At 44.3% G+C, this 138,874-nt stretch overlaps 4 protein-coding genes across 4 annotated transcripts; 3 read left to right on the top strand and 1 right to left on the bottom strand.

Moving 5' to 3' along the window:
• Positions 1–1,722: 1,722 nt before the first annotated feature.
• LOC131258882 (uncharacterized) lies at positions 1,723–13,803 on the top strand. Its single transcript, XM_058260274.1, has 8 exons — positions 1,723–1,929; positions 9,312–9,583; positions 9,659–10,238; positions 11,107–11,640; positions 11,705–11,989; positions 12,854–13,097; positions 13,166–13,397; positions 13,463–13,803. The coding sequence occupies exons 1-8, from the start codon at positions 1,723–1,725 to the stop codon at positions 13,548–13,550; spliced, it is 2,442 nt and encodes an 813-aa protein (XP_058116257.1). The 3' UTR covers positions 13,551–13,803.
• Positions 13,804–58,836: 45,033 nt separating this feature from the next.
• Positions 58,837–62,775, top strand: LOC131272373 (GATA-binding factor A-like). The gene is made up of 5 exons (XM_058274086.1): positions 58,837–59,053; positions 59,414–59,518; positions 59,969–60,147; positions 61,593–61,878; positions 61,958–62,775. The coding sequence occupies exons 1-5, from the start codon at positions 58,837–58,839 to the stop codon at positions 62,773–62,775; spliced, it is 1,605 nt and encodes a 534-aa protein (XP_058130069.1).
• Positions 62,776–67,456: 4,681 nt separating this feature from the next.
• LOC131259959 (retinoic acid receptor RXR-beta) lies at positions 67,457–70,183 on the top strand. The gene is made up of 5 exons (XM_058261581.1): positions 67,457–67,592; positions 67,656–67,781; positions 69,309–69,510; positions 69,594–69,697; positions 69,801–70,183. The coding sequence occupies exons 1-5, from the start codon at positions 67,457–67,459 to the stop codon at positions 70,181–70,183; spliced, it is 951 nt and encodes a 316-aa protein (XP_058117564.1).
• Positions 70,184–77,241: 7,058 nt separating this feature from the next.
• Positions 77,242–121,309, bottom strand: LOC131259969 (uncharacterized). The gene is made up of 15 exons (XM_058261592.1): positions 120,793–121,309; positions 117,737–117,900; positions 112,138–112,237; positions 104,062–104,172; positions 98,914–100,060; positions 92,904–92,994; positions 92,570–92,779; positions 92,166–92,292; positions 84,890–85,475; positions 84,585–84,761; positions 83,623–83,987; positions 83,410–83,502; positions 79,760–79,937; positions 78,453–78,464; positions 77,242–78,319 (listed from the first exon to the last, which is right to left on the bottom strand). The coding sequence occupies exons 1-15, from the start codon at positions 121,307–121,309 to the stop codon at positions 77,242–77,244; spliced, it is 4,956 nt and encodes a 1,651-aa protein (XP_058117575.1).
• Positions 121,310–138,874: the final 17,565 nt, after the last annotated feature.

The following is a 138,874-nucleotide window of genomic DNA, read 5'->3' on the forward strand; positions in this document are numbered from 1 at the left end:
GTCGGCTGACTTATGGCGGCCTCCGGAGTCCTCTGGTGAAAAAGTAACGCACCCAGAGTAAGAGCGACAGGGAGATATAAAAAAACGAAATAAAGAAAAGGCGCGCATATACAGTCACAAACTTTGGTGACTACAACGCGTTGCGGGCCCGAGGTTTATTGCAGTTAGTACATGTTGCTCATCGGTGGTCCTAGCTGCGGGGCGGGGTGTGTCGGGGTCTTGGCCGGATGGCGGGTGTAAAAGGGGACGGGGTGGAAATCTGCACCCTCTGGACAAACAACAACGGGACCGATGACGATGGCAACCGAGGCAGACCCGGTGAGGGCCCATTTCCTTCCCCGGGCCCGGACGGACGTCGCGGGAACCGAGCCGAATGTTGATTTTGGCCTCACAACCTGTGTGTGTGTGTGTGTATGTATGTATGTCGGTCCGCTTTTTTTCCTTCCTCCCTCGTACGTGCGTTGGCAAACTGTCCCGGAACCGACCAGGCGAGGGTGGACCGGGCATTACCATCCGGATTCGAGCGACCGACCGAGGCTTTACGGTTTGTACGCTCGGCGGTCGACGTTCAGTGCGATTTTAGGCGGGAAATGGGATGCACAAAGGGAGCATCGAAGAGAGACAGAGAGAGAGAGAGAGAGGGAACGCCAGCGAAGACCAACCCAGGACCGTAGAGGAGTCACGTTCAAGCTTTCGGCGGTGTCGGTCCCTAGACGGTAAAGCTCCAGCGGCGACTCCAGGTGTGTCGATCGATCGTGCTATCGTGCATCTTCTCGTGGGGAGAACTCCGCGAGCCGGTTTGATTGATAGGTTAGAATCGATAGGATTTTCGGGCAAAATATCCCAACCCACCAACCCGAAGGCGTACGTGGATGTACGGTGTGTCTGTGTGTGTCGGTGTGTAAGTAGAGTGGCCCTCCTCTCCACCGGTTGCCTATGGCGAAGGTGTGAGATTTTACTGTTACAAACGAAACATCAGTCCACGGTGCCTGATAAGATAAGCGATCACGACGAGGTCCACCGCTGGCCGTGTGAGCGTCGGATCGATGGGCGAGTGGCCACCGTGGCCCTACGGCGCAAGACTCATACACACACGCGCGCACTCAGGACCGCCTGCCGAACGGCCCCCGGAACGCGACTTCGGGTGGATGGGCTTCGACGATATATATATAAAACATCTTTCTGCCCTGCTGTTGCTGCTGCTGTTGCTGCTGCTGTTGTTCCTCCATTGCGGCCTACAATTTTCCCCATCAATTTCGTTCAATATGTACATATAATTTGTGCGGTGCGGTAGTCACCACATGTCGCGCACGGTTACCGCGCCTCTTAGTCGCAGCGAGATGCTCCTTCTGGTGTGATCGTCGTCCAGTGGTGAAGTGGTCCATCATCGATATAGAGCACTCTGTATAGGATCCCTGTGGATCGTGCTTTGGTTGCTAGAGACATAAGCAGATTCCGTGAGCGCCAGTGGATACGGGCAAGGACTTGGTCCTTTCCTTTAAGGCGGTAGCGAATTACTTGAAATACTTGGTCCAGTGGTTCCTCGCGTTTTGGCTAAGGAGTACTTCCAGTGGACTTGATAAAGCAATATCAGCCAGTTTCCAATTAATTTTGTGAGAAGTTTGCTAAACAGTTTGGAGTTTGGGATTTACGAAGATCACGTGGTGTGCGGGCTATTGGTGCGTGGCAGCGTAGTGGTGGCAAAGTGGTGCAGCGCCGAAAATGGCCGTCTCATCCGATCCGAAGAGCGTCGGTGTCGCGGTGAGTGGACCCCATTCCAGCACGGTGCCCAGCTCGGCAGCGACAAGTGTTCCGGCGAACACGAGCACGGTGACGGCTTCGGCGGCGCCGGTTGGCGATTCCTCGGTCCACGATCCGGCGGGAACGTCGGCACCATCGGGCCACGATATGGCCAGCGATCCCTCCAAGGTACAGCAGCATGGGGCAGTTGCGCGACGCTTCGCTTGGATGCTTCGTTTCCCGCGTTTTCTGCCGGCCGGTTTCTAATCGGCCGAGGACGAGCTCCTAATCAGAGGACGCTGCCAGACCCTGCCGGCAGATAGACCGGGTGCCAGTATCAGCAGCTTCTCGCTCCTACGGTTGCGGAGATAAAATATTTTTATCGGAGAATCCCAACACCCACCGTCGCTTCCGATAGGCAGGGCCCGTCGGCGGTATTTGGATGGCGCGTGGTCCTCCTAGCCAGGACGCCGGCTCTGGGCGCACGGCGTTTGCCTATCGATAGGCCCTATCGCCGGATGCGTAATCTAGCGCTGGTTGGCACGTTGTTTTGGGTCTGTTTGGGAAATGATAAAAAGAAAGTGCTATCGCAAGTGTAGAACCGGTTGCGGTTTGTTGTGCTTTTCGCGACAACTGTTGTGGCGTATGTTCTATGCAGACGATTGTAGAGGTTTGATTAGTTTTTGTGCATTTCTATGATTGCGTCCATTTTGCGTCAGTTTTTTTAGAATCACATGACTCATACGTGACGTTAAATTGAGTATTAACAAATGAAGCTGGCATTGATAAATACCAATGTTTCCCAAGGAAACGATCAGTAAACGAACTTCGTGGATAGACCCCGTTTAATCGATGAGTGACAAACAAATTGAAGATATAATCGCGATATGTTTCAATTAAGAGAAGGTCTAAACAACACTTGACGTTTGTTTTCTGCAGAACCTCAAACAAAAAAAAAAAGGAAAGCCAAAAGAAAGCCCATTTCCCGGGGCCCATTTCTCCAGTTCTTTTTGTTACGTCAACTTTCCACTTAGCAATGGCCATAAATCACATCCCGACGGACGGAACAGGTCCAATGTGGACCGGGGAACGGTATGAATGGTTCCTTGCTTCGAATAACGAAAGGTTCTCTCCCGGTATTCCTCCAATCGGGCATCGGTTACGGTACGCACTATCTGACGGATGTACGCCGTAGGTGGAACCGATGGCAAGGTGTCCGGCCACGCAAATGTGCTGTACCTAGACATAGGCAGGTATTCACTGTTTAGGATTGGGATCTTTGTTACCCCCTAGTTACGACGCAACGCCCAGGGAAGACGCAATAACCATAACCCAGGCGCCACACGGGTGACTTCTTTGGGTATGGGTTTTTTTCCTTGAGCTTCCTGAAGGTCAACGTGCCTCTCCTGTACTTCGTTCTACCCACACTGGGCTTAGCATTGGACATTGTGTGTTACTTTGTGCCTCGTAAAGGATCTACCACAGGAAGGATTATCCACTTGACTGGAGGATAGAAACCGAAGGTTTGTGCCTCTGCATGGTGTTGTCCTTCGTTTATTGTCCACAGTTGGTCAAGGACCAATTTCGTGATGTTACGTTGTACGATTTTTCTTCCACATCTCTGATGCGATATGGACCTAAAACTCGAATGGAGAGCTTTTTTTATTGGACCCGAGCGTGCCGTCAGTTATTCTAATTGGAGCAAAATTTATTTTGTTCGGGTTGTAAGTTTATGGCAGCAATGAGGGTTTTTTGTGGCATAATACCTGGTACTGAAGCGTTTGAACTCTTTTCTGTCATAAAAAATATGAGTTTATTTTCTTCAGTAATTTGTTCAAAGCAAACCTGTCGGTCGGGTTATTCTTCTTTCCGGCTATTAAGAACGGCCTGGTTTTGTTTTCGGAAGATCAGTAATAGTGTGCGTTTAGTTGTCGGGTTTAAAATCGCACATGTTATGATTTCAGATTTCAGTTTACTCAAGCATTGTGATGATGTTTGATGGTGATAATCATGATAAAGGAGGATTTTTATCGTTTCCCATTGCTTTGTTATTTATATTGTGTAAATCACATAGTCATGTTTCATACAGGATGATAAACCACCATTTGACGACGACAAATTATTAAAGAAATGGCATGAATTAAAAACCGACATTAAATTCTATCTTTATTGAAAGCAATCTCTACTTTGTTCCGGTAGCTTCGTAAGTTTCTTTTTAAAAATCATTTCAAAGTTGCAATTGAATATACTCTTCCTACATTTTACCTCGTTTAGAACTTTTTAGAAAAATTGTATTTGTAGTTGTAAATGTATTTGGTTTATTAAAACATCCCTCAATAATAATTTACGATAGAAACGGTAATTATAAATGAAATATATGAAGATCAAATAAGGAACCTTTATGGGAAATGAAACCGGTGTCGACCTTGTCAGGTATTTCTTTGTCCATCACTATTTAAAAGTTAATAACAACACTTCAATTGAATGGAAACAGTCAACGAGCTACGTTAAGAACTTTTGAATACATCTTACATGCTCTCGATTTTCAAAACAAGGCACAGACCTCCTTAGAAAATGCACCTGCCGACAAAACGCACGTAAAAATGCACTTCGTCCGACATCTGCTCGCACACGGCGTGCCCACGCCGGCGCATCGTAATTTAGTGGTCCGAGTGGTTAGGGGAAGTAACCATGTCCCATTCGATTGGCTGCCCAATTTTCCAATGGACGTGGTCCGAGCGATGCGATGTCACGTCACGCATAAAAACCTATGTAAAATTGGTTAGATAACGCGTGCCCTTTCGTCGCCGTCGTTCGTCCATCCGCTGGGCCCTTGGAGGGAACGGTTTTCGATGCCTGCGACTCGCCGCTCCTCGAAGCAACTGCACTCGCAAAGGGGAAAGATTTTAAGGAAAACTTCCCTCGTCCGTTATCGCGACGACTTGGACGAACGAAGTGCGGGTTGGTACGGAGGAAAGGAGCGATCTTCGGGGGCGATCGTGCGATTCAGGCGCTCTCAGGTGCGCTCAACGATTGATCGTCCGATTTGGGAAGATCGACCCGTTGGAAGTGTTTTCTGGCTGTTCGGGGCTTTTTCCGGCCGGCTTCAGCCCAGTCACAGTTTCTCTGTTCTCTCACATATTTATAGCTTTCTGATAGTGATATCTTACTTGTACCGATGATCTTCGCGTGGAATGTAGAGTAGAGTGTGCTAGCGCTTTCCTCGCGTCAGGCCGGATTCCTTGCGGACGCCTCGAGAGCCTTTTGGTGCCTTCCGACCGAAAATGGTCGTCTTGATGAATGATCTAATTTTCTTAGCAGCCGATGGAGCGGCGACAAAAGACTCTGCTCTTTATTACGGGACGCTGCTTTTGAACAGTTGTTGAACCCTGCCGCGTGATACCCGGCACATTCCAGGATCGTTGAGTCATCGACGACAATTCAGTGCGTTGAGTTTTCCTTTTTTTATTTTCCGTTTCGCCCCATTCCCACTCGGGCGCCAACGTTTGCTTTTGGTGGCGCCAACGCCTTGGACACACTAATGTCGGGCGTTTTTTTCTTCGTGATCGATGGCTCTGTAGAATGTTGAACTTCTATTTCGCCACGACTTGAGTTCATGCTCGGGATGGTTCGACTTATTTCTGTTACACTGCGATACATCCTTGAAACAAGGGTTGAATTTAAGGCAAATGAACTGGCTTCGTTCACCAACCATTTAATTAGTGTCCTATATGGCACGAATTCGGCCTAGCAAAGGCCGCAAAGGTCCGCTGCCGCCTTCGCTGTCGCGCTCATAAATACCTACACCGTTGAGGCCATATTTCCCGTATGTCGCGAAATGGAGCATCCGAGGCCGCAAAGGTGAGACGTGCGTTTAATTACCGCCACCGCCAAGGGCTGGGGTGACAGGGTGTTCGTGTTTGGCTGGCCATTAAACGCGCCGAAATGGACGAAGTTTATCGAGTGACTCTAACTTTTCGTTCGTTTGTGAAGCTTCTTTTTCCAACGCAGTTCTTTTCTTCTTTACTTTTATTGCGTACAGCGAGAAGATAAGACGAAATTTTATGAACGCTACTGACATTTATGAGCTCCCGCACACGGAAAGCCCGGACAGAGTTTCTTCCTAATTCCTTCCCGGTTTGGGGTGGTATATGTTTTCTTCTTCGCAGCGATGGTAGGATAGGCCTAAGGGTGGGTCTGCTGAGCCTTCTTTTCGATTCGTGGAATTGATACGGTTCTTCCTTGTACTCCATCACTCCCGGGGGAGGGAAACGCTTGGAGAAACGCTCGGGAACAAGATGTACCGAAGCAATAAGCCATCCTTAAGTCGCCGAAGGCCGGCCGACCGTTTCACTTATGGGGAACTGTGCGTGAGGGATTTGCTGTTTGCCCCCTTCTGCCTCGTACATTTTGCTTCAAGGTTCGAAGAATTTCCACGTCGTCCGTTTCGCAATTTTGTCCAGAAGAATGGTGGCAAAAGTGACCACCATCGTATCTCCCATCGGGGTACGGTCCCATTCGGGATATCAAGACAAGAAGCGTCAGAACAGTTACCAGCGGTACGGTACACACTTCCCCGGCGGCCGACAAGTGCCATCCAAGTCGAGGTTATCGGCCGTGGACGGCGTAGGTCAGGAGATCGGATAAGATATGATTCGGACCAGTAGGAGTAGACGGGAAGCTATCGGAGTCCGTATCAATAGTTTGCGTACGTGAAGTCGACACTTTAGTGCGCGATAATCTCCTCGATGGGCTCGATGGTCAGGTGTCACAACTCCTGATGCAAAGGCAGCGACCCTGTCGACAGCGTACACAACAGTGCCGATCTCTTTCTTGCCTGTTTGGGCTGTAACGCCTGAGCTTAACCTAAGCAGGGCGTAATGATGGATGAGACGCAGCAGAGATGAAGTCCAATGAATTACATCACATCATTAACGAGTTAATAAACTCCGCACCTTGGGTGTTTATCTTCCGTTCTTCATTTCCTTCTGTTGCCACTTTGCTTTCCTATACAGCAGTATTTTTCCTTCGACCCATTTTACTCAATCCAATTTACTTGTACCCACCCTCAACTGGTACCCAGCGATCAAAAGGTCTCGAATGGCCTGCGGAGCCTCCGGTTCGGTTGGCGCAGAATGGCACCTTTTAGCCTCCTTCTTTTAGAGCCCAAAAGGGTCCCGCTGTGACGCTGTTTGCTCGACGATGGAAAGTAACCTTTGGTGTTTACGTTCTTATCGTAGTCGGGCAATCTCCTTCGCCAAGACCGTAGAAGTAGCGTAGGCTCACGATACCTGCTCCTTTGCGGCCCAAACGTTCCGCTTGGTTTGTCTTTTTCGGTAATAGAGATAGATTCATTAGGTCGCGCACGTGTCACGCACGCATATTCACGGTGGAATGAATTGCACGCGAGTGTGCCCCGTGTTCTGTCCATGGCAAGAATGGTGAAAGATTTCAACGGTTGTTTTCAATTATGCCGCCCGTTAAGAGATAAATTAATTGATTTAAGTTGTTAAATATTTCTAGATATTGAGTTTGCATTGCACTTTTTTTATTTAGTTCGGAATCGTTATGAATGCGATTATTGTTTTAGTATTTGAATGAAAATATTAGTTTCAGCTGGTTTGCTTAATAGTTTCCATTTGCATTTAATTCTATTCAAAATCCTACTGTTTTGTTTGTTTTGATCCCTTTGGTACGACTACTTTTCAATCTCTTCTAATTAATAATGTCGAAAGAGGTTTCTTAAATGTGATTAAAATATTTGTTAAAGTTTTCTCAAGTTTTTAGTTTATTATAATGCAGGTTTCCTTTTCGTTGTTATATTTTGAATTCCTCTCAATTCTCAAAATCAAGTACGTTTTAAATTAGTAAACTTTTCTTTCGCCCGTAGGAATGTTCGATTCTGTAGGTTATTTTCGAGGGATAAACTAATTCAAAACAAATACTCCAAGATTATTATAGACAATGTAAGTAACATGCAAGGTCTGTAACTTCAATCTGAAATTGAAGAAATATACTGGATAGAAAATCTGTTTTATTGTTCTCAATTAATAGAGCGGCATAGCAATGAATGCGGTTTTTTTAACCCTTGGAAGAAAAACTACTAACGAATAAGAAAATTAATACAATCTTAATAACAGTTTGTGCTGCTAATGTTTTAAAATAATAGTTTAGATTATACGAGTATTTTTCTTTTATTTAAATTATTCTTTTATTCATCAGACAAAATATGTTGTTAAAACTTTCATGTGTTTTTCTTGCACGTTGTCACCAAACAAGTTCAACCGGACGATCGGAAGCATCGTTTGAACAGTGCTTGTACATGTACAACTTTATTTAGCACAACTATTTGGGTCATTCAACTAGTTTCCGTTTACTCTCGACCAGCAATTGTTGTTTTAAGTTCCCTCGTTTTCGCTTCGAACCTAATGCTCGTCGACAGCAATCGGTTCGAACGGAACCAAAACCGTATGCGCAACTTCCTGCTTCCCCCCCTCGGGACCCAAGCAGAGTTTTTAAGCGATGAGCTTAGGCAACGGATGATTCGATCGCGACCGGAAATGGGTTTGTTTGACACGGGCCCCACAAAGAAACAGCGAAACTGTTCCCATACGCGATCATGCTTTACCCCAATTTCCTGTTGTAGGGCTCTGCGTCAAAGACTTATTCAAAACGTAAACAAGCCAACGGACGAATCGTAAACAAAACGAAACAGGAACGCTAAAAAAACGAGCAAAATTTACCACCAAATATCCAATTTATTAATTTACTTCCTATTTATACTGTTCTTAAATGCAATTCAGTTGTTAAACTCCGTTGTAATCGATATTTTTACCAACTTGCTTTCTGTTGCCAAATAGTAAACAAACTGCACTTCAACAAGAAGGAGATGGCGGGGCAATATATACCGCCTATCGTTTGGCAAAATATGCACACCAAGATGATTAAATACTGAATTGGTGACTTTTTAGGAGGTATTTTTTTTAGAAAATGGCGACCGTGGCTTTTGACAGCATGGTGATAAACAGCATAGAATGTAAACAACTATGCGAGTAACGAGAGGTGAAACTTCGATACATTTCGTCGAAATAAATGTATGGGGCGAGTTTGCGCCCCATTGTAATATATAATTCCTCCTGTTCTCCTACCTGTTTCTTTCGCGATTGTTTTGAAAGAGCTGAGCAATTTTGGTTATATCGCTTGTCAATGTGGAAAAGAAGGTCTTCGGAGTGTCGATGTATTGCTCCAACTCTGCTGTTCGACTAACGCGTGATTGTTTAACGGAATCCCCATTTTTTCACCGAGACTTACGTCAAGCGATGCTTGCTTTCGTTTACTACATCGGCTGTGTGTCGTATAATGGGTTTATGCCGCTTTTGTTTACTACATCGGTTGGTTAACGCATCGGTTGTGTGTCGTATGATGGGTTTTTGGTGACGCGCTGGTGACGGTGTACCTTGGAACCGGCGTTATAGGAGATGTGTGCTCAGCCGGAGACCTAACAGCGTGACTCACCTTTGGGGACGGTTTGTTAAGTCATCGTACTTTATGTTCCCCTTTTTCGCCCGCAGATGGAGACGGGTCAGGAGCCGAAGGAACCGGAACAGAACCCCGGTCCGGAAATGACCCAGCCCAACCTGCACCAAGCGCACCCTCATCACGCGTCATCGGTGGCCGTTTCGCAAGCGTCACAACCGCTCGGGCCCGAGGTTCCGGTGGACGAAATGATCGTCGCTTCCGAGATGCACTCGAGCGCGGAAAGGAGCTCGCCCGGCCAGCAGCAGACAGCGGTGATCATCAACCAGCATAAGCAGCGCATGATCACCACCACGGGACAGATACGGTACGAGTCCTCATGAACCATAACGAACGAGCGATCGTGTACAATGTTACAATGTGTTTTGTTTTGTCGTTGCAGAGAGATTTCTGACGGTCAAGAACCCCCAAACGAGTCGTCTGATTACGATGGAGTGGAGTACCATCAGTCGCAGGTCGGACCACCAGGGGGAGGTGTCGAACAGCACGGGCCTTACGGTCCGTACGAGTCGGGGCCGGCCACTAGTCAGGAGCAGGGAGTGGTGGTGAGTCCGGCCACCACCGCCGTCGTGCCATCGAACGTGCAGATCGTGAAGCGTGAGCTTGCCATCGAAAAGGAAGCGGCCCTGGGTGCAGCGGCGAATGGTGGTACCGAGACCACACTCATTCCCGTCCAGACGCAGACCATCTTCGTGGAGTACAAGAATGAGGGCGAGGAGGCGGTGCGGTACGTCAATCGGTACGAGGATGTAAAGTACCACCCACATTCGCGGTACATCTACCAGCAGCCACATGCCGGACTGCCACTTCCCCCAGCGCTACACTCTTCCGGTAGCCATCCGCACGTCACCCATCATTCGCACCATCCTCACCATCCTCACCATCCGGGACATCACGGACATGGCGGAATGGGTCCACCTGGACACCAGGTTCATCATCACGCGCACCCGCAATCAAGTCAGGTAAAGTACTAATCAGTGCCTAATTAAAAGTGTGTTTCCAACTTGCCTATGACATTTTCAGTACGTTTTGATCAGTTGATAGTAAAAGGTGCATGTTAAAGTAAAATCGTAATTGTAATCAGTATGTATTCAAACATGTGCAGGACATTACTTTTGTCCATTATCCTCAAACTATTCTAATTATCCTCTCCTTTAATAATATCTTTACACTGATTTATTTATTTTATGTTAGTGCAACGATCTCACAGTTTTACCCAAAACGCACGGTATCTTTTCTGGATTAAAACCCTTTTTTTACTACATTTACTTTAGTTTAAAAGTAAATTCATAAACTCATCGCGCATTTGATAAAACATTTTGGAGAAAAGCATAACTAATTTGCTTCGCTTGGAAGTTTTGCTCATCTCCATTTTAATTTTTTTTGAAACGGTACTTATTAAAACTTAAACATTTAAACCGCAATATATTTTGTTATCATTATTTTTATGGTAATTGACGCACTCATAATAAACCATTTTGATTACAACGTTTTGAAGACTTCATCTTGAGGCCTTGGGCTGTTGAGGAGGAAATTTAGCATTCGAAGCACTGAGATTTGAAAGCAAAAATTGATGACCTTAAGATGATTAACGTATAAGTTTTCAGAATGATCTACACAGATTTTTGGCTGAAATTTTCAAATGTAAAGATATCCTTTTGCTAATTTAAATGTTATCTGTTAATGCTAATGTTATGTTATCTCGATCAACAAATTATTATATTTTGCTACGCTTGCAACTTATTCATTTAGTCTAAATTTGGATTGGCTAAATATTTTGACTATTTTATTCAAGATTTTTTAAAGTAACGCTTGTTTTTTATCATTGAGCTAACTCTTCTGATCTCGTCTACTCAACAGCAACTTCCTCAGCACTCCTCCGGAGTGGCTCTCACGACACAGGCCGGTGCGACGGTCCAAGTGCAGGCACAGCCGTCCCACCAGACGATCCAGGTGTACGAGACGCACGAAGCTTCCGGAGGGCCGGGTGAGGTGCAACAGGTGGTCGAAGGTACGGTCGTGGACGCTAAGACGCACTACACCAACCTTGAACCGGTGCACACGCTCGCCTCGCCCCAAAACTACTACATCGCGTCGGATGGCTACTCGACAGGCAACTATACCACCTTCCTGCCACAGAAGGAAGCTATCTACTACCACCCAGCCAGTCCAAACACCGTCCTATATAAGGGCGACCCTACGCTTACCTCGTCCTCGATCATCACCAAGCAGATCCACTACACGCCCCCGATCGGCAACTCGCAGAACATGTACGAGAACGCCACCGGTCACAGCAGCAGCTCACCGGGCGCCCAGCAGATCTACTCGGGGTACTGGAATAGCGCCGGCGTGGATTATAACACCGTGAGTACTGCTGGCACGAGAACTCTGCCTGAGAACACAGGTTTACAGTTTGTATCGTCCCCAGAACTTTACCGGCACGATCGTCATGGACAATGCGGGAGGCAATGTCGGAGAGTATGCGGGGAACGGGCAGCACTGGCAGATTAGCTCGCTGAACGAAGCCTACGAGCCTCAGCTGGCTGCAGCGACGGAACACCGGGAGTGCGTCAACTGTGGAAGCTCTGACACGCCGCTCTGGAGGCGCGATGTAGTTGGCCATACCCTGTGCAACGCCTGTGCGCTTTACTCGCGCCAGAATCCGGGGACGAACCGGCCACCGAATCGGTCTCAGAAGGCCAAACAAGCAGTGGTAAGTGCTCTAACGTAATTTGTGTTCTTGGCGATTAACGATGCGCCTGCGTTGGAAAGTTCCAGGCACCAATCGCTGATTAGAAGGTTATCATTCTTCTGAATTTTAAAAGCGCTTCGAAAAATATAATTCAGGTGTGATTTTCGACGTCACTACAAACTTGAACAAATCCAACAAGTTGAAAACACAATGATATTAGCCTTTTGTACATTACTACCATATAATCCGGACTTTAAAATTGGCATCTCCATCCGTAATCGGTGATCAGCTTATATTATCATACATAGCGGAACCCGCAAATGCATAATTATTTTTTGCGCTTAAAAGATATATGAAATAGGTATACAAACATGGGTATAGGAACCTAGACTAATTATTGGTAGATATTAGTTTTTAAATCTTCTTCTTCTTGGCGTAACGACCTCTTTGGTCATGCCTGCCCGTTAAGGGCTTACGAGACTTGTTTTTCTGTTGTACGTAGATAGTCAGTTCTCTCGTACAGGGGAGGGTCCGGTCTTGGTTGGGATTCGAACTTACGCCGTCGAGGTGGTGAGCCCCGGCGCTCATGGGCCGATTTTCTAACCGGCTCTACCGCTCGGCTGTCCCGGACCCCCGAAGTAGTTTTTAAATAACCTACTTTAATCCCGTCACAGTTTTGCCCGAGTTTAAATCACAAACAATCTTAAAAAACACTGAGACTGTGAAGGGGTTGAAATCATCTTCTGTCATGTTATCATCCATTAGTAGAATATGAAGCCTCATTATGTCTCAATAAAGAATTTAACAAGCTGTGGGCTGTATGTTCTTAAGATTCCCCTTTTATGTTTTTGTATTTGATAAATGTCTTTTCGATCATTTATCTAGAAAGTACCGCCAGTTCAGGGTAATCGCCGCTCGGGAGTAACGTGCGCGAATTGCCAGACCACCACCACGACGCTGTGGCGCCGGAACAACCAAGGCGATCCGGTGTGCAACGCCTGCGGACTGTACTACAAGCTGCACAGCGTCAACCGGCCGCTCACGATGAAGAAGGATGGCATCCAGACGCGGAAGCGCAAACCCAAATCTAGTCAGCAGATGCAACCCAGTCTCAACGGACTTAACACGGGTAAGCAAAGCACCGGATCACGGATCGGCTAAACCGCGCCCTACATGGTTTTGGCACTGTCATTGCAGGCAAACTGTTACCCTCGATGATCACGTCCCAGTACCACTCGATCGCGAACGAACCAAAGCTCATGAACTCCAATCCGGCGCACATGGCAACCTCGCAACCGATGGAACTACACCACAGTCCCGGCCAAGACCCGCGCTACGTGGACAGCTCTCCCGGCGGCAACGGGGGAAATGCGTCACCCCATCACCTGAACACCGTCCCCAACAATCTGCCCCGCCACATAGCGATACCGTAGGTTATTCGGTGTGCGCCATCTAAACGTAACCTAGCATTACTGAATTCTCATCTTTTTGCAGGGGATCACTGGATGCAAATAGAGCAGCGAACGGGGAGATTACCAGTGTCATCACCAGCACGGCCGTGGCGGAACGTTCCAGCAATTAAAGAATCAATTGGGGGAAAAGCAATGATAGCAGCAATATTTAAACTTTTGTGAGGGTATGAGCAAAGAGTGTGACCTCATCATGGTCCAGTGCCAAAAATCGTTAGGTGAAGCAGAAAGAAAATCAAGCAAAGGCCAATTACCAGTGTGCCACGTCTAGTACCAAATATGTACCTTTCCAGCGAATAGTTTAAAATAGCGAATAGACGTGTTTGAGAGAAACCAGAACTGTACAATGTCGCGGAGGGCAGAGTGTCACTCGAGGCCCAAGGTATCCTTAATAAAATAAATAAATGAAATCAAAGAAACTACTTTAACAATCTTCATCTGCTCAACATAACCAGGCGATACCGAATACCTTTAGGACGTTCCCGGCGTTTGAAGTTCTTCCAAATCATCATTTCTTTTCAGTGACTCATCTTCGGTTGCATCGTATCTAAACTATCCAACGAGACGCGTATCCCAAGGGTTTTGGGATGAGCATTTGGGATCAATTGTCGCCTTTTCGTTTATCTTCCCGCGGGTACTTTATCTGTGATACATGTAACTAATGTCTTTTGCGTTGGGGCAACATCACGTACAAAATGCGGAGAAAGACTCAACCTATGCGATGAAACATATCGTCTCGAGAAGCTTAAATGGTTTTCTACAAGGTTCGTTCGCCACTTGAAAGAGGAATTAGACGGTTGATAGAAGTTTGATGCTCTTAAGCTAGAGTAAAGGGTGTCGTGGGATGAATCATACTCTATTTTAGGTTCATATTATAGCGACCGATAGGAATTTAGTTGGTTTGGAATTGACAATCTTTTAGTCTAAAGTTTTTAAATAAATAAAAAATGATGTAATAACAATTATCAAAAGGAAAACTAGAGTATCCCTTCGTAGCATGGTAATTTGCTTTTTAAAATGTTTTATATCTTCCAAGCTGAAGGTGAAGATGGCACAAAGCAAAGTTTAACCATGTAAAAAGGAACATTCTGTTGATTGAATCAAATTCAGCTAAGGACTTCATGGTGAGTGTTTTTTGCCGGTGTAAAATAAATGATAGACGATATTCTTTCGAATGATTTCAGCATTCTATTAACTTCATAAAAAAAATTGGTCAATGTATAAAGCTAACCGATATATCAAGCTATACCATTTGTACCTACGTAAAACATAATCTTTTGTATAACATACAATTTTACTATGCATAGCTCTTTTAGAAAAGTTTTGATCCATTTTGGTAAAAATATCTTTCTTTTAATAAATCTTCCTTTTAATGTTTTTTTTTTATTAATAAAATTAATTTGTTTACTAAATTTCATTACTTTGGAATAAGATATCTTCACTTTTAACATACCTGTTTGGAACAAAAAACGTATTAAAAAGTATTTTTGATAATCATTTTGGTGCTTACTGGTAAGGAGGTTTAGTGTGTTTATTATTATTTGTTCACATACTTTGATCGGAAATCATTATTTTTTTATTTAATACTAATTTATCGGATTTCATTTTTAATTTCACTCATTTAAAGTGGTGAGAATTTGTATTTTGGCGTACTTTTTTTCAAACGTCAGCCTATTTCACCCAAAGAAAATAACCATTGACTGCTCGCAGTTTTTCGTAGGCGCCACATAAAGTTGACCCGCGAGATTTATTTCTCCTTTGCCTTTGTTGGTAGTGGACCAACACTGGGGCCTTTGCTTTTTTTTGCTTGGTCAAATGAATGGAGAAATGCCAAGACCCCCAGGGTAACATCATCAAAGCAGCATAGCCGCGAAGGGGTAAAAGCCGAGAATAACAAAAAAAGGAGAAGAAAAAGGGAGTGAGACAAACGCCAGAGAACTTCAGATGGTGAAAGAGGGCCGCAGTGTTTTAGCGATTAATACGATGCTGCAACGCGCTTGCATTAGCCCCGGTCACCAGATCGGCCGATCGATAGAATCAACCAGTTCGCCGTCGCGGTATGGGGAGCTTTGGGAAGTGCGGCTTGGGGGTCGGTATGAATCGGCAATATAATACACGCCGTCGCTGCGACCCGGCACGCATGCCGGCCTTTTGAGAGAGAAGTGAAGAGAAAAAGAAAACGAAATTAGCGGCTTAGTTCTGACGCGCTGTTCTGCCGTGGCGAACTGCAGAATCGCTTGGACGAGCCACGTTGCCTTGGATGGCGCGAAGGATGGCACATTCCTACGGGGCGCTTCGGGTACTTCGGAGGTTTACTTGATTTACGTTTATATAAGGAGCGGGAAATTAATCAGATAATGGTCGCCATGATGGCCACCATACTGAAGCTGTGGCGCAAGGGGAAAGGCCCGAGGTCTGGACCGGCCGAAATGATGCATTGGAAATTATGGGAAAGGCGGCGATGGTGGCGCTTTTTTCCTCGAACGATGCGACCACAACGACGATGCGCCACCCCAACATTTGCTGGTGTCGGGTCGAGGGTAAGACGAGGGTACGCTTGGGCACCCGATGCGTCGCGACATGCTTTCAGACTGCAACATAGAATGGCTTTTAGAGCAGAGCTCTCGGTGGCTTCTTTTGAGGGAGAAATATAGTCCGAAAACGGGGGTCACGGATTGCGTGGAAAATTGCGCCGTTTTGCGAAGGGCTCCGCGAGTAAAGAATTTCGTTTTTCACTTTGAAGTGACTACTTTTGGAATTTGATCGATAGTTGTTCGTTTACCAAATATGACAGAAACATTCAATTGTATTGATTTGATGGAACTCTTACCTCACAAAAATGTTTTTAATTTCAGTAAACAAACATCTACTACATTTTTCATGTTCAATTCCCTCGAATTTGGACAAATTTAAATTTCAAGTACTTGAAAGTTATCTGCTCATCATATAATATTATGAATATAGAGTGATTTTTCATTTTTACTCGGTTATGGTAAATAATATCTACCCATGTATTTAAAAAGGATCAAATAATCTAAATAAGATTTACTCTTGCTATGCTGTACTAGTTTGCAAGAATTGAAAATGAATTGAATTCTAACAAAAATAGGTTTCATATGCATTATTTGATATATCAGACCTGCATCAATCTTGATTTCAAATCATAAGAGTTTGAAAGTAATGTATCTGAACTATTACTTCTTAGCTGCTGAGTATTTGACAAAGAGTTTAACCAAATGTATTGTTGAACTGGTAGGTGATCGGGGAAATATTTTATTTTGGTTTATATTTGTTAGAAAAATTTTCTAAAAAGATGATACGATTTAGAGAATTGGCAGTAGTTTTAGAAAATATGAGAATGTTTGTCCAATTTCCAGAAAGGCGTTTTCTTGTACTCTTGCTAGGATCAATTTTTCACTGCTAAATCACTACAATCAAGCGTAATTTTACTGTAAAATTACTGTGATGTTTTACCGTTTTATTACACCGTTTTTATTGAAGATGCATGCAACATACCCGATCAGTTGTTTCGACCGCAGTTTCTTCGTCAGTTTCGGGGTACCTCAGATTGTTCGACGCGCGTTCCTGAGAGTGTTCGTGCATTCGAATGAGTACCCGTTTATGGACATTTAAACGATTCAATTAATATTTATGGTCAAATAAAGCAATAAAACTCGCGTAGCCAAAGGTACATAAATATTAATAGAAGCTGATAGCGATCGTTTGGTGGTATTGCGTGCGGTTGCCTTACTCCGACGATTGCGACGCCGAGGCAACGGTTGGCGGAAGGGTTTTTGGAATGGAAACCGAAACCCAAGAGAAAACCCTCTCAAACCGCACCGTTCACCATCCCGGGAGTGTCCCTTTTTCCACGTTGTTGATCAGCACCCGATTAGGACCCTGTAAGCCCTTCCTCTGACTGCTTCTTCGTGTGTGAAGCCGAAAGGTGGCGGGTGGATTTTGGGCGAGCTTTCACGTTCCGATGCTTTATTCGACACCTTAATAAAGTTGTTGCATAATGGAATATTTGTAGCAAAAGTACTCATTTCTTGCCTCGGATAAGATATAGCGCGGGACGCTGGCAGCGATATGCAGTTACTACAAGGCATGCAAGTGGATTTAATTGGCGTGTACTTAGCAGTGACCGTTAGTTGAATGGGCTCATTAACTCAGAAATCATGTATGGTAATTTACTTTGAACACGTTACAGGAACGTTAATTGTATATGAATCTTGAGTCATCATCATAGTGATTCATAGATTCCTAACATAATGGCACTATACTGCAAGCTTCATAGTTGTTTAATGGTGCAATTTTCTAAGGTCCTAAAAATCCTTTCAACAAACTTGTCTTTTCGAACGAACTTGTCCAAGGTCTCAAAGTTTATCCAATAGATTACTATTTAAATTTTACTTCTACCTTCTTTACTTTAATTTCGTAAGATGCCACCACCGGAAGTATTAAGTTGCAACGGAACTGCCAGAAATTAATTATTGCAACAGTAGCGCAGAACGACTTCTTTGGAAGCGTAAAAAGAACCAAAGGACTCGGTCTGGTGTGGGTTTTTGGAAGTTATTTTTAGCTAGAAGAGAAGACACTATTTTTTTTGCGTTTGTAATATGTTGTTCGTTACTCTGCTCCATAGATTTTATAGTACGTTTACTGATATTTTTTGATGATAAATATAATATGAAATAGATAAAAGATGCCGATTTCCACTTTCCGATATAAAGAGTACCGTTGGAAGCAATCTAACTATTTGATATTTCTATTGAGTTTTAAGGCAAGGCTGTGCTAGTTCCAAGTTCTATTTGTATGTAAACTTATTAAATTCTCTTGAGAAGTTTAATTTTGGTAATGTTTTTACTATATGGCTATATATATAAATTGAATCGCTCTGAAAAAGTTAACTTCTTATAAAACGAATCATTGCCTTTCTGTGCTATACGAAAACATTTCTCTCGAGGAAACAAAACTACGATTCTCTCCGACCCCTACAGACAATGTTTCTAGTGTTTCAAAGAAAATTACTGCGGGGAAGCGGGAAAAAAGGGAAATGTTTTCCATCTCATTACTTTCCTTCGTTTCCGTTTTAATGCCACCGTGCCCGATAAGGACTCATTTTATTACGCCATTAAGGGCTTGGAAGATCGGCGCTCCGCTGGCGCTGTCCGCCACCGCAGTCCCGATTCCCGGCCGAGAAAGGCCTTTCTTCTGCGGCTCAACCATAAAGGGCCCCGGGTAATAACAGTGTAATCATCTCTCTCTCGTTGGCGGCCGGCCAGCAAACCAATCGCCGCGCATTCGCTGCATTCCGCCATTTGATGGTCTAGTTGGTTGGTTTATGGGCTCGATGGCTCGGGGTTGGCGTTCGGCCTACGATGGCCCACGGTGCCTCCTTTCGGGCGAGTGGGTCCAATTTTACGACCATTTCTCAGTCGTAAAATCTACCGAAAATAGAAAGGTTCCGTGCGCCCACCCATTTTCCCGTGCGCGCAAAGGGGAGGGCGCTCTGGAAAGCCTTTTTCCACCTCCAGCTTTGGTGAGTTAGAAACGGGAAAAATTTAACCTTATTTTCCGAAGCGCAGGCAAAACAATGGGTTGCTTCAGTTGAATCTTGTGGCTTCTAAAATTGTGCGCCATCAGCAATTGAAAGGTTTCGAGAGGCATAGAAATGAAGATATCCATTGGCGCTGTGACTTTTTGCAGCATCAGCAATTCTTCTGGCGTTGCTTTTTGCAGTAAATACGATCACTGCAAGCTCAAGGTACTCATTATTGCCCTTCTTCCATTCGTAGCTTTTAAAATCTATTCAATGTTACCTCGGCCTAACCACACAGACAACGAACCAACGAATGCGCGCTAAAGAATCCAATCACAAATCAACGACCCGACGATCGCTGGCTTCCCCCACAGCGCATGATCGTGGTCGTGGATGGCGGAGGGACGAATTTTTATGGCGACTTATCGAAGAAATGGTAACGCGTACGATAAAAACGCGTAGGCGGCCGTCATAAAATGGCGCCGTGAGCCGAGGCATTCCGAGACCCCCGGGGCGGTTCGAGGTGCAGTTCCATTTTTCCTAGTGCGTCCACCGCGTCGTTTCCCTGGTGGGAAAGCAAGTTGCAGGAAAAAAAAACACACACACACACACACCAACTGCTCGAGTTCGGCTTTGGATATTATCAGTGAATAAAACCAAAATTTAATTGGCACCACGATACGGGTGTGCAGTAAAAAGAAATGTGCGTGCTGTTAATAAAGTTGCTACCGACGGAATTGATTCGGCCTGGCCCCGAAGGAGAGGGGTTGCTTGTGGGAGAGCTTTTCCGAAAGCTGATCGTCGCGTGGCTTCGATCAGCCTCGGCGGTTGCAAATGGGAACGGCCAGAAACGGGTCATACTTCGTAGGTTTTTAAAAGGAAGAAGTACCCCTGGCTGGCTCCCCTTTTTCCACCGTTCGCGTGCAGGTATCAGAAACGGGTAAAACTGTATTTACTGTTTGGCGATAAGATTAGTCTGATTTGAGGCAATGAGGGCTCATAAATCATATTCGAAGGTAATGCTGCTGCGACGATCACGAAAACGAACGTGCTGCGATCAGGTGCGAATGAAAACACTGAACACTTTTTAATTGCGTGATATGTTAGTAGACATATCATAAACTGAAACTATACAGAAATAAGCTCGACGTCTGGTATTTGTGAGTTGGATGTATGACATGTATTGTTACGCAATACATACATTTCTAGCTAAAATTTGAAGTCAAGGACCGTCTGCAAAGAAAAGGTTTTTTTACTCTATCATAAGTACAATAATAGTTTGAAAGGTAAACCAATATGAGATGCCTTATGTATCGTATGAAAAACTTCTTAATATTCCAAATCTTTATGGAAATGTCCTTGTTGTTACTGTTTAATATTTATCAAGGAAATCAATTGGGGCGTTTTAAGTAGAAAATTAAATTTTAAATATTTACTGACGCTATGACGCTGAGAATGTAGAATCATTATGGACCACTTTCCTGGTTGTCGAATAATCACCAAATCATTAAATAATAATATTTAAAAACTTTTTAAAGAATCTTATACCGTTTCTAACTGATTTATTGTTGAGCCTGTGGTGGTTGTGTGGTATGAGTCATCATCATCTGAGGTTTGAATTTTATTTTATGCTCAACCGATACTATGCTCTAGTTTGCACACGCTTCAGTTCATTCATTGATTTTTCTTCCGTTATGTGAAGGTAAAAAACGGTAAAGATAAAAACACATTAGAAGTCATTCAAGGAGGATAAATTATGGGTCTACCGTCGATGTAGACCTGCAGCTAATTTCACGCTGGTGCAACATCAACGGGTCGTGATCACTGTAGGTTGGACGGAAGAAAACACACATGAGGCACATTAGGCACAAACCCGACTGCCTACGTGTCGCCAGGAAAGCACACACTAGGAAACCAGGGGAAAAGGGATCGAGCCATAAATACCGATGCTGTTGTTGGTTGCCCAATTCGTTGCCATTCGGGAAAAGGGCCCGGACAGGACGATGGCCAGTGGTTACGCAACGAGAGCACGCTGGCGAGATGCGCAGGATCGCAAGGAGCCAGACGAATCGGTCGCATCCCAGGTGGACGGCACACACACACACAGACACCCTCACAGGTCACCCAGGAGAGGCGCCAGGGGCCAGTTGGGTTTCGTTTTTTATGTGACAGTTTTATGTGTCTATTGTCTGCAATCTGACGTTCGGGATCGCCGGTTTGTGCGGACTGACGCTTCTGGATGGCGCCTCCGCTAGGCTGGACGCGTCGTGTGGGAGATTCCGCAGGCTCTATCGGATTAATTCAGGATGCTTGGTGACCAATGGTAGCCTTATTACCGATAACAGGATTCGCTGTTATTCAAAATTCCTTTTTAATCACTGTCAATGGTTCTAGAGGAGAAAGGTTGTTTCATGGAGAAAGTTTCGTGGTTCTCTCTTCAAAAAGGTTCATTGCTTTTGAAAGTACCACAACTGAAAATGCTTTCAGCCTATGCACTTATGCAAATGCACTTTGTCTGGAGGATGCACGAAAAAAATTCTTCTAGACGATTGTTTGTTCTTCAACAACCATCAACATAGGTATTGTTCGTTATGATATCGGTCAAGTGATAGGCGTTGAAAGCGGAAGTGAAATGGTTTGATAACAAATGGAAGCAAGCAATTGCACATGTCCGATATATGTTGAAAATTCATTCGAGTAAAAGTAGGTTCAAACTTGCTTCAGATACCGAGCAGTGAAACCGGTATGCGAGAAGCGTCACAAATTATGACGGAAACTTACTTTACGTGTGTTTACCGATATTGAACGCTCAGAGTAAAGAATATGTTTGGTAAAAATAAATGTCACATTTTGTGTTCAAATGGATTTATACTGAAATATTGGAAACGGTATGCAAGAAACATAACAAACTACGAAGGGACTTTGTTTTTACCCGTGTTTACCGATATTGAACGCTTTGAATAAAGAAATTTGTTCGATAAAAATAAAATTGTGTTCAAATGAATTTATAATGAATTATTTTTCTACTACCATCAAACGAACTGATCGTGTTTAGTCATGGGAAATTAATGTAGTCATTAAACAGATAAAGCAATAAATAAGATAAGTGATTATATCCATGTTAATGCTCGGCACTTCTAATGCCGCACTGCATGGCTTCTAATAGATCCTCATGTGTTAGAATAATGCCGAAAAGTACCGAGATAAGAGAGGTTCACCGGCTGGATTAGGGGTACTGCTTTAAAAAATGCAAATCGTCGTCTTTGGTTGCCACCCGAAAAGCTCACCCATCGGCGGTTGGTATCCGCTATCCGCGTAGTATCACCATTTCATTAGTACCCGATACGAGGAGGCCATTTTGGAGCGGCTCAAGTGGCCCATAGTTTGGCGTGCCCATTTGTGATCGTTGGGGCAATAAAACAATTGACAGGCACGTGCACCCCCGGATAAGCGACCGGAGCGTGAATTTCGGTCTTTCGGCGGCTCTTCAAGTTTCGCCAAAGAGCGCTTCATAAAGATTAGCCGTAAAGTGTGGCGTAAGTTGCTCCTTAAAAGGTTCCGGTAACGTGTTGGAGTTGGTACTTGGGGAGATTGTAAGGAAAGAGAAGGTCGTGGCAGGGGCAGAGAAGTTTTTAGAAATGAAGACAGCCAACATCGTTGAGGAGAAGTTCGAGAATTTGAAGTGCTCGTTGTCGCAAGACCAATTTCATTTAAGCCTCGTTTGTGTGAATGCCCTAATAAGTATTGTGTGTCTCACTGGGACAGAGTTGCACGCCATTACTGAAAACATCACCTGCAGGGGCAGGTCAGTTTAATCGATTCCCGGTGCATAAGAAATAGAAGTAACACCCTACAACATTAACTTAAAATAAAACACTTAAGTGAGCTTCAAACAAATGCAACGTAGCATGGAGAGTTCTGATTGGTAGAGGAGAAACAGCAATTACCGGTAAATTCGACAGGTTTTGTACTGTGGCGGTCACCGAATCGGTAATTAAAGAAAGGCGAACCGGTAATAGAAAATGTGTCTACTCTAGCTGTCTCTCTTCTTCTCCCAAAGGACACGCCTACTGCAAACACGAAGCAAGCGAAATCATATCAAATGGCTGGTTTTGGGGTTCACAAAAATCGTTGTTGCACATTTAATATTGATCATAAGAAGATAAAAATCGTATTGCTTGGTAGAGTAACTATTGCAGTATCCATTTCTATTAAATGCTTGGAGATAAAATAAAGTTTTCAATGAGAAATGATCAATATTCCCATCACCTTTTCATGTGCTATTTTCGTCACAACCGGTTTTCGGTTGGTAGTTCCTCCCCTTCTAACGCGGTCGTTTCTTAATGCTTTTATTTCTTCACGCGGACAAGTTTGTTTATGCGCTGCAGCATAAAAAAAAAGAAACTCGTTGGACCGGCTTCGCAGGAAGGTGCTTCCTACTTCTTCGACCGGGTGGAACAAGGAAAACACAACAACGACAAAAGAGGGCAAAAAAGACACCATCCTCGACGCTGTTCGGCTTCGTCGATCGTTCGGGCTGTCAGTTGGTAGCAGTTATCGAGAGGAACAAGACGGTGTTGCGAGTCTCGACGATCACGGATTTTTTTCGTTTGTTCTTCTTTCATCTCGATTGCAATATCGACGGTGTAGTCGGCGTCCGAGCCGTTGTGGTCGTTTGATTGATTCGATAAGATTCGATATCTGCATATCTATGCGGTTAGTGAGTGTATTAAGTTCGGCTGCATCGTGCTGTTTGATAGTTTTTGAATCATTTTCGGTGCAGATTGGTGACGCTCTAGGATCGTTAATTAGTGGTGTGACAAATGATGGTTTCAAGATCAAAACATAATCGACGATAATCTGTTATCAGTGCATGTTTATACTCTTCCGATAAGTGAGCTTGTTTTGGTGGAAAATAATTAAAAGTAACTAACACCTAATAAAAAAGCAAACAGAAAACTAGTATGTGCATAGGAAAGTGGAAACTTGGTGCAATATTTGTATTAGCTGCTTCTAATTAGAGCACAGGAATCGTGATGAAATAGTTGAGAGTGTTGAAAACGATTTCTAGTCCCTGGATGATACAACAATATTGGCGAAAAAAAGTTACTACAATTAAAGGAAAAAAGTGATCTCTATATAGATATACGTGTCCCGTCGTTTATCAGTAAATTCTTCGCTACAAATCGTTACCCAGTGGCAGAAAAGGAACAACGGAAAGCATAACCATCCGCATTCCGGTGAAAAGCAGAGCAAGGTTTTCAAATCAAATTTCATCGTAATTGGTCCTGCAACCATCTCCATCGTACAGGAGTCCTTGAGTGCAAAACGCTGACAGGACAGCGTGTCAATACCATCTAGGTGAGTTAATTGATTTGTACCGTAAAGGCCAGCGCGCGATATGGCCAGGGCACGGCATTATTTTTACACCTTATTTACGATAATGGTAGATGCTTCAGCAAATCGACACGCTTCTTGCACACTCTTGCCCGCCTGGCGTTACGCTACGGCTAGGTTACAAGCAAGATCGAGTCCGTCGCGTTGCAATTAGAAAAGGCGAATGGAGCGAGTGAAATAGGGTGGCCGATAAAAGTAGCACCTATTTTTCCTTCTTCTTTTTTCGCCCTAAGCCCGCTAGCTACACTCTCGCACGTAAATCATTAGGTTTAATGGTAGCAATTAGGGGACAGCAATCAATTCGACGGGACGAAAGTAGGAACCGACCTGGTCCCGCGCATGCCATGCCATCGGGTGAGATCATAATCAGCAGCTCAATAAGTGTCCTACCGGCAAATGCTGGCCAGTTGGGTGGGTGATCTACTTTGTTGCTAATTGATAAACGATTTTATCGCCACGGTTGACGGTGCAAGTCAAGGCTGTTTTAACGAACGCACTATGACCGTGTTGACAGAAAAATACACATTTTTTTGTTCAGGAGTTACTAACTACATTGTTTGTATTCGAAACTTTTTCAACTAACTTATTTCCAAATATAAACGGGTGTTGCGGGTATAAACTTTGATAAAGATTTTGATAGACGTAATGTTCAGCCGAGGGGGCTTTGAAATGATTCAACACATAAAAGCCGATTGTATTGTTAAAAATAGTAAATCTGTCAAACGATTCAATACATCGAAAAAAAGCTTTATTTTTTAAAATGAGACATCAGCGATACTAATTTTGTAAAGAAAAACAATGGCTCAATAATACTTTAAAAAAACTTGTTTTGTCGATATGTTTGCTATCTTGTTCAACAAACAAACTGGAGCATTTGAGTTCTTATAGATGAAAGTGACAAATCAATCTATTTCAGATAATGTAAGGTTCTACTGGATTGATTGATCAAATGCATTGTTGTAGTATGATTAGTAACCAACTGCTCTTTTGGATAAAGGCTTTGTTAAAGTAAAACTAACCAACGGCTGCCAAATTTGCATATTCTTATTCTTAAACTGATTAAAAATACGTACATCTCAATTCAACTACATACAAGCTTTTCTATTATACACTCAAACATAGCCTTAGGATTTGAACTTAAACTTGAATGGGTCGGTTCAGTTGATTCTTATTTTTTTGTGGCAAAATTAATAATAAACAAAAACCAATATCTAATATATAATACATCAACAGTGTGTAGTGGTTCAGTTTTTTTGAAGCGGGGAAAAAGACAGAATTTTGAATTGAGAAGATTTTATAGGACAAACATTTCATAAAAACTTAGAAGATCCTTATTTATGTTTGCGTTAACTAGACTTGTCGGTTAATAAGTGAGTAGGAGTTCAATATACATTTGTCATGCAAATGATCTTTGTTTAATGAAAGAAGAACAGGATTTCAAGCCATTCATGGCTGTATTCAAATCGCTGCTATCAAGGCTTTACCATCACTGTTTTGTGATTATCAAATCTGATTGCAGAGTACTGCTTTACTGTACTTTAAAACTAAAATATTCTGATGTTGTATCAGATTCGAACGAAGTTTGAAGATGTTTTGGAGGTATGGGCCTTAGTATTGTCCAACTGAGTTTATTTTGAATGGTTATATCACTGATTTAACAATGATAATAAAAATATTATTATTCTTTCTATCGAAAGGTATTCTTCGATTTTCTGTTTTGTTGTTCACTCAATCGTTATTCAAACTACAAGAAGCGATTCATTCATACTCGGGATAGTGTTCCACGTGACGCGCGGATCAAACGAAATTCACCGCTTTAGGTAATTGGCAAAACCTTTCCATGGAAGCTAGTGGAAGTAAGGAAGTGGAACCGAAAACACTCATTCTCAAAGTGCCTTCGTGCTCCACCGTGGGGTGACGCGAAAATCTCGGCAGCGAAGTCACCGCCAGCCCAAGCGGTCAAAACAAAGAGAGCAAAAGTCCAGGAGCTCGCCATCAAACGGGCGACCACCGGCGATCGATCTCCCGGACAGCTTCGCACCGAACGGATCACCCCTAAACCTTTAAGTCCAAAATCGTGTATCTAGTTTGGCGGCGAAAATTAGTCAAAACGTCCGCACCATCCGTCCGTCCACCCGGCCGGTCCACGGTACCAGCGTTGACGAAGGTCTCCAGGGACACGCCACGGAATGGGAGGGAGGGGACATAAGAATATTCTCAGCCAAGTTCCGGCGATGCGGTAGCGACGGATATTTGGCAACCAGTTCTGGGGCGTATCTTTGCATACTTTCGTGTGCCCTTATCTTTTCCCCTCCTTTCCGTACGCACGATCGGGCGAGTGATCATGCCGGCGGATGTCGCGATGTCTTGTCTTGCGATTTTCGTTCCCCGCTTTATGCTTCGCCGGCGAGTTCGGCAAATATCGACCTCCAGGCGGTTCGGCTTTGGGAACCTCGAGGATGCTTAATGCTCACACGTGAATCAAATGGGTTGATTTGGTGAATGAATCGGAAGTCGAATGGTCGAGTCTTGTGAATGGTTGGTATGATGTTCTTATTTGAATGAATACCTCGATTTGTACCTTGGCTAGGGTCAATTCGCTGGTTTAGTTTTAAGATTATATGATATCTTATAATCAGCATCTTTTTTACCAGATTGATGTGAACACGTTTACAATAATAATAATAAAAGAAGTTTGCAAAGCATGCTCACTATTTCCTGACCTTTTTCGGATTGCTTTATTTTGCATACCATAAAGCCCCGATGCCTAATGAAAGGAGTCCGGAGCGGCAGATGCTTCCTCTCATCAGTGTAGGTGGAGCCGTTTTATTATCCGTGAATGTGTTTTCGTTGGTTGGTTTGTTGTTTTTTTGCAACACTTCATCGCACTCATCCAATATTCCACTTAAAGTTATGCTCCGTTCGAACGGATCAATGCACTAATGGATGGATGACGAGAGGGCGCTCATCAACACCATCATCACCATCATCATCACCGTCGCCGCCGTCGTCGTTGTCGTCGTCGTCGTCGTCGTCGTTCGTGGGCCGGTTCGGGAACTGGTTGTGGATCAATCACACCGATGTGAGATCGTAAAACTTTTTTTACGACTGTTTACATTTTTATCTCCGTGGTTTCTGCGGAATATATTTTTTTTGGTTTACTTTAACCAACGCGAGCGTTGAGGTGTGAACGGCTTCAGCGTAGCGTGCGGATTCACTCCAGTACGGAAATGTCAAAATCGCACTTGACATTTGACGGCACCGATTTAAATTTAACTAATCTATAAAATCTCCTCCGAAAACCAATCATGCAAATCTATGCGCTGAAATGGGCAGGATGATGTGCAGATGATTTTGGGGGCGACTTTGGTTGTGCAAATTCGGTCCAAAGCAGCTGGGAGCAAAATATGTTAAAAGGCTGAGAATTTATACTTTTTAATGGCACATTAATGCTAACGCTCGCTGCATTATTTAACCTTAGAAATGGTTACTTTGGAAATCGTTTTGCTAGACTATCAATTTATTCAATAACCTTATTTATTTATTTTTTTATTTTTATTTTATTTTATAAAAAAGGGTTTTGACCATATCGTACTAGCATCACATAGCTGCAGAGTGGGGAATTCTCTTTTCTTATTTATGTTATTTTCATTCCAACCAAACCAGATTATACCTCATTCTGAATGGATTCCTTTTTATGATATCCTTTTAAAACTCAAACGCATTCCGTTCCCGGACAGGTGCATCTTACGTCAATAAATCACACTTGCTCTGCTAAAAGTCTCCAGTCTCGCTTCGATATCTCGGATTACTGCCGATGAGGAACGACTGCAAATAAAACCCGGAGATCTTACCACTCGATCAGATTAATGGTTCTGCCGCACAAGCACACGTCGCCTCATTGCACTGGCCATCGTGACGAATTTCCGCTGACGGGCTCAAACGCGACATCCGTCGGCACTGGCTGGTTGGGTATTTTTTTGCACAACCCTTTGCCATGCCACCTCATCGTATCCTCCGTCTGTTATCTTCGTTCCGCTCTGGTCGCACGCAGCTCGCTGCAATACTCCGGACGGCATGATTGATTCTTAACCCGCGAGGTCCTCCCGGGTCCCGGGCAGCAACTCATCAGCCTCCATTTAGACAACATTATACTGTCACAACACACACTGCCGCTAGTTCTCCCTCTCCTCTCTTTCTCTGTCTGTTCATCCTCTGCTCGCTCGTAAAGCTTTTAATGCGCCCCTTCCCTAGGCTAGAGATCGAGTTCTAGCCTCGAGTCCCGATCGTGCGTCCAAAGGCTGGTTTAACGGTCGCCGGTCCATGTTCTATGTTTCTTGTCCTCTTCATTTCGCGGTTCGTGGGTTTTGTTTTTTTTTCTACTCTCGTGTGGATGTCTTAGATGCGCTCAATACGTACGCCGAACGTCGATCAAGATGACCATAATTATTCTTTTATTATGAAATAAAATTTCACTTAAAACATTACCCGCGGTCGTCCGCCTTTGAAGCCGCCGGCCTACGGTGGCCATCGCCGCAGCCGAGTGTCGGCGGCCTTTCGCCTTTCGACAATGCCCGAGCAACACCTTTCCCCGGGGTTTGCCAAATCGGACGGAAGAGCGAGACCGACGGGGATCAGAATTCTTCGTTCTCTCTCCCGAGGGGGAAAATCGGTGGTTTTTTTTTGGGGAAAAATTATTCAAAATACATTGAAATCCATCGGCTCGGACACACTCTTCGGTTGTGCCGATTGGCGGCGAAGCCTTTGATTCCTACCGCGGCTCGCGGCCCGGTTCGCTTTGAGTGGTGTCGCTTCGTTGTTGTTGGCTCCTTTTTATCCCTCCCCCCCCAGCTAAAGATTCTCGCCCCCTTCTGGCACCGGCTCGATGCGCGGTGACGCTCTGCCCACAATGTCCGCTGTCCATGGCTCCATTAAGGCTCCGGTGGCGTTGTCCGAAAATCTTACCCTCACCAACCCGCTGCCTGTGTGCGAACACTTCCCCGGCGCACGCGGGGATTTGGCCACATTTTTGGGAAGTTACAAAGGCATCCGCCTTCCGCCCCGTGTATACATATATTTGCCGCTAATGTGTAGAGACGCCTTCCAGGGTGATGTTGATTCTGTTGTTTTTTTGGGGTTTTTGTTTATTTGTGTGTGTGTATGTGTGGTTGTATTACGTTGCCTGTTCCTTTTGCGGGGCTGATGCTTTTCCACCTTTACACTTTGCACCTTGTGTTTCCTTTCGGCCCTCATTCCGCGTCCGAATTCCAGCGAGAGAGCGCTTAGATGTATGCAAATTTTATGCGACAACAATTTGTTTTAATTGATCATTGATTGAAAATTTCAATTAAGACCACTCTGGGGAAGGTTTTCTTTTTGTTTTGCTCCCTCACTCGCCCGCTCTCTCAGCTACATTTTTCGGATTCGTATGGCACGGGTAGCATTTTTGAATAATTCGCGGAGGAATGTGATTTGCGCAAGTTTGCCGAACAAATGGATCAAAAAAGAAGAAGGAGAAACCAAAACAAAAAAATGTCGTGACTTGGGTTCCATTTTGCGACGGAATGCGAACCGATCGTTACTACTAATGGTTGTACGTATACTAGCAAACGTTGTATACGAAACTAGAGATATCTTTATGTTATTATTAGACTGTCCGTGAATCATCGTTCTTAGTTCCTTGATGGGTGTGTGATAGTTTTTTTTGTTTTAGTGAAAATCAACAACATCACAACAGTACGTCATGAAACCACAAAAAGGCGCGCCTAGTAATGAAATCCACATCTCCCAGTTGCGGTTATCCTCAACGCTAGCTGGAGTTTGCATTGGCCGTCTATCGGTCAAAGATTGAGTCAGTGTCTGGCCTACTTGTTTCATATTTGACGGTAGACAGGTTGTTTTTTTAATAATAGGAACTGTTTTGACGGTCTCGACTACTAGAAAGGATTGGACTATAAAAATGTAATAAAAAAGCTTTCAGGATTAGGCATGATCAAAATTCCACGTTCAATCTAAAGCATCTGTTAATGTGATTGACAACTTGGTAGCCTTTTATAGATTGCTGGAAATGAAAAATATATAAAAATAGTATTTTAGACAAATGGATTAGATTTTATGGAATTCATAGCATTAAAAATTATGTCAAAATAAGGTTGGTATAAACCTAACACATTATTAAAAACCATCGAAATTGTGACTTGAGAGTAGATATAGCCTCCTGAAAATGTTAGAGTTTGTTGTGTTATGTCTATAAGCGTTGTGGAACAGCAGAGACTTGTACTTTTGGTACTATTAACATATTTTTTTCATTCTAATGGATATTGCCTAATTGTTTATCAAAATCTGTTCGTTAATCTCAAATTTTAATTTCTTGCTCTCAGAACACTGACTGACTCAAATAGTTTCTTTTTTTCCCGTTTGTCATTTACCGACACTTTCACCTTATGCTTCTAGCGTGAGCAACTACACATATGTTCAATCTCTTGCCATTCAAACAACACGATCGCAACTAAATCAAACATGTCCTCTCAAAGTGAAGTGGGCCCCTGCGTCGGGCTATCGGGGCTAAGTGCAAGGACTAATTTCTATAATTGTTCATCACGGTGAACCGTCGCGATGCACCGCTGTCTGTTTTGCTGAGGTTGGCCGAAGTCGAAGAGCAGCTTTCTCCGCGGGTTTGTGAAAAAAGAAAAGGGGAAATTGCCGAACCGTTCGTCTCGATGGAATCTCAAGTGGCATTACCATAAAAGTGCGGCCGCCCGAGACGGACGAGCGAGATGGTGAAAATAAACAAAACCCGTACGCCGCTGCCTGCTCGTGATGCGCGGGTGCATTCTCGTCAATGCCGACGCTCGGTAAGGCTGGCCGTGCTGCGGAAGGACGGAAGGTCCTTAATGTACGCTTCGAACGCGTACCACGCGATCCAATGCTGCACCATGTCGGGACGGAACGGGGTAGACCGGAGGAATCCGGTGATCGCTGAAATATGATACTTTGATGCGATCGTGACTTCGGTCGGTGGCGTTTTAATGCTGGAGATCGATTCACGGAAGCGTCAGCCCCGGTTGCCGAAATGAAGTTATCGATGTAGGACATCTGGCTGTTTGTCAGCTATGTGTGAACATTGCGACGGATAAGAGATGTTACCTTCCACCTCCCAGGGAAAATAACCGTTCGAAATGGGATGATATTGTCGCTAAAGTTTCGTGTAATGTGATTGAATTTCATGCCACACAAGGGTTGTTCGAATAAGTGTCATTTAATAACACTGATGGCTTAATGAAATTATCGATAGGATAAAGATGTGCCGAGATAACATAAAAAGCAACCCGTCAAACGAAAGGTGCTCATCGTATCAGTCCGATCTACACTTTTAAAATATTGGTGAAAGGAAAGGTAGTTAGTTCACTTTAATTTGTTATAACACTTAAACTCCAGTAAAATGTTTAATGCGCTTGTATTATTGCTTTCCGCTCAGCTTTTCGGCGAGTCGTGTTACTTTTTGATTCACCGAAAATGACTATAGAAGTTTGTAAAACACAACAAAGAGTTTGAATGTTTGGATGATTTACCACAGAAATAATTGCAAAAGTATAAAATGAAGATGAAACAAGTCATGATAATTTTGTATAGTTATGACCCCTTTGGGAGAGTATTTTCGAAATGTTCTTTCTCACTCGAGGTCGTGCTCGAATTAACTACCGTGATGAAGAACAATTGTTAGATTCACCTCGGAATGAATCCTTTCTTTTTACTGACTCGCTTCTTAGAATCAAATACATTATTACCAACTCATTGGATGAAGGAAATGGGAAGCTGAACCTTGAAGATGCAAAGAACAATTGTTTCCTAACGACTCATCATGACCAAGGCAATGAAAACGCTTGTACGAGGTCGGTATTTTGTCAATCCACTCCCGATGGGAGAAGTCATTTGTTCTGGTCGCCTTTACTACTGCTCGGCCGGAGGTCGGGAACTACCCCTAAAGCTGCGGTTTAACTGTCGTTTTTGGGAGCACTTAAGATTTTAGAGCTTCTTCCGCAGTTGTACGGCGCGGTTTTATGTGCGGTTAAGGGTTTGGGTGTTTTTTTTTTTGAACGTTTGGTTGTTTCTTTGGCGGCTTAATGGCATTCTCCTATAACTCATCGGTTCGTTCTGCTTTTTACGCACCGCTCGGCACACACATCTGCAGCGTACGGCCCACACGGTGGCTCTGGCTTTTTTTTCCCTCGTTCGCCCGGCTGAAACCCTTCCCCCGAGGGCTCGCTTGAGGGAAGTGAGCCTGCCTGTGAGTGTTCTGGTGATGGTGCGATCGTTTCCCTACTTGGAACACATCTTTTAAGCGGATGAACTGCCCGTCCGTAAGTGAGACATTTCTTCGTGCGTAGGAATTTTGTTGGAAGCCTTTCGGCCGCCGGCAGCAGCAACGGAACGGCGGGAACGTGGCGGTGGACAAATCATCAACATGATCCATGAGCAAATAGAGACATAAAAAAGGTGACTTTCCTCGGCGCAGGGAGAAACCCGTCATCGGCATCGGTCATCATCATCACCATCATCATCGGCCGATGTTGGCTTTCCCACTGCCAATGGGTGCCGGTTTAATGGGCGTCAAAGGAAAAGCCATACCACGGGCAGGGCCAAATTGATTGGGAAGAAATTAAACTGTCCTGTTACGACCTGACACCGGTGTCACCGGTAAGATGGAGGCGCCCGTGCACGAACGAGGGACCATAAAACCAACGGCTCAAGATATATTGACCGACGGCATGCAACTTTGCAACACGCCGGCTCTTCGGCATCGATTTGGGAAGAACAATATGGCCGCCACTGACCCTAGGCTGGGCACACTTTCGAAAATTGGAAGAACTAAAGGGAGGTCTTCCATTGGGTGTTTTTTTCCGTTTCGGAAGTAACCCGGGTAAACGAAGAAGGGACGCGAGTTCCGTCATCCACAACCTTTCGGACATTTTAATTAGCCCCGAACGCAGGGAACGGGAAACGGGGACTGGAAACAATATGGCAGAAGGTCGCTCCCTCGGGGAAGGTATTGCGCACGCCCGCGCCACTGCGATGGCTTTTGCCATTCGGAGCAAACGCACAATGGCCACACAAAAGAAAACTCCCCGCGAGAGAGGGCGAGGGTGAAAAGTTTTCCCATTTCCCAGAGCGTGTGATGCGGGGCGAACGAGCGAAAATGGGAGAACGGGCGCGTGAGGGTGATGGAAACCAACCAGTAATTCGTAGGACCATAATTTGTGGCACTTAATGGACCGTTGGCATGTGGTCGGGCCGTAAGACAATTTGTCGGCCATGCCGGAGACGTTGCGGTGTGCTCGAGGGAGGGTCTTCGTTGCGTAACGAGGGTAGAACGGAGCGTGCCGTTGAGGAGGGTGGTGGTATTTTTCGGTAGCTTTGGGGAAAGAAAAAACATCAACAACGGTCACCCTAAGATTCCACCCACCAAACGTCGGTTGCCCAAAAGTGACGTTGGCGGTTGGCGATTAATTAAAGTTTCTTAATAAGCTTCCTAATTTAGCGAAGCCGCCGCGAGTGGTTGTGCCTTGCCGTGGGTTGGTTTGGCGATTAACCGAACATTATTTTGGCTCCACGGCGATCGGTGTTTGTCGGTGGCCGAAATGAGCCTTCGCTTCAGCACGGTAGGTTCGTTCGAGGTGATGTATAAAGTCCCTTTTTAAAAAATGGTGGAACAGGAACGAACCAAATATGCCGAGGTTTCAATTTGCAACTAAAAAGTGTAGCTTAAACGAAGGGAAACAATTAAGTTGGCATCCAAAACATCCACCCACCGACTGGCGGAGGTCAGCAATCACTAAAAGCACCACGTCAACTCCTTCGCATCCGCTTGCTTGCGGGAACCTTTGGAAGCCCGGGATTCGTGCCGCAAGATCGATGGGCAGTTCGCGTTTGAAGATGCAATTAAAACCGACGAACGCTGCCGCGGGACGGTAGTGACTTACCCACTCAGTTTACTTTTTCCTCCCCTTTGGCCAGAAACGGTAGCTGTTTGCGCAGGCCGAAGGCTTGGCCCCCCGAAGGCAAGCAACGTCTTATCGGCTGCAGCAGTGCCGACGTGCCATTTAAGATTCGTTCATCACGGGAAAGCAACCTCATCAATTTTGCACTTTATTGGTGCCAGAAACATTGTACTCGGGTCACTTTCGAAAATTGGTGCACAGGTTAGTGTTGTGGGGTGAGCTTGTACTACCCACTCTAGCGGAGAAAAAGACGAGATGAAAGAATGCGGGTGTGATTATGAGAGATTGCGCGGAAGAATGTGAGTTGTTTGGTTTCAGGTTCACCGCGTCGTTTGCATTAGCATTCATTTGTAACATCATACTCGACATAACACAAAAAAGAGTTAGTGTTGGAAATTAACATGCAGTAATCACATAGCTGCATCACAAAAAAGTAAATTGTAGAAAGTAATTTTGTTGTCACAAACTATTAAAATGATGTGAAGTGCTTAAACAAATCTCAGTTGTTTCACAAATCACAAAAACCAAAACAAACCGACCTTTGTCCAGCCAATTTTCTAATGACGTTTAAGGATACTCGATCGATGTTAACATTTTTTTATCGAAGTTCGACGACACCTTGAAAAGTTGAACGATTTTCTAATGAGACATGATGTTTTTAGCTCTTCATTCCTACACCTTTATTGATCTTATAATACCCTTTATGTTTCAAAATGCTGTGCGAGATAAAAGGACGATGGCCAACCGAATGGTCTCTTAGTTTAACATTGTTACGTTACCAAACTCTAGTTGTTTTTTTCTAATACCTTACGCAATAACCTTTGCATTGCTGTCAGATTTATCTGAATGTTGTAGTGCAAAAATGAGTAGCAATTTTTAAATTTAAACTAATTTAAAAAGGAAATTCAATGCAAAAATTCGACACTCTTTGGCTAGAATCCGAATATATGACAATACGGAACCAACTTGTGATTGTGTCATCAAATAATAAAGTAACAAATATTATTGATCAAAAAGCAATTTTTCAATTGTACAATCATTTTATTTCAAACCTCGTCCTGGTGGCAACTTATATTTACTTTTTACTAAACATGTTTGAATTTGTCGTGCATTTTTCTTTCCACAATGATGAACTTTTATGTGTTCAAAAGCTTTTTGGTACAACTGTTATGTCTGATTTCGGTGATGTGTTTTTTTTTCTTTCTTCAGGTGTGTAACAGTTGAATTTAACGCTTCCTATCAGGTGATGAGAAATAAGTCAATTCAATAATGGGTACCACAGTTAAAACCAATGTGATCAGAATTTATCATTCTAGAAAAAATAGGATGGTTGCAAGTAATCGATAATTTTATTTGCATCTGAAGCCTGTTCAACGGTATACCAATTACGAAGCTCAATTTTTAACATATTTATTGTGATGTAGTTTCATCTACAATATATGGAAATGCTTTGTTGATGCCATCCAGAGAACTTAAAAAATATCATTGTTGAACCACTAACATAATTTAAGAACAGGCACGTGAAGCAAATAACGCTTGTTTGTTTTAGGTCACCACGACTTAGTTTTCATTTAGGATTGTTTAAAGAAATGTGTATTGTTCGTTTTAGATCTAAATGCAACGATACAGTGTCATCCTACCTAGGTTGTTAACAGCATTCCCTTTGCATACTAGACGTCACCCGGCGAGGCATTTTCCCCGAAACAAACATCTTAGACCAAGTGATTCTAACATGACTCCATTATCCTTTTTCACATCGAGACCCTTGATTTTTAACCTGGTCCACGGATATTGACCATTGCGTGTCAATAAATCATCATTTCCGGTAGGGGCCTACCGGTATCTTCCCATTTTGCCACTTCCAAACTGTTTGCTATCGTTTCAGATTTAGGATGTTAGTTATGAGTTGCGAAGGAGTGAGAAAAAAAGGCAAACATATCGCCCCTGTACGATGGGCCCGCGTCTGCACATGCTTTCCGTAAGACAGGTAGTCGGAACGGATCCGGTCTCCGGTCCGGTACGCTGTCAGTCCTTTTTCGCCTCTATTCCTTTCCCGACGATCGATGTTTGCGTTCGATCTTCCTAGTTCCCAGCGGAATGGCGCAACGGCCATATCTAGCGGGTACGATCTTAAGTGGCAGATCGATCGTACACTTTGCTCCGATTTATAGGATCTGTTGTTGTCCGGGGCTACCGTGCCTCTGACAGCCGGCCTGCGTTGGCGTCTGTCCGTTCGCTGGTACGCCGTACGCCGACTACAATAGTGTCCCTTCGGGTGTGCAGCGGCTGATCTCTCGGCGGACGGGAGGGTTATCTGATGCAAGCTTTGGGCATTCCGTGACGAAACGGGTCCTGGTGGTTGTTGTTGTGGAGCGACGGCTCAAAATATTAGCGCTATTAGATAAGTAACTTTCGTTGTTTCTGCTGCCGGCCGAGGGCTTCTGGTGTTGCTTTGTTCGGTGGTTTGATGGGACGTTCCGCCTATGTTGCTGCTCTTTGCCAGGTGAGCTGTGGCGCACTCTTGTTCCCGGGTGAAAACATGGGACGGGAAGGATTAGGTTCGGGCCACGGGAGGCTGGAGGTAAAGATCTCATTCATTAGGAAAGCAGATCAACGGTGACGTTGATGGCAGGTTCGCCCCGTTCCGGACGGGGAATGATTGATGCGGAAGATGTGCTGACACGGAGAATTTGATCGCCCGGGAGTGTGTTGACGTCTCGAGGGTTTCGTTGATCTTTCGTCGGTGACCGCGATCGGTATGTCGGTAATAGGCTTAGGCAGATATGGGGTGGAAGGCTTGTGATCCGAAGGAGGAGGAGAAGGAGAAGGTAAATCAACACTTTCCAGAATAGACATTTTTCTCGTCGGTGCTCGATCGTGCGCCTCATACCTGATCTTTGGTGTGGTGGCGTCAGTACGACCTCTGCACGGAACCGGTAGCTAATCAGCCGTTACTTACCACTCGTCGGCTCGTCGACGTTCACCCACACACACACACACACTCACACACCGCCCTAAGGAGCTGCTCGAAGGATGATTGATGGCATTGGACTGGATGCGGGTCCCGAAGCTATCATCTCGTTTGCGGTAATGAATATTAGGTGTAAATGTCATTCGGGATCGAACTCCCGGACCGTGTGGGGCGAGAGTGTCGTGTTGTTGTGGCGTCACGTCTGAAGAGCACTGAAGTAGTTGTTATCCCCGTTCCGCGCGGTATCATAAATCACCCGGATCCCGGTTGTGCGCAGAACCGGAGGCCTTTTCGAGATGCTGGTGAGACTAATAAGTCACTGATGAGCAGAGCGGATATGCACGAAGTGTTGGTTGCATCGAACGTACCTTGTTGGACCCGACCACCTTAAGATCCACTCCGATGGTCGTAGGGGTTTTAAGAAATGGTGTACAATTTATGGCCAATTGCTCGACGGCCCGAACGACTCGGTGCCTTTCCGAACGGTTTACGATGACGCCGGTATTTGAATACGGTGCGCATCCCGGGGCCTTTTCCTCTCTAACTCCCACCGTTCCTTGGGCCCTGGGTTTTCAAAGCCTTGCAGCGGAGACTTATTGCCCGCCGCTACCTGATCGATGGCGTAATGTTGAAGCAACGTGAAATTTTCACATAACTGGTTGGTGCATCGTGCGCAAAGGTATCTTCCGTTACCATACGGTCCCGAAGAGAACCGAACGAAACGAGGTGCACTGCAGAAGGACAGAGTGAGCGATAATAAGGGGTCGAGGGTGGGTAGTGTTTGCGGAAAAAGCAGTTCCATGTATCATGCTGCGTGTGCTGCGACACCGTGGCTCGTTTCGGTCAGGGTCGAAAATGCGGTGAAAAAGGGACATCCAGGGGTCGTGCCGGGAACAGCCGGGAACTGCCGAATCCGAGCAATTCGGGTACGGCGCCAGTGCGCTACACGCAACCAACTTCACACACAAGCACTTGCGCTGCCTTCTGGCAAGGACTTCTTTTTGTCTTTTTCGATTTACCTTTCTTTCACATCCGCCCGTGGCGTCCTCGCCGTCGGGAAGTGGAACAACCGACTAGCAACGTGGAAGGAAAACGGTGTACCTTAAAAAAAAGTGCATCGATCCGCCGGGCACATTTTCGTGGGAACGTTCGTGTCCGATTTTCCCTCCCCCTGTTAACACACACACGGTGCGTGCGGGAGCGTGTTAATTTATGTGGCGACTTTTTTTGAGCGAGCAGGTTTTGCATGCGTATTTTCTCATACACCGATCCCGATGGCGGTGGCATGTTGGCAATCGACGATGCACTTTTTCGCTGTCCCGAATCCGTGTCAACTTTCTGCCCGGTTGCAGTTGTGAATCCACTCGTGTTTAGCGCGGACACCGGAAAAGGTGCGAAAAACATTTTCATTTGATTTATTTTGCGGTTTTCATTAGCGCTGCGTATCCCAAGGCTGTGCGGAGCGAAATGTTTGACAGATACATTAATCTGAACCGTACCGTTCTCGTGTTGGCTCATGTTTGCGGGAAATAAGTTGCTAAGGTTTATTGCTAAGGTTGTCTGCTGCATCTCTTATTCCAGTTTTGTCTTTTTAGAAACATCTAAAACTGGTCTTTTTACTCAATTATTAAACCATTTATCGATTCTCCTGTAACAACTCCACATAAAAAAACTATCCAGTAACAGTCATTGATGTAATACTAAAGTCTATCAATTATTTAAAATTTTCGTCAATGTTTATTTCTTTGATAAATAATACTGTTTTTGTTCATAAAGTGAAACGGGAAACAATTTTGCTGCTGAGCCCTTTTTTAGAATTAAATCTGTAACAAATGCTTTTCATTTAATGGATGGTTATTATGTAAAGTTGAGAAATGAAATTACATGTATTTTTAGAGGACGTAAACATGGTCTATATTTCTTGAGTAAGAATAGCCTGCATTAGGAGAAAAACATGACCCTTTAGTCATCAGCATTTAGTTTTAGCAAGTGTGTAGTTATTTAAAATCTGTTTTGCTTTTTACTTTGATTGAATTAAGTAAAAATTTTAATTACTCTGCGTTGATAGTTTTCGAATGATATGTGGAGAATTTTACCTACATTTGAAAAAAGGAACTAGCAAACCAAAAATGCAGGACGTAGAAGTAGTGAACCGTTTTGTTTGCAAGTATTTCATTACAGCGAGGTGTCCGCCTGACTGGTTTTGGTTGGTGGAATTAACACAACCACCCCTGGGGATGCTAGAAACTCTAATTTTACACGATCGTGGCAGAGATCGCATATATCAAAGCCATCTGGTGTAGGACGGGTTCGGGTGGTCTGTTACTATGGCAGTGTTTTCCCTTCGCTTCCCTTCCCCACGCTCTAACGGCAGCTTAAACCAAGCGAAGCAAGTAGGTTGAGTGATTCATATTTTTTGTAGAAGCGAACCGGGCGAGCAAAAACTGGGCAAACATAATTCAACCGGGCGCGGTTTTTCCTGTTCAGTGCCGTCAAATGTCTGGCGAGTGTGGCCGGCCGGACAGACAGGCCGAATTTATAAATTTAAATTGAACGTCTCAATAATGCTCCAGAAATGATGGCCACCCATTCGCTGTTGTGCGTGCGTCTGTGCTGCCTATTTCAACCCATCGTCTGGACGTCTGGACAAAGGGCAATTCTGGGCCAGTCTGAGGGGCAGCAGTTTTGTTGGCTGACGTTCGCAAAGAAAACATAGTAATATTTCCATCAAAATTGCACCCTCTCGGGGGAAAGGATGAGCTCATCAATCCACCCGGTTTTGGATGCATTTTGGTGCGAACCGCCGTTGTTCGACGATGCTCGAGACACGATCGCGTCGTGGAAAGTCGATTTTCAAGTGGCTGATGATCGTTTTAATATTTTCTTAACTTGGGCAGGAAAGATTGACCATTGCATCGGATACACTCACAGAATACTGCACGGAACGGGGCATCATCAAATTAATTTCCATTGTCAATCGTAACTCTTGACTTGCCTGAACTAGAATTGTCAGAAACAAAAGCGAATTGGATGGCCAAATGGAACGTTGGAATGTGCCCACTCTTAACGGACTCTCGGAACAGACGCTGCACCTCGCGGATGCACTGTAAATGCACTCTTTATGTTCGCTACGTGTCTTATTTTTTATTTTTTAAATAAACCCATCTGTTGAACAACGCTGAACAGACGCGGCCAGAGTGGATTTTAAGTGGATTTTAACAAATGAATTGTCCATTTTTGGAAGCAGCCGTTGTTCCCGTCGTCAGTAGCTTTGCGCTTCTGTTCTGTTGGTCGTTCTGTTTTAATTAACTAATAATTGTAACAAGATGGACGCGCTCGCAGATGGACGACGCTGCTTCCGGCGCGCATTACAGTTTACGAGACGAATTATTTATGAACGGAAGCGGATGCGTGCGCAATTCCGTTCTGGATGGAACGGTGAAGCCGAGGCGTTGTGCGCTAATTGAGAATTAAGTGTATAGTTCGTGGGCAGCCGCAGCACCACCTGAGAAATTACTATTTTGTATTTCTGCTGTGTGTGTGTGTGTGTGCATTTTTTGTTTCCCCACAAAGTCAATTGCGTTGGACGCTCGACTGACCGGGTAACTCGTCTGGCTTCTATATGTTGTGGAGATTTTTTCCTTGCTTCTTTCTTAGGCACCGTAACAAATAGTTGCCCATTCCGTGCAATTGAGAGCAATTACATTCCTTATCATTGTTGCGCTGGTGTTGGAATTTATGTTGGAAAATGGGACGAACAAATTGGGCACTGTTTTGCTTTTGATGAACTATCGCGGGTTTGAAAAGTAGCGTTTTAGAATTTAACAACTGAATATTTAAGCAACCGAAAGTAAATATTCATGAAAATATATAACAAGCAAAAAATAAGATGATGTAGTAAAATTAATTTGGATGTTCTTTTTGTGAAACTAAAACAGTAATCTAATTGATCTTCGATAAATAGACATTTTTATTGAAAAAAAAAAATGTTTTGAAATCCAAATTATTTAAACATCTTCTACTGTTAAGTAAACATTATGTTCAAAATTCGTTAAAATACTTTAAACATAGGCTTACAATTGAATTTAGACTTGCTACATATTTTAATCATGGCTCTGTATTACGTTAACGTCATATTCGATCAAATAATACATATCATCAAATCATCAAATCAAATCAATCAAATAATAATAATATGGCGTTTTGTGAATTGTCTCCTTTATTATAATATTTAAATCTTTGATTTTATAAATACAACGCGTATTTTATCATTAAGTTAATGTATTGAACATTACTTATACTATATTTCTTAAATTTAAGTGCTTGAATATGTTTCCACTTAAATACTGCTGCAGAGGTTGTTTTAGTCGCTTTATGTGCAATAAATATAAATATTTGTCAATTCATATACCAATATTCCTCAAAAGTTGTTTTTCCAAATGCTTTGTATCCATCCTAACACAGCACGGTGAAATGCTCCATTCCAACCTTTCCGGCATTTTGTTTCCTGTCCAACGCATCAAGCTACTATCGTTACCCTTCCGGAAATGGTCAGGTGAAAAAATGGACCATTCTTGCCCCTGCCCTCCCCTCCGGCTGGCATTCCATTCCAACGTGACGGCGCCAGTGAGAACTTTCGTCGCAGCGTCTTCGGTTTTCCATCGGGTCGCCTGCGATCTTGACAAGATATGATGTCTTTTGGTGACGCTGATGGCGGCGACTCGGCAGGGACAAGGGACGCGGGAGTGTAGGGTCCAATAAATAAAAGCCTCTGATTAACAAGATTTCGAAGCGATTTGTATCGTTCCGCGCAGGGAACCGTTTGGTTTGGCGGTTGGACGGTGAAGCGGCGCCGCCGATGATCCGGTCTGGCGACAGAGATGATCTCAAGATTCTTTTCCCGTCGGCGAACCACAAAGGGAGCATCATCGGCGTCGATCTGGCACTTTTTTTCCGATGTCACCGTTCGCCGGGAGATGATTGTGTGGTTGTGTCTGGTTTTTCCTTTCGAAACATTTCTCTCGCGTTCCTTTTTCACGTTGCTCTGTTTAGTTGACAAATTTTATCCAGCATCTTTAAGGCATGGAAGGCAGGAAAGGAAAGGCGCAGACACGCATCCGGCGCACCCTGGCACTTTTAAGAGCTAGTACCGATCGAGAAAAGCCTTCGGGGACAGTATTAAAATGTTCAGTTCGGGGGTTTCGTTCTGGGTTCCTTCTTCCAGCATTCTCATCACCACCCACCGCCCTCGGGAGAAATGGGGGAGCGACAATAAAATAAAAATTTCCACCATTAAAGGGTTACAAGTCTATCCGAGAGCGAGAGTAAAGCAGAGATCGTCCGATCAATCACAGCTGCTGTGGCGTCGGAAGAAAAGTGAGCGGTGGAGAGGGAAATTGTTTCGAACGAAACCGATTCAGCGTGGAGGATCGGGGAGGGACCGGGTTTTAAGAATTGAAATATTCGACAGTTTTACGATCGGTTCGGCGGTCACTTAAGTCGCGATCCGTTGGGCAGATTCTTTGTCAACGCAGGGCTCCACCATCGGATTCGGTTGGGGATTCGTTCTCTCCTTCGCCCACCGAGCTGCATCCGATCAATCTCCGGAGCCGAGGATCATCCGGCGTGAGTAGTGTTGGGTCAAGTAACACTTTTCGATGTGCCGTACTGTGGTACCACACACAATTTACTGTGTTGTGCATTTGTGGTAGCACATTTGTGTCATACAGTCATACAACGTCTCTATTAATTCAGCAACACCTTTTAGATTCAAAATGGTCAGTGTGGTCAAAATGTTCGATTCAAAAAGTGTATGCCACTTTCGTTGTACCTCTACGTGTAAAATAATCACAAAAGGATGCAAAAGTTATTAAGAAGGAACGAATAGCAACGTTCATCGAAAGAACTAGTTCCCGTGTATATGAGTAAGCAAAGAACTGGAATAAAGTTAGTTGCAGTTTGATCATTTAAGAGGCGAATGTAGCCGAAAGGCTCAAAGCCTCTATAAAAATAAACCAACAACAACAATTGCAGTTTGACTACCGATCGAGCAAGTCGTGTTTATGTTCTTCATCACAAGTGTATTTTTCTGCACAAAAGTATCCCAGAATTGAACAATACAAAATTGGTACACAGTTTCTAAGGAACAACACGAATAAGGTGCATAATGTTGCTTGATATAATGCGTGCTCGATGAGGGCTGTAGCTTAAACATAATATATAATCCATAAGCAAACCAATGTTTGAAATGTGTTCCTTATAAAAAAATATTAGTTGTTAAAAGCTGATCTATTCGAAAATCCTGTTTTTGGAATTTTAGATTCTTGTCGTTTTATTTCAAGTATTTTTGTGCCTACCGCGCTTCAATTGTAGCCTTTTTTCGTATGGTGGCAGGTTTTTTATACAAATAATAATGTTTGGATTATGTAATAACGATGTTCAAAATTAGAAATACTGGAAAATTTATTCCTATCCTATGGTAGTTATGGAATTGGTACACCAAGGAACCAAAGAACGGTTAAAACAAATTATTAGTATAACGTTATGACTGTATTATTTGGTAAAACTTTACTGTGGTACCACAATTTTTTTCTGTGTCGTGTGTGATGTCACACTTTACTGTGCTGTGTGTGTTGGGTAGCACAGTAGCACACGACCCAACACTAGGCGTGAGCGTTACTTATCGATCTTTTTTCTTCGCTCGTTTGAACGACGGTCGGGGGAAGGGTGAGTGAGGCGCCCCCGGTGTCGGTGCGGGAAGAAAAGAAAGATCATCGCCGATCACGATGACGCCTTCGAGCCGTTCCGCCGATCGGCCGATTAAGCTTATTAGGGGAGCTGGGAAAAAGTGAACGAAAAAAGCCAAGGCAAGGACGAAGACGGCGAAGAAGAAGCTCCCAGATGTGGCCGCACGGATGAGCAAACCGAAAACCTATGAAACGAGTCACATTCGCGCCGGTTCGAGGCCGCAAGGGGACAAAGTGCTTCGTTTCGTGGGGAGGAAAACAAACATTAAGGAAATTAATTGAAGTGATTTAAATTATATAGATATTTCTTCCGTCGCGCCGCCGGTTTCGGGCCAGGCCATCCGATTCAGTTCAGTTTGGTTCGGTTCGCACCCATCCAGGTTCCCTGTTGGCGGGACGGAACTCGGCAGACATCGCATCCTGAGCGTCAACCCTGTCCTTTGCGGTAATGGATTTCGATCACGATCGCGTCATCGAACGGCGGCGATGGTGGCCAAAGACAAAGTTTGCTGGATAGCCCGAGAGGGAGAGAGGGCGAGAGGGAGCCACTCCGTGGCCGCACAATCGGGCAAGAAATATTTGGTAACATTTTTCAAATTTGTCGGCACGTTTGCGCGCTCCTAAAAGCTTAATATTTCTTCGCCCGATCGAGTGGCGTTCTCGAGGTTTGTTTTGGGGTGCGGCCACCATTCGCAATCGTCGGTCGGAGATCGTTCACCATCTTCATGGTGGCTCCATGGTGTGTGCTCAAGATTCGCTGGTTCCCGCCCCGTTCTACACGATTAGTAGCGCTATCGGGATCGGTCGTTTCGGATTGGATTTTCGGGTTCCGATCAAGAGCAAACTTTATCACTTCTTCCGTCTATCATCGCCTCTCCCATTTGCTTATGTCTCGGTCGCCCGAGCCGATGCGATGGTGGTCTCCGATGGGGCTGTTTCTAATGGACCTCTCTCCTCCTTGACACTCCTCGGGGAAGGAAGCAAATTAACTGCGTTGAGGGTTTTCGCCGGACGCCGGAAGCAAAGATGTGAAAGTGTAGCACTGCCGGCTTTCGAACTCGAGTTCGCCGAATAGATCGTGACCTTGCGTCCCCTTTTTCAATTAGGACGTCGAGTTCAGCACTCGGTGTACCACATCAAAATGCCCCCAAGGAACTATGGCAGTGGAGAAGGCAGTGCTAGAAACGAAGCAAACAGCAACACGAAAGCCACCCTCAATAAAGCGGGAAAAACAAAACCACCAACAAAATAAAAGCAAACAGTGAGGAGAAAAGCAAACAAAAAGAATGCCGCCACTTACGACTGCGACCACAACGACAACTCCTTCGGCGACACCGGCGACGCCATGCCCATACGCCATGTGACCATATAAAACATACAATTTCCATTAAAATCAATAAATGATCGAGTGCTAAATTATCATATAATATGCATTTTGTCGTTTCCGTCTTGCTTTCGGCCCTGATGGCCTCGCCTCTCGTTCGCCGCTCCCTCCAGTTCGGTTGTATGATTTCTTCTTCCCTCTCTTTACTTTCTTTCCCGTCACCTTCCACCCTTCGCCCGCTTTTGGGTGTGTTTTAATGAAAAAAAAATCTCCACGCTGTCGTCGCGAGCAATTTTGCATTGTCCGGTGGAAAAATCGTAGCCTTTTAAGCTTCACGATGCGCTTTCCTTCGTTCGAGGATCGCTGATCTTTCTCCCTCTACTCCTCCCTCACCACCCTCCGTTGTGCCCAGGGAGCCACATTTTGTTCTTGCTGATTGCTTTCCTCGCTCATAACGGAGGCCGCGGTGCGAAATGTTGACGGTGCCGATGTCGATAACTTTCGCTGCAGTGATCAATCTCGTCGGGGCTCACTTTAACGTGCCGCGTCGTCGGTGCTTACTTCTTTTGCAGACTTTTGGCCGCTTTTTTCTTCTATTCGCCTTGCGGTCGAGATCATCGCACGCGGTTTTGCCTGGTGATCGTTGTCGTCGAGCGATCCATCCATCGCCGATCGCATCATCTCGTGGCTTGACGATCGCTCGCCGCTAAGTATCGACTCCGGAAAGGCCGGGTTGGTTCTTGGTACGACGGTTCGTGTGCTGTGCGCCCGTTGATGTCCTTTGTGCGCCCGGTTTATGATTTGCAGCGTTGCGCCAGCTGTGGTTGTGAAACCAGCGTTCAATCGAAAGAAGGCAGGGAGAGAGAGGGGGAGGGGGGAAGTGGTGAAATTCTACCACTTGGTAGCGGGAGCGGAGGCTTAAGAGCCACAACAGCACAAGCCCCGGCGATCGTAAAAGCCCTGGTCTTAAGTACGCCATAATATACGGTTATGGTGATCGTAAAAATGTCTCATTTGCAAATGAGTCAATGAGTGAACGATGCGTTGGGATGGAGGGCCAAAAATGGGATGGGCTGGTGCGGGGAGGTGGTGGAGCGCTGGATCGTCGAATGGATCGTCGTGTAGCGCCCAAAAAGATGCCGGGAAGGTTTTGGGTTTCGAAGCTGCCGGCTGGCGGGGTAACGGGAATCGGCATGGTGAATTAATTAATCACAACACCGGAATTTGAAACCGAAACCGCACTGTAGGGCTAGGGCTGGCCCATTTAGGGACAAACGTTTACTCGAAACAGTTATACTGATTGTTTCAAACGTTGGCTTGAAAATTTAACACGGAATTGAATCGCTGGAAATTCAATTGAGCTAATACTCGATGTTAAAGAGGAACGAAGATTTCCTTCGTTGTTTCACAGTTCACCTTTCTGATTTGACAATTTGGTACATTTTTTCTACAACCCTCATAACTCAATGGGATTCATATTCAACTTTAATTTAAATTTACATTTATTATTTCTGATAGTGTGCCTCTGTAGTCAGTGGCGGATTTACACTCATGGGGGCCCTAAGCGGTAAAATGAACGGGGCTCCTACGCAATACCGTAAAAAATGATAAATTTTCATCTTGTTTATATTCATTTCAACAAAATCAATGTGAGATATTACTTTTATCCAACAATCAATAAGTCTTCTATCTGACCTCTCGAAGTTTGATTTTATAAATCTAGTTTAACAGTCTAGATTTTATAACTCTAGATTTCGTTATGGTTCTTAATAATAGTTTTTAAAGGATACAGTAAAATTACCCTTTATTGTAAAATTTACTCTATTCCAATCTGTTATTCTATAGAATATTTGTTCATGTATACATTTTGAGAACTAGGCCACTTGAAGCTTCGGGGCCCCCGCGGCCGCTCAGTCCGCGCACCGTTAAATCCGCCACTGACTGTAGTTACACAATGCTTAAAAACTATTAATCAACATTAATTCTACCGGGAAATGATTTTATTTGGTGCGTGAAAATTTCAAAATTCAGATTTTTAAATTAAATAATTTTTAATATCCAATATTTTCATTTCATTCATTTCATACTATAATCCTCTGGATGCTTCTTTGTTTGGAGTGGAACAGCACCGTAAATTGATGAGATTAATTTTTGACCAACAGTCACTGCAAACGCTTCCCACCGTCCATCTCGCTCCGGAGCGGGAAATATTTGGGATGCTTCGGATCAGTCGGCCGCGGTTCGGACAAAACATACAAACAACAAAAGCGGAAAGCCGACACCTTGTTTTAGTCCTCCGTCCACTACCATCCTCGCCCCGTTTGTGTCCCAGCCTTCGGTTTGTTCCCCGCGAGAAGAGAATGGAACTCCTTCCGTCGGTTCCGACGGGTGTGTGCTAGTCATTGAATGATTTCTTTTGTTGTGCAAGATTGTTTTCGTTTTCTTCTGTGTGTGTTTGTTTTGGTTTTGCTCCCACCTTTGGAGACACTCTAGCTCCTGAAGGGTTCCGCCTTATTCGGTGACTTTATTGGCCCTCGCTGGTGACATTCCATGGATCGGAAGTCCGAGGCTCAAAAACGTACGCGAAACGGTTGAAACCGAGTCTGGTTCCGTCCGGGGCCGAAAGGTTCGGTCGTCCTTCGGGCTCGTCGTAGGGCTCGGGTTGGACGCCGCATAAGTAATCCGTTGATGGACATATTTATGCTGCAGCGCGTGGACTCACTTCAAGGCGAACACCAAAGTGAATCGATTGACGGCCGGCGGACGGGCGAAAGAGCGCAAGCGGGCAACCGGCAGGAAAAAGACAGAGTGTCACTTTTTTCGGCAGACAAGTCGGCTGCCCGAAACGAACCAGTGGTGAACGCAGCGGTATCGAATTTGCATAAGGAATTGGCTGCGCTCGCTGAATCAATTAGGAGTCTGCCGCTTTTCGGGGGAGAAAAAGAGTTGGCGTACCTCGGGGAGCGAGCGGTCTGAGGGGGAGCGTGATTTAAGATGATTTAATTACTGCTCCCCGGTGTCGGCTAATGGATCGATCGTTGGCCAGGAGCACACGGAGTGGGAGAAGGGATCGGGGGGGGGGGGGGGGGGGGGGGGGGGGGGGGTCCCTGTAAGTGCGTGTCGCAAAAGGTGGCATACATAATTTCCGAACGGAAGCCCGCCGCACGATGGGGAATCGAATTCGAGCGAGGTCGAACGATACCGATCACCAGCTTCCAAAACCAATCTCCGTCACTTGTGGAAAGATCCGTCGTCCAACCTGTGTGCTGTTGTGTGTGTGTGTGTGTGTGTGTTTGTGCTCTCGATTAGGTGACAGGGATGCGCTTCTGATCGTTTCTTTTTCTCCTTCGCTTCCCACACTCTCACCGTCTTTCGGGGCGATCTTCCCAAAAGCGTAAGACAAATGGATGGTTAAATCGGTCGTCGGCGAGCTCGACGTACGCTCGCTAAAGGTTTTCGGTCGCAGCTCTTGACAGGTGACCGATTGGAGGCCAAACCGGCGGCATCTATTTAGGGTTTGTCGTTCGCTTTATCGAACGAATTTTGTTCGAGTCACATCGAACGTCACGACGATCACCCGCTTTCCGATCGGAGCTTAGTTGTTGGCCCGTGCCTCGTGGATAGCGTATTTTCCCCGCCCGACTTAGCATTTTTCGGCTACGATTTCGACGATAATAGCTCTCCCCCTTCCCGCCGTCCAGCACGCCCCGATTGAGTAATCAAGCGGTAGCCTTGAAGGAAACCGAATCGATTCGAATAATTTTCCATCGCTGAAAGGCTCACCAGATGCTTTCCAAAAATCCGCATCGTAAATCGCGAACCTTCCGTTGGGGGATGGGAGTTTCTTCCGAGCGCAAGCAAGGCGGGTCGCAGCGTTGGCTAATCATTGCCGAACGGTCGGTGGATTGATGGCCGTACCGTACCGGGGGAGGGTTTGAAAGCCCACCGGGAGGGAAAGTATTATTGTTTGTGTGCGCGCGTGTTCGAAAAATCTCAAGGCAGTTTAAAACTGGAGCATCTTTGTCGCCGAAGAGTTGCGGTCGGAGTGTTTAAAAGTGGAGCTTGGTGGCAAACCATTTCCACATCTTCGTATGGGAATGTTTTAACGATACGATGGATGACACATTTCAGGCTGATTTCTATGCTTTGCTTTGATCGTGTCATTTTATAGGACCGTTTTTATTTAGAAAATAAAACTAACACTCCCGGATGGTGTTGGATGGTGTGTTTTTCGGGAGCGTTTCTTTTTCCCAATTCTGCCACCAGAACTGGCTTCAACAAGAGTCTATTCTTCAAAAAAAGAAGGAAAAGCATTCCAACACCCCTTTGTTGCCACCGAAGATCTGTTAGTCGATGAGCATGAAAAGAGGCCGCCGCCTCAGAGAAGATTAAAATTTATGGTCGATCATAAAAAAGTTACGATTCTGTGGCGTGATAAGAATTCAATTTTTCAGATGCTTAATTTTAGGAGCGCCATATTAGGTTCGGCCAAAGCGCCCGATGCGCTTCCTTTTGCTCAATTTTTCCGGCTCTATCAGGCACATATTTAGCTGTAAGGGGTGAAAATTTCCAACCAAACATTCTGCTGGCCGATCCAACGACCTTCCTAAGTGAACCATTTCGGTCAACTAACTACTAAGCGGCTCGGTATGCCAATCGACACGGTCGTAAAAGTCTTGTTTGTACGCTTCCGGTAATTGTGCGTGTGTGTGTAGTGTTTGAAACAAGTCAAAAAGATGGCCGCCATACCATAGGAATTCCAATTATTCATAGTTGTGGCGCTCTGGAAGTTTTCCCTCGCTGTACGAAGGAGCAAAGACAAATCAACCAACATAGGAGAAGGCAAGAAGAATGAAGTCCACTTCAAAAGCAACCGAACCGAAACAACGAATTGGGCGCATATTAATCCTGTTCCGAGCTGTGATCTTCCACTTGCTTTTCCCATTGGAATCCACCTCCAAGAAGCTCCGAACCTCGATGCGCCTCCGGTGACGTTTGCTGTCTTCAAATTAGAAATTCTAAATCTTCGCCTTTCCGTTCCGGTCGTCCGAGTCCGGTGGGCAGGGACGGACGGGGTGGTTTGTGCGACTGGATGTATTTATACATTTTCTAGGAATTTCCCGCAACAAGCTACCGGAGCGAACGAACGGTGCGATTTGAATGAAGATCTCCCGGAAGCCAGCCCGTTGCCCGAATCACACATTAACGGGTTTGATTGCGTAGATTGGTGTATCAGATAAGTTAATTGCGCTTTTCGGCTCGTAAAAATTAAGAAATCACTTCGAAGTGGACCCCGCCTCTCCCTTGGTGCAGAAATTGTAACGCCGACGTTCCAGTGGAAATGTGCGCTTGGTTGGAGAGTTTGTTCTACGGAGTGATAAGAGTTCTACATCTCATTTTCTGCGCACTTCAATTGAGATTTAGCTCGAACACGTTTCGAAAAGAAAACCACCCCTTCCGGACACTACACTGAAAGGAAAATGGCCGTTCGCAATAAAAACCCCACGATCAGTTACGATGTAGACCTAATTCTAATTCTACGCACCCTTCGCGCCGTTTCGGGGCTTGTTTTCCACAGTTTTTACGACTCATCCACCAATGGACGTTTAATACGGACTTGTCGGTAAGCGTCTACTTGGAGGAGGTTCGTTGCCACTTTCCCCCTCCCAACGCCGTTCCCCCGGGGGCAATAAAGTTTAGTCTATTTCGAGTCGTAAAACTGTTCCTTTCGTTCGGCGTGCTATCGGCAAAAGTTTTACGACCCCGTCGATAAGCGGACGCTGGTTCTGCGTGAATCGTAGGAGTTGATTCCTTAGTTTTTCGGCCCCAATTTTTTTCGGTGCAACACTTTCGACTGGTTTCCATCCGTATGGGGTTGGATGATGGATCGTAAAAATATGAACACATTTACACCGCCGGGAGAAGAAGAAAGGGCCCATCAAAAAACAATGAAGTATGGGAAGATCCACGGTGTATCGGTGCCATTGTGCCAAGTAGAAATGTGTTTGATGTTTGCATTAAGTTTACCTTTTGAGTGGTTGCTTTGCATTTGGATGCGAGTGTCTTTTAGATGGGACGCAATTGGTCTTACGTTTTTGAAAGCTTTTACTGATGACCAAACTTGCATTTTTCTTTTATTGCAGAGGTTTTTGTACACATTTAAAAAATATATGTGTTTTTGCTCCGCTACTGTTTTCAATTTTATTACTTTGATTCTTGTTGGATGTGTTATTACTTTTTCCAACATTATTAAATTTAGTTGAACACATTGAACATAATTGGATTATGAAAGTGCTCCGGGAATAAGTTCAACTTACCGAGTGGTATAAAAGTGTCCTGAGGTATAAGAGTCTGTCAGTGAATTTGAATGCTGAGAATAGAGTGTCTCGTCCGTAACATTGTGTAAAGTAAAGCAATATGAAGATTCAATAGTTCAAGGGTCGACATCCGCGGGATTAAAAGGAAACCGACCTATGACGCGAAACTGAATTACCTATAACGATAATACAATGTTTTCAAAGTAGTACCATTTTGGACAAGTAATAAACTTTAATTTTTGAATTAACTTATTTTCGTTAAATTAAAATTGTTTTCAACATATAACAGGAACACCTCGTTCAACAATTTCAATTTGCATTTATGAGAAGTAAACAAACCTGATATCGTGAACAAATTCAATAGAAATTGAGACTGATTTTTTGTATAAAGCACGAAACTTTTCTTACGTCCTGATAAAATCAGTTGGCAGGCTTAATTTGGCCTGCGGGCCGACTTTGCCGACCCCTGCAATAGATTAACCACGGGGATGAAGCATTTGCTTTTTTCATTTTTGCTTGAAAATAGAGGACAAATACTTGTATGTGCGGAAATTTTCATGACTTGATATTAGTCGTGAGGTTTATCCGATTTATGAAGCGAAGAATGTACTAACTTTTGTATCGTCCCAAAAACTTTACACAATCGAAAATCTATTGGCATTTCATGAAGATGTCTGATTAACTCAAACAGAAGTTTCGCATTTTAAGATAAATATAAATAAATCAGAACTCACAATTGATATTTTAAAGATGTTTCGTGTACATTACATTACTTACCAGTTTTTGTCGAATACTACTCACAATTTCTTTTCTTCACTTCAATATTCCTCGTCGGCCATAAGGAAAAGCGTGGGGCTGAAAAGCAAAACCGCATTGCTGCTGGCCATTCCACCACGAATGGGATCATATTTTTTAAAGGCCAATAATTTATGATCGCAACCGTGCATAATAAATTATATTCTTGCACTACCCCACATCCCTAGCCTTCCTCCATCGCGCGGCGGGGCAGATTTTGCGAGGGATGGAAGAGAAATAAGTGACTTTTGGACGATGTTGAAGCGTTTAAAGAGGGAGAAAATAAGTGAACAGATAAAACAGGATCCCGAAAGGCATTCGAAAGAGACGAACGGACGAAAAATAAAAGCACTCTATCTTCCGTCCTCGCGTCGCCATTGGTCCGATCGATCCGATCCGTTCGTTCGGTTAAGACGGGTTCCGCGCATCCGCGCGACGGTGGTCACGATTTCGTGGAGGATTACGCGGAACCCGCCGGAATCTTCATCTTTCATCGCATTTCATTGTCGATCGTGGCGCGGGGTGCAGTCACCCGCCGTCGTTGTTGCGCGTCCCGGAACGGAGGGTCAACGCAAGGGGTGGAAAGTGCCCAGCACGAGACCGAATGCGGTCTGCACACCTTAATCCGTCGTGTGCTTTCCGTTCCGTCTTCGTCCGTTGGAGCTGCGATCCGAAACCGTGCTGAAGTTTCTTTCTTTTTCGCGCCCATCTTTTCCGCTGGTCTTTTCGGCGCAACGGTTGGCCCTTTCTCCCCGACTGGGAAGGTTTTCCGAACGGTTCTGATTGGTCCAGGCGGCGCTTGTTTGCTACTTCCTACCGTCCCGGGTTTGGGGGTATTCTACGATTTTCTTCGCCCCTCTCCAGGCGTTTCGTTGTTCGCGGGAAACGGGAAGCCGCAGGCAGACAATCGAAAATCCAATCGACTCGATCGAGCGGGTCAACTTGGGGTGCACGGATTGGGAGGCCGGAGAAACTGGATGGCCATGCTGAGTTGCAGCGCACACCTTCGGCGGCCATGGGTTGCGTCCTTCCTCCTTCCTTGCGGCGGAAAAAGGGCAGCGAACCGCCTGTGGCGCCTTGCATTCCGATAAGAACCTTAATGGAAAGAATCTGTTTTATGTTGGAGACGCCGCCAGACACCGCGAGACAGCTCACAGATCCGTGCGGGTATGCGTTTTCCTTCTTTCGCGTCCTGAGGGCCGGTGCGCCAAACACTTATCGGTCCTGACTGCTGCTGGGGTAACTGGCTGCCGGGTGCGGGGAAGTTTCAATGAAATGAAATATGCTTCCCAATTCAGTTGGTTAGGTGCACTTTCAGTAAATTTTTTTTCGGGAGTTCTAAGGAAAGAAAATATTAACTTGAGCTCGGAAAGATGGTGGGGTCAGTATTTTATTTTGAGAAAATATATTTTATACCAGTTAAAACAAGAAGTTTTGCTTGCTCGAATATCGGGATCGCTGAAGTAGAAATGTAATTAGCAGTAAGAAAACATAAAATGGTTCCCCGTGATTCATTGTGGTTGAAAAACAAACAAAAGCAACACATTCAAGCACATCTCTAATCCACCAATGATAGAAGGTGACGCACTCTGATGATTTATGAACAACGATTAGCGGAAAAACTTATGCCCTATCTTTAATGGGCCATGATCCATGCATCTCGTTGACGCTCCGGCGGGCATTTTGTGTTCACGATTTTGAGAGCACTGGCAACATATTCACCACAGACGGCTTATCAGCTTTAGTTTACGATGATGATACATTTCTTCAACCCGCTTCAAGGGACACTCTTTATATGAAACTATCAACCATCGCGGGGAAGTTCAATGTGGACGGGGTAACAATAAACGGATGATATTTTTATAGAGTCTATTACAATCTGTGAAGACTCAGACAATGTATGTTGACTGAAGATATATCGTTTTATAGATGATTAGAAAAATATGCTTTGTCATCTTCTTTTGTGAAAGTGATTCATAACTCGCAGCGTATGTCGAATCAGACAGAGAAATTATGGTTACTAGCAGTTGATGTATCAATGAAGTAATAAACTGTAAAGATACATTACCAAATAACGCATTAAGGTTGATTTGTATAAAATAACAAATATTCGACAAGATTTACACTGAATGAACTTTTTTTACAGATTTAATATAATCTAATTGAATTTAAGATCATTTTAATGTCTGATCAAAGCAAAAGTCATTCTATTTTTCTTTACATTATTTACTACTACTTTGGCACAAGATGCGAATTTTGCATCAATTTTAAATACGAAAGTTTTGGTTATCTTTCCCATTATCCGTATAATGTGCTGATAGAGAATTTTCGTAATGTGATATCCTGTAGGATTAAAATTTTTATTTATACTGTAGGGTTTGGTGTAAATGTTAATATTACTTTCCAAATTCTGCATTCTTAGTTACAACATTTTCAAATAATAATACCATAACAAATAAAAGTTTTACGTGGTTAATCGTTACTACTTCTTAAAACTATTCTAAACCATATTTCGAATAAATTCTAAACTCATCAAAAGTTTTTCAGAGTTGGATTTTGTTTTATTAAAAAGCTACGTTTCTAAAGTAAGTCAAATATGTAAAAAAATAAAACTTACAAAAATGCATCTACAGTTTATTCCTATGCTACGCATTTATAATAGGCTTTCGAAACTGATAAAAATAGGTTACGCTAAAATTTCTTAATTCAGAAATTGTTATAAAGGAGTAACCAAACTCCATTTGTTTCGTATCCATATGATCATATAACAACACCTGAAGATGTCATTTGAGGTGGTTTGTTCATTAACACGTTTCCAAAATGTTTCAAAAGAATATGACTTATAAACACGATTGACAACAGATCGTTTTAAAAACTTTGATCGATTGCCTTCCTATGAGCTTCATGAGCAGAAAAAGTACTTTTACATAAACCCAATGGTTTACCACAGTTCAATAAATTTACCATTTGCCGCACCATCAACGAGAGCGCCCCCAAAAGCCATGTGCGTAATGGGTGACTTTCCTTGGATGTTTCCGAAACGGAGAAGTTTGCGATCAGATGATTAGCCGTCAGGTAGTCTCGATTACCGTTCGCGCGCACAAACGAGCGCAAACGAGCAGCGAAGGTGCCAACGGAACACATGTCACCTGTCAGGGCCGGTGGAGACAAGCAGACAAACAGTCGGCCGGCGAGATATTTATCGAGCGTCTGATAGCGATCTCGCGCCCGGATCACGTTTCGTCGCGTACCGGTGGCGCTTTCCGTGACGGCTCATCACGCCAAGATGCGACAGAGGGAGGCGAAAGCAGACATTCAATTAAGAAAAAGCAGAAACAAACGGTTTGCTTTTTTTGCTTTATATTATTGCACAGTGGCACAGTGTCCCGTGTTTAATTGGCACTTGACTTGGGACATTTTTTTTCACATTCGAAACACGCACGATCGGGTTTGGACGTTTTCCACGACGATATGGACAACAGTAAAGTACAATGAACCCTGGTGCGGTTGGTAGAATTCAGCTGCCCAGTGAAGCGATAAGGTACGCAGGAGGCCACTTTCAGGTGCCCGGGACGCTAAACTACACTATGCAAAAACATGCCAAGAACAGGAAGTTTGGCTACGTACTTGACGGGGGCAACCCGTAGATTCGCTTCGGTGGATAATTGTCAACATGAACCATGGTTCACTACCTGCGACCATAAACCATAAACCACTATCCACCGTCTGCAAGCACGCGGAGCCATCCATCCGGTACTCGTTTTGGCCGTTTTGGAGCACGTTTGGGGGAGCTTGCTGCTGCTGCTTATCATAATGCCCAACGCTCGTTATGTGCCGGCCGAGCAAGACCCGGGGGCGGAAGTTGTTAAAAAATGGACCCCTTCCTCTAGGACTCCTTCGCCGACTAGTGCGGGGTTGATTGCATTGTATTTTAACCCGCTCGTAAGATATGCTGGTAGCCCCGGATCGGTTGACAAGGCTCGTTACGGTTCTGACTAGCACCCGAACAACCCCCGACCCATATAGTTTCAAGTGTAGTGCGCCGTGTTGTGGCTAGCTCGCTGCTAAATTTGTCCACTATCAGCACGTGGTGTGGCGTTTCGTCCGATAAGGATTCGTTAACGGCAGCAAGAGTCAACCCGGTTGCGGGCGGCGGCGTGTGCTGGCCCTGCGGCATATCTTCCGGCAAGACCCGACTGACTCATGCCGGCAACCCAGGCAGGACGATAACGACCACGCGGGCACGAAACAATCGACGCTACATGGAAGCCCCACGGCACGACGTCGACGTTGTTGTCGGATGCGCGGGTGCACGATAAGAGATGAGGCGGCACGTTATGAGTGGCGGCCGTCTGCTGCCTTGCTTTTGTATCGAAGCACGCACGAAAATGAGGAAAAATATACTGGAGTAGAAGGGTTTTACCGGCTACTCTTTTTTGAGCCCACCGATATCTTTTACCCGGCGAAGAAAACGATTTTTCGAAACGTTCGTGGTGGCTTTTATTCCGATTATATTCTCTCTCTAGAACCCGATCACAATCGGAAGAAGAAACGATCTGCTTTTAGGATGGAATGGCTTTCCGCCTCTCTATCACGCGCTTCGATCGCTAATACCAACGTGATCGCGAAAACTGAACTGTGATCTTTAAGCGGAGCACGAGAGAAGCTAACATTTCTTATTTCTAAGAGTGCACGGAATTTTTCCTTTCATTTTATGTGTCTCGCGACCAATCGCTGACTCGGTATCTTAATTCCAATTTATGTGTCTTTGATGAGCGATTCGGATGCCATTTGTTTCGCTTCAACAGCTTTTGGGTGAAGCAACTCGGAGGAGAAGGACTTGGCGTGTACATAAAGATGAAAGGGACGAGAGGAGCTACGTTTGAAAACGATTCCTTGGTTTTTAGAGCGAAAGGATTATATCATGGGGTGGTCAACTTGTTTGTGTTAGTATCAAAATTCAAATTGAATAGAAATAGATTCGATGTAGACCGATATATGATCTGTGAGGTTCGAACATTGAATAGAGTTTTATGTGCTAAACAATTGAGAGTAAAGTTGGAGCTATTCAGTTTAGTAAAAATGACGAACAAATTGCTTTTGTTGCATTTTAAATACGCTTCTATGAATTAATACATACATAAGTGAATTAAGCGTACATCGAAGGCCAATACCATTGTGGAGCTCGCCACTAGTTCACAAAATTATTCAATACTGAAATGTTCAATGTAACAAAATATTTTCTTCATAAAACTATTAGATGTAATGCATGCTATCCTAGGTTCATTCAGGCACCTAACCCTAAATAGTTTAAAAGGTTCTATCAAGAAATTACCTTCATAAATTAAATAACACGCCATATGGAGGTGTAAAGAGAGTTGTTAAGATCTGATTTTAATATTTGTTCCTGAGAATAATGATCAATTATGTAAAGAAATGTATATATCCAGGAATAACACGTAGAATCGGCTCACGCTGAATTTTGCAATTTACTCATAGCTTATCTAACTAAACAGTTTTTTGGGGATTTAAAAAAACAACCTTGATACTGGACTTCTAACTTATTGTTTATTTTTACAATTTTTGCTAATCTTTTTTTCTTTTTCTAAAGGATTTATCTTTTTAACGTACAAACGTAAATTTTTCATCGAACATATGCTACGAGCGTCACATTCGTTAATCATCGATTGGCACAGCAGAATATTGTTATAAAAATTCTTAAAACACAAAGGAAAAAATTCCCTTGTTAGGAATAAGTTGTTTTGTCTGTTGTAAATAGTTCCGATTGAAGCATAATTAAAAAAAAAACCCCAACAACTCTTTCCACCATCAACAAGCAGCTGATGGGGTTAATGGGTTATCCTTCCATCGTCACGACACGATGGTAGCTGGTGTAAAAATTAGGCAAAAAATTAACACCATTAGTCAAACCGTAAAACTGTACCATCGACGTACCACCCGCGATGCAGGTGCAAAGGTTGCATGGGGAGGGCGAAACAACCGAAACACGGGGTCGTGAAAATAGTTCACATTCCAGGGCACGACATGAATTTGTCTTCGCTATCTTTAGCACCATTTTTCCCTTCATTCTCAAGCGTGCATGCACGGTTGTATTTTCAAGGAACAAAAACAACCTCCTCTGTTCCTCTGAACTGTACAAGTGATAAATGTTTTCATGTGTATGTTTTTTCTTCTCTCTCTTTCTTTTTATTTTGTCTCTTTCCCATCGATCGCGATCATTTTCCCCCCATTTTTCCGGTGATACGCACAGAATAGCCTGACGACGAGGGCCTGGAAGCTGCCAGGATCATGTTTCACACGTCTGCCGCCTACTCCGACATGACGGCAGCGGTGATGGCCACGGGGAACTCCGGCTCCTATCATCAATCGGCGGCGGCAGCGGCAGCGGCGGCGGCCGCCAACACCCCCGTCTACGTCCCGTCCAGCCGTGCCCTGCCCCACTCCCAGTACGGCGCACATTCGGCGAACTTTTCCACCCAGAATGGCTGGCCAACGGACGGTTTCGGTAAGTTCCGCGGCTCGGGAAGGATATCGCAATGCACGCCGGGGCGCCATTTTTCGTTTCTCAAATGCGAAATAGAAAAGCATACACTTCGTTTTCACGATCGACGCGATCGTGGGTCGAAGTTGCGATCGTGTTTGTAACGGTCGCCCGATTGCGTGTGTATTTGCGATTTTCTGTGCGCTGCACAATCTCGTCCGCCATTTTCTTACTTGACCATTTTGTTTTACCTTCTCCCCGTTCTTCACGCGCTCATTCTCTCCCTCTTTCTCTCTTTCTCGCTTTCTACATCCACTGACCGCGCCAACCTCGATACACACGCAACACACACACACACACACACGCACATATACACACAAACAGGGTCGACGCACACGCAACTACCGCCGCAGTTCTACGCGCAAAACGTCATGATGGGCTCGTGGCGCGCCTACGACCCGACCGGATTCCAGCGCACCTCGCCATATGGTAATTTGAAAAAGGTAATGAACCTAGCGAATAAATCAAAACTAAACCACACTCTTTCTCTTTCCCCTCCCCGGTATTGCCGTTCTCTTCCCTTCGTGACCCTTTTGCAAATCGTGGCGATGGCTCCACATATTCACAAAAAAAAAATAAACACACACACACACACACAAAACATAAACATAAAACTTAAATCAATCTAAATAAATCACACAAACTTCCCTCCGGTGCTGTCGCGTGCGCGCGATCGCTTGGTCCCGGAAACTCATGTTCATGATTCGTGCGGCCGTATGGGACGTAATTTTCCCCCGACCCGAACAATTTTCCATTTGCGCGAACCGTGCACAAATGGGGCCGACCTTTGCGGCCGTTTGCGCTGGTCCGGGAACTTGGAACCAATCACGTCCGTCACACACAATGACACTCGGTACGCGAACCGGAACCCACCCGCAGACAGCGCCATGGAATTCCAATTCGGCGAGGGAAGAGAATGTGTGAATTGTGGGGCCATTTCAACACCGCTCTGGCGTCGGGACGGCACCGGTCACTATCTCTGCAATGCATGCGGGCTCTATCACAAGATGAACGGTATGAACCGTCCATTGATAAAGCCCAGCAAGAGACTGGTGAGTGTGAGTATTCCAATTTCTCTCTTTCACATAGTTTTGTTTCCTTATTACTTTTCGTGATGTAAAAGAAAAATACGTGATTTTGTGACTCGGGTCGGTGTGCCGGAGGAAGCGGGCTCGAGCTAGTTTCCATTTTTCCTGATCGAAAGTATCGAGTAAAAGACCAAAGGGAAAAGTTCGTATTCGTTTTCATGCAATGTACCCCTTGTATGCAACCGGTGCGTGTCCCGGCTGGAAGAGCTCGGCGCCGATAGCATTCTGATTTCAACTCCTACCTTTGCCTATGGTGTAATGATGTTATTTATTCAACAGAAGTAAGAACCTTTAACCTTTTCAAAAACATAGGAATGATAGAAGAATTATGTCTAAACCAATGAAAGGTTCACAACCAGCCTAGAAATATATATTGCACACTTTATTTTGGCTTGTGGATCTACCTTACACTTTTCATTAAAGTGTATGAAAATTACTTTAACCCCTTCACAGTCCTACCAAGTTGAGAAAATGGCTCAAAAAATTGGCACACTTTTTATTTACATTCTTGTATATTTTTTGGTCGAAAACAGAAAAAAAATTTAAAATTTGTTTTTTGATGTTCTTGATTAAATGATGGTCAGTTTGCTTGTGTGTTATTTGTGATTATGATTAACAATAATTTGCCGATAGTAAGCAAAAATGCCAATTTAAAATCACATCGATTAGTGTTAATTATATGCATAAAAATTAAGCCTGGATTGGGCAAAACTGTGAAGGGGTTAATGTAATATCAACTACTTTCATAATAAGAAAAGTATTTATGTTGCTAGTAATATTAGTTCGTTGTTTATATTTTGCATATTGGTGCATTGAAACCTCGTGATGCCATTGGAAACATCAAGTTGAGCATAGTCTTCATTTTAAGAATGATAAAAGTTCTGTCCATTTATTTGAATTTTTTGAATTTGGCAGTATTTGAATGAAATTTACTCAACTATGACTTAATCTCATTTTTCAAATATTTTCTGTTTCTGCTGAAACAGCTACTTTAAGTATTTGCTTTTTATGTAAGCAAATTTTATCCTCCGTATTATTTACGTTTTAAGTACATTTGAAGAATAATAGAAGCGGATTGGTAGTTTGCTGATGAACAAAAATAAATTTTAGACTTGCCATAGGTACGAGCTGAAATCAAAGTGCATATTGGTGTCGGGTTCTTGTTTGACTAAATTGTGCACAAGTTGCGCACAAGAAGGAGATTGCACGCAACCAGCCGCATCGTGCTAGTTTCCCCCTTTTGGTCTTTTACCGCCGGATCGGCTTCCGTGGCAAATGGCGGCACTCGTCGTGGCTCACACTCTCGGACAGTCTTGACTGATATGGGCCCGTTTTTTGGTTTTCTTCTTTGCTCTTTTCCTCCTCCTTCCCGCTCCCGTTCCTTTTCCTGTTCCATTTCCGGTTCGCTCTTCCAGCAGACCGCCACCCGTCGGCTAGGACTGTGCTGCACGAACTGCGGGACGCGCACGACCACGCTCTGGCGGCGGAACAACGACGGCGAGCCGGTATGCAACGCGTGCGGACTGTACTTCAAGCTGCACGGCGTCAATCGACCGTTGGCGATGCGGAAGGACGGCATTCAGACGCGCAAACGGAAGCCGAAGAAGGCCGGCGGCGGTTCGGGATCCTCGGCGGATGTGATGGCGTTGGTGGGTGGTGGTGGTGGCGCCGGCAAGAAGGACGACGGACTCGGTGGTGAGGGTAAGTTTATGTCCTTAACTAGTGAGTGCTGGTCCTCAACAGGTGGATTAATTCGTGTTCTTCTTATTTGTGTTTTTAGGCCTTCTGCACACGGATCGGAATGGGAACTCGAAGAATCTTTCCGGCAGTCCCAAGTCCCAGAACCTCACGTCCCCACCGATTCGCTCGCTGCACATCTCCCCGCACCATGCACAATCGTACAACCTGCCAACGTCGCTCGGTGGAGCACATCACGGTGGCGGTGGATCTCTTGGGTCACTCGTCGGCAAGTACGACCTCTCGATGACACCGGGCAGTCTATCCGGCGTGATTCCTGCGTCTTCGGCCTCTTCCCACCAGCAGCACGCTGGTCTCAACTCGTCCCACATCTACACCACGTCCCAGCACCATCCAGCCAACAGCAACTCCTCGTCGGCCAACAACAACAACAACAACAACAACAACAGCTACGCCAACCACCCGAACGCCGGAACGAACTCCTCGGCCGGAGGGTCCACCGGCAACCTGGGTGGCCAGCTCGGCGCCAACACTCCCGGGGCACCTTTCGGGCAGATCAAGTCCGAGTCGAACCCGCAGCTCGGTCCCTCGACGACACCGACCTCGTCCATCGCGCCGTCCAGCAACGGCTACGGCGACTACATGAACAACTGCCTGCAGAGTGGCTATTTCGGAGGTGGCTTCGGGACACTGCACTCTCACCACAGTCCACACCACGTGTCGGCCGGTGGAGTCGGTGGTTCGGCGGTGAACGGAGCCAGCGCCCTGGCACACTCGCATCACGCCCATCCGCACCACCACCACCATCACCATCACCACCATCCGACGGCGGCCGATCTGGCCGGCTATCACCATCAGCACAACGTCATACAGGCCGCCAAGCTGATGGCGTCCTCCTAGGCATGGGGCTGGTAGGGTTAAGCAAGTCCACTCTAAGTTCCTCGCTTGTTCCCAACGACAGGTGGTTTTTTCCGGAGGGGTTTCACACCTCGGACCGCAATATAGACCGTAAGCTAAGGGTAGCACTTTAGTGTGAGCAAGAATAAGTAGAGCTTGTTCTGTTTCTTTTTAAAATAACAACATAAAGTATTGCCACAATCTTCTCTTGCGACGCGTCTCGCAACGCAAAACGTAGCGTAGGGAAAGTGTTATGTGATCTGGCAAAGAAGGGCAACGGTTTCCAGCGTAACACGGATCGTACTGTTAGAACAAATTAGAGCCCATGACAAGCAGCCAGGGCGGGGGATGGGAGGTGTCCGCTTCCTACAGTATTTTAATGGTCTCTAGTTTTATTTAAGAATAAGTGGGAAATGCATTGAATAGGACTTCGGAATAGCAAACATTGGGGGAGAAGAAGCGATTAAAATCGTTCGAACGTAAAACCTAGTGGACTGTGTAAATATTGTGAACTCCAGCAGAAATAGGTAGTAACTTAAGACTAGGAACGAGTAGTTTACGGAGCGAACCGCTAGGAAAAGATTCCCATACGCTACCGTAACCCATTCTAGCCGGCGTCCCTTGAAGCGCTGGCAAAGCGTGCACATGTTGCATTCCTTTTAGAACAACACAGCAAATATGTAAGAAAAGAAAAAGTACCATATAGCATTTTGTTTTTTTTTTTAAGAAGCGTAGTGAAAGGGAACGGCCCCCGCGGTGCAATTAAATCAAGGTTTGACATATCAGTAAGCAAGACATGGTTAGACACTTATTTAAATCAGCTTATCTACGTGGAGTTGTACTAGAGGACGTACTGTAAGGTATTGTATAACTGAAAGGAGTATTAAAAATAAAGCACAATTCGATAGAGCAAAGCACTGTTTGATTTACTGTTTGAAAATAAAAAAAACTATTTTTTATAATATATTTTAATTTAATTATGAAAAGCAGTTGCAATTTTACCTTCATAATATTTTTGGTAAGTGGTGTTCAATAATTAGGATTGTAGGTATCATTTTAGTGATGTAGTGATGAACGGGGTCCATATGCAACACAAAAAATAATATTCGTCTTGTTTGTATGCTTTTTAACAAATTCAATGTTACCCATGTAAGGTTCTTTTTTCCTAGAATCAATAAGTTTTTAGGAAAGCTCATCTCTGATTTTATCAGTTTTGTCTAACACCTCTTATTCAATAAATATAATGGACCAGCAATGTTCTTCTATTTCCCCTTAGAAAAATCGTTTAAGCTCGTACCTCGTTTTAGACTGAATAACGATTTTTATTCAGAACATCTAACAAGATAGGGTAAGTGCACCCATAGTGGAGCTAGTACCAATAGTGGTTGTAGTGGAATAAAATCCTAGCTCTACGCCGATATATATACAATGGAGTTATTTGTTCTTCTATGAAATGTTCTTTGATCTTCTGCGGAGTGTTAAAAAGATGAACCATCTTATTCCGTAATATATAAGCTCCAAAATTCATATTTTCTAAACAGGTTGTCCCAACATGCTGCATTCCTTAAGAACCTATAACGAATATCATGATTTCCTTAAGGCTATAAATCACTACAAAATCATTAAAACCATATGATTTCGCTTCTTACATACTCCAATATAATTGATTTATACGAACTTAGTGCATTTTAGCTTAATTTTATTATATTTTTATAGTTTTTACTATAGTGCCACTATAGGCACAAAAACCCAAGTTGTTCCTATAGTAGCCATAGATTTTTTCACAAGTATATTTTAGTTTTATTCCGGTTTTTGACCAATATTATCAGGTAAATTTAGTGATTTTATTCTGTTTCTACAAAATAAACAAAGCGGAACTGGAGAGAAGGCTCAGCAAAAGAAGCAGAGGAAAGAAAAAAGAAAGCGAGCGAAGGATACGCTATAATGCATATACTATAGTTTTAGCTGTAATATTCAGAGCATTTTTTATTAATTAAAATTGGACATATGTCGGTAAAACAATACAGTCTTTTCAATGACAACGCATTGGTCAAGGAGTATTTTACCATTCTTTTCGAAATATGCTTCAAAAATAGGTTATAGTCAAAATATATTCAAGTTTTTCGTACTACCACCACTATAGGAACACGATAGCACAACTATAGGAACCATACCACCATAATAGGAGCAACCAACTAGGAAGAAAAATACGCTTTTTTTCGTGTATTTTGTACGGTTTACGGCAAACATAGATGTTTTTCAGGAGAAAAGTTATGTTTCGATCATAATTGATTCAAATATGTAGAATATTGTGTTCTTAACACTCATAAATTACACCTATTTGGTATTTACAGTACTAAGTGCACCACTATTGGTACAGTTACCCTATATCAAACATGCATTATCAAGCAATGCAAGCAATCAGATAGACAAAACTGTGTAAGTTTTTTAACGCATTCTTTTAGTTCTATGCTTGATATATTCCGAACCCTTGTTGTTTTGATGCAAATACATGCTTGTTTGCAATTGATTTATTATAAAACATGTTTTTTCATTTATCCTTCGACTCCGATTGTATACCCGGCTGTCCTTTCATTATTTTGTTTTGGTTTTTAGCATTAATTTGTTTTTTTTTTAAAGTGTCGAATATCCCAAAGTAGGTCTAGGCCTCATTCCGAAGAGAGTTACTGTGACTGATAGATGGTCAGTAATTTTACCCATTTTCGTAAGACTGACCCCATTACAATTTGTTACTTTTCGTGCATTTAAGAATGTTGATAAATTATTTAGAATATTTTTGAATCAAACTTGAAGTACTAAATCCGGTAACAACTGTCTGTATAATTTTCTAGCTGTCTGTATGTGTCAATACACATTTTAAAGCTCATAAATAAAGGAATAAAGTCTAGTCACCTATCGTATTGTGCATATTATATTGTAAGGACAAAATAATTGACAAATTAAATGAAACGTACTTACTGTTCTTTCTATTTTCATATTCCATTAATACGTCAATGGAATAAATTGGTGCCTGAAAAAGAAAACACTAGCAGTTCTTCAATTATTTATGAGTACGAATACTAACTTGCGTTTCTCCTTGTTAAGGGCGGTTCAATTTATTAAGCGTATTTGGTAATAAAACTAGAACAAAAAGATGAATTGAGATGTGTCGTCATATCGTTATTGTTCCAATTACAACGATACAATAGTTACCATGCAGGCTGTACAACATCTATTATGTTTTTGTTTTATATCATGGTGCTCATTTTCTAATTTAATGAATTTACAACTATATTTTTGTTTCCGTGTGATTTAGTTCATTTGTTTCAAATTATACTATGATGTTTACCCTTTCTCGACATAAAAAAACACTCGTGGCCGATAAAGCGAAACAACCACCGGAATTGAACGTGGTGGCTTTATTTACTGCACGTTTCTTTCTTTCAATCGATTGAAACGGGCTTCCTCCGTGGCATTATTTATGGTGGATATTTACATTCAGTGAATATGCATCCCAATCACGGTCGCCCTGAGGACGCTTTCCCGCATCGACATGTCAACCTTTCAACGATAACAACGTCGTCGTCGTCGTCGTCGTCGTCGTCGCAGGACGAGCGTGACGTGTTGATTCTTCACCCTCGTGTAATCACACCAGCTTCGCTGGAAATATTTCTCCACTATGGCAAGACAAGAAAGACCGCATGTCCTGTCAGGGGTGAATCGAGCGAACGGTGGTCTGGGTGCCCGATCAACCGATAGTTATTTTACGCGCTTCGATCAAAGACCGATGCCAATTGATTGTCACTCGTCCTCGCGACGAAAACGATGTAATGTGGTGATTGCAGTGGTTTTGATTGCTTAAGGGGGTCGTTAAAGTGTCCATACAAAAAATATCTTGTTGAATGTTTACCACTTTGTTAGATATTAGTTTACTGTATTGCTTGTTGATGAAATTATTTTATTTAATGCCTTACTAAAAACCAATTTAAATTCCAGAAAAATTATGAATTCTGTAATAGACAAATGGTATTTAATATGACATTTTCGACGACTACCAAAGCAACGCATAAAACCTTCCCTATACCCTTCGCGTGAAAGAGGCTCTGGAATCTTGACAGGAAATGCTAACAAGTGTTTGGCATGTAATTGTCGTTGGTCAAATCGTTACACGCGGCGATATTTCCAGGCACTGGAAACCACTGTTGTTTCCGTGACCGGATGTACCGGGCTAGTGTGTGCCCCTCCCCGTCACTCCACTTCGGCATGACTTCGCGCTTAATCACCGACCTGGCAACCGAGCGAATTATGTGCGGTGACCCTCTTCCGGATTGGCATGTGCAAGTAGTGAGTAAACTTCTCCGATTTGACAAGGATAAGCACCACGGTCGACGGAATAGGGTTATGTTGGTCTTGAGAACGTGGCAGGTTTAGGCAAGGTATACCTTAAGTTATAACTTCTTCCTTGATAGGGGAAAACGGGAATCGGGTGGATCAGATTAATCGGAGTGCGACGAGTCGATGGGAAAGCAAACAGTGTTGAATAAATGATGTCCCGTGTTGCGGTTCCGCGAGGTTTTGGTCTTGGTCACACCTGTGGAATGGTCCCGGTCTGATCCGATATAAAAGCGTCGACCGCCGGCACCGCTGGGCGGTAGTGTAACTTTGGCATCCGGACGCAGGACAAATGTCCTCGGCGGTGCTCGTGTGTCGTGTGTGTGGCGATCGCAGCTCCGGCAAACACTACGGCACGGTGTGCTGTGACGGATGTTCGTGCTTTTTCAAACGGAGTATCCGCAAACGGGCCGTCTACACGTGCATCTGTAGGTGATCGCGTCGATCGCGAAGTTGTTGGAAAAGGTTTGATTCGGCTTTGTCGGTTGCAGCTGGCCAAGGTTGCTGCTCGGTGGATAAGGCTAGGCGCAACTGGTGTCCGTACTGTCGCCTGCACAAGTGCATCCTGGTGGGCATGAATGCGACGGCGGTACAGCAGGAGCGGGGTCCCCGCAAGAGTCGGAAAATGGTGACCCGCAAAGTAGTGCTGCCAAGAAAGTGCGGCGTGGATCGCGTGCAAAAACTGCCAACCAGCGGACACACGGGTAATTTGGCTCAAAGCCATTGAGATGTTGCGTGTGTGGTTTTTTCTGTTTTTGTTTTGCGGTTGATGCCAAAATGGCGTCGGTCTATTAAGTACGTGTCAGTTTATAAAATGAATTTTGCCTTCGATTTTAAATGCTTGGGTTTAAAAAAGGCGTTTTTAGAATCCAGTTGAACCTGGATTAGAATTAATTTGTTGCATTTAAATGATGACTAAAGTTAGGGCAAGTTGCAGGGAAATTCTGCTTTTTAGTGTTTAGATCTGCATATAAATAAAACAACTGATTTAGTTTATTTATTTTAAACAATTTACTTTAATAACACATAAGAATTATAATATTACATGTGTCTAAATCTATTTTCAATCCCATCTTTTTAATAGATCGTTTGGTTAGGTCTTGATTGGTTTTGATAGTGTCAACAAAGATCTTTTGAAATTTATGTTATCCGTGTAGTGTGCCCTGGACTTTTTCATGGAATATTTTTTTCAATTTTATGTATTCCGTAAGGCCAAATAAATTTAAAGTCTTAGTTGTTCTGTTCTTGACTCACTGTGCATTTGTGAAAATGGCGGTTTTTTTAAGCAAAAGCAATTTTATCGTATACATTATCCATCATGCATTGGTAATGTTAAGGGTCCAAAAAAAATGTTTGTCAAATACAACATGTTGAAAAATAAAGCAGGGAGTTGAGATTCAAAGTTCCAACACATCTAACAATCCGTGAAAACCTGTATCTTAACGGTGTAAGCAAAGTCTACAGGTTATGAATCGAACAATGGAGGGATAAGAATATATGCGCATTTCAGTCATCAGTGAAGACAAAAAAGGTATATCAGAACTAGTATTCAATGAAGACCGATAGTATAATTTAAGATAATGACCAGCTGTGCCCGATGTTCTGCTGTCGTTCATCAACCTAGTTGGTATGCATTCTGCCATTGGCATCCGGTCATAATAGCAATCCGTAGTGTGTTGTGTAATGATCGCTTCACTCTATCCCTATACCAACATTCTATGATAGTCCAAAGTGATTGAGTTATTGCTAACTGGATGCCTATCGACATCGTCGTCCATCTGGTTGATTTTCCGAGCAGCCCGGACACTGGGTACGGAAATTAGCACCAGGTGCGAGGGTACGGGGCAAAGGGAATACATTACAACGATTCGATTCGATGAACTCGCTCCAGCGACCTGTTTGCCAATCAATCTCCACTCGGTCGAAAGATAGGCCAACCGGTTCTGCGAATCCTAGCGACGAATGGAGTGTGCAATGCTCCCGGCATCGGCACGAAAAACGTCAATTTTCTTCCACTCGGTTGAGCGTGCCCTGCTGCATGCCCTGCTACTTCGAGCCGAACGCTTCTGCTTCGGTGGCAAATAATGCTAATCAAACAGAATCGCACCGTTTCCCGGTCGACCTCACCGGTCTGTACTCACCAGCCTCTTCCGTTCGGCCAGATGGGTTCTCGGTGCAGATTCTTTCCCAAGTGCTGATGGCGTGCATCCGGCAGGTGCGCCATAACGAACACTTTGCCATCTTCAGCCGGACGCAGCAGAACGAAATCCTTAGGCACGTCTGGTACGAGTGTTTTCTGCTCCGGGTGGCCAACTGGTCCATCGACATATCGGCCCTGGTCGATCGGTAAGTGTCGAGTCTGGCCTCGAAACGTCTTCCACCGACGCTGATGATGGTTTGCTTCCTTCCCGCACCGTACACCATGCCAGCTGCTGCGATGCCCATCTGCGTTCGGTGCTGGATGACATTCGGGCGCTTCGGGTGGATCTGATTGAAATATCGCTCCTTGAGACGCTGATTCTCTGCCGGAAAGGTTTGTCTGCGGGTCCTTCCCGTTTGCTCACTTTTAGCTCGGCCATGCCGGTTTCTAATGCAAACGTTTTCTTTCCTCCCCAACGCACGAACCCGGACAACAGAGTACGCCCAGAGCGAGCGGGAAGCTAATCAGCTGGAACAACTTGCCGAGGGGACCCTCGCTGCCCTCAGCCACTACAGTGTGCAGCGCTCGGAGGCGACGACGAGTGAGCGGGCACCCCCCACCGAGGGGGGTGGGAGAGCACGCCCACTCTACTGCCTGGGGCGCCAGTTTCGGTGCACGGGCACCGACTCGACTCGCCTCGAGCCGTATGCACTGCACGCCGGAACCACTTCCGAGAGGTCACCGGTGCGCCTGGGGAAACTGTTGCTCGGCCTGCGTACGGTGGCAATGCGCTTTAACGAGTTTTCCGTCCGTGCGATGCTCCGGGAGGTAATTAGTGACGAGGGGCTGACGATGGAGACCATCCTGGCGAAGCTGTAGGGCGAGTGTCTTAAATGCTTCCCGTTGCCTTGTTTGCGAACCGTTTGCAGCAGGAATCTAATTATTTACACGAAATGTTGCCCCAGCGGCCAGTTTTCCAGGGGCTGGCATTCTGTTTTCCACGTGGGAAAATGCAAATTTGGGTCAACACAGGAAAGAAAAGTGCAGCGTTTGCAGCCGAACCGGAGCTAAAAGGGTGGTTTGCGTAAAGGTTGCCCGTAATCTATTTAATGAAATTTAACTGGACCACACAAATGGAGGAAAATAATTATGAGAGAGGAACTGGAAAACCAGATTATGTATTCGTTTAGTGAGATTAGTTTTCAAATCACGCAAACGACCGAAATGTGCGGATGTAAATTTTACAAAATGTATTTCTTGAGTAAAGAAAGTTTAATGGAAGATAAATTTAAGTAAAATAACATTACAAAAGAAAACATAAAAAAATAGAAATTATACAAAGATATATCAGCCTAAACAAAATTACTACTAGCAAAACTAGTTTTAGTAATTCCTAGTTAATTAGAAGTTTTATTCTTTAAGCCAAATCCTTATATGCGTTTAAAATTTCTTGTTTATTTTTCCTTGGTTCTAATCAGATCCCGCTGCTCATTACATGTTAAACATTTTAATTTTTTAAATTGGATGCCATATTTGATCTCCCTTTAAGGACATTACTGTAGACTATTGATGCATGGAAATGGTATATTGTAGATTCAAACCTAGCATTTCATATGAAGATCTCATTTTTCACAATATACTAGATACTAGTAAATTATTGTATAAGAAAATTTAAAACCTGCGTTATATAATTTCTTTCGTTTTTCATATTCTCACATAGATGGTCAAAGGATATGATCAAAATGATAAATTTCTTTGCAATACAAAATTAGTTGGAACACAAGAATAACACAACGGGAGATTTTTTTTAAACTACTTATACGTTTGTTGTTTTCTTTATTTTCATCCAATAATATTCTCGACTATTGGAAAATATAAAATAATCTCTAACATCCATACAAACAGTGGCGTGTACCTCACCTTCCGCATCGACCGAAGTGGCGGAATCGTCGAACCTCTCGGTTCGCCTAACGTTCTCCCTCTATCTATCCGGTTTTAATGCAGTTGACGCCGGTAAATGCTATGCTAAACTCTGCCCCCCGTTTCGACGACTACACAGCACAAGATGATATAAATTTGTTTCTCTTCGAGATTCAGCTGTACATTGAACAGGAAGGAAGAAGACGGACTCCTCCGGTCAAAATATCGTGCGATGGAAAATAGATATATCTAGACTTTTTTGTTTGCACTTTTTTTGCATTTCATCCCCGGCTCCCATATTCAGCTCCCATCAGCTCGGTTCAAAGGTTCGTCTCCACAGAGAGATAGAAAAATAAAACACAACAACGAGTGGCGGTTTTTACTCCGCAAAATCCGCTCAACGGCTGTGTAAACAGAAAACAGTGCACGAACGGTGGAACAAACTTAACATCTTAACATGTTGCCTCGGACCCAGACCACCGCCCCAGAACATTGTTAAAGGGGAGGGCTTCGCTGTAAACACACATATTTCTGCTAGATTTTGCATGAAAAACAATAGTCAGCATAGGACCACAGCTTACGACCATGACTCTCAGTTTAGCAGGCGAGAAACGTGGTGCAATCTGCCTTTGAGTTGGAGTTTTTTTTCGTCTCGTGTACGTGTGTGTATGTGTAAGTATGTGTTACACTAGGTTTCCTAGAAAGACACATTCAGACTCAGGTTGACTTGCGGTGTTTCGTATCTAAACACTGTGCGCTATGCTACCTCCTCGCTTACACGATCGTGCCTAAGCTACGCTGGTGATGTTTATTTGACTTCACTCCGGGGCGCACATCTTCTGCTTGCGGAAGGGATATCGTCTACGTGCACGGAACGAGCAAGGTGCTGTACACAACATACAAATCTAGAAAGTAACACAGCTTAAACACACGAATATACCGTACGGGACGAGCACGGTTTGCAGAGGATTATGGCTCTGTCAATCTGTCAGCGATGGTTTACTTTTCTCGTCTCATCTCTGATTTCGTTCTTTTATTTGTGTGACATTTTCGTTAGCTTAAACTTTATCGATATAGTACATTCAAAGGCTGTCGCCTTGGCACCAGCTTCTCGTAGGAATTTTCTATATATTTTCTGATTTAAAGGAGCAAGTACCGTCCATCAATTTTTCCCAACTTATCTCAGCTCGTATCATTTCTGATAATCACCTTCTTGCTGTTTTCTGATTTGCTACACAGGGTTGTTTAAAAAAATATATTTTTCACTGGTAAAAAAAAGTACAGAGCGCTTTTTTTCCTTAAAGTAAGTACGATATTGTTTTCCGATAATGACTTTATTATTCTTCTTTTCATTCGTCGGCCTCGGGACAATCTTTTAAATCTTATAGCTCATTGAATTTGATCATTTGCCTTCGGGTTGGCATCTAAGACACGTACACAGCGACAGACACATCGATTAATTACACTTTTATTTACACAACACGGTTTGCATGGGGGAGAAACAAGATACAGTCTCTGCCAAAGGTCCTAGGGAAAGCGGAAAGAATAAGAGGGAAATGGGCGCCCCCTACCAAAGCTCGGGTACATTTTTCTGTTAATAGTTATTTTCAATTTCGTAACGATTGCTGTAAATGTACAGTACACGGATGGCGGAGCGAACCGTGCCCGCTTCGTTTCGAAGTCACGTTAGTCTGTTCTACCGGGGTTTTTCCTCATGTGTATGTGGCTGACAACGAACCGTAAATGCCTATCGTATCGTTACCGTAAATGCATACGATTATTGACCCGTTGGGAGTTTCGGCGGACGTACGACGGAAAGTAGAGGCAGGGGAGTAAAAAACGGCCCACTTCTTTTTGGAGGCAATATGGGACAAACTAATGAAAAATGAATCGAGTTGGAAAAACATAAACCCAGCAACATGTTTTAAATGTTGGTTACATCTTCCTCATGGATCGCAGAATGTGATGTTAAATATCCGATAAATGACATTCCAATGACCATGATATTGAAACACATTGTTTTCCTTAAGTATGGATCCCGTTTTTTATGTGGCCCCCGTTTAGATTTGTTGCCAATGTTATATTCATTACCCATAAAACATATTTCGATGAGAGATATGACACTTAACTGGGACAGTTTCGTGTGCCGAAAGATAAAATAATGTGTCGACCATTGGCAGACTTTTATCACCAAAAATGGTATGGCCCCAAACCGTGTGTCATCCAGCTCCAGTCCCGTGTTAATGACCGATTTTCCGATTGCCGAACACCGGCCGGATTCCCTTTCCGACCGGCCAGCAAGTGTGACTAATGTCTGACGTTAATCGGCATCTCCGGGGGTTTTTGTTTTTATCGTAACATCGTTTACCCGCTCGGCGAAACAGTCGGCCAATGCTTGCGGCGGAACTCATCAACCGGCGTCGGGAAAGATCCCACGGGGAAGGTCACGATTTATAGATCGTAAATGCTGCAAGCAAACCGATGGCCACGTGAAAACACAGTCCGAAAGCGAAAGGCCCCCGTAGAGCAACCAAGCCAAGCCCCCGATGGTAACACCGATTAGCACATGCCATCAGGACCGCATGCCTGTGAGGACGCTCGCGGACGGATGACGCGGAGGGAGGGCCCGGTTTTAGCACAAGTGGCCATGAAAATAGTTAGAGACTAATTAATTCTACACCCGTCCGTACCTGCAGAACGGGGTTCGGAATTCTTCGTTCTTCTCGTCAGACGGGACCGGCGGAGACAGCGAGTTCGCGCAACATATCCGGCTTAGCGCCCGGTGTTTCTATTCGACGGAGAAAAATCTCTCAAGAACCGCTCTGTCTGACGGACGAGGGAGCGAATCGGTCCGGGAAATTGTTTGTCGACTTTTGTGAATAAATAAGTAGTGTTTAAATTAAATTACCCCGACCGAAGGATACGAAGGTTGCCAAGCGCCCCCGGAAAGGGTTTTTGGGTGCCCGTGTGAAAAGTGAACCGCATCCTTCATGGGTCGACTAGATTTGCTCGTCCCGCCCCGAGCAAGGCATCGTCGCCCGCAGACAGGAAAGGCCAGCACACGCGGGGCGTGAGAATTGGATTAATAAATGATGATGTTGCGTCGCCTTTTCGCTGAAGTCGAGAGAGAGATAACCCCGGGGTAAATATCGCGCTACTTTAGTGTTTATCTGCCACCTGCAAAGTGAATAAGCGTCACGTGTTTGTGCTTTGCTTCGGTGTGCCGGTGATTGCTCTTTATAGTGTCTTTTTCTTGAAAGAAAAGTGCCACTTCAAGGGCGGGGGCGGGGGACGCCCCGGCACATGTGAAAATGAGAGCTCTCCATTTTTGGCTCCAGTACGTTTCGCGGTAATCTTCTTTTCCGTGTAATCCGATCTTCGACGGTGAACATGTGAAGGTTTGTTTTCTTACTTCATTCATTTTAAATGGACGAAAATTGCTACCGGTTAAGTACCTCAAGCGATAAACGAGATTCATCAGAATGTGTGCCCTCAGTAATGATTGTTGGAAATCGATGTGTGTGGGTGTTTAAGTGTGGTTGCTATTATTTTAATCTTTTGTACAAACCATTGTTTGGCGTAGGTAATCGGTGTTGTTTTGTAGCGTTAAGATTCGAGGAACGTGATAAATAACCCTGATCACTGGAGCGCATGCATTTTTTACTAAGCCATCCATTGAAAATAATGTAATATTTTTAAGATCAAAAATAAAGCCACAAATGTACCTTTAACACGTTGACTGCCAAGGGTTTTTGACACACTTTTTTAGAACAAACCTTTTTAATATAATTTGTTCATAAAATTTGTTAAACCAACGATTTTTGAAGGCTAAATAAAACCTTAGCCTCCCAAAGAATTTATATAAAATATAACTATAATTTGTATGTTGCATTTTCATTTATTGATGGGTCAAAAACTTTTTAGAACTGAGTTTTGCTGTCACCCACTTTTGGGTGACATGGCAGTCAACGTGTTAAATTTGTGATTTTTTTAATTTTAAAAGTCACTATAATTATTGGCGTTACTTCCGATCTTTTACGTCAATTTATGGCGTCTTTTCGAATCTTAAAAATATGACTTAATTTTTTTAAAGATACTAAATGCTTTTCATCAGTAGTGCAAAGCATGTATTTTTTATATTTAATTATCATGTTGTAAATATAAAAGTTGAAAAGAACTTAAATTCGCTCAGTTTTGCCTTACACCAAACTAGCGTAATGATGAAGAGGTGCAAAAAAAAAAGCCATAACGTCAAAAGATAGTCAACAAATATACTAAAAAGCAGCCGTTTCATTATTTGGAAATCTTAAAAAATAGAAAAGTTATACCGTCTTAAAAATACGGTTCAAAATAACAAATAAAAAGCAATAAAGAGGTTGTCAACTTGGTTCTTGGATCTGGCCGAATGAAAAAAAATTAAATTTTTGTATTTTAGGAAAGGTTTTTTTTTATTTCAGGCGTTTTTGAGATATTAAATTCGAAAATAGCGGTCAAAATAACCACTATTTGGATTTGAGTGGTAAAATGATTGAAGTTTAACCCTGTATACATTTTAAAATCTAAATCTAAATTTATTAAAGCCAATTGTTTTATAAATCACAACTACCCAAATGTGTTGTTTGGAAAGCAATAAAAAAGCCCCCCCCCCGCGGCCTCCCGTACCACCATAAGGTACTCGTTTAGCAATCCAAAAGACAGTTTCGGATCAAAACCTCTTTTCGGGTAAATCTAAGTATTAAAGAGCTATAAACAGCTGAAAGAAAGCTATAAAAGCATGATGGTAATTATGGATAAAACCCCGTCGTGTCGAAATCAACATAAGGTTTACCATCGTCTACCGCTTTTAGTTGGTTTTTGACTAACACAACAGCAGCAAAGGTGGTGCTACTGTTTCCTAACGTTGATTTCCGTAGTTGAGTTCAGATTTACGCAAAAAATGAAACAATACTGTCGTAATATCCGCGAACCGTTCATTGTGACACAACCTGTCACTTTCATCCACCCCATTTATGGGAGCGCATAACGCTCGAACAAAGACTTTGATGGGATTAGAACGAGGATTTGCGAAACGTTACATCACCATTCTGTCGTTCATCGTTGGTCAAAGCAAACGATGAGGTTCACTCGCTCGATAGGAACCGATAATGACGTACGGATGGAGCGGGATGTAACCCGGTTGCTGAGATCGCACGCTTCGGTGAAAACGCGAATTCAATTGGCGGGCGAAGGCATCGGAAGGGTTTTACAATGCCGTACACGCGGTTTATGACGCATAAAACACCCGCGTGTCAATGTTGCGCCGCTATTGATTGAGCGATCGGCGAACGTCTAGGAATTCGGTGAATTGAAATGTTGTTGCAAACCATGGCCAAAGGAAAGCAAAATGGGGCACGCTCGGTCGGGCCTTGGCCTGAAGTGCCGTTTGAACTTATTTTTATCATCATTGTATCGCTCATCGGGTGGATGATGGACGTCCCGCACCCGGTTTCCCCCTCTCCCTCCTCCAGAGCCAGCCTAATTGCCGGAAAAGTCTCTCAACGCCGGTATGGGTCTTCGCGAAACTCCCAACCTCCACCGAACCCGCGGCCAGGGCGGTTGGTTTTTCTTGTGCGCCCATGGGAAAATAAACACTATATAACCTTCGCTTTGCCGCTGGATGGCTTGTTGTTGATGTAGACGAATGTTTACGATGCCGCGCGAGTTGTCCCGCGAGTTTTCCACCCCGGGACGGACTACGAGGGCGCAGACGGCAGATGAAATGGAAAAACATACCCGAACACGTGCGCTGTCACGTTGCCGGGTGTAAATAATATCCACCGCCGAGTCTTGACGTACTGCCTCTGGTGCTGCTTCCCTCCGGATTCGCTGCGTTTGTTTGCGTAAGTCTTCTGTTGTTGGCGTACACGCTGTTTGACACAGATTTGGACCAGGCGAAAGCTGATACGTTCGCTGGTTCGCACCCGGTGTCGTGAGGTTCCGGGTTCTCAGAGCAGCGACACGGAGCTGGTCTGGTGTACTCACCGAAGGCCGAGCGCCTCGACGCTGAGCCGCAGTTCCTTGCCGTTGTGGGCCCGCTCCGCCAGCGCCGTCCCGTTGCGGAACGCTCGCCCCCGCTCGTTGATCTCCGACTGCAGGCTCGAGGTGCTGCTGCTTCCGGTGGTGTGGTTGAGCACGGCGAAGGACTGCGGCGAGAGCGGGATCTCCTCGATCTTCTCCAGGTCCTGGGCGACGCTGGCCGACTGCTGGCGGTGCATGCCGCCGAGGCACCGCGGCTTCCCACCCGCCGTCCCCAGCGACGTCGACGTGGTCGAGCTGATCGACGGGATGGAGGTGAGCGTGCCCATGCGGGCGAGCTGCTCGCGGTCGACCGATATCGAGGAGATGGTGTCGAGGGTGGCACGGTTCTGACTCGCGCCGGAAGTGAGCGCAGTGCCGGTTCCAACTCCCGCGGGCGCCACGTCGTCCTTGTCGAGGCTGAACTGGCGACGGAGGAAGCGCGTCGAGCCGGGCTTGCTGGAGCAGCTGTCCGAGCGCAGCTGGTAGCTGCCGTAGCGCGCCTCCGTGCACTGGGCCAGGTTGTTCTCGCTCGGGCTGAGACACTTGTAGTAGTTGTACGGCGAGCTGAGATCGATCAGCTCCTCGATGCGCTTGAATAGACGCGTCGAGTTGGCGGTCGTGGTGGGCGAGGGCTGAAGCCGATCGAAGCCGGGGTGTGTGGCGGCCAGGAACGACGACCCGTCGGCAATGACCTCCGAGAGTTTGCGCTGCCCGGGGCTGGGCAGGGGGGTCGTCTTCGACGGTCCAAAGTCGCCCAGGTTCAGCGTGAACGTGTTATTGCTCGAGCTCGAGTCGATGGAGAACGATGTCGAGAGGACGGCCGCATCGTGCCCCGGACCCGAATGGCCTCCCCCATCACCGGACGCCGGTGGCACGGGCGGGGTTATCTCCACCTTCACATCGATCGTTTCGCCGGCGACGGAGGGCGAGTGGCTGGACGAGTGGTTCGCCGTCGAGCAGGTGTTACTCTGACCGTTCACCTTGGCATGGTTCTGCTGCGACTGGAAGAGCGAGTTCTTCAGGATCGCCACGTCGAGGCTGGTTAAACGCGGAGAGAAAGGGACCCGAAAAGGTTTGGATTCGGATTAAACATTCGTATAACTTCCCTCCCTTCCTGCCTTTCCCCTTTTGTACCGCCCCCTAAGCGTGTAGATTAGTTGGGAAAACTTACCCGTGCGATTCCCTGGTGGCCGCGCGGAGAGCGACGTGGAGGTGATGCAAACGAGTCCCGAGTTGGTCATTAGAGTTACGTTGTTCGAGGGTGATTTAGGGAGATAGAAAAGCGAGCAGTAGAATGTTTGTTAGAACCAACCGGCAAGGTAGAGTGGCGGAAGGGTGGCCGTTTCAGGTGTTGGATATTCGAGAGCCACAATGGACACGCTGCGAACTTAAAGTGTGTGACCCCGAAAAGTTTCTGTTTGCTCTGTCCTCGACCTTTTCCGAAACCTGCCGGAGCGAATCGCACTCAGACGCTGGGTTTATGTATTTAATTAATCTCTGCTCGGCCAGTCGCTCGGGCAAGGGGGAAATTGATTTATTTCAATGCATTAGTTTTCAGAGAGCGGTGGAAGAATTTTGGCTGCATGATTTCTGAAGCTTATAATTGGATTAAATTTTGGAACTCTGTCGAACTGCAAATTGAAACTCTTTTGAAATATTAAATCAGGTCTATAAAAATCATTCCAATAATTCAGATGAACCATGAAAAGTGATAAGTGAAGTGAATGCTATAGTTGAATTAATTACAGATATTTCTTCGATGTGGCTAAGTAAATTTGGTATGACCAGCTCCATCAAATAGTTACCTAATATTACCAACGTATTGTTATAGAACAAGTTTTAATTATCATTTTAAAAATCATATTTTGATATTTACAATTAACTGTTAGCATAGTTTTTGTTTGTTTATCCGAAGAATTGTGTCGTAACTTAACCCTCTGATTAACATAATTTTTTATCTGATATTTGTTACACTTATCATTTTCCTTCCATGCTTTATGATTTTTGTTATGCCTATTTATGTTACTCGTGTTTCGCTATGTTTTTATAAAAATAAAACAAAACATTCAAAGAGCTTAGATAACTCTCTATTAAAACAATAAGTTGACCAATGCGTGTAGGAATATGTTTCGAAAGATTGTTTTCTGTTTGCCGAAATGTAATCGTTAGCTTTTCAAGAAAAAATAAAACACATTCTAAACAGGTAATTTCTTTATGCACCCATTCCAAACATCAAGCATCAACCAAAGTTTCCAACGACTGGAATGGAAATGGTATGCATCGAAAACTGGGCTGCATTAAGGTACCTGGCGAGTGTTACTTAACATTCATTCAGAATGCAAGCCCCACAGTTTACAAATACCGTAATTGAAAAGGTTCCTCTTCGAATGCCATCCTAATGGATCATTGTTTGCTTTTGCAGATGCAAACGAATACCGATAAGTTGCAGTGCAGCGTACGGTGAGTACGGGGGCTTACCCGATCGGTGGTGGAGGTGGCAGTGCCTTGTCGAAGCCTTTCTTGCCGAGCAGCCAGTAGGTGTGCATTTTGCCTTTGCCCTTGATTTCGATGGGTCCCCGGGGCTCGATAACGTAGCCGCCGGCTTTCTCGAGCAAATTGCACGTCTGCTGGGACATGTGAATCCTCCAGGACGAACCTGTTCGTTAGTGTGGGTGGCGCGTGGGAGTGAGCGAGAAGGATAGAGAGAGAAAAAAAACAGATGGAAAGATTAAGAGGGAGTGAACGAGATATAAAGCGAATCCCACACGATTTGGTGTTAGATAGATGAATGGGGGTGAAATATGTGTGTGTGCTTTTTTATTTTTTTCGGTTTGCTCCCCTGGTTTTCATCGTTAGTTTTCATTTCCTCCGCCATTCAGCCCGGCCTGGGGCCGAGCAGGGGCTGAAGAACTGAGGGAACACGGTAATTGCCATCATTCCTACCCGTTCGCATGCAGTTGGGAGCGATGAAGGTGAATGCATGGATGAGACAAAGAGGAGACCGTACACCGAAACAAAAACGAGACAAAAAAAAGTCGAAAGATTTAGCATGTGACCGTGGGGTTCGATGGAGGCGCCTGGTGCTTTATATGAAATGATGGAAAAACTTGTAATGGAGAAAGTTGGTTGGGCAGGAATGGAACCGCTCGATGAAAGGAGTGTTCCCTCTTGAGGTGATCGTGGTGTGGATACGGGCCCGATGTTACTGCCAGTGCCATCGCATTCAATGGGTGGGATTTATGCAATTTTTCGCCAACCAAGCAGGTGAACTGCGATGACGTCCGTCATGATTGCGCACACGAATGCCAAATGGTGGTCCGCATGAGGGCGATGTGGATGACGTTCGCAAAACCGCACACGTCCATATTGGCCGTCCTTCGTTGCGATCGGTGGCGATGCAGTGTGCCTCCCTGTTAAAGGGCTCACTTTTCACCCGCCCTATCTGGCCCACGCAGGATGCACGCGGATCGTCCGTCGTGCCCGTCGTGATAACGAGGGGCGATAATAACGCACACGCTGCAAAGTAAACAGCATTGCGTAATAATCCACCGCAGGGGCCGGAACACATTTGCTAATTAATATGATTTTCGTTGGGCCATCGGAACACGCCGTACCGGTGCACCCCGGTTTTGACTGATTGTGCTTATTTCCGGCGCGGGGCATTGTCGAAGGCACGGCTGCCCGATAAGATAAGGCTAAATCGTTCAGTGACGCCTGTTCGAAACATAATTGATTCTTGCTCCGGTCGAGCGACGGAAATACCGAGTATCGATCATCGACGGCTCATAGCTTTCAGCAGGTCTTTTGCGACCAGCTTGGACAGTTTTCACCGACATGAAACGTGCCAGCTCGTGGAACGAGGATGATTGATGCAGTACAGTGTTCAGGTTTGAGTTTATTTAGCTCGTTATTACCCCCTTCCAAAAGTTAACAATTTTGTGTGATTTGTGGTCTGTTTTAAGTATTTGATGTACGATTACTCGGCGATATAATTATACCTAGCACGATAATATCCAACAAATGGGAAATAATAAACATCATCGTGAGACGTGAGTTTAGAAACATAATAAAAACTGTATATTCTATTCTGTACAGTTAAAGACTTGCGTAACGTTCACATTAAAACGTAGACAAATTTTCGTCGGCGATAAGAAAAAAGTTAATCAAGCTAATTCAGTGAAGTAAATTTTTATCGTAAAGTTACATCTTTTTAAAACTTTTAAAAAATATTCCGGCGGCCAGTAAAGCGGTCTTACGGTCCTTGGCCGTAACTTTAGACATAGCCTATAAAACCGATCGTTTAAGGATGTTTTTCAATTGTTGTGAGGGATACATGAACAAATGCTACTCCGTTTGGACTTTAAAATGTTGGAATAGGCCCTACCTTTCAGTGCTGTAAATGTTTTTTAGAATGGATGTAATCTAAACGCCTTCTCGCTGATTTTCAGTCATGATATGGCTGTTCAAGCTGGAAGTTCTAACATATAATAAAACGTAGTTGGTTTAATGTTTTGGCCACTACGGAATCAATTGAACTGATAAAGTGATAAAACTTTTTTTTGAATTTAAAAGAAATGCTACTCTTTATTTGGTGTTCAACAAAAAGATGCTAACGTTTTAAGTATTTGCATTAAATGTCGCTAAAATTTGTGTATTTTTTTTCAGTACAAATGTTATTTTAATATACATGTTCTGATTTATTCTCATTATAATTTAATTACATTAATTTAAATGACATTGTAGTGTTCATTTATATTCTTTGGTGCAACGCCTTTCTTCTTCTTCTTGGCGTAACGAGCTTTTTGGTCATGCCTGCCCGTTAAGGGCTTACGAGACTTGTTTCCCTGTTGTACGTGGATAGTCAATCCTCTCGTACAGGGGAGGGTCCGATCTCGGTTGGGGTTCGAACCCACGCCGTCGAGGTGGTGAGCCCCGGCGCTCATGGGCCGATTTTCTAGCCGGCGCTACCGCTCGGCTGTCGCGGACCCCCAAACGCCTTTAAAATGTATAATTATAACCCTTGAAAAACTTGATTGAACATTGCTTAAACTTTTGTCAAAAAGTACACCCTTGGTCCACGTAGCTAGGTCAATATTTGTCCCACAAAAAGTAACATCTGGAGTAATAGACCAATTTTCATAAAAACATTTGATAGAAGCCTCTTACGGTAGGGCAGCTAACCTTACACTTTATTTTCACCTTTAACGCTCGTAACAAATGAAAGGTGCCGTTTTGCTTGCCATTTTATAGTTTTCTTATCCCCCATCTAAATCCACTATAAATGTGCTGTTGAAGCGAGTCTGGACTCACAAGTCCGTACTGTCACCAACAATATTGAATGGCAGCAATACGGGCGAATAATGCGACTCAATGCAGGCACAAGAATCGGGATTAATTCTATAAAAAATAAAACAAATAGTTTGTTAATTTATATAACAATTTTTTGTTAATTGAATTGTATATTGCAAACGGTTAAAATATGTCTCAAGCGCTTCGATTTTGCACTTTGATGTATTTTTTACTAAAAGCAAATCAACGGTATGAAACGAGTCAAAAAGACCCCGTCGGATATATATTTTTTACAAAAAAAAAGGTTTTCTATTCCATTTTCCAAACTGCTCACAAAAGGTACAGTCATGGACTATAGAGAAAGGTCCAAAATTTGCATATTTGATGGGCATAAATTGTTAACGATTTGCGACGGGCGCCTTTTTTCATCACGTTTGGATTTCGGATCAGAACAATCTTGCGCGGTTGGAGAAAATCGATGCACTTCACACCCGGAGCCTGGGGTGAAAACTTTCGGAAAATGCCCCCGCTGAGTGGCGTCCAAAATGCCTACTGACAGTTCCAATCCGCCAGAAAATCACATTTCCCAGCGGCATTGGAAATGGGTTCGGTTCTGCGGTTGAGAAGTCGAGCGTTTTCTCGCCAATCGAGTATTGGAGTGTTTCGATTTGGGTTCTGGGGGAGGGGGCGGTGAACGTGAAGGGTGGAACCGACGGTGCGCTTGAGCTCGCCGAACGAATGAACCATGAATGATTGATGACGTGAGTGAGTGCAAATGAACCGTGGCGCGGTCATGTTTGGTGTCCGAACGCCCGGGTATGCAAACAGCGGGATAATACCTGTTGATTCCATCCGGGAGGCCGTGTTGACCGTGTCGCCGAAGAGACAGTACCGGGGCATCGTTAGGCCAACGACGCCGGCACAGCAGGGACCTGGGAAGGCGTTGTCGAGGGGGAAAAATTTGAATTTGCCAGCAGGAGGCGCATAAGCGTATAGCGAAAGTTCGGCAAAGCGTGAGCTTGTTAGCGAGGCGCCTGATGGCGCACACTTACCGGTGTGTAGGCCGATCCGAAGCTGCAGCGGAACACCGGGCAGGTGGCGTACCTTGAAGTGGCCGCTCTGGGAGAGAAGGTCCAGCGCCATGGTGGCAATCTGCTCCGCGTGATCTGGCGTGCGGACGGGTAGTCCGCTCACCACCATGTACGCGTCACCGATCGTTTCCACCTTGTAGACGTTGTACGCGTTGATGGTGGCGTCGAAGCAGGTGTACAAATCGTTTAGCAAATCGACGACCTGGACGGGCGTACAGTGAGCCGCGATTGTGGTGAAGCCCACGATGTCGCTGAAGTAGATCGTCACCTCGGCGAACTCTTCCGGTTCCACGGCAAGCCCTAATTTAAGCTTTTCTGCAACCGAGCTGGGAAAATAGATGGTTTAATGTTTGCTTCTGTCTGTTAAATTAAATATTTAACACAATTGTCTAGGCGAACCAAACAGCCTTTGATAATAAAATATACTCTTTCTTACTCTCCCATTACGACGAGAATGGGAGTGAAATTTTGAATTCTCTTTATGCAATTAAGAAGCGTATGGTGCACGCAATTATTGTGAGGTAGAGACATAACAAGAGTCAGATGTACCCGTACAGTCACATATCCATGCTTTAAGTGCAGTTATCTCAAGAAATACATAACGTAGGGTTTGAACATTGAAATGGTAGATAAACTACTATTCTACACAATTCGTGCGAGACATTTCGAAAAAGTTACTCCCTTTGTTTTGAAAAAAAAACCAACTCAAAAGTTCAAAACCCAATTCATAGAAGTTTACCTACAATGTATCGTTTGAATGTTTATCCTAGATCACGAATTGCTGAGATAACCGGACTTGAACTTAACATTTGACTGAATGTATGCTCGATATAAAACAAGGTAGTATCTTGTAAAGCACTTAGGATGCAAATACGAATTCCCGCATGAGTATAGCGATGTGGATAGGGATGAGCACGGCTTACCTTGGCAGCATCCTATTTAGTAATTGTTCAGTCTTTTTCCGCTCGATATCCAGCAGCTCCGTCCGCTCGCGAATGAGCTCCTCGAGGTTGTTGGAGTACTTCTCGAGCATCTGGAACATCGTATCTACGAAGTTAACCTTTCGCCCGTGGTTTAATTGCTTGAACCGTTCGCAGATACTACCAGGCGCGAGGAAAATGGTGAATGGCGAGAGGAAGAAAAACGTGATTAAAAATTAGCAATTAACACGCTGTTGGAAACACTCTGGCGACACGGGCTATAACGGGCTCGTCGTCGTGCAACTTACGCCGCAAAATCGGGTCTCATTTCAGGATTCTCCGCCCAACACTGGCGCATAATGTTGATGGCCTCCGGCGGCGCGGCCCCCTTCGAAACGGACGGTCGTATCAGGGGCGGGGGTTTCTTGATTTTGGCGATAATCTCCTCCGGCGACAGGGACAGCATGCAGTACGGCTCACCGCGCACGACGACCTCCTGCATGATGATGCCGAAGGCGTACACGTCGGCCGGCTGGGTGCCCGCCTTGGGGTAGGCTTTCGAGTCACGGAGGGCTTCCGGCGCCGTCCAGAGCAGCTCCTTGGCGCTCCTGGGTGCCGGCGTGATGCCCTGGGCCTCGTAGAAGCTCTGCATGCCGTAGTCAGTAATCTTCAGCACCCAGCGCGCATCCACGACGCAGTTTCGCGACGAAAGTGAGCCGTGGACGCGCAGCGGAGACGCATGGAGGTAGCGCATACCGCGGACCAGGTCCGTCAGCAGGCTCAACCGGAACGACCAGTCCAGCTTGATCTCGTCCATGATGAGCACGTCCTGGAGGGATCCCCGCGAGCAGTGCTCGAAAACAAGCGCCGTCCGTGTCGGTTCGTTCAGCCAGCCTGAAGAAGAGTTGAATCAGAAGAAGAAGTTCGTTAATAGCTGATCACACTCAAAGGCTTTAGTCACAAAAGTTGTAGCTGATTTGTTCTGGACACTTGACACAAAACGAACAGAAATGTAAAACCCACCAGGCGTCTCCATCGCTAATAAGCGCGTCTCTTTTAGAACACGGGTAATGTCGATGTTAAACGGAGACGGTCTTGGATTGTAACTTTATGCAATCGATTTATGTTCATATGCTATTGTTTCGTTTATGTAAGGTTTTACAAATTCTCGTCTACACATGTTTTTAAACTTTTGTTCCTTAACACGTTGCGTACCAAGCGTTTTAGCACAATTTTTAGTACAATTTTTTTAATTGCAATTTGTTTATAATATTGGTTAAACCGATTGTTTCCGAAGGCCAAGCAAAAACTTGGCTTCCCAAAAAATTTATATAAAATATTACAATAATTTTTAGGTTGCATTTTCATTTATTTATGGGTCAAAAACTTTTTAGAACTAGAACTGCTGTCACCTATATTTGGGTGACGCGGAACGGAACGTGTTAAACGATGCTAAGATTGTGTTCAATAATATTATGATTTTATATTTCATTTGGAAAAAGCCTTGAAGTGAATAAATTTAAATAACAATAACTTATTTTTTGTTTTGGTCCTTAAAGACGAACAAGTTAGTTATGTAAATTACAATAAATTATTACTTATATCTGGTTGAAGGTTTTCTAGCGAAAGGTTTAGAACAGAGAAGGCCCAACAACTAGTTGCGTCAAATGCATTCGTTAGGGCACTAACAAGTTCCAACGAATGACAGCAAAAACACAGAAATCAACATGTGAGAAGCGCTTTATGCACCTGCTTTTCTGTGCGGTGAGCGTTTGGATTGCATCACAAAGTGCAACGATAGATCACGAACCATGCAACCGGTAGCCGAACGGTGGCCCAGGGACGGCAAGTTATTAATTTGGATCCCACGAGACCGCTTTTCTCTTCCGAGCATCCGTTATGCAATTCACATCCGGGATGGTTTTATGTCCGGTTTAGGTTCGTCCTTGAAACACGGATCTGGCGGTGCTGCGGTTCGTTTTGCATTACAAACGAGCTCGCTGTACAATTTAAACCGAATTCAATCAAATTTTGTTTTATGTTATTTTTTTCTATATCTTTCAATGGTTCTGGTGGTTTACATCTGTACCAGCTCTATGGCTGGGGAATCAAATGTATTATGAAACGGTTAAAGGTTATATATTCGTGGTGAAATAACGTTGCAAAAATGTTGAAATGAACGCTAGTTTACAATATGTTTTGAGTACATAATTTTTTAGTTACTTTTGAAATTAATGTTTCTTGTGTTCATGTTTAGAAAAAACCTGTATCTGTAACATCGGTGGAAACAGAAAATGAGTCATAAATCGTTTAATGGGTATGAAACCAACTACAAAATGACGAAAGTTATTGTTGAAAGCCAAAATATTTTACCTCACGGCAATTAAACTCATCGTAACTCACTCAAATTAAGCGATACGCATCCATAAAGTGTGAAAGAAAACTGTCTCGTTACGGTTAGCGTTATGTAATGGCATCCAAAACTCACGTCGAGGGTGAACGTTAAACCGCAAGGTATAAAACTAAACGCAAAGACAATATTTCGCCCGGAATGGGAGGGAAAAACTTTGCACATTCCAAACTATCATTACGGTAAATACAATTTCCTTACAGGGCTCTTATTGTGCTTTGGTGGTTTGGTTTCTCGAACCCGCCGCCGGCGCGACGAGTGATACTCATTAAAAGTTCTACATTCTCCGGTTGTTTTGTCGTTATCTCGGGCGGTGGGTTTTCAACGGGAAACATCCCGTGGGGGAAGGTTGCGTAAGGGTTGGTTATCGTGTTTGCTGCTCTGCCGTCGGTTTGATAACGATGCTAACGTCTGACGTGTTCATTTGTGTTGATTGTAATTGTTTATTGTTTTTTTCCCATTTCCAGTTTTCTGACAATAATTTGTGTAAATGTGTCAATTACGTAAGGAAATAGAAATCGTGCGCAACCGACCCCGGGAGAGGTGAGAATGAAGGAAGCACAAGAACACAAACCCGGCACCGGAAACTGCACGTCGAATCGGAAAAGTGTTGATGACCTTGCCCGTCTGCCGCCCGGAGGCACCCCGGATCGTTCACACAATTTTAATTGAATTAAAATTGGAAAATGGCTTCACTCTCTGACCTTCGGCGGGTGAGTTTCGGCAAATGGTGTCGACGCTGCGCTTCACTGGACGAACGTGCTGGATTGAACCCTCGCGGTGGCCTCCATCTTCAACTGAGTTTTACAACTGTTGCCGCTGGCCTCGGTGTTGGTTTAATTATCTGATTGAATCGACTGACCACTTTCGAGCTGGTTGCTGCCCGGGCGAAACTGGGCGAACATTCGGCGATGGGTCGAGCTGGGCTCGATCGAAAACCCACACTCCAGTTCATCTCATCACCGGAAAGGTCCAGGCGGTCTTTTGCTGGGGAGTTAATCTTGGCCGTAGATTTATGGAACGTCAGCACCAACAGGTCAGCCACAAAGGAAGACCGAGTGCCTCCATCGCAGTGAGATGCTCGGGTGCCTCATTCGTCGGCGTGTAGGACGTCGGCGAACAGCAGTGAGTGTGGTTAGGAAAATGCACCCCCGGTTGCTATCACGTCGTGCTCGGGTGGGCAAAGATAGCTTCCCGTTGACGGTTTCGAAGCGCAAAGGCCGTATAACTACATTGAGCGTACCGAAAATAGGATCGTCATGTGGAGTAGACTGGCGAACGGCAATGAGATTCACCCTTCACACGCGAATTTCGCTCTACTTTGGTTTTCATCATTGCCAGCATCGGCCATCGGATGCTGGACACTATGGACTAGTAGAATTCTCCACCGAATCTGCCCTGACACACCCACTGTTAACGATGGGGGTACCACTCGGGACCTCGGTTCGGTTTGTGTTCCAGCATGATTGGCCAGGAAGCTTGACCTTTCGTAAAGCGTTCGGGAAGACCAACGTAAGTGCTCCTTTTTTATGTAGTCCTCGAAAACCCAACCTCCGATCGATACGTTCGATGCCTCGGCTGGCAACGGCTCGGAGGGAAGCCATTGCTGAACGGGGGCCGACCGAAATCCGAAAATGAACATGTTCCGACGTGCTTGTTTACGGCCAATACGGCAAACAACCGCTGTCAAGTTGTTGCCCGAGCCCTTTTCCAGCCGGAACCGGTACCACCGGACGCACCGGGAAACGCTTCCCAGCGGAGGAGGATGCCATCTCCAGATAATAATTAAATGAGTGGAAGTAGAATTTTCCGGTTACACTGTTGCCGTTAGTGGACGTGAGTATGCACTGTACATTGTTGGCGGGTCTGGTTGGCGGAGTTCACTTGCCGATGAAGCGTATTGTGGTTCGGGGAAGCGGACGTCTATGGGTGCAATTATCGCTAGAACAGTAAACCTAGACGAGGGTTCGACCGGTCGGTGCCCTGGTCCGGTCAGGCATTAAACGAGGGTCGTTATATTTAGCACGTTTTATTTCCAGCACCAAATCCCACGGAAAATGGAGTGAAATGTGCTGTTTTCCTTGAAAGATTCCGTGCCCCGTGGGCAGCAAAGGGAGATGAACCAAATGCACTGTTTTAGTAGACGTAGCACATACTACAGAGAGCTTTGGAATTTGCTATTGAGCTAATTTTTCAATTAAACAAAATATTACTTCTTCAGCTGCACTATACAATTATTTACACTTTATGGGAGTCTGTTGCTTTGCATCCCGTAAGAGATATGCATATGGAAAGGGTGTCAAGTGCACAATTGTGGCCTTTGTTGCCTACCCCCTCGGTCTATTGAATGGCAGAAATACAACCCTACAATACAATACAGCATTGAGCAAAGCTTCCTCTTTACAATGTCACCATTCCAGGACCATCTTGCGAATGCACGTACCAGGGTGCGTTTCACTCGGCCCTAGGACCGCATGACAGAGAGACATTCCGCCCACGACACAGATGCAGCAGCCGTGTGCGATGTGGTGATATTCGATCTGTCACCACAATGCGCCACAAAAGCCATATTTATTGTGCTCGAGCAAACGAAACACTTCTAATTAATAAGATTTAGCTCAGCCTATGGTAGCACGTTTCGATGCGATGCGATAGTCACGATGGTCAGGCGTTGCCTAGTGTCGGTAGGAGGGATCGGTAGTGCGAAGCGAAGCTGTAGCCACTCATCAAACCACAATGGGTGTCTTTTCATTCTCGGTTTGTACCGATCAGCCTGGCGTCCTGCAAAAAGCAACCGTACATCGGCTGACATCGGAGACAAACGATGGCGTTTATCGCCTTCTGGTTCACCGCGGGAGGCTCCTCTCTATCGGGGAGGAAAGACGCTGCGGCAGGGAATATACGATACGACGTGAAATTAATAAACGCTCTTCGAAAGCTCTTATCACATCACGACGGGAAGCGAGTTGCTTCTCGCTGTGTTTGCGTTGCGTCCCGTGTCAATGTATCGCCGGATAATTTGATTGGCAAATAATTGGAATTAATGACTGGTGGTGGATTGATCACGGACAGGCAAGGTCTCCGGTTTACCGGTGTACTGCTCATTACCAGGGCTTACCAGCGCAGTCGGTATTGGGGATTTTCCCGGCCGCATGTCGAACTCAAAATGCCAAATGAAATGAAAACGGGGACCGCGTGTTCGCTCGGCGCGATCGATAAGCTTACTGGTAGCGAAATAAACCGGGATTAGAATTAACTGGAAACTCTGTGCTTCCCTTTTGAAATCGAAATACTGTGCAATTTGTTAGTGCACAAGGTGGGTTGTCATGGAATAATTATAGTTGAAGCAAGGGATTCACTTATCTGGCTCACATGCCCGATGATCCGTTCACGAGACATGAGCAGTTCTGTGCTGTTTCGCTTGCGAGGTGAAATTGAATACAAAGTATACAAGCTGTAATATAAAGCGGTACATAACTGTAGCAACAGACGATGACTATAGTTTTTGCAAATTCAAGCTTTTGAAATTAATTGTTTTATTTTATCGCTAAAACAGTATTTCGATGAATTGGTTCATAAATAGATAAATATTTTTTTATGCTTTGTAAATTTGGCTTTGTATGTGAATACTTGATTTTTATAATTACTGAGAAAATTTCAGTACGGTATCGTTGCCACGGCAAACGGCATATAAATTATTTGAATTTTCTGGAAACTTTAACTATTCATCTGAAATAATCTGTCAAAATTTAGGAATACCGAAACCAATTACGTGAATTTAGATACGAGCGAAATATACGAATACAAATTTAACAGGACCCATCAGCCAATGTAAACTCATTTAAATGTCACTGCTTCTTTAAATTGATTCTGATTAAAAAGGTCAAACGCTTTGAAATAGTTCGAACTGCTGCTGGTTAATTTCTTGGAACAATACCACTTAATATTTTCTGTTTAGATTGTCTCTGGCATCTACGGCATGAAACTGACATATGCACCATCGCATCTTGAAATGAGTTTGATATGAAATGCGACTTTCTAAAACGGTCTAAAACGGTTAGCCAAAATATGGTCCTTGTTAGCTACTTGTCGTAATATTAGAATTACGGAATTGGAAATATCAATGCATTATCTCTTCAAGTGTTTGGTGTTGAAACATCCATGCATTAACTTGAGTCTTTTGATTTCTGTAAAATTTGTCTTTAAAATGTTTAGTTCAATATATTGGATAGTCATGCTTGAATAGTAATAATTGATTGCGAATGTTACAACATGTTAATGTACTGATATGGTCTTTTCAACCTATCAGTATTCACGCTATATTCCATTGAATTTCCCCACAAAAATAAAACCAACACAAAACAGTCCCACTGTAAAAGATGCCATCCATTTTTTTGGCATCTAGCGCACGTTTTAAAATAATCGAATTTGTTTTCCCATATTAAAGGGTTAATTCGGCGATAAATTGAACCTAACACGATTGAACCTTCGATTAAACCAGTGTTGAAGCAGCTTAAAGCAGCATGCAATAGAGCTGAGCCAAAGGAATTAATCGAAGCAGGGAAGCTACCGGTATCCGGACGAACCCCTTTTGGGACAAAATTATGAGCGAAGTGGCTTTTGCCGAAATAGACCATAATGAATGTATTTCTATCGGGGGACTTTGATCTTGCCGGCTCGCAAAAACCTGCCGTCTGCAACCTCCGAGTGCTCCCGGAAGTCTGCAGGAGTGAAAGAGACAGGCTTGACTCGTGCCACCAGACCGGAACACCCGATAAACGAGCAGGTTAATGATGACAAATAGATCGAATAAGATGGGCCCGGCTTTATGGGCGCCCATTAGAGCGATGCTTGATGGTTTCGAGCAGGATAACGGGATGGGTGGCGCAGGATTCGCGCCCCTCGAGGACCACATCCGGCGTATATTCGAAGTGTGCTGCTGCTGCACAACGTGTTGTCGACTTTTTGACGAATTACAGGTACGTCGTAAAACGCGAATGTTTACAAGGCACTAAACGGGACACGGCGTGGAATGTATGTTTGTAGGGTGTTCTGGAATGTGGATACGTCGTCGTAAGGCAAGCACAAAAGCAGTGCGCAAAAAACAAACAAACAAGCGGAAAATCCAACAGCTACACTCCGGAAAGCACAGTGCTACAACAGGGGTGAATTACCGATTAGAGGATTAATGTTCTCGTGTCGTAAACCGTGCGCCATCACCAGCAGATCCATCGCCTTGGTTTTCAGCTCGTGGGACGCCGAACTCGAACTCGGGATCTCCTTCAGCTGCACCAGGTCGCCCTGTGAAGAGAGTGCCCAGGGGCGGTGGAGGGGAGAGATAAAAAAAAGATGATGTGAGAAAAAAAGGCTCGTAGTGCGAAGGGCGAACAGGCGCCATCATCGGGCGTCGAAGCGATTGGAATCGAAGTTGGAAGGCACCCGGTTTAATGGATGCTCTGGCGCGGTCGGGATCAAAATGGGATTTGCTTTCGGTTGTAGATAAACAACAAAAACACACACAAAAATGAAAAAGCACTTAACGGAAACACCTCCACCGGACGGTCGCGTAGTTCCTTACGTTGTAGCGCGCCTTGTGATCGATGGCCGCCGTACTGTGGCGGATTAGCGTTTCGCTGCCCGAGCTCGGCTTGGTCGGGACCGGAAGGCCGAGATTTTTGAGCGACCCGATCGAACCCTTCAGCAGGTCCGGCTTCTCCACCTCGGGTCCGCCAAACTCCTGGAGCTGCTGCAGCCAGCAGCACAGCATCGCCTCGATACCCTCGTCAACCTGTGCACGGCGATACGGGTCGGCATCGGGAGGTGTCCGGATGGAAATACATGCAAATTAGACCTTCATTAACGTTTCCCTTTTGCGGGTGGGGCCACTGCTCTGCTGCCCGCCTCGCACTTACCCTCCGCATGTCGACTGGGAACACAAAGTCCGCCGGCGAGAGGACGATCTTGTTCGGCCCTTTGGAGAGGCGCGTCTTGAGGATGTAGTTCCTGTCGATGGGAGGAGAACAGAACGAAACAGTTGGTTGAAACAAAAATACATTAGACAACTCCCTTGTCGTAACGGTTGCGGCCCAAAGGGCGACGTAGTTGTTGGGAACCATTTAATTAGATACCACACTCTCGCCCGGTTTCGATAACGAGTTCTCCTTAGGGAAACTATCCGAAACGGACGGTTGAGTTGGCTCGGATTGTCCTTCTGGCAATCATTTCCAACCGAGCTACAAAGAAACGAACTCTTCGGCGGAAAAGCCAGCGTTTATGCTTTGCGGAGCGAAATGAATTCAAAGAAAATTATTTCCGTCCCTTTGGTGTCCTGTTCGGGTTTCAGCGATGTCCTTCACTGGATTCCCCAATTCAGTCTCAGATTCGTTCTCGAAGGATTGCACACTTTAAGGTTTGATTTACGGTTTTGTTGACTTCGTTTGAACATTGGAACGATGAAAACGACAAGTGAAAAATACTAATGATCGTAAAATGTGTCACAAACCTGAATAATTTCCATATTATTTACGCACGATAGGACGGTTTTAATTATATCTCATCTTACTTTCAACTCCTACTTTTATTTCTAGTATTTATCTCTTCTTCGTTGAACATCGTGCTTTTTTCTAGTATTTAGAAGAAAACAGAAGGGTCCACACTTTTGCGATGCTGCCCAGTCCAAACCACTCAGGAACTATTTTTACCGTAAATAATCGTAATTTTCCCTCGTGACCCAAGGCGGGAGCACGGGACACTGCTTTCGGTAATCGGAAGCCGTGGGCTTTTGGCAACCGGAATCGTTTCTGAGCATTCCCGGAGGCTTTTCCAATAATGCCGTTGGCGCAAGACATACTTCACGGTAAGGAGGCAAACCCAGAACGCTAAAACCCAAGTTCCAAACAGTTGGCTTTTTTTCTCTTCCGGTGCGTCCGGCGTTTACCGTTGGAATTCTTTGCAATCGATGGCATGCGGCAAAAGGAAAACAAGAAATAACGAAATGCTCGCAGCCGTGAAAGAAAAGCGAAGCAGTGGGAGTCACGAAGCGCTCGGATAAATCGTGCTGGTAAGTCGGGACGGCACGGCGGAAGAGAAAGTTTCATTTTCTTTCTCGATGAAAACTTAATTGAGTGAGTTATGCTTTGTCCCATTGCAGGGACCGTACCCTTCCATTCTATTACACGCTTCCTTTCCTTCCGCTTCTGGGCATGTTTCCTCACGGTGAGGGATCGCCCCGGAGCGATCGGGGGGGTCATAACCGTGGCGAACCGATTAAGGCCCAGTGTCGCCGGTTCGTTGCTTTCGTTGGTTTGCTTTTTTTTATTTTATTTTGTTGACGTCCTTATCGCTTTTCATGATTGTGTGTATGTGTGCGCACATTGCCGGCACTCTCGGTCGACACAGTAAGCCACCCAGAGCTTCCCAGTACGAAGCGTTCGAAAAGTGCGTTAACCTAATCGAAGTCAATTAATTTTCCGGAGTCACGAGTTTTCCGCCAAACGGACCCTCATCATGTCACAAACATACACACATACCTTCCCGAGGGCCGCCTCACTTGGTCGGAGAAGGATGCGCAGGGACGAAAGTTACAAAGTTCAGAATTAAAAGTTCGGAATACTTTCACCGCCAATGGAAGAGAGATAAACACTTCATTGGAGTTTTCTCTTTCTTGCCCGGGGCTTTCCCTCGAGTTTGTGGCGTTTTTTTTTACACGCGTCTCCCGTTATGAATGGTTGGGACCGGGCAGATCCGATGATGAGGATACTTTCCCGAAACGAGCACCGTTCCGCCCGGATGGGACGGTCATAAATTCAGGGATGAATCGTTTGAGTGGCTTCCTCGGTATCGGATAAGTTTCCCCGATAACTTTGCGATACGGTGCAGTCAAAGTCTTGCGTGCGGATTGGAGCGAAGGGCAGGCCAGGATCCTCCGTTTGGACAGGCCATCAGAAGGTAGGCTGTACTTTTGGAACGGTGGAGGGACCATTATATGGCCGTCGAGTAATTTGTTACCGGGCGATAATGTGCGGCTCCTTGCTGACACCTGACATGCCGAGGAAATCGCTTCCGGAGCTGGCTTTTCCGAGCTCGAGCGGCGGTTGTTTAAGCCACGGTCAATCCCTGGTCAAAAGTTGACTACGATTCGCTATCGATCGAGATAATGGACTATCGGCCATTGGAAGAGCTTAAAAACTTGTTTCAAAAGAAGTACAAAAATGAACTTATTCTTAGTACTCCATAAGCTCTAGTAATTGATAAGTTTAATTACGGAACGGAACAGGTATTCTTAGGACAATCGCTTTTTTGGGGTTATATGAAGCTTATCAATGAACATGGCTTAACATAACCAATTGTTGCATGAATAAAATCGATTTTCTAGGAGTTACATCAGTTTGAAAAATATATCATCAACTTGATGCTATATAGTAGATATTTTTCATTTTCAAACATGTAAACGATTTTTATTAAATTTAAGGACGGTGAAACAACGATGAAATCGAATCAATTTTTGACAGAAAGATTCACAATTTACAGATTTATTTTTGGATACTGATTGCTCCTTTTTCCAAAATACTTATAGCCATATCATTTCAAAATTAATCATTTCCTTTCATTGCTGTTCACAAACAAGTACAAGGCGCCTCCATTATCGCTTGTCTGCAAGTTACGCCTAGCCAATTCTTGTGTCACGGTGTTAGTGGTTAAACTCCTCTTAAACGGATGGATCGTTTTTTTCAAACTTTGCACACATGTTTGTTAGGCATGAGAATAGGTTTTTAGCTATATCTCCCGTCAGGAAAATACATACTTTTTTAATTGATTACGATTTTCTATCGTCGTATATTGGTTTGTTTGTTTACATCAGTAATTACATATGAAGTGTAATCTCAACAGCACGCTGTTACAGAGCGTAGAAAGTTGATTACGAAAAAATTGTTTCTTTGCATTAACAAGAAGAATAATCTTCATTATGTGTCGGTAATAATAACAAATGTTGTTTAGTTTAAGTAACTTTTACATATGGGTGAATGTAAACATCGAATCAAAACATGCAAACGTCGAAGAGTTGAAAGTTAAAATACAAAACATTGGTTGCATTATATATGTTTATTGATCTAGCTTGCAACCCCACGAAAATGTAAGTGTAACGACAGGGTTTTGGAACCCTTTGATTTTTACAGAGCATAGCACCTGTAGAATGAACAATCAAAATGTGTAGTTAAAAACCATATATTTTCATCAGTTGTATGTCGTTCAAAAAATGTTTAACCAAGGCAGCTAGTAAATCATATATTCTAACCAAACAAAATTCGATGGAATATAAATCGATTGACATTACAGGTAAGTAATCTATTATCGTAACCTTACCCACTGAAGCGCGAGGAATTAATATATTCGCTTCGGTCAAACACGGACATTTTAAAAGATACATCAATTAGAGCCATTTTCGGTTTTTTCTTTCAAAGCGAAAGCGTTGGCGTCCCCTGTGCTTCATGGGATTAAATATTAATAATGTTCCCTTCGCTTGCGCCGTTGTTGTTGGTTTTTTGTGTATCTAAATTCCGTGCTAACTTATTCATACCGCATTGCCGCATCCGGCGCCGCCGAGGAAGAAAAAAAAACCTTTCCGAACCGGGAATTCCAGCGACCGTGAAGTGAATCGGTAAAAAGTATCATAAATTTGCGATACCCAAAACGCGGTGACTCGGAACAAGTTAAACAAACTCTGCCGATTCACCCGACGGTCGGACCGAGCTTCGGTTAATCCATTTTCCCTTGCCAATTTTCCTACTCCACCACCACCACCTAGTAAATGTCCGGGGCCTGGTGTCCGGATGGAATGGAACACATAATGGCTGGCCGTTGGCAACAGGTCAGCACGCAGTTGTGCATTATTTATCATCCTATATTCCGGCCGTCCGGGGAAGGGCAAAGTTTTATCATTTTTGTGGTACCCGAACCCAGCCCCAGCCCCCCTCTCCCCCAGTGGTTGCGGCTTTTTTGGCGAACGGCATTCGCTTGGATGCAGCTGATTGAATAAACAAACGCCCGGTGCGCGTATTGTGAGCGAAGGCGATTAAAACATAACCACTTCCAGCGAAACGGGTCCCACCGGAGCACGTAATAAGTGGACCCAGGCGGAAATTAGCCGATTAGCAGTGGCGAACTTTTCCCCCAGCCCACACCCACGTCCCATAATCCGAGTTGTCCACGAAGGACGACGAATCGTGTGATGGCATGGATTTAAGGATATTCTTTGCTTTAATACTTTGCCAGCAAACAAGGCCTTCTTCGAACGATCATGATTCGAAATTGATGGTTGGAGGGAAGGGAAACACAGAATGTTACGAAAAATTGTGATTTTTCCCGGGGGTGGAACGAAAAACACTCTTTTCGTTGTCATAAAAGAGAAACACCAAACCGCACCGTCTCCTGCAGGCGTCACCAGTGGGCGGATGGAAGTTTTTCGAACAGAAAGAAAACACACACACACACACAACTTGTTCGCCAGTTGTTTGCCAATTTTCGACCTCTGGTGTTTTCGTGTACTCATTTTATAGGAGCAAAGTAAAAAAAAATATCACAAAATAATAAAACAACACCACGAGGAACGGTTCGAGACGCGCCCGGTTAAACAAGGGTTTTGTTTTCCACCGGCTGCACGTCAATCAACGTTGGCTGCGTGTCCAGAAATAGACGGCTTTGGGTCAGAAAATTAGGACGAAATCAATTTCGGATTCAATTGCTTCCAATCGTGTGCGTGTGTGTGTAGGGAAAAGGTAAAGAGTGAGAATACCCATGCGTTTGCAGCTTGACAGCGCGAGCCCAAACCGGCACCCTGTGGGGGCGAGTGCCGGTCTCTCGAGAAAAGGGATGAACAATAAAGCAGCCAACTTACAAGCGGCACGAATCAAAAAAGGGCGCTCTACTGTCCCCGGGAGCTGCCGGTCGAAACGAAACGAAGCCAAACGGGCAGCCGGGCGTAGTTAATACACCTAGAGAAAAAGCTAGCTCGTGTCGAAAGGGTGTCTGGGGTTTGGTCTTAATTTGATAGGTCCCAGGGTGGGCGGAAAAATTTCGACCGAAACGAGCTGTCGGTCAAGTGAAGCGACCCGGAAGAATGGGTAGAAAAGATTGATGGACAGAACGGGCTGCCCGTTGAAAGGTGCCATCCAGCTGTCTTACGGTGGAAGTGTTAACTCAATAGCTATTTCCATCCGCACACCGCGGCCTTGGCAAATACCAAGCGGGGGACCGTATTTACTTCCAGCATGTAAATGACATACGCATCAGAACGCCCGAACACGTCGCACGCCTTCGAGAAGGCAGCAGATGTACTCGGAATGAAATTTCACTCCGTTCGCTCGACAAGTTCCGAGGAAAAATTTGCATTCCGATGTATTTAAATAAAGCTGCACGCTCAGCGAACCGTATAAATTGGACGCCGTTCGGGGAATTTATTTCCGAAAGCTTTTCCTAAACGCCACCCGGAAAGCCTGCATCGAAAACGGTATGGTGTAATACCCTCCCAACGAGGGGAACAACGCGCAGGGCAAGGAGTAAAAGGGTCGGTGGAAACTTTGATCTCGGGTATGGGCCCGGACAACCGTGTTCCGAATGTCGCCGGAACGTTCGTTTCGCGCGAGATGAATTGCGTCACGTTTTCATTTCACGTTTTGCAAGTCGGAATCTCGACCTGGCGGGAGAAGGAGCGTGATGACCTTCGGAAGGAAGGTAACTTCCGGGAAAGCGGAAAGCACCGGAAACACGTACGGTAACGTTTACATGCGCACGGAGCGATGTTGCCATCCAAATGGCAGGTAATTTACCTCGGCATTAATGGTACCGGCCTTCCGGAAATGCTGACGGCGCGAAAATCCCCGTGGAAAACCCCGTGGTCCCGATGCAACGCGGTGAAAGACTTACCGGACGGCCACGGTGAACACGACGCTACCGACGATCATGGCAACCGCGATGAGCGCCACCAGCCCGACCACCGTCCAGCACAGCGGGCCGCAGAACCAGATCGTCTCGAGCGTCGCCTCGACCACCCAGTCGGCGTACCCGGGCGGAACCGGATGCATGCTGAACTGGTGCCGGTGCAGCTGGCTCTGCTGCAGGATCAGGAAGGGGCGCCAGACGACGGCCTGCTGCGGGTGGTGCGGCGAGAAGTTCTTGAAGTCGAACGCAATGAAATCGAACTGCACCGCCCGGTGCCGCCCGGCGTCCTGCAGCGTCGCCAGCAGGAAGTCGAAGAACTGGAAGTGCTCGCCGAACAGCAGCCGGTTGTCGGGCCGTTCCGGTGGCTTACGGTAGGTCCCGTTGGGGCCGAGCATCCGATCGTAGCTGGCGAGGAAGAGCTCACAAAAGCGCTCGATTTCCTCGACCGCCGCTGCGAACGATTGATTCACGGCTTGGCCGCCCCCACCGGCCCCGATCCCCGGCCCCGACCGGTCGGTGTCATTTTCCGCCGATGATGGATTGCTGGGGGCGGTCGAGGTGACAGCTTGGTCCACGGCCAGCTCACAGTAGCTCCCGAACAGCGTCTGGCAGCGGGCGGAGTCGACGGTTTGCTTGAGGATCTCCTGCCAGTTGGCAACGTGCTGGAAGAAACCCTGGAAGTCGCAGCCTTCCGACGGCTCCGTACCGTTCGCGGCGACGTCCAGCAGGACCTCCAGCGCTCCGCGGAGTTCCTCGTCGTCGGACGCGCCCTGGTGGGCATTATCGCTGTCCGCATCGATACTATCATCGCCGGTCGTCAGGCGAATTTTCAGCAAATTCTCGCTGATGTGCTCGTAGTCGCCTAGGTCGACGGCATGCAGCCGGTGCAGGATGGTGCGAAAGTTCTCGGTCAGTATCGTGAGGACGAGCAGGTTGCGCCGGTGGCGTAGCGTTTCCCCCAGCAGCAGCTCCGAACCCGCTTCCTTCGCCAGCCGCCGGTAGAGGACGTTATCGCTGCTGAATATTGCGCCCACCATGTCGACCAGCAGGATCTTCGTGCTGCCGTACCGCTGCAGTTGATTGATTACGCTGATTGTTTGCGGCGAGTTGATCGACGAACAGATGATTACCACTGGGGAAAGAGAATGGTGCGAGAGGAGGAAGGAGTGTTAAAATGTGCAAAGGCCACCGAGTCGAATGAAAAAAGGCGGAAAAAGGCAGCATAAAAGTTCGTTAAACGCTTTTGTCAGCCAGTGAATGGGCAAATTGATTGGACCCCGTTGTCTGTGTGTTCGTCTGTGTGTCGTGGCAGTCGAGAGCCGAGAAAATGGGGTCATGGGCTAGGCGAGGCCAGCCGATGGACACATTTACTATTGCGGGTCGTAATATATTTATCCCTGCGAAACCAAAGAGCAAAAATAAAGCTATATTCGTAGTGCATAACTGGCCGTGAGAAATTGATACTAACGGCTTTGGGCAACCTACAACCTGCACAAACAAAACACCAACCCTCTAACGGGGCTAATGTTTTGATGAGATTGCGAAAGTATTAAGCAATAAAGCCCTGATGGCCGTATCTTTCATCCGGTTCCCTACACATATTTCTTCCGCGAGTTGCGCTTGGAAGCGTGGCCGTGATAGCATTTTCCTGGACGCATACCGTCCGCTCGCTGCCGGAGATGCAAAAAGATTCAATACAAATAGAAAGTAGCGTACTGTAGCGTAGAACTTGTTTCGCCTTCCAGTTACGGGTCTAATTAAATGAACACCAAGGACGGCAAGGCAAGACGAAAAGCAGGATTCATTTTCCAGCCCACCACGCACACACTCCGATGGGAAAGAAGGGAGCTTCACTATGGAAAAGACGGACGGAGGTGAGTCGAACGAGCAACATGGGAACGAAAAGAAATAAAAAACAAAAAACTAACTAGTCCACGCTATCGGCAAACTGGCACAGGATCAGTCGTCGGTGGAACATTTCGTAAATAAGAAGTTAATGTCAGCCCGGGTGCGTCCGGGGCGAAAAAGAAAAGCAATCCTGTGCAAATGAAAGCTCGGGAGCTGAAGAAAACAAACTGTGCAAATCTGTAGCGAAAGAACCATGAGAAAAAAACAAACAAAAGGTAATGGAATGTACCCGCTTTCAGATACACACCCACGTAAACAATGTTGCCCAACTGTTTGGGAAGTTCGTTTTCCATACCGGAACCGCCGTTCGACGTTCACTTGCGACTAGTAATCGGACACGCCGGGGGAACATCGAACAAGCCGGAAGTGAACAAACTTTTGCCCTTTTGCCGGAGCTCATCTCGATCCAACTTGACGGTTGAGTGAGCTTTAATGGGTTGCTCAGATTATCAGTGAGCCGTAGTATAAGTGTTTCCTTTTTTTGAATGCTTCTTTTTACTATATTGCATCGATAAACAACACTGCTTCTTTAGTTTGTGCTGAAGGTAGATTTGTTTTTAAAAAATTTCTTTGTATTTTTTATTTCTTTTTGGTAATTTTGATCTTGTTATACCCTTAATTTTAAATTATTAAGCAAATATTAAACAATCCAAAGCCACTACCACACAGTGCTCTCTTCGATGCCATGTTCTCCGTCCTTTGCTACGACGAATCGAATAGAAATCGAATATGATCGCCGTAGCAAACGATGGGGATCATGGAACGGACGACGGTACTTAGTGATAGCAACTGTTTTTAAATTAAAATGCTTTATACAACAGAAAGTAAAAAAGCATTATATACACATACTTTGTATGTATAACTACCGATAAAAGTCGAAAACTAGGGCTTTTATCTACTACACAAATTTGAATACACTCTGTCAACTGTCGAAAAATTCTAACAACTCTATCGAACTTTTCAGCAAAATTTTCACATTTTTTAAGTCGTTTCGCACTTATGTTTGATTTGAATTAATGGATTATCTTTGACAGACGCACATTGATATCACAATGAGCTTCATTGACTTCAACTTTGCGAATCATGAAGGGAATCAATGCATTTATACCATTTATTCCCGAGTTCTAGAATTGCCTTAATCGAACTCGGTGAACACGTTAAACAGGATGAATTGAGCCTGCATACCGAGTTTGGTTGCATTTGGCTCAATTACCTACAATTCTTTTTCAATGAGCTGTTTTCTCTTCATCAATCTTCCGTGGGCATATTTTGGCCATTTTTGCAAATAAGACATAAACACTAGGTTTAAAGAACCCGTAATTGTGACGGGATTCTAACTTTGCCGCTAACTTTTGATTTATTGCTATCATTTCCGAGAAAAGCTTAAACAACAAATTCAGCAATACTTTATTGTTACATAAACAGGCGTATGGTAGAAATTAGAATAAGTATGAATAAAATTAGTTTTTTTGAATAAATGTGAGTTTTAATCCATTCGTTAATTTGACGTCAGAAACGTTAAATCCCGTATGGACACCAAATACTGATTTTGTGCATTTTTCTGAGATCTCTTTTTTCATAAGATGGAAAATGAATTCACATGAGAAAAAGATTTTATGTTCTAATTGTTTTCTATTGTCTTTAAGCAAAACATACTTAGGAAGTTAACTTTTTTCAATCTGTATGCCAATTAACAGCATGCCTTTGATCTCATGGTTTTCAAATCATAAATAAAACAAATCAAATAACAAAACACTAAATCAATCTCTACCATTCATTGCACATGTTTTTCAAGTATGTATTACAATTCAATTTACAAATCTAGAAGTCAAGTCAAGTCATACCATTAATAAGCTTACTTTACTTTTTCCTTTTGTGCATGTGGATAGTCATTCATAGGGGATGGTCTTGGTAGGGATTCAAACCTAGGGTGTGCCAAAGCGCATTGTATGAATGTTTGAAAAGCTAAATTGCTAATATGTGGATAAAATACTGACTTCCTGGCACCATATTTCTGAAACATCATAAGACATCTTAAAGAGACTGTTACTTATAAGAGGAACTCTGGCTCTGATCAATTCCGTTTAAAATTTCATCACTCCTATCGGTGAAGAATTTTAGGCATAAAAACATCATCCCTTCACAAGGCCTCGCGGTGAGCCCTACGTTGGAACCACTTATGAAACCCACGAGAATACTTTAGTATCATAATTCAACCTCCCGCCTCCCCCCCACCAACCCAGTCACCACGAAAAGTCGCTGGAGGGAGATACAGTTAATTTGATTGGGGTTGAAAGATGAGATCGATGAAAAGCCTTCCGGAGAAAGCTTACCAGGGTTACTCCCGGATGCTTTACACGACGTTAGTCCTCACATTTTTCCCGCAACGCTGGGGTTTGCGGGGCGGAAAAGGCTCACCAAAATGTGGGCGCTTTTGTTGGAATCTTGCCGGAATCCAATTTTGATTATGGTAATCATCGTTTCATCGCGATTGTTGACGTACGCACAGGATGCATCATCCACAACACACGGGCATTTGGTCCGCCGAGGCGAGTCTGTTTACACACAGGATCAAACTTGGCAAAATTTACACACACACATTCGCACTAACATACGTTTTCCATCAACAATTCGTGTGCCTACAGGGACAGCAGGCCTGAAGCCGTGCCGGATCCGAGAATCCCATTAAGAAACAAAATCAATCGACTGCGGGTTCATTCTGGCAGCTGGAATTTTCCTACCATCGGCAGTTTTTCTTCCAAAAAAAAAGTGTGCAGGAGTATAATAATTGAAATTCGAATTCACATTTCATTCGCCATCATAAACTTATCACCGTGGAACGTCTCGGATCGCTTTTGATAACGATCTGGCTCATCCTATTTCGACTCATTTTCCGAGCCGCGTAAAATTGAGGTGTGTTTTTCGCTTCGAAATAAGATCCCAAGGGTTCTAGCACATTTTTTGTCGATTTTTTTATTTTATTTATTTATGTATCACTCCTTTTCGCTTTTGCGCCGATGCGTTTGCCATTCGCCGAGAGGACACAGCGACGACTGCCGATGAATTTCCTCATCATAAGCCGATCGATCGAGACGGTTAATGGGGCGTGAAATTATGTTCATATTGGTGGAAGTCGTTCTTGCGCGCGCGGTCATCAGAGTGATTAATGAACTTTCGAATTCGATTCGGGAGGGGATACCTTTCCGGTGGCGGAAAATTTCTTACCTTTTCCGTTGCCATCGCTGAACGAAGCCGGAATGCTGCGGACGTCGGCTGCTATTGCGTACGGGATGTGCAGATTGCTGGCCAGGGCGAGCGTCAAGGCGCGATTGGAGTCTGGGAAAGAGAAGGGATTCTAATGAGCTGTGCTATATGCATTCTTAAAAAGGTTCAAAAATTCGAGTTTGGCGAACGAATTCAGTTTAGAAAATTCTAATGATCGATAATAACATTTACACTTAATTTGTTGTTAAAAATGTCCATTGATAATTAATTCTTCTTATCATAAAAAGTATTGTTTTCAAATCGTAACTTTCCCATTTTGATCTTGGGAAAGAAAGTCTGGAAAATTATTTCTCTTCGAACCTGTTAAAATTAAATTCTTTAACCTCTTTCACAATATTACATATCACGGGATGTATGTTAGAAGATCTAGTAACTGTTATTTTTAGTCATTGAACTTAATAGTTTTTCAACTTGTTCAACTTTTGGAATTTTTTGCTGAATAAACCACTTTGCCTAAACAAGTGCAAATCAAACTTTGGCTTTTAAGCAAATGCAGCTAAAGAAATGTGCTCCTTGTAGCAATGTTAACCTCCAATGAAAAATCCAATCCTTTCGATTTAAATCTTTACCGTCATTTTTATACAACTCTTTCAGTCTAAGATCACCGTACATTCTGTTTATCATGTTTCTGAATGATTTTTCTAAATGTTTTATTAAATCTGAGTATGAACAATGACTCAATTTTCCAATATTTTTCGCTAAAATAAGCATTTAAGTTGGTTGAGTAATTTCCCTCAAAATATAAATTATTCTGTGTTATGCAAATGAATCGAATATCCAAGGGCGTATAGACCAAAGACATATTTCGCAATGTAAATGTGTATCCTCAACCCGGTAGAATAAATAAAAACCAATCAATTTAAAGCAGCATACACCACGCACGCACCCGGGCCAAAACCTTGATCTGGCGGGTTTGGCATCAATAGCACGATATTAAACGCTAGAAACCAATCTGTTGACTTTCATCGAACAAATTTCCGTCGCTCGCAGATTGTAAATATTTGTTTCGCCAGCAGTCAAGCACGCGGAATGCTCGATGGAAGTTTCGGCGGAACTGCCCCATCCCCGTAGGATCCGCGAACCATACGTACAATCCTCCCACCTACGGGAGGTATGTAGTGCTTTCCTATGGTTTGCGTTTGATATTGTTGACCTTATGATTTATGTTGAAAATGTATTCTTTTGTGAACATTTCTACTAGTTTCTTTTTTCTTGTCCCACTTGGAGTGATATTAGTCGTGAGCAATAAGTTTTTACCAAGTACATGTAAAACGGATACATTACGAGAAAATATCAGTGCTCGCAACAGTGTGACCAATTTATATAGATTGATGAAATATGGCAGTAGATTAAACACCCAACCACCACCCATTCAGGCATGGGCATAGGAAAATAAATCAACCAACACAAGCGGTACCGCGTGTTTCCCGTTTTGCTTCCATTAGCAAACATTTTCGATTGTTTGCGATGGCAATTGTGGGATGGAGAAGTTTATCAACACCGACACGAGTTTGGGTGTGTGTGGATTCGTGACAAATCTGCTCCCTGTTCACCGTTGTTTGCGTCGACTGAAGCACACGCTAGCATGGCAAGCAGCTCGTAAGGATTTCCTTTTGAACGGTACAACCCGAGCGGAGAGAATGGTTTCCGTTCTCGGAAAATTGATCAACCATTGAAAGTCCTCTCGAGCTTGGAATAACATCTCAGAAATCATCTACCTACGCGATTGGTTTCGAGGTTTCCGAGAAAATGCAAACAACAGGAAGCCGTACGGGACGAGTTGTGAGCTAATTCCTTTGGTTATAAATTTGTATCAATTTGTCATCCGATGGTGTTCCTAACGCGATAGGATCCGCCCGTTGGATCGGTCGCACTATCTCTCGTGCGAGTGTTCGAGTTCTTCCGTGGCGTGCAAAAATCGCTGCGTGTCCTTCGATCCGATAAACACCTCCTTGGTCAACGAATCACCCTCCGCCGCTCGTTTACGAGCTCATAATCTGCCGATCGTGGTCAACATGGGCTGCCGGTGGAGTAGCGCAGCGTCATCAATACGTGACAGTCGGGGAGCATAAAAATAAATTTCAATCAGTGGAAATTGTTTTCCCCGGGAGCGCCCCCACGGGCTCCATGCACTTTGCTGGCCCCCAAACAGAGCCCGGAGATGCCCGGGAGCGTGTTCGTGCCGTTAAACGAGCTCCAGGAATCGTGCACGCGGAGAGGTGCGTCTGATGGGTGGGCGTTTTGGAAGTAGACGAGCGACAAGTTGCCAACGGTTCGATTTTATCGAGACTCCGATAATCCACCGTCAGCGGAAAGCCGCAGTGACTATTGGCAAAGTTGCAGTTCGGTTTGTTCAAGGTTGCGATTTTCGATGTACCTAACGAAAATGATGTATAACAGATCGACTTTGACACCAAATTATATCTCATGTTACTGTTTGCTATTGCATCTCTACACGGGGTTGATTTTTTTGTCATAAGAAATTTGTAAAATTAATAGTCTAATTAAATTAAATTATGTGATTGGTACCGGTTTTAATTTTACTATCTATTAGAAAACATTCCTCTTTAATTTGACTTTGCTTAAGTTCTAAATTTCATTTTTGAATAATTGGTAAAACAAGGTAGTAAAAAGGTATTTGATGCATAACATTTCATTATGCTAATGCGGTCAATAATTGTTATTAGCTAAGAACAGGTTAATTTTAAGCTTAAACTCTCCGGTTATGTAAGCCATTCATAGCCCAGTTGGGCTTAAATAAAATAAAATAAGATAACAATAAGATAAGAAGCAAACGGACAAAGTTGAATTAAATGTATGAAAAAACGTGTGTTCTGCAAAAGACTGCAAAGTTTGTTTGTCTCATTCCTTTAAAAATTCCTCGTAAAAATTGTTTACAGCAATTTTTTTCTATTCATCAAATAGCTGTTCATTAAAATCTGGATAAAATGTTTGGAACTTTACATTTTGTAGGTTAACTTTCACCTTAAAGGAAACGTTTAATAAAGAAAGGTCCTAGTTCGTCCACGTAAGATAACCTTTAAGGCAATTTATTTTTACGAATTCAGTGAAAGTCTTGAACGAAATACATTTTATTAATTAAGCTTCTTCTTCTTTTTCTTGGCGTTAACGACCTCTTGGTCATGCCTGCCCGTTAAGGGCTTACGAGACTTGTTTCCCTGTTGTACGTGGATGGTCAGTCCTCTCGTACAGGGGAGCGTCCGGTCTCGGTTGGGATTCGAACCCACGCCGTCGAGGTGGTGAGCCCCGGCGCTCGTGGGCCGATTTTCTAACCGGCGCTACCGCTCGGCTGTCGCGAACCCCCCTATTATTTAAACTATTTATTGCTATTTGCAATATATTATTTATTGCTCTTTTCAGCCTAGTCAGAAAAATCTGACGAAATTTTGGATGATAATTGTAAATCTCATAAAGTTTGTATTGTGAAAAGTGTTCGTCATCATTTAAAACATTTTTATGGATGCAAACATAATCATGCAGTATGTAGAAATATTATTTATCGGTTCGTGGTGATTTTTACAATACCTAGCAGAATGTGTCATTACACATGTTGTATTTATCCTTTTTCAGATTGAATCTCTGTTTAACCACGAATTAATCGATGTAGAGTGTCATAAAGTATTTTACATGAGTAAACAAGTTCGTCGAACAACGCTGGAAATCTAATCAATTCGTGCATAACAGGCATTTAACTTATGGTCGTGCACGTTCTCTCGTTCCTGCTGCCGTTCGCATAAATTACCATCGAGTTTAGCAAAGTTCGTCATCAGTTCAATCGATGCCGTGCACACTTGCTTACTTATATTTATTCATCTTAGTTCGTTCCGTTCGATCCTTGCCCGAAAACGTTTCATTTCACGTGATATCAATCGGTCGAAGAAGGGAGGTCGTTCAAAAACACAGAGCGAGGGAGAGATCAAGAGAGAAAGAGAGTGAGAGCAATAGTGCTAGGGCGAAAGAGAACAGCTTTCCGTCAGTTCGCAAGATTCGCTTTCGCGTACGGGTTTCGTTGTTGTTATTTTGATTTTCCGGATTCCGACAGGCTGGTGGTGTTTGGAGACGGTCCAAGGTGGATTTTCTGGGCGGCTGGTTCGCGGGAAACTTTCACCATGCCATGTGAGTGTTATTTCTGATTTCTGTTTCTCTTGCTTCCTGCTCGTTCACCGCCTTTCCCATCCTTCTTCAGCTTCAGGCTTCGATACATTTAAGCTTGACAGGCAAATGAAAATTGATGCACGTATTGGTTTTATTGCACATCGCACACGCTACGCCAGCCGGCCTCAACGGCTCCTGGTGGACCGATACGTTACGGGGGTGGCACAAAGTTTCCCGGCTTTCCCACTGATTGACACTGGCGGCCTCGGCTAAGCCGGGGCGACTCCTCCTGGCTGGCAGCCGTAACGGGCGAGATATGGATTTATCTCGCCAATGTTCACGTGTGTGCACGCTGTAACGAGCTCATAGGAACCACCTAGCGAAACTGGGCACGGAAGATGGTCGAAAGTGGATCCAGCGAAATGGGAACCGGTGCTTCCGGTTGACGTCACGTAGGGTGCAGACGAAAAAAAAAAATCAGATTGTGTGCCATTTTGTCAATGACTGACGCGAGTCGCCCCGAGCACCAACGAAGAGATTTCAATTTCATTTTCGAACGACTTTGTCCCGTGCCGGATTCCAATAGCTGGCTTCGAAGGGAAAGGGACGAAAAGTTCAGAAAACAAGCGTCAATCAGCTGACGACTGTGAGGGCTGGAGCAGTGAGTGGGCGGAAATCGACAGTGATTTTGCTGTGCTTCCAACGCACACATTAGGTTGATTCTTCACATCCGTTCTGACATTTCGGCAACCGGCGAATCGTTTTCACGAGATGGATCGGCTTGTACCTTCTTCCATGGGAAACTTTTGGATGGATGGAAGGATTGGAATGAAATACAAAAAATGGGGAAACAAATCTGTACAACTGAAACTCTCTATATGAGGGAAAGTGGGGCACTTTACACCGAAGTTGTGCTCTTTCTTGTGTTTTAGATGATTTGTATTACTTAAGAATGTGCCAAATAAATAAATTTCAACTAGTCCTTTTGTAGAATTACACACCAATGCTATACGATTTACATAGAATAGGAGGTTAAAATACTTCTTAAGCCTAAAATAACAAATTAAATTAGAACATTATGAAGATCCTTTTTAAAATATCCGAGTGGGTTTCAACACAAATACCTTAAATATGTAACAATTGGAATATCCTCAAATATTTTCAGAAAAAAAACAAGATTATGAACAATTCACCAACAGAGAAAATTGCAAAGTACTAAGAACATATCATTGTTCAAAAAAAAGTATTCTTGAATAATTTTTTTGTATGCAAAAACAATCACCATACAAACTATACAATTTTTTTATGTTTTATGGATAGACTTTGAGAATATATAAGAATTGTTTGATAGGTTGCCATTGCCCCACCCTCTCCTACAATGATCGGAAAACGGCACGATCCATTCGAACGGGTCATGAATATTTAAATCGGCACGAAAGACCTAGCGACCATTGTTGCATCTCTTTCACCACACTTGTAACACCTTCAGCTTTGAAAACGGAAAAGTAAAATGTGGGACAACCGGCGTTTGCGTGCGCCAGTCAAAGGGTGATTGTAACCATCGCTCAACGCTCGTTAACAAGCATGTTGAGTGACAAAACATCCCGTGAGTGAGCAGTTTAATTTTTAATCAGTTTTACAATCGATATTCTTTTGTAGCGTTAAAATGGGTATCCTTGAATGGAGGAAAGCTGGCTTTGGAAAAGCTTTCAAAAGAGTTTGATGAAATGATTTCTCGATTTTTAAGAAAACTTGCTCACAATGACAACCGTGGAATTATTTTAAAAGAATGTAACCCATGCAATGTAAGTCCGTTTTCGAGCAAACGGGAAAATATGGGTAGGTTTCCCAAACCAAAAATAAACACCACACGAAGCCTTTCCCCGGTGGATGGATTTCGCACATACAAATAACACTCAATCAAAACAAAAAACAGTTTTGTGGCCGGCAACATTTCAATCGTATTTATTTTCCCTACATTGCAGCGCTGATGGAAATGTGTTAGCCCCGTTCACGATCGCATGTAATAACACACTGCGACCGCCACACATCATGCTGGCTCAGCGAGTACCAAACTTTTCCTTTATCGATGCACCTTTCGCGAGCGCCAACTTTACGGCGCAAAGGTCGTGTGGAAATCAAAACGTGAAACGCCCGATTCTCAACGCCCCGGCAAAGGGTAAAGAGCGGAGGGCCCAGAGAAAAGCGGTTGCAGAAACAATGCCGGAATACCGGCGCGCGGAAACTCGTCGGCGCGGAGCAGCAAATAAATCCAAACAAACGTGGCACGTACCTAAATAAACAATGGCGTGTACTTTACCGCCACGTGCTCGCTGCAGCGGAGCTCGGTTCGCGTCCGGATATGACACGGAAGCGGACCTTGGTGGTTGGATGGTATCCGATGGTTTCCAGCCTCTAGTCTCCGGGACCGGCAGCATCCAGAGGACGCCAGCTCGGAGCTACATTTTTTATTTGTAGGGTAAGTTTTAATGGAAAACGGGAGGGCGGTTGGAACGGTTGCTTACTTCCGGGTTAGGTTGGCAATCTGCGGGCGGAACTGATGCGGCGTAATGCTTAATTTTTCATACCCTACGAGTTCCGGGCACCATCGTCTAGAGAGTGATCAACACTCACGCACACATGCAATACAGCCTCAAATAGGATCAAATTTCTCTACACACCACACAAAGCTAGCGGTGCACAGGATTCGATTCCCAAACGTCCCCGAGCTGGCCGGGCATGGTGTTTCTTAAATAATTTAACAGAGTCCTACCCAAGGTTGGGCCTGTAAAAGTGGGGTCCAAAAACCCAACGGCACGTTTGCGTGATCCTCTTTGCGTTGCCGAAGCACTTTTCCCGCCATTAGGAAAATGGTCGAATTGTCTGGCGAATTGTGGGCAGTGTTTGCGCTGCTTCTTATCGGCCTACGGGCTAAGGCCGCACGAGTGGCCTTGGAAATTGAAACCCCAAAGCACTCGAGGCTGGGCTTGCATGCTTTTTTCTCGCTCTCATCCTAACATCTTAGGGGACAACAAACATTGGAATCATTTGGTCAAGCGACTCGATCTTGTAGCGAACCGATGTAAGCGAAGGATCATTATCGTCGGTCGCTTTCCGCAAGGGAAACCACCAGCTTGGACTCATGTACAGGCCAACTTTGTTTGTGTGCCTTTCTTCCGGCATTGCAAGCAAAGAGGACATCGTTGTAGGTGTACTTGTTTTTCCCCTCCCTTTCTAAGCTTTTCCTCTCCGATGGTCACGTAATGGTGGGGAGGAGGAGAAAAGCGGAGAGTCGCAACAACTTTATGAAATAATTCGAACCGTCAACAAACGGTCCCTCGGAAGCTGACGGTGGTACTCGCTTTCCATTCGCTTCTCATGCCAATCACAAGGAGGTTTCATTTTCTCGCACCCAAGAAGTTCGGACAACTGCGCTGAAGGACTTTCCATTTGTCAATGGTTTAAGTTTCCTGATTGTCTTGTACAACTTTCTCATACTAATTTATCCCGTGCTTTGTTTGTCTTTGTTTTTCATTTTATTTTCTTCGATATCGCGAAAGTGCGCCGCACACCAAAGTTCTTCACTGTCCGTGGTGTAAGGCTTGTAAATGTAATATTGTAGTTTTTGTGCTATTTTTGCATAATTGACGTCAACTGCAGTACGTTTGCCAGACCTTCACCCTATCTGGCGAGGGTGTTGTATCAAGCGTACAAATAATATTCAACCCTACTCATCTGTCTCGCACTGACATCCCGGGTCTCCACGTTTGGTAGAGTGAAAAGAGCCTTCAAACACGTCCAGCACGCGCCACGGAGTGATTTATGTATTTATTCCACCGTTTTCCTCCACGTCTCACCACCGCCGAGGGCACATTTTATTTAACTGCAAAGGACACTTACCTGTCGCCAGCAGGATCGCCTCGGTCCAATTAAGCTGCTGTGCGATGCCTTTCACAGCGAACGAAACGGTTTCGTAAGAAGGAATGAACTTTTCCGTCGCCTGCAATGAACAGAATCAATAAGATAAGAAAAAAGAACTACAAGATACAGGGTGGGTTTCTTTTATGGAACAACGCTACAACATTGGCAGCAACGGGAAATACATTCTGAACTTGAAATTTGAAACCATCCAATGATGAAATTCGAGCTTGGGTGAAGTGAGTCGACTAGTTGCTACTATTTCTATACAGTTGACAATGGACCAGGCAAGTTGTTTTTGACAGACAGCGATATTTTTCTTTCGCTTTTGGAAAAGTGCTGTCCACATTGTCAGCTGGTTCGAGTGTATCGTTGAGAGACATTTGATACTCAAAGGTCAGCTGCACACGTGTTGTTGCTATTAATTTGAGTTTAAGTCAGTTTTCATGGATATCTTCATCCATTCACGATTTTTAATCCGACTAAGTCAATTTTAAAATAGAAAATAAAAAGGACGATTGAGGTATATTATAGATACAGAGTTGTGGTAAGTATATATAATCCATGATATAGGAAAGGTAATTATCAATTTAGATTTTTAATTTACTGTCAACATGAAACTTATATACTCATGTAAATTCAATTATAACTAACAGATGAGCACAATTATTTAAAAGAAAATTTAGAAAAGTAAGTTGAATAGTTAATTGATAGAAAAAAGTGTATGAAACATTTCCCGTTTGCACTAACAATTACACTTACTCAAAATACAAAAATTCATTAACCATATGGTTAAACGAGGCATGTGGGCTAACGAAGGAACATAACAACGACACCAATATTGAAGGGAAATTAGTGAACTAAAATGTTTATCAAATCAAATTATCAACAGTGCACTCTTGCTAATAAATGGTGGATATTATTTTCTGCTACTTTATGAGATCAATTTAACGTAAAGAGTTACTTACAGAACAAAATCTTAAATTAAATTATTATATTACAGTCAGAGCTAACAGCATAGATTGCAGGTTAATAATCAAGTTATAACATCGTTTTAATTACACAAATTAAAGGCTTTTTTAAATTTTCCCAATCTTGTCATCAAGGACTTATTAAAGCTTGTGGAAGTCTATTGAGTAAATGATTTTACCTCAATCAACACAGTCACAAAGCAATGCAGGAATGAAAGAATGAAATAAGAACAATGCAACATACAATAATTACATATTGATTCTTATAATTGAAGAATTGTTGATCTTAGATCTATATTTTTATAAATGTGGTTGAACGGCAAAACAAAAATAAATTTTCAGCTAACTGTTCATCTGTAATATATTCCAAGCTATAAACATTTTGTGAAAATTAAAGCAATATCCATGAATTCCCCAGTATTTCACATAAGCAGTTGTTTATTTTTTCCGTAGTCTAAAATTTACCAATTTTAAAGCGCTTCGAAAGTTATAAGCACAAAAGTCAAATTAATACAATGCTGAAAAGCGGAAGTATCGAGTTTTGCTATCCAAAACTCTAGAAGAAAATAAGAAATAACTCCTCCTCTACACTGGCGGGGTGTTTTTTGCGAGTCGATTGTTGAACTTTTCGGCACAAGATCTCACTCCAATTCCACTCCGCCCACCCGGGGAGCTTTGCCCGGAACCCGGAAACTGGGTGCCGGATGTTGTGCGAGGATATTAGATATTCCCCACCGAGCACTCGACGAACAAACCGCACCGGGTAGGCCTTGATGATTGGCTTTGAAGTGTCTGCGTGCGAGCATAATCGTGCCACGGCGGAAGGAAGGAAGTGACGCGACTTCAGCACGACGAGTGATGAAGTTATAAAAGTTTTCCACTGTTGAATGTTCGTTCACGGCGGGAATCACACTTGGTGAAAAGCGCCGGGTGAGTGATGGCGCAAAAGAACTTTCCCAACGGGCAGGCCCTTTTCCCTCACTCCCTCCCTTCCTTCCCTCCTCACTCCATCACTCTTTTGGACGGAAGAATTATGCGACTCGCTGGCGCGCGCTCCGTCACGTTGATTCTTCGGATTCATATTCCATTTGCTTTAGATTTTAAATCGTAGTCCCCTTGCGGTGCGGTGTGGGTTTTGCCCGTTTTGCCTCCGTCCCCAACAGTGGTCGTTGTCACCTAGTCGGCTTAGCGCTCGCTTGTTTTTGTGGGTGGGCAGGAAATCGTCGACGGAAATTCTTTAAAAGCTTTCTCCAGAAATTGCGGCAATCGGAGCAACTTTCCGTGGCAGACCTCAACATTGTACCATCGAGCCCGAGCAGTTTGGTGTGGTGTCGGAGTAAAAAAGTTTCACCGCACCATCCTTACCATCTTCCCGCTGACCCTCGGCGTATATGCTTTCCGTTCCATACATTTCCCGTTATGAAACATGTTAACCTTATCCTATCGTCTGATCGTCATCCTGATTCGTTATGAAAACGAGCAGACAGCGTCCGTTTTGTGGGGTCCATTTTTTTTAACTTCCATCTTGCAAGAAAAGAACCTAGCCGCTGGGTAAGCGTCACCCAGTAATGCGACTTCAAAAGAGCACCACTACCAATTAACGGGCGGGGGATGAACGTGCCTGCGTCCGGTTCCTCTGTTTACCTTTTGCTCATTACGATAATGATGTAATCAATTAACAGGTGCTGATGCTGCCACTGGACCGACTCGTCGCCATTTGTTCGCTGCCATTGGTTGGCTATTTCCGTCGCCCGTCCGGTCCGCAGGGAGGACGGTTCCTAGGATTTATTGTTTGTTTTCCGAAGCGTTTCAACAAGAACGCCATCTAGCCAACGACCGTCCACCTGGAGAAGGAGAGCTTTGCTAACCGTAGAGTAGTCTCAGTGAAGGAGTCGGCAAATGGTAGCCCAACTTCCAGGAGATCTTTCCATTTCCATCGCCATAAGACACGTAAAGGTGGAAAAAATGGACATAGAGTTTAATTTGATTATTTAAACCTAAAAAGGTATTAGACAAGATGAGCGGAAATCTGCACCGGACCATAAACTTCTTATACCAGGTACTTAGGCCAGCACACCAGCAGCATCAACTCAAAGGTGATATTTAGGAACAGTTTGAATTTATTTAAATCAAAATTTTTTTAAGAAACGGTGTGGGGTTTAAAAACGTAACAACACGAAATAAAAATGTTACCCCAAGAAAATAATTTAATTATATGCATAAAAAACTCAAGCCCTCATTAGAGTTCGCAAAACCAGCATAAACCAATCCAGGCATTTGAGCTTTGCCGGTTTTTTTGAATGTGTTTTTTTTCGAAAGCACTCGTAAAGAAGGTGAAATAAAGCGAGTGACAAAATTGTTGAATAAAAAACATCGCACAATTTGAAAATGTTGCTTCAAGCTCCGGATCAGTCATCGTGGCGCTTCTCTATCCGGATTGTCGTTTCGATTGTAAACCTCACCCTACCCCTCGTCGACGTTCCCTCCGTCTAAGGCATTATAATCAACGTTATCGTCATCACTGGGCTTGTTTTATTTTTCCTCACCGCAGTTTTACTGCTTTTTCCCAGTTTTTCATCCACCACTCTAAGGAAAGCGACCGGACGCGCAGAAGGTTCTCGAGCGCGTTTCATCGTCGCCGCCCTTGGATTGCTGATTGCGGCGTGGTTATGTAAATAAAACTGCATAAATTATGTTTCACCTCGACGTCTGTGTTCGCCTCATCGACACTCCGGCAGCATCTTCGCCCCTTGTGCGGATGCTGCGGGTCGCGGTATATAAAGCAATATGCTTGTGTTGGGCTTACGCACGAACATCTTTAGCACCTTGTTCTACTTTTAATCTTCCAACCGGTGGGTGCTTTTAAGGCTCCGGGATGGCAAATAAAAAACAGAACTTTTTTTTTACGAGTCAAAAAGAAAAACAGTTTGGTGCGTCGTCCGGTCATTGCTACGATCATGCGAAATCTGCGGGTTCCATTCTGGAGCATTATTTATGCATTGGCAGTCGCCAATATCATTACGTCGCTGGTGGACTGGGCCGGGAGGAATTTGGTTTTTGGATTGGTTTCTTGCTTGTTTTATGCGAGTTTCGTTACCTGACGATCATGGTGGACAAATAAAATAGTCGGAACACTGTAAAACAAGCAACGATCAATACAAATTAAGTCAGTGCATATTCTATTGTGTATTTTATCAGGTGCTGTACTGCTTAAAAATGGGCAAGATATGATATCTTTTATATATTTCAGCTTTTTTTTGTGAGGAGTTTTGTGTACACTAAAAAGTCGACCAATACTGGACTATCGATTCTGAAGCTTTACACAAAATCAGGTTAAGTACTGCAGATGTTGTTGAAAATTTGTTGTCTATATGATATGATAGTCTATTTAGACGCATACAGGGTTCTGAAAAAATAACCCTAAATCCTCGTATGTATGCATCGCTGGCCACTACTGATGACTAATGACAGCGACATATGTCAAGGTGTATTCATCAAAAGTTATACAGCAGAGTGTATACAGCACAGTCGATCAACCATTTTAAATCGATGAAATAAGAACCATTTTAAATGTGCAATAATGAAATCTTTCAAAATAAAGTTCTCAAGATAACTAAATATCATAAAATATAAAGTTATAACCAGAGCTGGATTGTGATCGGTACGTCTAGAAGTGTTTCAAATAAAGTTTTATCGGAAATGGCCAAAGCACAACTTTTGAACAAGAGTAAACACATAATTTTAAAATAAAGAGTAAAAACACAACTTTTTCCTCCTCGTCTCCTTAGTCGAGCATAGGCGGACCATTAAGCTAGTGCCATCTATAATATATAACTTCTCACTTGATGTGCCGGAAGATGCTCTACCATTATTATCTTGTTGTTGAAATCAAAACTCAACATACATCGGCAAACATCACACTACACGGCTTTCGACTTAATTACCCAAACGCCATTCCTCCCATATATAATCCAGGAACCCCGACTGTCGGTTTCATTGAAGCACCGCGTCTCCATTCATACCGGAAAACTGAGCTTGTTTCCAGGAAAACTCTAGCCTCTGTCTTGCGAGTGCTTGGTGATGGAACGCTTCCCGCGAAACTAGTTGATTGATTGTGGGGTGAAGTTCAGCCGCATTCCCGCTACTGGATTAGCAAACTTGGTGAGTCACGGCATGCTAAAGCGTTTGAAAGTTTTCACACTACTCAGCCTAACTACCTAGTGGGTAATACGCAGAATGTTGAGAAATGGGATGTAATCGATCACCGTCGGAACTAATTGGAAGACGTTGCGTTTTTTTTTTCCTTCGTTCAAACGGTTATCGGCGTGAGATATTTGGCGGCCATGGAGAACCAATTCGTCGAACGAGAACACCCACTATTGAAATGATTCGATTTGCTAGAAATCACTTCCCGTCAACAATGTTTACGGCCCGATCGCAGTAGGCAGACTCTGGCCAAGGTTATTATTTCAACACCGCATCGCTTGCCGCAAATCGATGGCTTGGAGTGGAAAGAACGACCTGTTCGGGCTGCTGGCCTTCCCGGAACGTCCGGGACGATGAGAGACAACACATCTGCACCCTGAGCTGAGGGAACTTCCCAGGCTTACCTTCATCCGCGGGCACGGCCAGAAGAGCACCGGCTTCCGGTAGACCGCCGACAAGTGTGTCGATAAGCTGTCACAATACCCGATGAAGCTGTCACTTTCGTCCGACATGTAGAGCACGCTCCCGAAGGTGGCATCCTCTAGCCAGCGCTCGAGTGATGCCATGCCTGTTGGGCGAAGAGAAGAAAATGTATGAGGATGAGATCGAAAGTCTTGGACGGAAAGATCCTCCGTGAAGATGTGTGTGTATGCAGGAGTGTGTTTGTGTGGAAACGAGGAATGCGTCGGACTTTCAGCAGATAAATTACGGTCCTAATTTATTGATTTCTTTCGAATCGAACGAGGGTGAGAAAATCATACCAGTAGTGTTGTTATAGCACGCAGGGCAAATGGATACGGTCGGGAAAATTAGATATTTTCTAACGGTGTTCGCATGTGGGTATGGTAAGTGAGCTCGAAAATCGAATCGAAACCAATCGAACCAACCCGAAATCGGGTTTCAGCCGAAGGTTATCGAAAAGAGCGAAAGGGGTGGAATGACATTTTTCCCTACTCGAACTGTATTTTGTTTGCTCGGAAAACAGCGCGCGCCCGCAATGTGATTCACCAGGGCCTGTCGGACGCCGTTGACGGAACGCGCGACGACGGATAAATTGGATTACGTCTTCGGGAAATAAAAGTGGAAAGCGGAGCAAAAAATCGGCAAATATATTAGATAGATAAATCAATTACCGAGGACGGCACTGCTGGAACGCAAAATCGTGGCTTCCCGCCCACTTCTAGCGTCTGACAGAGACGGAGAGATGGAGAGACAATAAGAAAGAAGAAAACATCGCGTGTGAAACGGGATGGGCGGAATGATTGACGCTCGTTAAGCGATCAAGACACCGAGAATGGAGGCAGATTTCGAAAAGTGGTTTAAATGGACTCGTGTGCGTTTAAAGTGGCCCCGGGACGGGCCAAGGATTTGGCCAACGAATTCGCCCGGCGCACGGTGGAATGTGGAAAATGCTGGTTTCGCGAGTAATAAAGTTATTCATCGAATCGCGGTAAAGCAATAACAAGCTGACGTCAACGCGCCACGAGGCCGGATGGTGGAATCGTTACATTTATTATGTTTGTTCGCAAACAACCATGAAGAAATGTATGCGAAGTTTTCATTTCCAAGTGCCTTATGTTAAAAGTTTTATTTGGATAGAAAAAGATGATACGGTTATTGACTGAAGTATACTCGTTTTTGACTGGCTCTTGTTAAATCCTTTGATTTGCTTGGTTTTTCGTACTGAATTGTATTTGAAGGCGGTGTTCATAATTTGAAAATTGTATGTAAATATGATTTCATTACCATTAATAAAAATGTAGAAGAAACTGTATCAGTTTTTGTTTTGGTTTTTTAATGCTACAAACATAACAGTAAATCCTCGCTGAGTTGGTGGCTATTAAACCAAACATAAAGAAAAATGGGACAAAATGCTCCGGTGGGATAAAATGCACCATAATTTGTTTATCTGAATTAAACCATTTCAAAAAATGAAGCAATAGAGTATGTTTATCGGCTTGTCTAATACACCATATGTTATTTTCACATAGGATTTTACAACATGGTAAGGGAAATTATGCCTGAAAACATTTAAGATTTTCCTACGATAGTTCGAGCTATAACAAAGGTTAGAATGTAATGAAGCAGACATTAAACAAGTACGTTACTTAGGTATATAGTTAAGTATATGACTTAATGAATACGGAACCGAATGGGATTCAAAATCCTTGCATTCTGGTTGTGGAGACAAAACTGTAAACACCCTCCACAGAGGGAAATATGCACCGGCTTATGTGGGGCAGAGTGCACTGCCTCAAATGTTAGAAAAAATATTAAACTTTTCTAAAATGACTCTGTGCGGCACTGTCTCAACTCTAATTCCAATTTGAACGAATTGCACCCACGACTAACCAACTATTAATTAAAGATATTTCATAATGAAATATATGATGTCAATTTCAATGCAAATCGATTTAGTTCCACAATTTAAGATGACGTCTGGAGAAGAATGCTCTTGAAAATTCTTGTCTTGATTTTCAATATAAGAGTCTTAATGTTGTTTTATTATGTTTTGGTAGTAGGGATGTTTTTCTTGAATGCACTGCAAGAAATTAATGTTGTTCGTTTAAGGGGTGCATCTAACTTTACATTACCGAAATGAAAAAGTCATAGACATTATGGTTTTGCTAAATTTATGTTTCATTATTGTGTTATATCCCGGCAGAATAAAGTAAATGTTAGTGTAAGACAATTTCTAATTTCTTGGTTTCATTCATTGTTGCGGAGTTTACTAGTTATGTAAGAGTGCATCAAAGTACTTTATGCAATGCAGCTCGTAAACCCCCCGTTATGGGTTGAGAAACTCTGTTATGAGACATTTGCGACTGTTTTGGAAACTTTTCTCGCTCACTTATTTTTCCGTCTGTGTAGAGCATTTTTAGCGGCGCTTCCAAAGAAAACTTATTTTTAAAAGTTTTACGTTTAATTTCAAACCAACTGGTGCCAAAGTTAAGTTAAGCACGGTTGGTCACCCGGAACAAGTAGTAAAAGAAAAAAAAATAAACAAAAAACGACTGGTACAAAACTAGTCACAACTTTATAGCAGGAATCTAATTTGAAACTTCGTTACACATTATGTCACACCCGGTGCTTTTACACTCGTCCCCTTGAAGCTGGTGTACCGTAACACGATTTTCCTTGTGTTTTTGCATAACAGGAAAAGTGGAAGTCTGTCGGAAAAAAACTCAAACAAACCGTTGGGAACAGGTTAACAATGAAAAAAAAAAAAGGAAAAAGGCTCCCGTAAACTCTAGTGATAGTGATAGCTTTATCATTTAAGGCGGTTGTAAGGAATGAACCTTTGTTATGGGTTTAATTGGCTTTAACTTGTAGAAATCTGTAGAGAAATGTCTTTGTCGTTGGACGATGAACTTTTGATTTGATCGTGTAAGGGATGTGATGAAAAAAAAAGTCCTCTTGTGGTATGATTTCATTGTGCAGAAAAAGATGCTAAACTTACCTTGCCAGGGACGGAACTGGATCCGACTGTCGTGAAGAAGGGCCGTCAGTTCGTCCTCGTTCGACTCAACTGCCCGGCCGGACTGGAGTAGTCGGACAAAGTTGCTGAACTCCCGTCGAAACTGTACGCCGGAGAAGTTTGCCGGTATCACAACCAAAACTCGACCAGCTGAGGCGTTGATGGTGGTGTTGGTAGATGCGCTATCGCGGGAGGCTTGGACCGGTGGGCTAGGGGTAGCGGAAGTAGCAGCACTCGTACCGCTCACCGGGAAATCGGTTGTGGCGTACGATGGAGACGGTAGGGGGTCGTACGGCTCGGGAAGGTCGGTGGAGAAGCCAACGACGGTCGGGGTGGTGCTGCCGGTGGTAAAGTTTCGCTCTAGGCTAGTGGTAGTGAGAGGGCGTGGAAGGACGTGACCATCGATAGTGGCGAGATCAGTGAACAAATTGAGGAGGAAAACTGCACAGATCAGCAGTCTTTGGCCAGCGTTGCATCTTCGGATGAAATGTGGCTTCATGTGGATGATCTAGGTTGTTCGCATCGGGTTATTTTTCTAACGATCCGCGGGACCTCGGCTGGACTCGGCGCAAACCACGTAGCACCGGGCGGCGTTTCGCATATCCTGCCGTGGCGCGTGCACCGTACACTGATATGCTGGACGCAACAGGTCCACCCTGTCGATGATACACACTCTAGTTTGCACGGTGGCTTGCAACGGACGGTGATATCGTGAGCATCATGGCGCCTTCTTGCCTCGCCTCACTTCCTTCCACCGTTAATTTATGCTAGCAATGATCAGCTCATCGAGATACGATTTTTTCGTTGTGCGTTGTTGCCGCATGAGCTTTTGGTCACACTCCAAAGCAGCTGCAACTATTGATTCAGCATGTTTCCAAGCGAGCTAGCGTGCGGAAGAAAAAAGAATAACGGAAACGAAACTTGATTAGAGTGTCAACACTAAAATAAGGTAAATAAGTTTGGTGGTGGAACATTGTTCCTTTCATTCACATTTATATTATTTTGAACATTAAAAAAAAGCTTATTACACAATAGAATAATTTCATAGCAGCGTCAACGATTATTGTGCATTCTACTATCAGGATATAAAAGCTTTGTATGATGTTCCTTCTATACTTTTAAAAAGAAGTAGTTTAATTTATGTATTACTCACGAAGAACAAAGTTTTTTCCTATTATTCTCATATCAATATTAAGTTGAGATCAACAAAAATTACAACAATCAAAAATATGTGAACAAATAAAATAGTTTTAAAATAAATATGCACACTAATAATCTTAGACTAAAAACTTTTTTTTCCATAGCAATCGGAAAATTACTTTGAAAACAAAACCAGAAGAGTTGGAAAATTAAGCCAGCTCCGACGAAAGAATATTCTTTGAACCTCTAGCTTGGCATAAGCATGTGAAACATTGCAGAATATTACTAAACATTGTTACTAAAATGTTACCGTTGCTTTAAGATTATAATATTTATTTCTGCTTTTAAGAATATTCAATGGCTAGTTTTGGTTGATTTCAGAATACAAACACAAGGAGTAATTTTATGCTATACAAATTATTGATCATGAGAAAACCAATTTTGTTGTATAGTTTCCTGTACAACTCTTCCGAACACAATAATCAACGTTTATCTACCGATTTGACCACACCATATTTAATTGAACCTAAAAATAAACACATTAATCAAATGGAAAATATTTAAGAAATCTAAAAAGAAGAATAGTTTGAAAAGTCACCATTTCATTAACCCAGTAACACTTACTTTCAATCCGAAAACAAAACATCGATACTCAGTTTGTACATAAACTAAGTTTGTGTTTTTAAAAATCGTATCATCAAAATTCACAGTATGACAGTTAGGTCAATAATCCTTAATACACGATACTTTTATCCAATGGATTTTATTGTTAATTGATAATTCCTAAAGTAAATCTGGCAAACCTTTTACATGTTCATCAGCTTACATCGAAACCGATCCTCGCTAATCGTGCGTTCGAGCAGTCGTGCGTTAATTTTCCTTTTTACACAAAACTCAAAAACTCGTCAAGAAAAAGCTACATGTTTGGGGAGGGGAACCTCCTGGCGACGTACGAAATTGGTGAACCGTACCCGATTATGGATGGAAATTGGAAATTTATCAACCCGGCTTCACAGTTTTCATATGCCCCCAGCTAACGTCACCAGTGACACCGTGTACCTCCAACACGCTATCAAAAGCGTTTATTTTTAGTCAACCGGTGAAAAACCGGAGCGCTATACAAATTTCCCCGAGCGTTATGATGGAAATTCAATCAACATCTGCAACGGAAGGCCGTTGACGTACGGAATTAGTGGAGTTGGGTTGGGGAGCGAAGGAGCGTGGTGAGGGAAAGGGTGGGAAAATGTGAGAGAAGAAAAAAGCACCAACGTAGTGTATTAGTATCAGCCGATAAAGGCGACCGAAGAAGAGAGAAAACAAAATCAGAGTCCCACTGAAAAGGGACGCGAAAAACTCAAGGTTCATGGCCATTACTCCAGGACGGTGGATGGCTGCTGGCATTGATTCAATATTAGCTATTTTCCTTCAACGTACCTTCTACAGTGTATTATTGATAGATGCTATCGAAGCAGACTACCGAGAGTACTATTGAGGAGAATTTATTAATCCCTAATGAGATTCGAAACCTTGTCGTCCCGCTTTCCTCTACCGTGCTTTACGGAACGGTATGAAAAATGAATTTAGTTGTAAACACACCGAAGTGAATGCACTAAAAGTGAAGCACCTGCGCAGCAATAAATTCATTAGCCTCCATTGAGCGCAAGTTGTTCCCGCGGTGCTGTGCATGCACCACACTTCACCATGGCTCTCATGGCTGCCGGTTTGCTACGGGTCGCGGCCAAAGTTCTGCCCTACTCCCTCGGGTGCCGTGAAGTGGCGCAAAAAAGCATTTGGAAAAATGGCAACGCTTCCAGCGAGAAACGAGGCACATCCCGTCTCGTCCTTTGCGTCTTCGTCGTGGGAAGCAAGACAAACAGGAAGCAACCTCCACGGGCCACGGAGAATTGGGGTCTCCCACTCATCTTCCATATTTTGCCGCTATCCCGAAAAGCACGGGTCGGCAAAGCTGGCAAACAGGTTTGCATTAAGTCCCAGGACCAAAGTAGGCCGGGCTGCGTAAAACTGCGGGAAACTTTCGGTACGCCAATGCAGCCAGTTTTCACTAAAAGGTGGAAGAGGGGAGTGCGAGGTTGAAAACATTTCCGCAACAGTCGTTCCCCGGGAGGCTGAAGGCACGATGGTTCCCCGGGAAGGTCATACTGATCAAATGTTGAAATAATTACTTTTCTCGAAAGTACTTTCAAAAGACTTTTAATTAATTCCGCGTCCCGTTGGGAAGGGGGGGGAAGGGCGGAGAGTGAAGGATGCAGGATGTGTTTCGGCATTTGCCACATCCTGCGGACCGCAGTGCCATTCACGGGCAAGGGCTCATACTTCGTCTGACAACACTCCGGAGAATCCTTACGATGTTTAACCTTCGACGGGCTGGCGGAACGATGGGAATGAAAATGAGAAAAATAAAGTGAACTCGGAGGTTAAACGAGTGGCAAGAATGGGTCTTGAAGGTGGCGGGGGAAGGCAGAGGGGGGGGGGGGGGGGGGAGGGAATAAAATAATACGCAAATCGCTATGTGTCACGAGTTGTTGCCATCGGGGTCGCACCTTCCATCGTGCAAACGCGAGGATAATATCTTTCTTCCAGCTCGTACGTTCGCAGACAGGATCGGCCACATTCGTAAGCGATTGCCTGCTGGCCAGACCTCCTCGAACACTTGAAAAGAGTACTCACAGACACACACACGCAAACACACTAACTGAAGCGCACACGAATGGCCCTGGAACTCGGTAACGCGAGGATGCCAGCTCGGTTACGTAAAAATAAATGCATATGTAATGAAGCGCATAATCGCTGCTTTCCACTGTACCACATCCTTCAGTCTCTGTGTGTGTATGAATGCATCCTGGTTACTCCTGCTCTATGTATTTCCACTACCATCCGGTACGGAACGGGCGGGATTTATCCCCACCGAAGCCGGAGGAACCGAAATCAAGCGACGGGATCCTTCCGGTTCCGGGCCTGAGTTCGCAAAGGACGAGGAGGACGCAACGCGGATGAATGCGGATCATAATGCACCGGGGTGTTTGTGTACAGTACGCGCAGGGGTGGAAGGTGTTTGTCGAGCTCGACGCAATCGTCACTCGAGCGGAAGCAGGAATTTGCCAGGAACGAACATTGATAACTTTGCCACCGAAATGTCCCGGCCAGCCGAAGGGAAGAGCTCGGGCTGAACGGGTGCGAAGTACAAGTGGACATATCTCTTCAGTCATCGTCGACGACTCAGCACAATCTACACACACACACTCACACACAAATGGAGGAATAAAAGTGGCTTGGTACACTTTTCCTGCCCACAGCTTCTGAAAACGATGCCATCGAAAAGGGTAGCTTTCGACGGTCTTTTACGCCACTCCGGATGCTGGATCGGGTGATGGTGACGAAGAAAAAACCTTGCCAGCGGCCTAGTAGGACAGACAGGTTGCATTCATCAAGTGCACAAGGTGCGGTTTCAATGCGATACATTTTCCGCATCTCCCAACAGCACCTTCCGCGCACCAATCCTATTAATATTAATAAGCAGTTGATCAAAGCCTAATGCCACCAAGGGGCGCAGCATAATGGGCTCGCCATCGTAACCTTGAGGAAGTTATGTCGCACGGTGCGGTAGACCACCGATGTCCTGAAACCAAGGAGCAACCTTCCCCTTCGGAATAGTGCCCTTCAATGTCGACCATACCATTTTGAAGTGGAAGGATTATAGACACCTTTCGAAGGAGCTGCCGGAGAAACCTCTGCTCCGTTATCGGTTTGCGCAGTGATTGTCGGCGATTTCATACCCACGGTTGGGAACGAGCACTAGTGCTTCAGGTGCGTTTTAAACGGAACCGAAAGGGTAGTACAAGGTCATGTGGGAAAGAAGAACTTGCAGTTGTAGATGCAGAATTCCACTTTACTTTAAGTGGCAACGATTTCTGTACGAACATTGAACAAACCAACGATTGGCACGCATGGACGAAGAATGCATTATTTTCTCATCGAAAAGCATTAATTGTTAGTTTGGAAAAATTCTATTGGGGCTGTGAGTAGACACATTTTAAATCTTTTTACATAATTTATTAACTTGCTTCTCTTATTTTTTTTTGTTAACTTACTGTTATTGATTGATTGATTGATTGATTAATTTGCACTTCGTAATTATAGTCGCTATTGCAGACAAGATGGGGATTGTTTTTTTTACATTACCATCAAATTGTAAACTGTGGTTCTTGGAAGTAGTTTTCAAGTGCCCGCATACATTCAAATCATAGTCCAATTTGCCGGTCATATTCAGAAATATGACCTAGAAGATATAAGACGATATCCATGTTAAGGATTCAAATCTCTCTGACAGCTAATAACTCATTCTTCATGTTTCAAATCTCAGAAGAGTGAGTTAAAGATTTAAATCATCGTTATGTTTGGTCAGTGTGATTCAAATCTCCTAAAAGAGTAGATGTCATCACCAGATTTTTTACCGAGGCGTTGTGAAAGTTTATAAGTAAACATTAAATGGACTTAAAGCATCGTTTACTGATTGAGCACCAAATGGAATCATTTGCACGATACGGAATTCAATTCTAGTGTCGCTTTAAGTATTCATCGTAAAGTTTCTGTAAGCTTAAATCTCACGATTCAAATAAATATTGACTGGCGGAAGAAAGTTGTACGGTACAGAAAAAAAATCCTTTCATTCTGCAGTTTTCAACGAAAGGGAACTTGCATTGCAACGAATCAAACAAAAGTGAGAAAAAAGATTTTGTTTACATACAAGCGCCCGAACTAATCCACCGGGTGAAAGCTGGTGGGGAAAATTATCCCCGCCCGGGTTTGTGCAATAAAAGCGTGTATTTTAACGCTGAACTTGGGCAGAAATAAAAGAACTAATCTCACGCTTTCAAACGAGCCCGTTTGCTCGGTTTTTGATTACGTTTTAGAGTGCCTTTCGGAGCGGATTCTATTAATCTTTTACTTTTATTATTTTTACCAACCCTTGCCAACCGACGCCGGTGATGCACGGCGTGAAAGTGCATTTTCCCACCGAGTGTTGAATGCAAACACGCTGCAACGCTTTGCCTCGGCCATCGCAGCGAATGAGCGGTATTGGCATGGAGTGCAGGATTTATTGCACCCTTCGAGCGATGCGCACGCTCTTTCCGGCGCGTCGGTTGAAATTGTAATAAAACGCGCAATAAATTTGAAAGCATGACGTTTCTAGCGAATATTTCAACGCCCCGCCAGCTTTTCGCCCTGGTCGACGATCAGAACGTGTGTCGTTTAGAGGGTCGTATCGTATAGGTTACCAGGAAGCGTTTGGGTATTTAGGACCCGAAAGCAAATTGTTTTTGTTTTCACTCATTTTTCACTTCTTAATCCCAACCTACAACACCGTGCGCCACACGGAGATTGTAGCCAAGTCTTCCAAGGGTAGTTTGGGGGATTTAATTTAGTTCACGATCATCAAGGCCATTAGAGTTTATTTTATTTTCATTTAGCACGCGGAGTTAATTTTCCGCCCAAGCTTTATGAGCTTCGCGGAGGATGTGCATGGAATCAATATTTACGACGGTGGAAACTATTAGTTGCGGTGTGGTCCACCGGCCGATTGTTTACCCGTCAGTCGATTGCGGTGCCGTGAAATGATGACGACCGTTAATTGCAGTCCACGCGAAACGGGGGCGGACATTTTATGTTGATGCGCCCGCTAGCCGAACCAGACTGCCAGACGGATTCGGTCGAGTTTTATAGCTCTATTAAAGCGTCGTGTGATTCTCACGCCACTTACGGCCGGTCGAGTCAATGAAAATAGAACATTTCATGCGGATCTCTTTTCCCCCAGCTGTTGTACAGAAGTGATCCTGGGAAACGTGATCCCTCTTTGAAGACAGCGTTAAAATAGCTTGGCGCCTCCACTGTCAAAGAATAAGCAACAAATCTTAAACTAAACAAATGCTTATGTATTCATCAATTTGATAAATCACGGGATTTGTCGTAAAATAAATCACTGTAAAAGAATTGCATTCACCATTGCAACCATAATTCATAGAAGTGCGCGTCTTGCTTCAACTTCATAAACTTCAGCTGAGCTAAGTTGAGTTTTTTAGTGTTCATTTTTACTGGTACACTGGGCTTCCAATCGCAATAAGAAATTAAAAAGATGTTTGTTCTTTACATCTTTCATTTCAATCAAAATTTTCCTTTCAAAAAACAATGAAATGTTCCTAATTAGTTATTTTTAAAAATTATGATATTTTACCTATAGTTTAAACTAAACAACAACTTCACAACATAAAATACCACTACAAAATTATTCCCGAAAAAGACCAGTCGACCACTGACTGTGTCTTAAATTAAGTTAAGTTATTAAAAATAAAATTATGATCCATTGGCTTGTACGGACCATCTATACTTACGTTCGTATAGCAGTCGAGGACTTGTTAAATAACTCCATTTTGTTACCATCTTTTCATTATAATTGCTTCGCATTTTATCACAAACAATTAGTATGCGAATGAATTGTTGAGCTGATACAATTATCATACCACGATTTCATTCGTTCAAGTTTTTATGTCTATTATGTCCTTGTTGACAAAACATGCATGCACGAGTTTGTGTGTCATACGAATGCGAATAATATACCAATTTGTCACTTGATTTTATCAATTTTTTGTATCAAATTGAAAATATATTTTCTAGGTAATGTTCCTTTTTTTCAAATTAACAAAAAACCAGCAGTTAGACGTTTGTTCAAACTCGCAGCTAGAAGCATTCATACAGCATATCCCCAAGATAAATATCAAATGTCGTGTCGGTCACCATTCGTATCCATATTCTGCACCGGTCCGACCCAGACGGAGCAATATTTTGATAGGCCCCATTATTGTTTCTGCTCCCTCGAGTAAGCCGGAAAAAAACAAGGGTCGAGAGGGTTTAAAAAACAAATCACCCGGCAGAGCAGATCACACAACCCGAGCCGATGGCGGCGTATCATCATGTGCGCAACCGATGTTTCATCAAAGCGATCGCGTTCGGAATAGTACTCCCCGAAAGGCGGGAAACCGACGCCACGGTCCCGTTTGGCACACCCAGAACCGTGGCATGTTGGGGTAGGATATTTTTGAAACATTACCCTACGCCAACCGCCACCGCCAGGCCGCAACCGGTTGTTGTGGTTAAACCGCGACTTCTGCCTCCGGTTTCTTGCACCAGGGGTTCGCGAAACGCGAAAAAAAAACAAGAAACAGCGGAAGCGCCCGGGCGTAAGCGGCGGCCTTTGGCGCATTGTCGCTCACGGAACGGTGGAGGAAGCGGAGTCTGAGATGGTTGATGAAAGCAAATCGGAGACGAAAATCTCCGACGAGCGGTTCGACAACAAACAAATGACAGCGGAACCATCTCGAGAGAGTCTGTCGAGACATTCGAATGTCGTGTAGCTGTGGTTAGCTCGTTAGGACGGATGCGCGACTCGAGTTCTCCCTCCCCACCCCAAAAGTGTTGCCGAAGACGGGCCGAACCGTTTCAAGACGCGGACGCACTTAATGAACACGCTTCAACACGCCTGCATCCGGCTCCACCGCCAAGTAGTTGAGTAGTCGCCCTTGACTTCGGCTGGCTGGTCGTCTTCTCGTTTCGCTCCGGACAGGCGAAACCGGAAGCCGGAGTGAATTGGCAAAACCGAAGCCCGCTCGGAACACACTGTCAAAGGCCGGTCACATTGTTGTTGTTTGTACGATCTGCTCACTGTCTTCGCTGTGTGTGCTTACCCCAAGCCTCAACTTCCTCGTTCGCTCGTCGGCCCCCTAAACACGCGGGGAGGTTTTGCGGGTTTGCGCTTCTAATTGTTCAACCGTATAGTCGCACCGATCTCGCGCTTAAGTAGTCGAGCACTCGACACGTCGACACTTGATACCGGCCACCGTTACAACACGACCTCGCCTCGCGAAACCCCGCTTCCATGCGGTTTGGCAGCGCACGGGACAGGTTGATTGAACGAATATTTATAAAGTTTGACCACTCGCAAACGCCACGTTGGCTGCTCGTGTTGGGTGGTGGGTGAGTCTTCCGGTGGCGCGCGATCATCGGCCGTACAGTGAACGACGTGCCGCTCAATTGACGCTCGGTAAACATATGACGTCGGTGGAGTCGTTTGGGGCGAAGAAAGTTAGTGAAAAAAAAAACCACACATCCAACGGATTAAGAATAAAACGCAAAAATCTCCTCCCACCGAGGGCTAAACGAAATTGAACGATTGGCGCCCGGCGAGATCGGTCGGTTCGACATTTCACTCCCGGTCGAAGGATAAAAATAATCGATCGAGATGCACCTGCTCCCTGTTGGATTTGAACGGTATGCCACCGTTTGCGGCATTATCGATTGGTTGGAATTAAAGACGATGGCTTCATCCGGATGGTCGGATGGTTGATGTTTGAACCGTCCGATGGGCACGGCCAGGGCATCTCCGTGCCAAAAGTGCATCCATCAGCTGCTCCGACTTTTTCGTTCATAATTCATTCCGATCCCGCACTGGTGATGGGACGCCAAGAGAAACCGAACACCACGGGTAACGGACGGAAAGGGGCCGGTGAAACTGAAACCGAATAAAATATCACACCTGTACGGAATGGGCCGGCTCAGCCGACCGTTTTGGCAGCGCTCCAAGATTACATTCCGAGCCCTTGCTTAACACTTCCGCCTCGGGCGAACCGTGCGGGCGGGATTGGGCCACTCGGTGGAGGGTCGGTGGAAATGGATCTAAAACCACACCGTAAGGTACCTCTCCGATGCTGTTTCACTTGGTGATTTTTTTTTTCCTCCGTCCCGGTCACGCTTAGGAAGATGGTAATCGAGCGTTGACCATGGTGGACGTAACATTTCACCAACGGTCAAGGCGGGCAGGCGGACGGAGTGTTGTGACGGCGGCGAAAGGACAGAACCGTTGTTTTTACAGCAAATGTACCGAAAGTGAACGAGCCCAGCAGGGTGCTCGATTTTGCCGTCTAGTAATGCGAAATGTCGTCGGGAGGTCGGACACGGATCGTTTGATGTGTGTAAAGTCGGCATTTCGTGCGATAGCCGCCATGTGATTTTGATTTTCCGTACGGTATGGATTTAATTTCTCGCCTTATGCTTGGTTCACTCATTTATTTGCTGCGTCATGAAAAAATAATTGTGAAAGAGTTGCATTTAATTTTTCTGCATAATTTAATTATTCTTATGGATGTTTCATCGCAGTGCAGACGAGGACAGTAGAGCTACGATGTATATCAATATGTTTTAGTATAGTAGCTAGAGTTAAATAATAACTATGATTTCATGTATCGTCTTAATGTCAGGTGAAAAAAAGACTTGATATTCATTCAAGTTAAATGGTATCTTTTTAATGGCATCATTATTCTTATCTTCGTTCTACAAATAAGATAAACTAAAAAGAAAAGATAAAAAGAATCTGGTTGAATGCAACTTCAATTGAACTCACAGCGGAGCAAGTTACTGTAAATAAAAACTAAGTTGTAAGTCAAGAACGATGCTCGGAAGTACCGGACAACTTTTCAAAAACCAGACTAACTCCCTTTCTTATTACAGTTCTCTAACAGTAAAATACAATAAGAAACACTAAGAAGGTCAAATCTATGAGAGCATAATAAGAGGTTTAAAAATAGAAATTGGTAACAGATTCAGAAATCGTGTTATACCCACGAGGCAACGTCGTTCCGATTTTATTAAAATGGATCATAAAACAATTTACATGCTTCCCATTTCACTATCCTCTCATCTGAGACGAAACACAACAGTGTTATGTAAAGAATGCTATAAGAAACATTCTGAAAATTCAAAAAGGCAGAAAAACTTCAAACAACCCAAGCCCACTCGCCGTTTTGGCAGATATTTACTTCCTATTATTACAATCTCACAGGGAAAAGAAAGCTTGTTATGCCTTCAGCAAGAATTTATTAAATCGATGGTTTACCATCCTCCAGCTCCTGTTCTACGAAAAACCATCCCCTCTGGGGAGGGCTGAGAGGGCGTGGCAGGTTTAAACACTGGTTGCTTCATTGTGTTATATAACGTAACGGAAGTAACGTTCTCTTTCAATTAAAAGGCAAGCAAAGCACATTGTATCTTACATTGCCTTGTCAAATCACCCCTCAAACTGACACCCTCAGGCATACCCTGGGGAAAGTGAAAAACTGTTTCTGTTTCTTTCGAGCGCTACAAGCCAGTGCCGAGGGACCTTTTGCGGAGAGTTGACGGCATTTTATAAACCACGGGGGCGGAGGCAGAGCATCGGAACTAGCAATTACGCAAACTTTTCCACACACATATCAACCACACGCGGAACGCCAGCTTTTCACCGGCATCGGGTGATTTAGTGGAAGCGTTTCCAACCCCTTTCTTCAAGCGGGTCCGCGGACAAAACGGCCCTTGAAAAATGCTACCATATTACGCCGACGATGGTTTCCCGGTGGCGCTGACCTTCTTCCACCCGTTTCGGACGGCAAGGAAGCAACATCTCAACGTTTACGAGTCTATAAAATTTATCAATGCTGACTGGCAAAGTTCAAACATTGACCGACGGTGGCCCGTGACCCGTGCCCTCAAGCATCAACCCGGTTTGGTGCTGTTTGGAGTCGAGTTTTTCACGGCCCCCGCCGCGAGGGTGCCATGGCGGTGCGGAATGCACCACTGGAGCTAGAGGGGCGAATGAAGAAAAACTCCATCTCAAGCAAACCGGGCCTAAAAATAGCACCAGACATGTTTTCCCGAAAAAACCGAGATGATGCCTCACCCCACGGGGGGAGGGGTTCCGGGCAGTTTGGGGTGGGCTTTTCTGTTTATGTTGCGCGCTTTGTTTTGCTCCGTTTCGCCAGCGCCACCTTTTGGGGGCCGAAATGGGAAAGCAAACGGAGATAGGGGCATCCCGAAACTCACATGAAACCCGATCGGACGGAAGCTGTTGTAAACAAAACAAGACAACAAAAATCCAACCTCCAACCAGCATCCGACGGCTGCGGTATCTTCTTCGTTTTGCTTCTGTATCTAGGTTTGTTGCAGATTAGCGGAGCGGAATACAAACGGCAGTAATGGAGGCGGCAGACTGCAAACCCCCGGCAGTACATTATTTTCTTTTGTTTTGACAGCTTGAAAATTTATAATACTCTTCCCACTGGCGAAAAGGTGGAGGAGGAGGGGGGGAGGGAGGAAAGGGCGCTTGAAGGTGGGACGCAACAGGTGAGAAAATGGACGTCGAGGCGTGAACTGTAGCGCGTCGGGCGAATCATCTTTATTGCAACGACCAGAAAGTATAAACCAAGCGCAAGCGGGAAAGGAAAAAAACCCAAACACAACGATTTGGGTGAAGTGGTCGGGGGACGGTCGGGGGCCGCAGGGAAGCAGCATTCCTACGTGGTGATAAAAACGCCAGATCTATCCATCGCCACACGTCACTTTGGGGGTGAGCACGGTTTCACTCCCACCGATTGCTTCCTCGAGCTGTCAGAAATGATGAGCCACATCGCACAGTGGGCACTGACTGACTGACTGACTGACTGATTGCGATGGGGTTTTGGTGCGCTGAAATGCGAGACAGTTTAATGTGCCGCTCGGAATTTGTTAGCCAAACACTAGCGCTAATCTGTCAACTTTGCGGCCGAATGGAGGGTTTATAAACACTCTCTTCGCCGGGCGGGCAGGTGTTTATCTTGCGGGATTGTGCTTCTTCTCTCGCTCGCCTCTTGCCCGGTCCGTGTCCGCTTTGGGAAACGGGATCAATCCAGTCCTGGGGGCAGAACGAAACGGCGAACGTGTGTTTCACAGGTGTTGGTCGCTAAAAATAGCTCCCTCGCAAGGAAAATTCACTCCGTACAGGTGTGCACACTCGAACCTTTGGAAGTAAACACAATCCAGCAAACGACTCCGAATGGTCTGGCAGACTGGGTTCCAAACGGCTACTCGGATTGGTTCGCCCGTTCGATCGACATGCAAAACATCATTAAAACGGGCACCGATCCGACCGACCAACCGTACAACGAGACGTTGTGTACAATGTAATCGACTTACTGACAGGCACGAGGGCGTCGAGATTGAGATGAACGTCGGAAATTGCATGCCTTCCACCGTTCCACGGTTCGGAGCGCGTTCCTAGACTTAATGGATTTGTCGCGTCCAGAGATTGATGCGAGCGAAGCGTGTTTGATGGAATCGAATCACTCCGAAAACCCATCGACGACGGTGGCTCAGTTGGTTTTGGTTTTGGAACCCGCCCCCAACCCGGTTCGGAGGTGTGAAGGTGCACAACAACATCACGTCACCGCTTGAACTCGCCCTTCAAAGCGCCTGCGAGCAACAAAATCGATTTTCAATATCGGAGCGCCGCATGGTTGTTGGTTAGGTTTTGTTTGTGTTTCCTCCTCGCCACGGTGTCACTATCCCGTTCCCGTGAGTATCCATGTTCCGACATCAAAACCCGGGTGGAAGGAAAAGCGGAAAAGCAAATCAGATACGGAGCGTGCCTTTTAGGCAAACGGAATCTTCCTGCGGCGTCCTAGTACACATTTACACCCATTTCCAACATCAAACGGTTTCAGAAGTGTTTGTGCCGTATTATGAGTATTACTTTGCAGCGAACGATGGACGTAGGATTCATAAATGCCTTTTGAATTTTGAGTGAACATCTGCGATCGAGCCTAATTATTTTAATCGTATATCGAAGCCGAAACACATCGTTGTCAAATCCGTACACCTTTCTAGAGTTTCGTTCGAAGGTCGTTTGAAGATGCTGGGTTTATGGAGCATTCATAAAACTTTGTGGCAAATATTGATATCGTTATTGAGATAAACCGAAAAGACCAAAGATCTAAAGCAGGGGACGTCAAAGTCCGACAGGTAAGAAAACTTTACCGCTTCATACAAAATGTATTTAGATTGTTTTCTTGCCAAAAAAGAAGATTAAAATTGCTGAACGAAAACGAACGTTTTCTTGCCAAAAAAGAAGATTAAAATTGCTGAACGAGGTGTTCCTATTAAATGTTGAAAAAAAAAAACGAGAATAAGTATGCAAATTGTAAAAAAGTTGTACAACAAAGTTTCTAATATTTTATCTTTTGCCTCTTTTTATGTAACTACTATTTAGAAATTTGATACTCCATTCAACAGGGACCTACTTTGAAAACACTAAATCATCATTTGAGGTAAGCATCTGTCCATTTTTAGCAATTGTATGCCGGGCCCTGATATAAAGGGTAAGATAGTTCTTGCTATTATGTTTTACTGTTATGGATGTACCACCTTATCAATTTAAAAATCTCAACCACATTGAGAATACGGCAAATTGAATACCGTTAAGAAAACAACAGCAGAAGAAACATTCCAAAAAATTAATATAAACTATAAGTTGCTCAAATAAAATTTAAAACTGCTTGTGTTGTTGACGATGCATTTGTATAAATTTGAGAAAATATGCTTATGATTTCGGCATTCTTCTCTAGCTATTTAAATTATGCAATTCGGTAGATCAGAAGTATCTAGCTTGTGTGATGTTATGTGTTACTTCTGCTTTTAAATCATGTTTAAATTTTTTCGACTGCGTGCAATATCTTACGTCTCTCTGCAATACGGAGGAGTCGGTTTATGAATTATTTAACGAACCTTTTTTGAAACTAAACGGTCTTTCAATAAATTTGTAAATATATTGTCATATTATATCATTCCTGCTTTGACTTTCTGACTAATTTAGCTATCAAAGACGACGTAAACAACAACACCCATACGATCATGTATGATGATTCAATTAGTTGCTCCAAGCACTGAATATCGTTGTCAAATCTGTCGAACAAATATTTTCGCCCAAAAAAGGGAAAACATTTCCATCTGCAAACCGTCAAACACCAGGCGGCTCCATCCATCACGCGAACGCTCGATAGCGTTGCTTTATTGCGCTGCGCGGGACAAATTCGCCACCGGCGAAATGTCAACCGATGTGTCATAACGCTCATTGTCGTCATCAACAATTGCGGCCACATGTCACACGGCTACCGCACCCCGGACCACCCCGAAATGCGTCCCTTCTCCCGCGTGCTAGCCGTCTTATATCATCCCCTAATGAATATCATCATTTGCCAGTTAATTATCGTCTAGTTAAGTCATCTCGCATCTCGTCGGCGCTTTCCAGCGCTTCGCCCAGAGTGTTCAGCCACAACACACACGACCGGCCCCGGACCCAACAAGAACACGGCGCACACGACCTCAATGTGACTGAGATGCTCCCAGCGTTCGGGGAAAAATCATCGATGAAAGGCACCATAAATCATGTTCACGAAAGTCGCCAGGCGAAGAGGGGGTAAGGTGTTGAGCGAAACAAACTAAAATAAAAAAGACAGTGAGAGAGAGAACGAGAACGAAAGAAGAGGACAGAGAAAAAAAGGAACAGTTGTCGACTAGATAAATTGCCCCCGTTTCATCGGCCCACTACCATCGATCATTTTTGCATTCGTCCCGGGTACTCCGCGGCTCACCGGCACCACGGCTCCCCGTCGGGCCGGCTGATTGGCCGGGAAAATGGCCTGAGGTCGGGCATCAGTCAAGCGACAAGGCCGCACGCCATGAACTCATCGGCCAAACCGCAAGCTGGTCCACTCGCAAACGCGAACGCTGTGAATGCGAGTCCCGGGAAATGGTGGCGGCCTAAGCCGGGACAAAAGGCGAAGGAAATCGCGAAACGATTACCCACGAAATCTCAATTTCGCTTTGGCACCGAGCCGTGCCGGGGTGTGACAGCAAATAAAATTCCTCCCTCCTCCGCCCGGCGATCATCCGTTCCCGTTTCGTTTGGCCCGCGCGCTAGATAACTCTCCCCATTTAACCCCCGTCCGGAAGGGGGGTGAGGCAAAACGCGAGGCCACCGGGGTGGCCGGGTGATAGGCTGCATTTAATTATTTCCCATAACAACTCGACTCGACGCGCGCCTCTCGTGACGTTTCCGCCTGTTATCCATTCGGCCGACGTGTGGCTCTGTGTTTCGCTGTGTGCGCGAGTGTTTGTGCCCGTCCGGTATTATGCTGTCGCGTATTTCACGGCCATAAACAACGCACACACACTCTCCCAGCCCGGGCGTTTGTGTTTCTTTTTCCTTCGGCCTGGATCCCGGCCTGGATGGCACCCGGAGTACGAGCGACTCTCGGTTGGCTTCGGTACAGGAGTGGTGGGTTTGTTTAAATTGCGCGAATCAATTCAAAAATAAATACCATTTCCGTTTTCAATTTCACTCGCCGCTCGCGAAGGAAGGCGTTTTAGGTTGTTTTGGATTTTTTCCTTCATATTTCCAAATGAAGCTTAGAGTGCGGGTACGGTAGCGTTGGGACAGTGCCGAAGAAGAGTTGCCTTTCCTCAACGATCCTACGTTCCACGGGGAAAGCGAAAGGCAGAAACCGAGTGGTGAATAAGAAAGGAACACATACAAAATCGACCGTTTAAATATCGCCCGAAAGGTTGGGCGTGTTTGGGTGACCTTAAGAAACCGCAGTTTGGCCAAATGTTAACGAACGTGGCTTGGTTAGGATGACTAAATAGATGGCTGCTCGGTGAACCGCTGCTCAATTAGCCGAGAAAATAATCGGATAACTTTAGCGACCATACTGCAAGCCGATGCCGATGGCACGATGATGAGATGGAAAATGTCGAGCGGAGCAGAGTATGTTTTTTTTTATTTGTGTGGAAGTGATTTATTATTCTACGCTTAGTGAGGCTGAGAGGGGTTGCTTTGAATGGTTTTCGTTTGACGTCGCTTTGAAGGGTTTAGGAATTTAAATCGATTTTTATTCTTGGAACGATTCAGCACTTTTCCACCACTATCAACAGGTTATTAAAAACCATTCGTAATAAAATTGAAAACAAATTGTAGACGATATAATTTACGGCGAAGCAAATTGGCTGAATAAAACATATGTGTTTAGATCCAACAAAGATAGCAAAGATGTTATTTGAACGAATTTAAAACTTGATACTAGATATCTCGTTTTCACTGCTGCTATGTTTGATTAATTTGCATCACGAGACGATGATGACAAAACATATGAAATCGATTGCTAAACCACCTCATAATAAAATAAGCACAATTTTTGTTTATGTCAACGTGTTTTTCTCAGCTATGTTTTTTATGCACAATAAATGATATTAAAGCATCAGACTCATTTATGCAACATAAATGTTCAACAAACAAGAATAAAGCAGAGTTTTTCTTGAATATACATTTTCTGTTATGTAAGGAAATTAGAATTTTTCCCCTGCGTTGCGTACTTAATAAAGAATTTTGAACAATTAAACGAAAGCCAAACCAATTTTCAGCAATTAATAGTAATGTAAGAGATCATTATAAATAATAATATAATAAAGTAATATAATCACGAAATCAAAAGAAAAACTAGGAAAATAGGTATAGGCACGAGGATTTTGGATGAAAGTAACTATGAATCGTTACTTTTCGCACCGTTGTACCAAATTTTTCAAATCCTTAAACAAATCAGAATACTTCCAATAACTGTAGTACCACAAAAACTATGGTCACGTTGTGCATTTTATGGTATGATAGCTAACAAACTGTGTCATCATTTTAGCCATCTAAACATCACGTCTCATCTTGTCCCAATGCTGGATGTTTCGATGTTAAACTTCTAAGCCCTAATCGGTTCACTGAACCTAAAAGCAAAACGGTTGGCAACCGTAACTAATCCTCTCAAACAGTGGTACCCTTTCCCGTGGAACAGTTGCTAGAAATTATTCAACCGAGATAATTCCCATGCGATACACTTCATTCTGGTTGAAGCAAAGGTTGATGGTTATTTTGAATATGGTTCAATCGGTCAATGATGATGTTTCCTCGAAGAAGGGGAATCAATCGCTTCGCAATACGACACCACTTAGCACAAAGAACCGTATT

Source organism: Anopheles coustani, chromosome 3 (genome assembly GCF_943734705.1).
Source record: "Anopheles coustani chromosome 3, idAnoCousDA_361_x.2, whole genome shotgun sequence".
Lineage (NCBI taxonomy): Eukaryota > Metazoa > Arthropoda > Insecta > Diptera > Culicidae > Anopheles > Anopheles coustani.

What these genes read in the sequence shown, in the direction of transcription:
- LOC131258882 (XM_058260274.1), top strand. Translation starts at nt 1,723, where the DNA reads ATGGCCGTCTCATCCGATCCGAAGAGCGTCGGTGTCGCGGTGAGTGGA. An exon ending in CCGGCGTGGATTATAACACC is followed by an intron (nt 11,641 to 11,704) that starts GTGAGTACTGCT and finishes TATCGTCCCCAG; the next exon opens with AACTTTACCGGCACGATCGT. An exon ending in AGAAGGCCAAACAAGCAGTG is followed by an intron (nt 11,990 to 12,853) that starts GTAAGTGCTCTA and finishes TCATTTATCTAG; the next exon opens with AAAGTACCGCCAGTTCAGGG.
- LOC131272373 (XM_058274086.1), top strand. Translation starts at nt 58,837, where the DNA reads ATGTTTCACACGTCTGCCGCCTACTCCGACATGACGGCAGCGGTGATG. An exon ending in CCAGCAAGAGACTGGTGAGT is followed by an intron (nt 60,148 to 61,592) that starts GTGAGTATTCCA and finishes TCGCTCTTCCAG; the next exon opens with CAGACCGCCACCCGTCGGCT. An exon ending in CGACGGACTCGGTGGTGAGG is followed by an intron (nt 61,879 to 61,957) that starts GTAAGTTTATGT and finishes TTGTGTTTTTAG; the next exon opens with GCCTTCTGCACACGGATCGG.
- LOC131259959 (XM_058261581.1), top strand. Translation starts at nt 67,457, where the DNA reads ATGTCCTCGGCGGTGCTCGTGTGTCGTGTGTGTGGCGATCGCAGCTCC. An exon ending in GGCCGTCTACACGTGCATCT is followed by an intron (nt 67,593 to 67,655) that starts GTAGGTGATCGC and finishes TGTCGGTTGCAG; the next exon opens with CTGGCCAAGGTTGCTGCTCG. An exon ending in GCTGATTCTCTGCCGGAAAG is followed by an intron (nt 69,698 to 69,800) that starts GTTTGTCTGCGG and finishes CCCGGACAACAG; the next exon opens with AGTACGCCCAGAGCGAGCGG.
- LOC131259969 (XM_058261592.1), bottom strand. Translation starts at nt 121,309, where the DNA reads ATGAAGCCACATTTCATCCGAAGATGCAACGCTGGCCAAAGACTGCTG. An exon ending in GTGTTCACCGTGGCCGTCCG is followed by an intron (nt 92,995 to 98,913) that starts GTAAGTCTTTCA and finishes TCCCATCGACAG; the next exon opens with GAACTACATCCTCAAGACGC. An exon ending in CTAAATAGGATGCTGCCAAG is followed by an intron (nt 83,988 to 84,584) that starts GTAAGCCGTGCT and finishes CTATTTTCCCAG; the next exon opens with CTCGGTTGCAGAAAAGCTTA.